Genomic DNA, 144,179 nt, shown 5'->3' with positions numbered 1-144,179 from the left:
TTTCTGTTATCGTGTGACATTAGAAATTCTGGAAACTTTTTAGAGAGTATATAAATACAAGGACGCCCAAGAGGCAGGATCAGTGGTTGCTGATCCTTTAAGGAGGTCGAGAGTGGGTTTTCAGTAGCCTTGGTCAAATAAGAAACAAAAGATAAGAAATTAAATTCAGGGATTTTGCTAATTCCTCTCTTCCCTCTATCCTTGTTTCTCTCCTAGGTAGTGTTAGGCGGTGAACTGGGGGAGAGGGGGTAAAGGATGGGAAAAGGAGAACCCACAAAGTAGAAAAGACCAGCGATCTTCATCCCTAAGAAAAATTCATAGAAAATGAGGAATATTCTTGAAGGATGAGGATATTTTTTAGATTTCTATTTTTAGATCATAAAAAGGTAGAGTTCAATAAAAATGGCCTAAACTTTATGCTTTATTTTATATACATTGATGATTAAAACTAAAAGATTAGTAGGAATATAATTATACTAGTAATACTTGTGAGGCCAATAATCTCTAATTTCTATAGTACCAGGAAGCACTAAGTGTTTTAAATGAACTATCCTATGTAACCATCCCTACTTCCTTCTGGGAGTACAGTATACAGACTATATTACTTTCATTCTATAGATGAGGAAACTGGACATTTTTTAAACAAACAAACAAAAAACACCACCAACAACAACAACAGCAGCAACAACAACAACAAAAAAAAAAAAAAAAACCCAAAAACTTCTCTAAGATAATATTTGTACTGAATGGCAAAGCTGGGTCCAAACTTGATTAGCTATTCTCAAATGTTCTACTCATAATCAGTATCTCACAATATTCTGGGAACACAGCCAAGAAAGAAAGAGAGGACAAAGACATTTCACAAGCAACACAACACTACAGCAATATGTGACTCTGAGGGCCTTGCCACGGTCTTTTGACTGGGTTTGCAGTATCAGATAAAACTTCCTTCTATCAAATAGGCTTCGAATCCAAGCAAAGAAAGCAGTTGGTTTTCTCCTAACAACTATACTACTACTGCACTTAGTTAAGAGGCTACATCTTGTTGGTCTAGTTTGATATTGTAGCTCATGGGGTTCTTGGCTGATTAAGATCTCCTCTTTTCTTCTCTTCTTTCCTCTCCTCTCCTCTCCTCTTTTCTTCCCTCCCCTTCCCTCCTCTCACCTCTCCTCCTCTCCTCTCCTCTCCTCCTCTCCTCTCCTCTCCTCTTCTCTTCTCTCTCCTCCTCTCCTCTCCTCTCCTCTCCTCTCCTCTCCTCTCCTCTCCTCTCCTCTCCTCTCCTCTTCTCAGACTATGAAACCTAGCTGGGATGGAGAAGGCTTCCATCTCAGTTACTACTTGATTTCCCTATATTATGCCACCAAAGAGTGAAGTGCCTCTGTCCACAGGATCTCACTATCCAGGTCTGGGGACCACCAAAAGGAATTACAAAATACTGTATTGTTCTGAGGACCTGTAGGGCCTCCCTGACCAGAAACTCCTGAGGACACTTCTGTCCGCCCTCCCCCTTTGTTTCTCCCATCCTCCCTTTCTCTTCCTATATAAATCTTTCGTACATGGCATCTCCTCTCTACCTAACATTTTACCCTTTCTTAAACCACTTCCCTGCACTGACATCTTCCTATATTTCTAGCCTCTATAAAAACTACCATTGGACTTAGCACAGGGACCCCAATGGAGGAGTTAGAGAAAGGACTGAAAGAGCTGAAAGGGTTTGCAACCCCATACGAAGAACAAAAATAGCAACCAACTAGACACCCAGAGCTCCCAGGGACTAAACCACCAACCAAAGAGTACACATGGAGGGACCCATGTCTCCAGCCCCATATGTAGTAGAGGATGACCTTATCTAGCATCAATAGGAGGGGAAGTCCTTGGTTCTGTGAAGGCTCAATGCCCCAGTGTAGGGAAATGCCAGGATGGGGAGGTAGGAGTGGGTGGGTGGATGGGTGAGCACCCTCATAGAAACAGGGGGAGGAAGGATGGCATAGGGTGTTTGCAGAGGGGAAACTGGGAAAGGGTTTGAACATCTGAAATGTAAATAAAGAAAATAACCAATTAAAAAAACTATAAGTTGAATATATAAATTTAGAGATTCAAAGCTCAGACTCACATATGAGAGAGAATGTGCAGATTATGTTTTCCTGTGCCTATGGTACTTCACCCAAATATACATACTCATCTTATTCAATTACGTGAAAAATTCATTTTGTTTATAAATGAGTAAAATCTCATCATGTGGAGAAGGACTGCAATTGAGAAGTAAAGTGAATAAGTAAATAAATAAATAAGTAATTGGAAAAGAATTCCATCATGTATTTGCACCACATTTTCACTATCTTGTCAGCAGCAGTTGGTGGACATCTAGGCTTATCCCATATCCAAGCTACATAATAGAGTTCTTTGAATATGTGCCCAGAAGTGGTATAGTTGGGTAATACAGTAGTTCTATTCTTATCTTTTGGAGAAATTCTCATACTATTTCCATAACAGTAATTTAGATTCACTAACTGTGAATAAGGGTTCCTCTTTCCCTACCTCACCAGTGTTGGCATTTTGTCTAGGCTCCACCCTACAGTTACCTGGCAACAGTCAGGTGTGCTTGACTCACTCTATAAAAGAGGCTGCTTACCTCCTCCTCTCTCTTGCCCTCTTGCTCTTACTCTCTCTTCTTGATCCTACTTCCCCTCTCTCCCCATTCTCCTCTGCCACTCTGTTTCCATGATCTCATGGCCAGCCTCTACTCCTCCTCCTCTCTCTTCTCTTCTCTTCTCTTCTCTTCTCTTCTCTTCTCTTCTCTTCTCTTCTCTTCTCTTCTCTCTCTCTCTCTCTCTCTCTCTCTCTCTCTCTCTCTCTCTCCCTTTCTCTGGCTCTACTCCCTCAACTCCCCACCCCCATGCCCTGAATAAACTCTATTCTATACTGTCCTGCGGCTGGTCCCTCAGGGGGAAGGGATGGCCCAGCATATAGTCGCTGAGGCACTCCCTTCCCCAACACATCCACCAAGCATATTTCTTCTCTATTTTTATAAAACACAACAATTAGTATTTGTTGTCATTTAGGTTCTTGTTTGTTTTGTGTGTGTTCTTTTTATTATATTTTTATTTACTTAAATCAGTTTTAAAATTTAAACATATTTTGATCATATTCTTTCCTTCTCCCAAGACCTTCCAGATCCTCTCCCCATACCGACCCAACATTAAGTTCTTTCTCAAAAAACAAATAAAAACCCAATAAAACAATAAGCCACCAAAACTAAATATCTTAGTTAGGGTTTTACTGCTGTGAGCAGACACCATGACCAAGGTAACTCTTATAAGGACCTTTTCTTTTCTTTGATATTTTCTTTATTTGCATTTCAAATGTTATCCCCTTTCCCAGTTTCCCCTCTGGAAATCCCCTATCCCACCCCCTCCTCCTGATTCTATGAGGGTGCTCACCCACCTAATCACCCACTCCTTCCTCCCTCCCTGCCCTGACATTCCCCTTCACTAGAGCATGGAGCTTTCACAGGACCAAGAGCCTCTTCTCCCACTGATGCCTGACAATGCCAACCTTTGCTACATATGTAACTGGAGTCATGGGTTGCTCCATGTGTATTCTTTGGTTGGTGGTTAGTCCTTGGGAGCTCTGGGTGGTCTGGTTGGTTGATATTGTTGTTCTTTCTATGGGGTTGCAAACCCCTTCAGCAAGGACAACACTTAATTGGGGCTGGATTGCAGGTTCAGAGGTTCAGTCCATTGACATCAATGTGGGAGCATGGCAGCATCTAGGCAGGCATTGTATGGAGGAGCTAAGAGTTCTACCTCTTCATCTGAAGGCTGATAGGAGAAAACTAGCTCTCACATGGTTAGGAGGAAGGTCTCATTGCCCACCCCCACAGTGATACACTTCTTCCAATAAGGCTACACCTCCTTATAGTGCCACTCCCTGGGCCAGGCATATTCAACCAACACACTAAATAAAAACAGAAAACAAAAGTACATCCTAAAGGAAAAACAAAACCCAATAAACTCTAAATACACATGCATACACACACACACACACACACACACACACACACACAGAGAGAGAGAGAGAGAGAGAGAGAGAGAGAGAGAGAGAGGACAGATAGACAGAAAACTGTGGAGTCCATTCTATGTTAGTGAACTACTCCTGCACATGAGGCCTGTCCTGGAGAGATATAAATACCCTGTGCCACTCTATTGGAGAAAACTGATTTTCTCTCTCCCAACAGGTATAAGGGATAGTTCAGTTGTTAACCTTTACCCTGGCGGCTAGGTATTCATTCATTCATTCATTCACTCACTCATTCATGGACCTAGAATAAAGACAAATAATAGTTGCCAAAAGAAAAAAAAAAGTAGTGATAAAGGATGATCGATTACATGTATAGATCAGAGCTTTGTTCTGCTATCATCAGAAAAGCTTCTTCCTGAAGCAGGTGGAGACAAATATGGAGAACCACAGCCAGACACTGAGCAGAGAGTGAGAGACCTTGAAACACTCAGCCTTAAATGGGATGTCTCCATCAAATCGTCCTCTCAGAGCTCAGAGAACTTCGCAGAGTAGGAGGTAAAAAGGGTGTGTAGTAACAATTCTGGAACTTTGGTTTCTTTTATAAAACACACCCCCTCACCCCAACCCCCCACACACAGAGAAATATGTTTCAAAATAGAATATGTTTTTACTTTAGTCCCAGGTGTGGTAATGAGGGATTGCTTTAGACTGCCTACAGCAGCTGACTATGATTTGCCTCATGCTCTAGTAGAGGCATGATTTTGCCATCTGCACATAGTTTCTGAGATTGGGTGCCATTTGGAACTCTGGGAACTTTTTGGAGGGTATATGTAAATGCTAGGGTCCCAAGATACTGGGTGAGTGGTTGTTGGTCATTGGAGGTGGGGGTGGGGGAGTTGGTTGAAAGTTGTTAGTAATTCTGCTCAAAGGAAAAACAAAATAAAGAAAATTAGATTCAAGGATCTCTCTCTCCTCCCTCTCTATCCTTCTTTCTCTCCTATCTAGTGATAGTGGGTGAGATCTGGGGGCATAAAGGGTGGGAAAAAAGGAGATCCTGCTAGGTCACGAAGGTCAACTATAAGAGTGTAAGGGCCAGAGAGGATGGGGAACACCAAGAAAACAAGGCTTTCTACATCAACATAAAGTTCATGTGAACTCACAAAGCCTAAGTGTGCATGCACAGGGCCTGCACCAAGTCTTCCTCATAGACACTGTGGCTTCCAGTTTAGTGTTTTTTATGGGGTTCATGAGGGTGCAGATGAGTGGGTCCCCGATTTTTATGCCTTCTCTTGAGTTCTTTTCCTTCGGTTGATTTGTATAACTTCAATGTGGTAGGTTTTTGTTTTGTTTTTGTTTTGTCATATCTCACACTTTATTTTGTAATATGTCATTTGCTTCCTTGATAATATTCTAATTGGGGTGAGATGAAATCTCAAAGTAGTTTTAATTTTCATTTTCTGTTGGCTAGTGGCAGTGTAAACCATTTTAAGTGCTTGTCAGCCATTTTGTGTTTCTTCTTTCAGGCATTCGCCATTCAGATCTATAGCTTACTTTGGATTGGTATGTTTGTTTTCCTGATGTTTTGGTTTTCAACTTCTTTGTGTGTTGTAAATATTAATCCTCTTTTGCATGAAGAGCTGGTGAAGATACACTCCCATTCAATAGGTTGCCTTTCTTTACGATTATTTTCTTTGCTATACAGATGCCCTTTAAGTACATTAAGTCTCATTTATCAATTGTTGGTCTTTTTTTTTTCTAAGTAAGTCCTTACCTAGCCCATTAGTGCTACAAATAATTTTAAGAGAGCTCATTTACGATTTTTTTAGTTTTATTTATTTTTATCTCTTGTGTGTTGAAGATTTATAACTCTAGCTCTTGCTGGAGTTCTAAATGTTTATGAGCCGTCATGTGGGGGCTGGGACACAAACCTAGGTCCTCTGTGAGAGCAACAGGTGTTCTTAACTATCTTCAGCCTCAGGAAGGCTATTTTGAGAATAATTTTCAAGTTCTTCATTTTATTTAAAACATTTACTATTGACCCAAACTTTATCTCTCAAGATGGAGCTAATTAGAGGGTAAAGTTGAAGCTGTGAGACAAGGATTATAAATACAGATTTCAGATGTAAAGTAACCCATCTTAGAAGACCGCGGTGACTTATACCTGTGATTTCAACACTTACAAGGATAAGGCAGGAGTAGTGTTTTAGGGGTGAGTTTTACCCCAGTCCCAGAGGAAAACTCTCAATAAAATGCCCACCCTTAAATCTGATTTAGCGTGAAGAGACACATCTTTATATGGGTTTCTGGACAGCAGATCAGTAAAGATAAGAAGAGTTTGTCGCAATGGAAACTTGTTCGGTTAACATTCCTGAAAGGTTACGCAGCCGGGCTTCCAACTGAGGGGCAAAGATTTGAGTGACTTGTTCGTGGTGAGCTCATGGTGAGTCAAATAACCAGTAGAACCAATAGCAGGGCCTTTATTTAATAACTTACTCATCGTGGTGGAGCAAGTACTGCTTGTCCAGGCTGGGCTTATCAAAATGGAAGGCATCACAATAGAAGACAAGAGAAGAGAAGAATAGAGATATTATGGTGCCAAAGGGGAAGATTCTGTGTACTTTGGACTAAACAAACAATGTAATTATGTCACATTCACCAGAAGGATTAAGACCAAGAGTATTCAGCAAAATCCAAAACATGCAATTATTTTAATTATATTTAAGATGAGCAGAAATAGATATTAACATTGTTCTTCCTTTTGATTTTATTTTTAAGACTCATAAAGTAAGTAGTCAAAAGCCCTCTCATTGAGATCCTTCAACTACTCCCCACAGTGTTCCCTTTAGAAAACTGACCTTTCAAAGTGAGTCTTACCATACTCCTTTTGGTAAGAAGAATGGTTAAAAAAAAAAAAAATCACATAACTAGCAAGCCTTTATCTGCTTTTGCTGGTGTAACAAAACATCTAGGTAATTTGTGATGAACAGAAGTGAATCCTTCACTTTTGGAGGAAGGAAAGTTTAAGACCGAGACACATGTTCAGGTGTGGGTCTTCATGAGATGATGAAGGTCTACATGCTAGTGGGGACATGAAGGGGAAGGGAAAGAGTTTCTCAAATACACGGGAAGAAACAAATTCACCCTTTTGTAATGAACCTGTCCCTGTAATGAAAACGTGAACCCACTCATGAGGACAGAGACCCTGGCCCCAACACCTGACAGATGCTCCTCCTCTTAATGTTCTCATGATGACCGTCTAATTTCACCATGAATTTTGGAAGGGACAAAGATATGATTCATAGTGTTCATACATTCTAAGGATTTCCTTGCCATAGGATTGGGTGGCGATATGTAAAGCATGACAGTTGAAATGTCCACTTGCCTTTCGTGATAATTTGAAACAGAACCAGGGGATATGGATGTGTAGCACCATCATGGCAGCCAAGGTTCCACAATGGAAGAGAGCCACAAGGACCTTACGTTGTACTTTGAAGAACTTGCTTACACAATTCCTGAGGACTGACAAGTCTGAAGTGAGTGAGGCAAACCTGAGAGGAATAAAGTCAAGCCTAATTTCTGCTTTTGAAACAAAATTCTTTCTTTGCAGAGAAACCCTTCGGTTCGCTTAGAAGACTCTAACAGATTAGAGGAGGTTCACACACAATAATAGCAAAGGGTCAATGATAGTAAATGCTATATTTACAAAACAATGTTGAGTTTGTTTGTTTGTTTGTTTGTTTGTTTTTCTCAGGTGCCATGGGACAGAACAGCAGCTCAGTAATGTAATTCACCCAAGAACTGAATTAAGAGTTCACTAGTTAAAAGTTCACCAATTCAATTTTGTAATCTGTCTCTTGAATTTAGTAGGAGGGCTCTTACTATTTAACAGGAAAATCGTTTTAATCACAATGGACTTGCTTTCACTGTTTCATGATTATGTAGACTCCATTATTTTTATTTGAAAGATTTTCTTTTTTGGTCTGTCACTTGTTTACCTCCTCTAAGCTTTATGATCCCAAAGAACCCACCGTGCTTAGAGTTTTATTTGTCCAATGAAAGACCCTGCACAATGGCTTCCTCCATTATACTACCAGAAGAGCTCATTCAGAGGTCAAGAAAGTGGTTGGCCCAGATAAAATTAAGACACTCAAATTACAGTGTATTGGGTCATAGAGCATGGAACTGGGGAAAGAGAGAGAGAAGTTTACCACAGTTAAAACAGGTTACAGGAGGAGTACCACAGTCCCCGAATCCCTCGTGCAGCATGAGCATCCCCCTCTCCTACTTTGCTGCATCAGGATTCTTGGCTCTTTATATGATTTTGGAAATCAAAGTTGGGCTGGTGAGATGGCTCAGTAGACAGAAGTACTTGCTGCTAAGAGTGACAACCTAAGTTCAATTCCTGGGCCCCACAGATGAAATGAGAACTGACTTCTGCAAGTTATCCTTTGATTTTCACCTGTGTACCATAATGTTCATAAGTGTGAACCCCCACCCCACCCAAATAAATAAATGTGTATATATATTATATAGTATATGGTGTATGTTTATGTATATACTTAAGAAAAAGAAGAAAATCAGACTTAAGAAACTCAAGGACAAATACACCTAGACATAACTCAGCAGGCAGGTAAGCCTGGTGAGCCACTACTACTTTGTGTTTCTTGGGCTGAGAATACATGGAGTGCCAACAGTCAGAGTGTGTTACCTCAGCTATGGCTACTGTGACTGTGAATTAGTTTTTATGTATTTCTGCCCATTTGTAAATGATACTTTCTCACTACATTTTCCATTAACTCTGTTTTGGTATGAACTGAAGATTATCAATGTACTCTGGATGTTTTCATTTTATAATTTTGCCTGCTATACATGTGGTTTTTGTTGTTCTTGTTTGTTTTATGTTGTTGTTGTTTGTTTTTCTGAGACAGGATTTCTCTTTGTAGCCCTGGCTGTCCTGGAGGCTGTAGACCAGGCTGGCTTCAAACTCAAAGACCTGTCTGCCTCTGCCTCCGGAGTGCTGGGATTTAAGGCATGCACCACCACACCAATCTTATAAGTGCTTATTTATTTATAAACTCATTGTTTATATTTTAAATCCTCTAAGAATTACCTTCACATCATAAACTAATATTTCCTTTATTGTTTATGCCCTACGTTTTTCAGAATCTTACCCACACTACTTACTTTGTCTTTTCCAACATAATATAATTTTAAAATAATGTGTATATTACACTTCTGGAAGAAATGAACCAACTTTATAAGCCTGAAGCTCAGTAGGTAATCTTGACAACCCATCATAAACTACAGCTACATTTTGGAATTTTCCCTATCACGACTTGGACTCAAAGCCAACTACAGATACAAGTGTAGATTACACGTACGGTCTTTGAGCTTGCATAACTCTCCATGTCGAAGGAGAACAAGCCATGACTATCACCGAGAATCACGTCACAGTGCACAGCAATATAATAGAGGAGGAGATGGCCTCTTGTGGAGACTAGCATAATCTTAGAAGAGCCACTGAGGTTGGAACTGATGAGTAAGAGCTTCCACATTCTGGGCTGCAAGCAGGACGCCAATAGTGCACGCCATCCGGGGACGATGCAGAAAAACAAGAGCACAGAACCTGAACAGGGCAGAGGCAAGTTCGGACTAGCCGGAGTTAGAGGATTAATAGCCTTTCTAGGAGTTAGAGGATTAATAAGGTAAGGTGATGTATATGTATGACATGGAGAACCATACAAGTCTGTTTTAAGATGTCGGACATTAGTGGTGATTAGAAAAGACATTTGGGCTAGGGTATGACATAACCAGGTTTGGGTTAGATGGCTTAGATTCTGATCTCGGTTTCTATCTCAAGGCTCTGAGAAACTGTGGTGTTCTGCCAGCCTCTCCAGTCCAAGCAGCACCCATGAGCTAACATCAACATCTTATACCTCTCAGCCAACACTCCCCCTTTAAGCACACGCTGAGTCCAGCCAGAGTCCCAGATGATGTTCCCACCTATCTGCTTATGCAGATCTTGGCTGTCACTCTTTATAGTACAATTTCTGTCTATGCCAATGTAAACTGAAAACATACATCGTATCGTGTTAGAACATATTCAGGTCAACTTCCTCTTTCCACCCTACAGTGCGTCCCAAAAAGAAGTTTGCAGTGTTTTATTAATTGAGTTCTTAGTCATGTGTTCTTAGTGAGTTGAGTTCTTAGTCACTGAGTTCTTAGACAGTTTCCTACGTTTTCATTTGGAAGTCTCATTGCCACATAGCTTTAGTCAGTTAATTTTCGTAGAAAATTTCTAAGAAAAACAAAAAGCAAAAAACGTGAGAGTGCAAACTTTCTAGGCAATTCGAAATAACGTTATTAATCAGTCACAGGCACTCTTGCTCTCTTGTTCTTGCTCCTGCTGTCTTTCTGTCTTCCCCTTTGTCCCTTCTCTCCCCATTCTCCTCCCCCCTTCCCTCCCTGTGCTCATGGCCGGCCTCTACTCCTCTCCTCTTCTTGTCTCTCCTTGCCTTGTCCTCTTGTTAAACCTTTCCACGTGGAAAAAAAAAATCATGCACAGGCAAACCATATTTTTTTTCAAGAGTATTCAAAGAATCCAAATGCAAGGCGGATGATGCTGCTTCAGGGTTGCAATGTGGGGTGACATAGAAAGCAAGGAGTCCATAGCTCTGCTGATGTCTTACACTGACTGAACTGGAGGCCTCAGCTGCCCCTGCTGGCTTCTGAAAAGGCTCTGCTTAATCTGCCTGAAGACACTGAAACTCTTTTGTTGTGAATGACAAGCATTCAGGTGCCACTCAGGGTTGGGCAACGCCCCTTTTTACCAGAGCCTGGGAAACTTTATGGGTCCTGGACTGAATGAAAGTGTTCTCTCCAAGAACAAAGGCTCACATGTCTGTTATCTGTCAGGCTCGCAGGAAGCAACTGAAGGAGAATTTAAATTAAAGAATGTCTAAAATGTAGTGGAATGGTAAGAAATGGATTGACATTTTTATTTTTGAACTCCATTTTGCTTTGTTTTATCAGAAGTAGGAGACAAAGCAATTTTGCTGCTGACTTTTAAGTTAAAGGTATTTAGACAACCTTAGTGGGAAAGAACGAAATCATAATTCGATCAGTTGTATTCAATAATACATCATCAATGGTTTCTGTCCAAGGCACAGCTCTAGGGAGCGTGCATATAATTAAATCTCCAGAGCATTGTGCGCAGGGACCTTATAATTAAATTAGTTCAAAAAGCAACCAATAATACCAGACTCCTCATAATTCAAAGCACAGAAAGAATGTTGAGACAAGAAGGAAAAGGGAGGTTGCCAGAATTCAAAAGGAAAAAACAAAGTAAATTCAACACAAACGCCTCAATTTCAAATGATCAGTGAGAGTATGCCAAGTGAGTGAGTAGGGTGCCTGAAGAGGGATGGGGATAAGACGCCCTGGAGCTGGACTTACAGGCCTTTGTGAGCCACCAGGCATGGGTACACGGAACTGTATTCAGGTCTTGCAAGAGGACAGAGTGCTTTAACTGCTGGAGCCTTCTAAACGCCCTCTCTAATTTTTCTGGGTTCTAAGTCTACTTGGTCATGGTGAGTGATCTTTTTGATGTGTTCTTGGATTCAGTTTGCAAGAATTTTGGGATTCTGTCTTTAAAGTTCATGATAGTTCCTCATCTCAGTGTGAATACAAAAAGGACAGATATAGTACAACAAGGTATTTTTATAATCTGTGTGTGCATGCGTGGTCTGTGTGCTACAGGTATGTCTGATGTCTGTGAAGGTCAGAAGAAGGCATCAGATCCCCTAAAACAGGAGTTACAGTTATGAGCTGCTATGTGTGCATTAGGAATTGAACCCTGGTCCTCTAGAAGAAGAGCAAGTGCTCTTAACCCCTGAGCCATCTCTCCAGTCCCATAACAGGTGTTCTTGATACACATATTAATACACACATGCACACACATATGTATAAATAACACATATTTGGGGAGAAAGAAAGGAGAGTCTAACACCTCTTATTGTGCCTAATTTACAATGTAACCTCTATCAAAGGTGTATCTGCATAGGAAAACATTATGTAAAAGAGTTAGACCATGTGTCATAGTAAGTTTCCAAGGAGGATCTTGAAGTATGTCTCTGATGGACAAAGGAGGGCTATTATGACAACAAGTTTCTGGGATTGAGAGAAATAGAGTGTCTTGGTACACTCAGAATAGTGATTAGTAAATGTCATGTTTCAATGCACCTCTTATTTCCAAAGTACTCAAGATTATCTTTTTGTGCTTATTTGAATATTTTGTTAGTCTTATTTTATTGCTAACTTGTCTGGATTCACCAGCTGTGGGGCCTTTTATAAATCATTAAAGCCTGTTTTCCTCTGTTTCAACTGTAATATACGGATATCACCTAGCTTTAAGATTATTGTGAAGATTCCTTAGTGAACTGTGCCCATGAGGGCCACCAACTCCAAGCATACTCTTTCTTTTTTCCCCAAGCATGCCTTTGACCCACAGTTCACATCTCTTCAGGAATGAGCACTACACACACCTTGACTACCCCACCCAACCCTGTAACCTTCTTGAGAAACATATGTCCAGCTCCTGCCTTCCTACATTCTTCTGGTAGGGAGCGAGCCCAACTTGTACTGCTAACCCAATCCACCCCACTTGCACACTTGGCCCTTTTCTCAGCAGACACTAAATTTGTGCTGCCAAATCTATCCATCTCCAGGATCTTAGGGTAATTTGTATCCAGGGAGGAGTATTAGACTCATACCTGCAACTCACCCTACCCTGCCAGTTGTCAGAGGACCACTGTATCCTTGCCTAACTTTACCATCCTGTACTGGCTGGTTTTGCGTGTCAACTTGATAAATGCTGGAGACGAAATGCCTCCATGAGACCCAGCTGTAAGGCATTTTCTCAATTAGTGATTAAGGGGAGAAGGGCCCAGCCCATTGTGGGTGGTGCCGTCCCTGGGCTGGTTGGTCCTGGGTTCTATAAGAAAGCAAGTTGAGCAAACCAGGGAAAGTAATCCAGTAAGCAGCACCCCTTCATCGCCTCTGCCTCAGCTCCTGCCTCCGAGTTCCTGCCCTGTGTGAGTTCCAGTCCTGACTTCCTTTGGTGATGAGCAGCAGTGTGGAAGTGTAAGCTGAATAAACCCTCTCCTCCACAACTTGCTTCTTGGTCATGGTGTTTTGTGCAGGAATAGAAACCATGACTAAGTCTCAACTCTGCTCTTCGTGTAGGCATCCTAGACTCATATCACCAACTCCACGAACATCCGTTGCCTGAGGAAACATTCTGAACACCTCCCAGAGACTCCTGAAGACTGGCTACGAGAATCCTTTAATGCTCTGAAAGCTCTGCTCCCTCCCATAGCAACCTTACTGACCTTGAGCTGAGCTTATTCTACTCCTGAAACCTCATTAACACTGAACTGCTCAACGGCTGAGCCCTCAGTGCCACAGAGCTGGTCACTCACCTATGCATTGAGACAATAGGCAACAGAGTTCTCAATGACCATTCTAAGAAGATAATGATTAAAAAATAACAATAAAAATCATGATCAAGGAAAACTCAAAGTGGGTTATGAGTAAACACTGGAACGAAGAATGCGAAACCACCAAGAGACAGTTGAGCAAAATAGCAAAAGCAATTCAAGCCATGAGTACAGAATTTACTAGAGATAGAATCTCTGAAGGAAAAAGCCAATATGATACAAAGCTGGAAACGGAAAACTCAAGAATTCAAACAAAAATCCAGGGAGGAAAACGAAACCCAAATGGCCGAAAAGTATCTTTAAAGACTGTGCAGCATCCTTAGCCAGCAGGGGAATGCAAATTAAAGGCATGTCAAGACTCCATCTCCTCCCAGTTTGCATGGGAACGGTCAGAAAAAAAAAGACGAAACAAAACAAGTGCTGGTGTGGATGGAGGGGAAAGGAAACTTTCATTTTCTGCTGGTCAGGGTGCTAACCAGTGCACCCACTGTGGAAATCAGTGTGGAGGTTCTTCACGAAGCTTAAAAAAAAAAAAAACCAGCCTACCATGTGATCCACCTATACCCAATGACTCCATGATAAATACAACTGATAAACAGATAATAAAAATCCGTCATACGTTCACAGTGAAATATTAGTCTGCTGTTTTAAGAAAAGTAAAATGATAAAATTTGCAGGTTAATTGGATGGCGCTAGAAACCATCATTCTGAGTAAGGTAACCCAGACCCACAAGGACAAATGCCGAGTTTTTCCTCTCACTTGCGGATGCCCTCTTAGAGTTTTGGCACACGTTTATTTCTTCTGAAATGCCTATAGAGGACAGGAGATTATTAAGGGGCTATGAGGAAGGGCTTTCAAAAGAAGAGGGACAGAATGCGCCAGTATAAAGGGGTAACGTGGAATGATGGAAAAAGTCGTTAAATTATGGTGGGTGGGGGTAGAGGATAAGTTAGAGGAGGGAGTATGAGGAGGAATAACTAATATTAAAGACCTTTCAAGAAGTTCTTGTGGGACCCCACCCCTGAAGTGCACACTACATTAAAATGGAGTTATCCCATGACAGGGTAATTAAGAGCTGATAAATAAAAGGTCCAGCGAGTGTCAGGAACAGGTTACTTCTTTTGGAGTTGTTGACCACGGAGCTCTCCTCATTGTTTATTGAGTTGCTCCTACTTGTTTGGATAAATATTAAAAAATAGGGAACCTGCACTAACACCCATAGGGCCACATGGCACTGTGGGGTGTCTTTATCTCAGTGGCCCCACACTGCCCCCAAGTACTCTCAGACCCAAGCGGTCTGCAAGCCCAGCGTGGCCCCTTGCCGGTTTCCACACCGGAGGGCCATCTAGAACTAACCATAATTTATCTCTGGCTAGTATCTCTCCCGGTGGCTCTCTACTAGCCTCAAACTCTCCGGTTCCAACTGCCTGGTCAAAATCAAGACTCAACAAACTGCAACCCAACCATCAGATTTATAGTAAAATTCTCAATCTACGATACATCCCCACAATAAACTCACAACCAAATGATTACGCTATAAACCACTTACCTAGATAAGATAAACTGACCTATAGAAATCCATCCCTTAAGAAACATTCATAACAACCTGTATCTATGTAGAGATGCATGGCGAGGATCCTTTACATCTGCCTCCATGTTGCCTCTCCTTTCTTCTGCTTCTCCCTCTCTTTCTAAAATCTCTGTTCCCACCTCCCTCCCTTCTTGTCCAATGACAGGCCTCGTTTTATCTTGTGTCTGCCTTCACCTGCATAATGACATCAGCCTGCATCTACTTAGAGGCTGGGGAGTAATCATTAATCGTACTGTGCTGAGCACCCTGAGTGCCACAGTAGTGATTGGCTTAGAAAGACTAACGCGTTGGTATAGTAGTGGTACAGACATCACTAGAGTCACCAATCACATTCTGCTTGGATTTAGGCTTACTCCATAACATGAAACCCATAGCTGGTACCGTTATCAGGCTGAGAACCTGTGGCTAGACAGGGCCTATGGTAGGGTCTACCACTGTTATTTTGCTAAAAGAGCCTAGCATTATTACAACTTCTAATGGCATCACTATGCCCGTAGATCAACGTATCTCTCAACTCTCATTTGAGAGTTGCAGTAGATTATGATCAAAATGGAGAGCCACAACTGACCAAGGTACAGAGAATGAGAGACTAGAGAATTCCCAGACACAGACGGAACACGTATATATCATCTCCACCTCCACATGATTCAGGGATCTTTATTGGGGAGGTGATGAAAAGGTTGTAAAATTTAGAGGTGACAGAAGACTACACAAACAAGCAGTGTTTTCTGGATACAGCAGAGCAACTTCATGCAGTGGTTACAGCACGCGCTAAGCCTGTGCAAGCCTATGCCAGACCATATCCTAGCACAGAGAGGGAGTTAGACATGAAATCCTACTTCTGGCTGGGGAACAATTGGCAATTGTTAGCTGCCAGGATTCAGGAGAGCCCTCACAAGTTGACATCAGTCCAGTAGAACACCACACATTCAAGAATTGTGTCTTCATGGGTTAAAAAAAAAAAAGGACACAAAGTAGGGTGGGTATGGAAAGGGGGTAATGAGTCTGGGAAGATGTGGGCCTTGTGGAGAAAATAAAAGAAGCCCAAAAAATATATAGGCGAAGAATAAGTTTTACCTAAAACACTGTGTGAACGCTTGGCACGCTGCGGAAAGTCTACGAGAGGATCAAGTCTCTGCCAATGCTTGGGATTTTGTCCGCATGTTGTTGTTACCAACGGCCTGTGAGATAAGAAAAGTTACGAGCTTCCAAAACAGCAGGATGGGAACAAAAGGAGGCCTACCCCCATTTTCAAGCAAGAAGTCGAGAGGGAAGACTGATGGATCCCGAAACACGCCTACAGCATTCCCAGAGGAGCTCCATTAGACTCCATAGGCTTGAGAACTACCACCCTTTTGTCTGATGCTTCACACTCGGGCCCCTAGATAGGGCAAGTAAAGTTCTAGGTGAGGTCCATCTGTAGGGTTTCAGTCTTATATGACCTGTTTATATTGAGGCAGTGTCTGCTACTGATCTTTGAAGCTTTTTAGAAACATCTTTTCTTTTTTAAAATTCTTTTTTAATTTTATTTTTCTTGGATATTTTATGTATTTACATTCCAAATGTTATCCCCTTCCCCCCCCTCTCCCGTACCCCTTCCCCCGTCCCCCTGCTTCTATGAGGATGTTTCTACTACTACCCACCCACTTCAATCTCAATGCCCTGGCATTACCCTACACTGGGGAAATGAGCCTTCACAGGACCAAGGGCTTTTCCTCCAATGGATGCTGGACAATGCCATCCTCTGCTACATATGTGACTGGAGTCATGGGTCCCTCCATGTGTACTCATTGGTTGGTGGTTTAGTCCCTGGGAGCTCTGGTGGAGTTTGGTTGGTTGATATTGTTGTTGCAAACCCCTTCAGCTCCTTCAGTCTTTTCTCTAACTCCACCATTGGAGTCCCTGTGCTTAGTCCGATGGTTAGCTGCAAGCATCCTCATCTGTACCAGTAGGGCTCTGGCAGAGCCTCTCAGGAGACACCCATATCTGGCTCTTGTCAGCAAGCACGTCTTGGCATCAGCGATAGTGACTGGGTTTGGTGGCTGCATATGAACATCTTTTCTTCTTAAAGGACAATGTATAATTGTGGTCTAATAGCCATATCACCCCATCTTATCAAATCCAAGATAGCCGACAATTTTCTGTTATTCTGACAATCTTCCGTTATGTCATTCTTTCTCCATCACCTTCAGTTTGAACTGCAGTTTCTCTCCTTACATATTCTGGCATATTCTGACTTGCTCTGATTATTGTAATGAATAGCATAAATTCTATGGCTAAGGTAACAATCTATTTCTCACATTCTTCTATATGCAGTGATGGCTTTGCTTGCATGTATATATGCATGCATGTATGTATGTATGTGTGTATGTACATATGTATGTATGTATGTACGTACATCTGTATGTATATAAGTATGTATGTGTGAGGGTGCCAGATCCTATGGAACTGGAATTTTAGACAGCTGTAAGCTGCTATGTGGCAGCTGGGACTCGAACCCTGGTCCCCTGGAAGAGCAGCCAGTGCTCTTAACCGTTGAGCCACCTCTCCAGTCCCTATTTCTCACATTCTTAAGGCTGGGAATTCTGAGATCAACATGCTTTCCTATTTGGCTACTGTCTAGGTCAGGATTTCTATTCCTGTACAAAACAAGAAGCAAGCTGGGGAGGAAAGGGTTTATTCAGCTTACACTTCCACATTGCTGTTCATCACCAAAGGAAGTCAGGACTGGGACTCAAGCAGGTCAGGAAGCAGGAGCTGATGCAGAGGTCATGGAGGGATGATAATTACTGACTTGCTTCCCCTGGCTTGCTCAGCTTGCTCTCTTATAGAACCCAAGACCACCAGCCCGGGGATGGCACCACCCACAATGGGCTGGGTCCTTCCCACTTGATCACTAGTTGAGAAAATGGCTTACAGCTGGGTCTCATGGAGGCATTTCCTCAAGGGAGGCTCCTTTCTCTGTGGTAACTCCAGCTGTGTCAAGTTGACGCACAAAACCGGCCAGTACATCTACCGTGAGGGTTTCTTCCTGTCTGGCTTCTGGCTCTGTCCTCGTATCCCTGCATCTGTTGGGAGGGGAGGAGGGGACAGTGCTTTCTGGTACATCTTTTACAAAGGCATTAGTTCCGTCATAAGGGTCCTGCCATCATAGATTTAACTTCTATCATTTCCCACCTTGGGCATCTATGACTCAACACATGAACTTTCTGGGGAACAGACATTTGGGAAAGCACCACTCTCTGAAGACAGAAGCAGGAGCCTCATACACAGGACCCGAGACCTGTCTTCTAGCATTTGCTTGTATCTTAAGATTGGAGTCCAAAGTGGAAAGTAAGGAGGGCAGGAGTTGTAATGTGTCAAGACATGCTACGACTAGTAAAAACAACAAAAATAAGGAATAAAAAAGGAAGAAGAAAATTTAGTATTTGGAATAATTACAAAATTGTGACCAGCAGAAAAAAATATCCATGATAGATGTTGCTAAGTGAAAGCACAAATCTCTTTCTACACATAGGCACACACACACAGATATACACACAGACACACATACACACATACACACACAGACACAAACACATACAGACATACGCACAATACATACACACAGATATACAGAGACAAAAACAAAGATATACACATAGACTCACACACAGAGTCTCACACATACAGATACATACACATAGACACACAGAGATGTACACATAGACACCCACAGTGCGCGCACACACACACACACACACACAGATACACACATACACACACTCACAGCACATACACAGATACATAATATATACGTACTCACAGACACACAGACACAGGGAGAGAGAGAGAGAGAGAGAGAGAGAGGAGATTTTAAGTGAGGCTGCCGAGTTGAGAGCAGCTGAGATATCAAAGGCTGTACCAGGTCAGGGGAGAAATTGTGGGTTCAGGTCCAAAAGGATGATGAAGCAGGCAGACAAGAATGGAGAACGCTCGGTCAACAGATAGGATCCCAAGTCTAGCCAAGGCCTCGAGGACGTTAAGGAATTCTCTGCCTGTTGGTCCTTGACTCACATTGGGTATGGGATGACCAATGAGTAGGGCGAGGCTAGATAGCCAGCTCTTCCGGGGGCTGGGTGAAGGAGTTACACTCTTTCCTCAGTTGGATAAGATGCTGGCCTGGTTCCCTGATATGATTTAGGACTCTCTTGAGCCCCTACAATCTCAGTTCACCTTGAAGACTTAATATGGTAGCTTCCTTTCTACTCCAAGGAATACCGTCTCAGTACACCCTCATGCTTTCCTTCCTACGCCACAGAACAAGCCCTTCACTTCATCTGTGCTGTTTGCTTGGTGCCAGACAGATGGTGCATGCAGTTCGCTAGTCCATCCCGGTATGCAAAGTGGAGTAAACCGATGTTTTAAAAATGGAGTGTCTCAGGGCAAGGTCCAGCCTGAAACCCACTCTTCCCACCCTCCTTCCTTCCCTCCCTCCCCTTTCTTTCCTTGTCATACTATAGAATAACTTAGAGTAGGGCATAAGGTGATCTTGACACCTTTTGTTTCTCTCTCTTCTTAATTATCATCTCCAATCATTTTATCACACATCACACTTACCTACGGGCAAATGTATATAAAAGGCCAAGGAGGGGTTGAAGGGCTAGGGACTCCATCGGACTGGTATTCGTATGCTGAAGGTACAGAGCTGACACAGATGTCAGGAAAGTCTCTGTGGAGGCCAGATAAGAAATTGTCACCTGAAGGGCCAGGTGACAAGCAGTTTTAAGTATCACTTCAAAGCGAGCTGTGTGTCATGTGCCCTTGGGATAGACCTACCCTTTGACAATTTTCCTGGATAAATGACAGGTGACGGTCACTCTGTCTGCCTCATAGTCCCAGGTGAAGGGGGGTAAATCTGCATAATCGATAAGATCAAGGGTCAAGGTAGCTGCTGCATTTTGATAGGCCCACTGATATTATTTATTAGTGCAGATAAAAGACCAGTGTGTGCCTAGTGATGTGCTGGCAGAGGGTTGATGTTTGCTTGTACGAACATGATGCAGCGTCATTCCACCTTGGCTCTTATTCTCAAAACAGAATATCTCAGTTAAAACCCATTGCTTTATAAAGGGGAATGACTCAGGGATAGGTACAGTGTGAAAACTGGGGTTCTCTACAGCAGCGGACCTTGAAGCAGGCCAGCTTTTTTCCAGAAGCAGTTAGGAAGTACGTAAGTTCAGAAGAAAAATCAACACAACGGGAGAATAATGTTGGTGCATAAATAAGAGGAGGTACTGGACGTTTTTTTTTTTTTAAATTAAAAACAGATAAAATTATCCTTTGGCAATGGAGTTCTATATTATTACTCCTCCCCACGCCCCAACCCCCAACAAGCAAACATCCCTCCTCCTCCAAACCCACAGAGAACCAAGTTGTAATGAATGACTGTCTCCAGCTGCCAGTCAAGTTTGGTCCTGCAGGGTTAGTGAGGGAGAGAAAAGGGGGGGAGGGGGAAGCATGCCTCTTAAGAACTTGGCTCTAAGCCAGCGTGACTCAATAGCTATAATTTGCATTTGAATGCAATTAACTGGGCCAGTGCTTTGGGGTAATCAAGCTGTCTGCAACACACACAGGCTGGAAACTCGACAAAAGTACCAAACGCTTACAGGGGGTTTTGTTCTTTAAATTTCCCTTAGATGTGGGTATCTTAGGTATCATTTTCAATTTAGAAATTATCTAAATTTTATCTTTTTTTTTTTTGGCTTTCAATTAAAGATTAGTTACTAACCATCTTTTTCCCTTAGACGAGTAACTTCAGCTCTTTAGCAGAAGTGATGTACAGACGTCTTTCAAGATAAATAGATGAGAAGGAAAAGGAGAAAATTCCCATTAATGTTAAAAATAGAGATGAGAAAATGTGCTCATGGTATATAGATAAAATGTTGATTTATTTCAGTAATGTTAAGATTCAGTAAAAGTAAACGAGCACGATTGGGCAGGGTGTGGAAGTGGGAAGATGCAGAGTTCAAAGTGATTTTACCTATTTAGGGAGTCTGAAGCCAGACTGGTCTGTCTATCCCAGACCTTGTCTCAAAACCACAAAACTTAGCTAGCAAAAACATGTTAACAATTGCTTGTCTATAAAATGAATGACTCCTTCAAGAATTTAATCTGACCCTTCTCTTAATTTCCAGCATACAATGTTCATAAACAGCAAACAGCATACGTAGGATATGATTTTCTAAACCCCAAAGGAAAAAAAATGGGCGTAGTGAAGCTAATGTTGGAGAATTAAGAGCCCCGGAGGAGGCAGTTGTGTCAGCAGTTGTGTTAATTTGTCGGAGTCTACCAGTAATTTATTGCATAATACCTGTGAGGTGAGGATTGTGGGGGAAGTTGCGGGGTAGCAATGGTGATGGCCCTCAGTTCTCCCCTTAACTGTAAAATGAACGGAGGTGGATTGGAATACAAGATGGTTTTGATCTCTAAAACGTGCTGGTTTAGAGAATGTCAGGTACCCTGGTTTCCTTCCTGAGGGTGGGAACGCTCCCCCTTTCAGACACTGTGGTCTGGAAACAAGCCTTCTGAGAACTACAACCGGGAGGCAACTGCTTATTTACTATGAAAACGTGTTCCGTGTTGACATCAAAGCCTAGTACGCCCTTCTTCTGGAAACCGCCGATTTACTTATTCAACCGATAAGTACAGGCTGCCCTCTCGGGTACTCTACGAGGAGTTCCGCCCTTTATAAATTGCTAATCTAGTTGAAGAGTTAGAACATGATCATTACCACAACAAAGACAAAAGGAAAACACAGTACAGAGAGGTCAGAAGGAAAAGTCCCGGATGTGGTTCAAGGGGAGGGGGCAGAGTAATCGAGGACTGATTCAAGTCTTGCTTCTGTGTTCAGTTGAACATGAAATATAGATAATGATTTTTATATAAATAGAAAAATCGTGGGAAAGCCTTCATTTCCTGCACATATGTAATGCAGGTATAATAGTTTTATGTTTATGTGTACTTTTTAGAGTCATCGAGAAAATTAATGCATGTACTTAGCACAGTACACGGAGTTACAGACGGGGTCTGGGGGTGAGGGGCATCAAGAGAACCATTCAGGAATAGCATATTTGTTGTTGCAGTATTAAGTATTAGCTTGCTAAAGTTTTTTTTTTTTTTTTTTTTTAACCCAAAATGTTTCTGGGCAGATACAGTTGTCTAAACATGCTTCTCAAAACCAGTTGTTTGCACAAGGAGTGATAATCAGAAGCTAAAAGGGAAAAAAAAAATCTTTTTGCTTGCAGCAAAAAGGAAGAGTTGAATAACTTTTAATGAGTGATTAGAATGTGGAAACCAGAAAAACAGAGGAGATGGCCTAGAGGAAGAAATCTCGGGAGGCTGCTCCAGTGCGTGCTGTGGCTTCTCTGCGGCTGTCTGTACACGGTGCACTGGAAGGTTCTCCCTCTGATAGACAGGTGCGCCTTCTCTAACGTGACCGTAGAACTGCTCAAAGGCCAACAACACCTTGTGTTGTTTGGATGTCTGGACTTCTGGAACTGCAAGAAATGCATTTGTTATCGCTAAGTTACAAAGTCCTGTGTTTGAAAAGACACCCAAAATAAAGTTAGCTAGCAGCCTGTTAGGCGCCAATAGGGAGCTAGCAAAGTTAGAGCGGCTCTTTCAGTCACCAAAATAGCTCCTCTAGAAGGAAACTCACTTCTACACAGGAAGCTGAGATGTAGAAGGCTTGCCTATCTTGTCCCAAAGCTACATAATCACGCAGCTAATATTAAGCCATACCTATGATGTCACATTTATCCATAGCTGGAGGATCTATAGAAATATCCACAGAAAGACTGATAAGTAAAACAGAAACCATCGCTACTCTGTTGAATCAAACATCAGAGATGGGGGGAAGGAGGCAAAGACCAACAAAAGCAGCAGAATGTCACCCAGTGATAATGACTGACAAGACACAAACCATTGCGCACACAGGGGTTCAGCACCAACCCCCTCACACAGAGGGAGTCCCATCCTTAGAAAGGGTTCTAGGTTTATCCTTAGTAAGGGTCCTTTGTCTTGTGATTCTTAATTTTGTCTTTACGCCTGTGTTTTGTTAAACGAGGCCTGATAAGGCACTGGCAGGTAAGCAGCGTAATTATGAATACATAGCACGCATGTCCTCTGTTTCTTGTGGCTCTGTTCGTAGGTAGCATTTCCTAATCTCCCCCAAGCCTGGAATTCTGCAGGTAACAGAGCTCCCCTGGAGAGTTCAGTGAGGGTCACTGTCAGGGAGTGTAGGAGGTAGACACCTGTCAAGTTGAGGAAGAATTTGACATTCCAAAACAACATCAACACAAACACTGACACCAAAGAACCCAGACTTAACACACTTTCTTACCCGGGGAGCCAACCACAGGCTCTGACAATGCTAAGTGAAAGGGAGTGAAAAAATAGCTTCCCTTCACAATCCTTCCGTTGTTCATTTTAACATATGTATACGTGGGTCCGGGGTAGGTATGAGTGCTTCTGAGTGCCGGTGTCCTCAGAGTTGAATGGACAGTGTCAGGTCCCCTGGGACTGGAATTACAGTTGTGAGCCTCCTGGCCTAGGTACTGGGGAGAATTGTACAAGCTCTTTGACTACAGTTTCTTCATTTCCTGTTTACAAGTGTTAATCCCGAAGATGAGAGAGGAAAGACCACAGACCCAACTCATCATGGACAAACTGATTAAAGCAAGCCTTTTGAATCTTGTGCAGGGACTGCCTCCCTCTAAGGTGGGGTTCAAGAGGTCAGCATTGGATGTGAGCAAGGTGAGGTTTTCATAGCTCAGGTGGAGGAGATTTCCAAGTGGGCCATTTAGTGGCCAAAGCAGGTGGGGTTGCAGGAAACCAACAAAAACATAACAAGTTAGTCATAAGGACCTCCCGAAACAAAGATGTGGGTGCAAGATGATCACAAGGTAGTCATGACAGCAGGTAGTCCTTTTGAAACTAAGGTAGGGTGGCAAGATGGTGACAGTGAAGCCAACTTTCTGAAACAAAGAGGTGGTTGTCATTTCCTGGAACAGGCAGTTCAGAACCATTTGAAGTTACGGTCACAGGTGGAGCATAGGCTAATCCTTGAGAAACAGATTGAATCATAGACAGGATCGAGCCTAGTCTGTCTTTACCATAAGATGCCTTTCAAGCCCAAGTTGGAGGCAGGCTGGTTCATCCCAAGCCTGACTTAGTAGAATGGAGATGTACTAAGTGCAAGACCTCAGTTGTAGAGCACGCACCATGTACCAAGCCCAGCACGTACTAGGTACCAAGACCTGGGTTTGTTTTCTGGGATGGAGCTCCCCAACCCCAAGTTGGTTTCATGATTTCTGAGTTACTTTTGTCCAGTGTTCCTACCATTCACTTTAGAATGAATGAAACGCATATTTGTGAGTGAATTTATGAATAGGAATTGTATAGTTTTTATGACTTCACACGCATCAAATGCTTTTTGCATTCCCATTTGAATTGGCATGGCAGGATGTGAGGACGGAGAGCAAACTTCATGGAAATAATCTAGAAATCTTACTGTATAGGGGGACCATGTTTCTTTATAAACAGAACGTGGTAACTAAGGAGTCCTTAGAGGGGAAAAGCCTCATATTTATATTCAACGACATTTTATTCACATCTCTAACACTATTATCATGTATAGATTATGGTTTTGCATGAGTAGTGCAAATCTATAAATTGGCCTTTGGGGAAACTACACTTAAACTGATCCTGAAATATTAAAAAAAAAACCCAAAAAACAAAAAACAACAAACAAAAAACCAACCAACCAACAAAACAAAAAAAAAAACCAAAACAAGCAAACAAACAAACAAACAAACAAAAAACCAAAATGAGGCCATGAACAAACTTAGGGAAAGAGCATTCTGGGTAAAGGGAATCGTTACTCTAAAGACTCCCAGAAGGCAAACAAAGGTATGGTGTCCGGGAACCAGAAGACCCACAATACCAGAAAGCAGTGGTTAAGGAGCAGAGCTAAGATGAGGCCAGAGTGTGAAGGGCCCAAGTCTAGAAGAATTTAGGCTCTTCATGTGAGGTGACCAGTGGAAAGTTTCAGATCTGGGGATGGCAGGAATGGCTTATGTCATTCTGTTAGTGTGGAGGCAAGAGGGGACTCTGGGATCCCATCCTGGGCTTTTTAATAATTGTAGAATTTACCGTTCTCTGTAGCACTTGTTATAGGCCTATCGTAATTTCTAATGTACATACAGACTTTCAAACACCAGAACTAAACAGTTAATTCTTTGTAGCCCTGGCTGGAAAGGTGGCTCAGTGGTTAATAGCACTGACTGCTCTTCCAGAGGTCCTGAGTTCAAATTCCAGCAACCACATGGTGGCTCACAACCATCTGATATGAGATCTGATGCCCTCTTCTGGTATGTCTGAAGACAGCTACAGTGGACTCACATATAATAAATAAATAAATCTTAAAAAAAAATTCTTCGTAGCCGTGGCATTGGCTTATTCTCCACATCCCTAGTGTCCAGCCCTTTTTGCACATAGCAGTCATCTTCTTAAGCATTCAGTAAATATATGTTCGGGACAGGATATGAACCCTTGCATGGCAAAAAGCTCTGTCTTTGGGATTTTCTTTAATGTGAGTTTATTAATTGGAAGGACAAGAAAATAATACGTATAAAGAATTTTCAAATATTATTCGAAATGAACCATCAATTTTAGAACCTTCGGCATGTAGGGTTCTGAAGTTTTATGTGGCCTTTGACTGCAACCGTGTCCAATGGGAATCCTGGAGCCACTGATGTTACTGATGCCATTCGGCCACACATTTCAGTCTGGTGGCTTGGGACTAGAGTTGGCCAGACATAATCTGAGGTTGGTTTTGCACGGTGTGTCCACTTTGTGCTGAATTAGTGGTTAATCTTTAAGACTAAGGTGTTTTCACACAAGGATTTGATTCTTTTGCCTTTTCACCCGAGAAACAGCAAACGCGCAACAGAACCAGAAACGTAGCAGCACAGGCCGGGAGATCCAGTTCAGGCAGAACGGGGACAGCTACTTCCTTAGGAAGGGCCCGTCTTCTCGGTTTTAGTCTATATACTCTGGAGTTTGCGTCCTCCACCCCCTTACGCTGCCTGCCCAGTTCTTGTAGCACGTCCTGTGACATCTCTTTTTGACACACATGGGTACTGTTGCTATTTAAAGGGAAGACTTTGAAAAGGTAATAATTTATGTCGCTTTGTTGCTAAGTGTGTTCTGTTGTGCTTGTCCTTTGTGACGCACATTTATCTCAGAAACAAGGTGGTCAAACCAGATCCATCCAGGCCTGGACCTATCAAGTTAGGACGGATGTGGCTCCATTATGTTGGCGGATAAATATCGAGGCTAGGCCAGGCTCTCCAGGGGGAAGGCGGAGGACAGCTTTGCTACCAGTTTGGCACGCAGAAGGACGCTACGACCTTGTTTGTTTTTAACCTTCCACTTATGCTGTCTGTAACGATTTAAAGGTGGCAAGATAAGAAATAGCATGCAGGAATATCTCTAAGAATAAATACCACAGGCCTTCTTCCCATGGGTATAGAAGGCTCAGACTTTTTTCCTAACCCAATATACACTGCCTCTTCGGACACTCTCTGATCAGGGCGACACAGGTGTGTGATTTTAGCTTCTATCTGCTTGGGCCAGTGCTTTTATTTGGATAGCGATATTTAATCTGTTATACTGTTTTGTGTGAACCCACATGTTTATTTACAGAAATGTACGGAACAGTCCACAAAAGATACTCTGTGGCAAAGCTAACAAAGGCTGTTTCCACAGAGCTATCTAAAGGCATGTGGAAGGACAAAGATGACGTGCAGAACGCACAATGGAACACTGTTGACAGAATCCCGGGATCCCGGGAGGAGCTTTTGAAAGGCCAGCAGGGAAAGAAAATCCGTTTGCAAGGATTTACCACGGTGCACGCCTCCATGGAAAGCAGTTGTGGAAACGCTTGGCAGTACCAGGGTCCGGGGCACTTAGCATGTTCCTAAGACTGAACTGTAATGCACTGACGAGGCTGAGGGGGTAAAACGTTCCACGTCCCAAGGGATCGGGCAGAGGGCAGAGCCGGGTCTGGAAAGGGGTCAAGGTCCGTGCTGCAGAAGGGGCAGGTGGCTGCGGGGACGCGCCTCCGGGGGATGGGAAGGGGAGGGGGTCGGCTCGCCTCCGCGCGGTGCCGCGCCCGCCTGGCGGTGCCGCCGGGGCGGGGCGCACCGGACCGGCCACGGCTGACGCAGGGCAGCGCGGAGCCCGGCGAGTGGGGGCAAGGGGCGGCGCCGCCCTGAGTCACCGCCCCCTCCCGCGCCTCCGCGCCGCCACCTTTCCATTCAGTCGCCCAACATGGCTGGAGCACGGCGGTGAGCCCTCGCCACCGTCACCGCCACCGCCGCCGCCGTCACCACCGCCGCCGCCTGCCCCGAACACTCGGCACTGTGCTGGGATCCGGGCGGCCGCAGGCATGTTGGGCGCCGCGGACGAGAGCTCGGTGCGCGTGGCTGTCAGGTGAGCTGCGGGTGGGAAGGAAAGCTGAGGCGAGCGAGCGAGCGAGCGAGCGGGCGGGCTCTCCTGCTGCCCGCTCCGGGGCCGGTGCGTCGCATCGCGGCTTCTCCGGGAACAGCAGCGGCCGCCCCGCACCCCCACACTCCTGCGGATCGGGCGCCGCTCGCTGCACCGGAGCCTCACGTTTGGCCTCCGGGTGAGCGCCTCCCGGTGTCCCCAGGAGTCGCCGCCGCGGCTGCCGCCCTGCAGGTGGGCCCGAGGTGTCTGTCCCCTGCCCTTCCCCGGCCCAGCCCCCGCCGCACCGGGCTCGGAGCCGCAGACAAAGCGTCGCGGTGACAAACGCGCGGCCCGCGCCCACTCGGGTCCCCACGGTGCCGCGCGTCGCGACACCTGGCCTCTCAGGTGACCTGGTAGGGTGTGTGTTGCGGGACTTCTGCACCCGCTGGAGGTCCGGAGAAGGCAAGCAACGTCAGCAAGCCTGAGGGTTAGTTAGATGGGCGACTGGGAGAAACCACCTGAGGTTAGTTAAGCACCGTGGATGTTGACAGTGACATCACACACGCCTGGGGTTGAGTTTTGAAATGCTGGCTAGGTTACATACAGTGTTGTGGTTAGTGACGGGGACATGGATATTCGATGTAATTTGGCTGTTTTGATGCATCGCAAGAACTCCGACGGTTGCTCTTGGAAAAGTGCAGCATCATCACACTGAAAAATTAATGAAGCATTCATCCTCTGATAAAATGGAGCGATGGCTTCCATCGCTCTGATAAAATACGGCTAACTCATTTACAATTTAAAGATTATAAAGGTAGCCTGTCTTCAGAGAAATCTATAAATTAGTAAACATCTGTTGTCAACGTCTTAGTCGAACAATTACTACAAGTTACATAACGTAAGCGTTCCTATTGTTATTTTAGTGACAAATCTTTATTAAGCCCAGGTTTGCATGTCCTGGGTCTTTAATTGTCTTAGGGAATAAAAAGAAATGGGAAGGTATATTGATTCCTGTATTTTGCAGATAATGCAATTAGCTCAGAACAGAGATGACAGTTTTATGATTCTTTACACACTCCTGTTGTAAAACATTGAAAATTTGATTCCGCTTTTCTGTTTTTCCTGGACTATATTTTCCATTACTAGATGAGATAGTTTTTCCTATTCATCCTACTAACTTTCTTTGGGCCTTAAAATATGAATCAGCGTGTGCACCAGGGCCAGGTAAATGGAAGGCAAAGACTGGAAGGCCATTAAGAGCCTGTTTTATTAGGACCTCTGATTATGAATGGTGGGGGAAGGGGAAGGACCTGAAATACAGAATGATATTGAAAGTGGAAATTTTGCTTGTGAGAAACCATCTTTTAATAAAGATTTGAGATTCATGTGCGTGCAACTTCTACAATGTCATTGATGAATTTGTTGACCATTCTATTAAACCTCTTCTTGCTTCCAATGGAAGCAAACAGAGTTGTGACTGACTGGGCCTAAGGTGGTAATGACCAATAAATATCTCATGTTACATTACATTACATTACATTGCCTTACCTTACCTTACATTACAGAATGATGTGGGTCTGATTTTTTGAGGAGAAGGTTCATCTGTCATTTGGCCTTCCACATGCTAGGAAAACAGGTGTGTGAGCCGTTGGGGACCAACATTGTAAAGGTTCAGTTTGTTGAAACTGGGATTTTTTTTCCCATTAAATACATTGCTGTCTTGTCTGAACCCTTTAAATTTATTATAATGGGCTAAAAAGAGCTTTTATTCACATACCATTATAATATTTATAAAGTACTCACACCGCTGGTTCTCAGTCTTTCTAATGCTGCTTGTGACACTTTAATACAGTTCATGTTATGGTGACACCCCCAACCATAAAATTATTTTCGTGGCTACTCCATAACTGTAATTTTGTTCCTGTTATGAATCATAATTTAAACATCTGTGATTTCCTTAGGCGACGCCTGTGAAAGGGTTGTTTGACCCCCAGAGAGGTTGCAACCCACAGGTTGAAAACCACTGGCACTTTCTACCACACATATGGGAATTCTGTCCTGTGTCTGCTACTCTGATTTCTGAGCTGAAATCAGTAATAAATGCTGCACATATACCATATGTCAGAGTCAAGACAGCGTTCACGTGTTTTATATCAGGCAAAAAAAGCCTCATTCCTCATAATCTGTGACTTTAATGTTGTTTTTTTTTATGTCTGCCTTACTGACTGGAGCGGGAAGATTATTAAGTCAACCTTTCAAAATTAAACTGGTAGCCTATGACAGAAGCAGGGTCCCAACCCAGAAAGCTTACATTTACAGCCCAGGTTCTTACCCCTGAAGCCCGTACAGATGAGAGACAAGACTGTGCCTCACCAAGTTTTACTCAGCGTAAAAGGTCCTCCGCTTCTTCCTGATCCTGTACGAGGTTGGTTACAGCTGAATAGCCTTGGCAGGCTATTCCTATCTCGACATCCTGGAGGAGAGACAGTCCACAAAGAGAGGGGCTGAACTGAACTTTTCTTGTGTCCTCCAAGCCAACCTGTTTCCCAGTTGGGGCAAACTTCATCATCGGCAGGAGTAAATATATACAAGTGTGGTGTCTGGACACAAAATTAACAGAGGCATTTGACCCATCTCTCTCCTTTAATGAATAACAAGAGGATGGGCTGTGTTTCATGAAAGTAAGAGCTCTCCAGGTACTTGTATTCTTCTTCTTTTAGTTGGATTTTTATTTACATTTCACACTTTATCCCCTTTCCCGGTTTCCCCACCAGAAACCCGATATCCCATCCCCTCTCCTCCTGCTTCTATGAGGGTGCTCCCGCACCCACCCATCCACTCCCACCTCCCCGCTCTAGCATTCCCCTACACTGGGGCATCGAGCCTTCACAGAAACAAGGGCAAGGGCCTCTCCTCCCACTGATGCCCGACAAGGCCCATCCTCTGCTACATATGCAGCTGGAGCCATAGGTCCATCCCTGTGTAGTCTTTGGTTGGTGGTTTAGTCCCTGGGAACTCTGGGAGATCTGGTTGGTTGATATTGTTGTTCTTCCTATGGGACCGCAAATCCCTTCAGCTCCTTCAGTCCGTTCTCTAACTCCTCCATTGGGGTCCCCATTCTCAGTTCAATGGATGGCTTCCAGCATCCGCCCCTGTATTTGTTAGGCTCTGGCCGAGCCTCTCAGGGGACAGCTGTATCAGGCTCCTGTCAGCATTCACTTCTTGGCATCCTCCATAGTGTCTGGGTTTGGTGGCTGTATACGGGATGGATCCCTACTGGACTTAGAGGTTGGTAAAATAGGTGCCTGAGACGCATAGACCTTTGGGGGAGAAGATGCTGAACAGAAAGTCTCTCACTGAGGGAGAATGGTTTTATTCAGTTTCTGAGGGTATTTTGTATGAGTCGTCCTTAGGTTGTCTTTCATTGCGAAGGGATATGGATTCAGAAGAGAACCCTGATGTCCACTTTCACGTGGCAGTTGGACACCTGAAATTCAAGTTTAAATTAATTTTTCCACTTACCTGTAGTGCGCGCATGTGTGTGTTTGTGCGTGTGTACACTCGCGTACACACTGCACACCTTTGTGACAACCAGAAAGCAGTCTGCAGGACTCATTTTTCTCCTTCCTACCATGTAGAGGACAGGGGTTTATCTGAGGTCCTGTTTTAAGCCTTGACAGCAAGCGCCTCCTTATATTTTTGACCCAAATTTTTTTTTTTGGTTCTTTTTTTCGGAGCTGGGGACAGAACCCAGGGCCTTGCGCTTCCTAGGTAAGCGCTCTACCACTGAGCTAAATCCCCAGCCCCTGACCCAAATTTAAACTTAAATTTAAAAGCTGGTCTTGGGTCCGGTTCCTAGAAACTTTTACGTGTGCTTGCGTATCTCAGTTACGTGCGTTCACTTCTTCCCAGCTGTAAAGTTCATGATATCTAAATACCGATAAAACTGTCTCTGATGAAAATTTTGTGTTACAGTTAACCCGTGCCTTGTGCTTACAGTTTCAGTCGGAAAAATGGAATCGCTTAGCTCTGTAATTTTGTCTGGTTTACACGTTGAGATATTTTTGAAAGCCAGTGAATTAAATAAAATATTAAACTCAACCTCATCTAGATTTTTCTCTATAGAGATGTGGCTAGTGGGAACTTTAAAAAGCCACGTGTGTTGTTTTGTATGTTTACGAGTGAGGCCGCTTTAATTAAGTGTCACGAAGGAGTATCAAGTACAACTGCCCACAGACACAGAATGAACTGCGGACAAACGTACCCTAAGATAGAGAATATACCGAGCACTGAGCATTAAAGTGCATGGTCCTGTGCGCATAAGTGTTCACGCGTGCCCATGTGAACATACGTGTTAGAACGCTACTTCATAGCAGTTCCGTTGACTGGCTGGCTTAGGTAGCTGGCATTTACAAAATGGAGCACAGCACTCCCTCTATTCTTAATTGTCCTACACCGCATTGACCGTTCACTTAACTAGAAACTGTAAAATCAGCAAAACAATTCAAGTTCTTTATGTAAGAATTTGAGACATTAGGAAATGATGTGGCCCTTTTTGCTTCCTTTCTCTGAATGTTGACAAGAATTTGTTACTTTCTCCTTTTCAAAACCCTATCTTGCAGAATTCCCCAAGGAGTGCTTACCGAGGGAGATTCCGAAAGGCCCTTGATATTTTCATATAATTGTGTATGGCAACTCAGATTCCCCTGCTTGGCTTCGGCAGGGCTCTAATGTCCTTGACAGTGAGTTTGGAATAGTGTCTAATATCAAACCGACCTACCTACCTTCCTATCTATCTTCCTTCTTTCCTTCCTTCCTTCCTTCCTTCCTTCCTTCCTTCCTTCCTTCCTTCCTTCTCCTGAGACAGGGTTTCTCTGTGTAGCTCTGACTGTCTTTGAACTCACTCTGTAGACCAGGCTGGCTTTGAACCCAAAAGAGATCAGACTGTTTCTGCCTCTGAGTGTTGGGCCTAAAGGCATGTGCCACTGCGCCCTGCTCAAATTCGTGTTTAGTTTGCTGTGCTTGTAGCTTTCTGAAGCTTGCTTTGTTTGTTTATTTATTTGAGACCGGGACTCACTGTGTTGCACTGGTTAGTTTGGGACTGGCTTCGTAGACCAAGCCAGCCTTGAACTCAAGAGATCCACTTACACCAACCTCCTTTGTCTCCTGGGATCTTTAGTTTTGGAAATACTAGAGAGGAAAGAGACGAGACCAAAGAGATAGTTGGGAGTTGAAAGTCAATGATATCCTTTCATTTATAAAATGTGGGTTAACTCTTTTTCTTCCGATAAGGGTTCATAACTGTCCAACTTTCCTCTCTATTGCTGTGATAAGCACAAGGACCAAAAATAGCTTGGGGGAGGAAAAGGTTTATTTGACCTTACACATCCTGATCACAGTCTGTCATTGAGGAAAGTCAGGGCAGGAGCTCAAGCGTGAACCATGGAGGAACAGCGTTTTCCTATATAACCCAGGGGGGAGGTAGCTCCAATCAGAGTGCTGGGCCCGCCCACGTCTATCATTGGTCAAGAAAATGCCTACAGACACGCCCACAGGCCAGTCTGACGGAGGCAGCCCCTCTGTTGAGGTTCTTTCTTCCCAGGTGACTAGAGTTTGTGTAAAGTTGACAAAAACTCACCAGCCCGTAAGGGTAAAAGGTGTGGTGGAACAAGCTTATTAGAATAGCGCCGGATTTCAGGTTTATATTTCATTATCGTGGCTGCTTGCCCTCCTGCTGTCTGACTTGCTAACTGCCTGCTATTCTGATGAGTGGTTCTGGGGTAGTGAACGTGTACCAGGGCTTTCAGTGAAGCCGTGAAGACAGACCTTTCCCGGGAGGCTAACACCATAATCTGCTCTTCGGTTCTCATCGATTTTTCTTCCAAACAATGCAATATTTATTCTGGGTTTTCTTCCCTAAGACACACTGCATGCCTGTGAGACTCGTGACTTAGGAATCATTATTTTCTGGCCATATCATTCGTGGTCTGGTATTATCCAGATGAGGAAGCAAGATGCATATCTGTAAAAGGCAATATAGACTTCAGATGATTGGAGCAGTTTTGATCCTAAGCAGCAAATTGGCTGGTATTTTAGTATTTCCTCTGAACCGGGCATTTATGAACTGTCTTTCATCTGTTTTTTCCCCTGTGGATTAACTCTTTAATCTTCTCAGAGTGTGGAAATAGTTTTCCTTCGGTTGTAGTTTCATTTCAAGCAAGTGACAGTCCAGTCAGAGAGTATTTCCATGATTATTTTGAGACATTGCTGTATGTTTAAGAAGTACATTAAAATCCACTTGTCATTTGTTTCTTAGAAGTTAGCGAAATTGTGTGTTAAACATAATTTTGGTGTCCTAGAATTATTGGCAAAGTGGGTTTTAAAGCAGAAAGGCCCCTCCAGGAGTCTAGCTGCTCAGCGCTCCTTAACTGAGAGTTGACAGCAGAGGCCCAGAGATGTAGACGCCTCTATCTGAGGTCACACAGCAGTTTTCTGTTGATTTGCAGTGTGGACTTTATGTTTTTCTTGAATCATCTAGAAATGAGGTATATATAACTTGATGACATTAGGTACTGATAGTTTTAACTCTTTAGGGACATATATTGAAACTTGAGTTGGTGGTAGGATGAGTGTCTCCACTATTGCTGTCCATTCGTTTTGCTTTATCTCTCAACTCTAGGACTTAACTAGTAATTCTGATAAAGACCTTGCAAAGGTAAAGAAAGAAAGGCTCTTGTGGCAGAAACCCAGTCTAAGGTTTTGTGATCCTGGCATATTGAAATATGAAAACTATCAGAACTGTGTTGTTAAAAAAAATATCATACAAGCTTTTGTTTTGATTTGTTTCGTTTTGCTGTTGTTTGTTTTTTGAAGACAGGGTATCTCCGGGTAACAGAACCCTGGCTTGCCCGGACTTTGTAGACCAGGCTGGTCTTGAACTTGTAGAGATCCGCCTGAGTGCTGGGATGAAAGGCATGTGCTGCCACACCTGGCTTATACAAGATATCTTTAGTATTTGCATATAACACATTGGGCTTTCACAACAGTCTTATAAGTGCAATAGCTAACAGTCTAATTATGAAATAATTTAAAGCATACCCATTTCCCTTCCCTCCCTTACGAATTCTAGGCCCGGGGCATGTGGTTACTGCCTAAGCCCCATCTTGGTTCTTAAGTAATCCCCCCCACCACCAATATACTAAAGAATTATCACATCTTCCAGTAATGATCTTACTTTAGGGAAGGCGGCAGGAGAATAGGAGGGGGCAAGGATTGTTTGTAGAGATTGGGAAGGGGACACAGAGACAGAAGTCCGATTTTGAGGGTGCTGTTTGCAGGTTGCTTCTCTACACAGCCGGTTAACCACGTCATTTCGGGATCTCTCAGCCTTGTTTCAGAGGGACACAAAGAAGGGATCATGTTTTGGTCATAAGGGAGGCTGGTCATCTAAAAAGTATGCATCCCTTTATAGAGAGCTTTTGGGGCCACTCTGTTCTTAGTGTCACATCCCTTTTCCTATAATGCCCGCCTCCTTCCTCCACAATAAAACACATCGTGCCTTTTTTGTTTCTTTTATAAAGAAGGTGGTAATGTTTTACATGGATGGCATCATTACAGTTAAGTATTTGAATGTTTCTTATTATCGACAGGAAGCAAATAGATATCTAAATGTCCAGAGGTCGTTCACACTTTAACCTTGGGGTTAATCTAACTGGGACGGTTCAGCTGCATTCTCTGTTTCGGTAAGAGGAAAGAACAAGAAAAGAGTTCGGCTGTCAATGTGGGAAGATAAGACTCTTAGGCCCCTCATCAGCTAAGCCTCCAAGGGTAGATCAAGGATTAGACATAATTCCCGACTTTGGAAAGCTGTCACTAGGCATGAAGGTATCTCAGACCTCTGAATATGGTGAGGAAATTATATCTACACATATATAATATGGAATATTATATAAATATTTCAGAGTAGACATTCACATTTTTTTTGGCGTAGCTACAAAGTCAGACAGTGTTCCGAATCAGAGAGACCCCTTCTGACCAGCAGAAATAAGAGACCCTAGGGAAGACAAGCCGCGGTCCCTTATCACGGTGTGCCAGTGAGGTGCAGAACTTCTCTGTCCTCGACAGGAGTCATTCTAATCTTTAGTGCTTGGATCTCAGTTCACGTATTCATCACATAATGGTTGAATGTCAATCATGTACTGGTATTATATAAACTAATGTGACAGAAACTATTAATAATAAGGGCTAGCCAGACTTATTTTTTCCTGTCCAGTCTCTCTTTTATTGCATATTTTTTTATTTATATTTTAAATGTTATCCCCTTTCCCGGTTTCCCCTCCAGAATCTCAGTATTCCATCCCCCTCTCCCTGCTTCTATGAGGGTGCTCGCTCACCCACCCACCCACCCACCCCCTACCACTTCCCCAGCCTGACATTCCCTTACACTAGGGCATCGAGCCTTGACAGGACCGAGGGCCTCTCCTCCCATTGATGCTGCCTATGCGGATGGAGCCATAGATCCATCCCTATGTACTCTTGGGATGGTGGTTTAATCCCTGGGAGCCCTGGGGGAGTCTGGTTGGCTGATATTGTTGTTGTTCTTATGGGGTTGAGAACCCTTCTGCTAGCTAGACTTATAGCACAGTAGGACGAGCCCTGAATAGATGGTCTGGTGTCTGTTGCAGTCTGGGTTCTTGCCTGTGTCAACCATGGTCTTGCTGGGTACTCTCTTCGGGAAAGGATTAAAAAAGATGACCACGTAAAAGTGCTTTTGCTTTCCGTGAACGTGGAAAGCGGTTTTGCCGCATACTGGGAAGGTAATGTTACAGATGAATTTGGTAGAGTGTGTCTTTTGTTTACATTACAGACTCCGGTGATTGACTTAGTCCTTCCAAGGTGTGTGATCCATTGCTGCCTGCTTTTGATTGTTTGATTGCCTTATGGCAGTGAATGGTACAACACCGTGTAAATACCTAAGGCCCTCCCTGATGGGCCACCCGCCTTTACATATATAAAGCACATACCACCCTGCTCTGCTGTGCCGAATTTCTCTTTACAGTTTAGAAGAATACACCATTTTAATTCTTTTCCCAAATAGTCTTTCAGTTGACATGGTTTTGAGGTAGGTGTGTGTGTGTGTGGGGGGGGTGGTGAGGCGGAGGGAGAGAAAGAGACAGACAGAGAGAGAGAGAGAGAGGGAGAGAGAGGTTACTACTATACTAAGGATTAGATTTTGAGTTGAACTGTTGTTAATTTGTTTCACATAAGAGGATAGGGACAAAATTAGATCCTAAATTGTGACTGTTCTTTCTGGATTGCTTACATACGAATTTTGAAACCATAGGTAACGTTTTTCCGTGACTTTTTTTTCGTGCTTTTTCTCTTCGATGTTGGCAGTAAGTCACCACATTGTAGAATGGATTCAAGAATACTTCAGTGCGTAAACTAGCAGGGCAGAGATCTGCATGTTACAGTAAATTTGTTTGTCGTTGCTATTGTGTGTGTATAAAATGATGTGTTTGGACCCTTGGATGGAGGTCAGAGGGCAGCTGTGGAGGGTGAGTTGTCTCTGTCCAACTTCATATGGGATCGGGAAACTAAATTCAGGTTCAGAATTGTGCAATAATAACATTTACTGAGCAGGGAAGGGCCTTTAGTCTCTGGGCTGTAGGACCAGGCCCTCTTTTACTGTATTCATTTTCTTTGGTATCTAGAGTTGATGGGGTGGTGAGATACCCAGAGCCATCGGAAGCCTTCTTTATGGACATTTTCAAGGAAGACTGGTACTTACAAACAGGAAATGCATCTGTAGCTCTTCAAGTCTGACTGTCTCTAGGTCCGTTTTTAATTTTATAAGGAAATCAGTTTAATTCAATTTTCCCCATTATTGAAGTAATATCACATTAACAAGAGTACCGCGGGACAGAGGAAGAAGACGACCGACCGTAGTCCTCTGTCTAATACAGTGATGGTTAGAATTCTGCTGTATTTCTTTCAGTCTTTTCTCATACGTGTTTTCCTATCTTAGTCAGGTAATCGGCATGTATCCTTGGTAGCCTGAGCCTGACACCCTCACTTTACAGTGTTTTCCAGAAACTTACATTAAGGAATCACATTTCGAATACGCATTCCCTTCTCCCTTTTCAGTAATTTAATGTGATGGATGTTAGATTCAGTAAATTGAACCAGTAAGCATGGTTTAGTACAGATATAGATGTAAACGCTGTGCCATCGTCTCCTTTTATTGTTCCTGATGCGTGTTCACTGGCAGTAACCTTACCTGCGGCCTTTTCCTGAGGTCAAAGGTTGGGGTGCTGCTCACCCAGAATGGGCAAGCTTCTGAGAAAAAGACGGATTGATGGGTAATCGGAACTTTGCACCTCAGATCAAGACACACTTATGAGAGCATTGTAGACGTTTGCCTTAAGTACTATACTAAACCACTGGTGATGAGCCCAATATAGGGTTGTAACCGGGCCGGCCGAGGAGAGCCTCTGTGAGGCACCTCTTTCACTTTCCATCTCAGTTCAGCCCAGAGAACCTGTTTCCAGCAGTCTACTGCTCACCTTGTGCATCTGTCCTGTCCCAAACTGGAAGCTGTGGATTAACCATGAACTCGAGATTGTGGATCTCATTCCTGGCTCCCAAGCTTCTTCAACCCAAGTGTAGGATCCATTTCTTTGACTGTCAGTGCATGCAAGACAATGCAGCAGCATGTTCTGGGTCGGATTTTCATTGGTCAGCTTGCCTCCTTAGTTGTTCTTGGTTTTATTTTTAAACTGATTTCTTATGTAATTAGACTTTACTCCTCCCTCCCCCACCAGTTTGGTTCTTGTCTTTGAATGTAAAATTTCTTTCGTTAGCTTTAGTTTATTTTCTATCGTTACGGGACATCCCGTTTTTCATTTATCTTTCACACGATTCCCTCGAGTGTTGCTGTCAACATTGAGTAATTCAAAGGCTTTTAATGATGTTGGACTTCTAAGTTTGAGCATAATTTGATACCAGTTTTGTGACAGTTAGTATCTTTTGATGCTTGGATCGTATTTATTCTATTTTAGAAAACGTCGTTGGAGCGTGTGGGTGGTTGTGATCTGTGTTGGGGTAATTCCAGTGTCCGGCTACTAAGGCCAGGCTGTGAGGCGGGTGCCTCAGTGGTCTCGTCAGCCTTGCTCATTTGTAATGTGTGACAACTGCTCCTGTCCAGAACAGCGGTTGACAATCAGTGAGGATGACTTGGGACAGCCTGGTAATGTGGGTGGGAACTATCTCATCCACGTTCCAGAATTTTCTTCCCTTTCACTAGAGCACTACAAGTGGAAACAGTGCATTAGTTGCTCCATCAATGTTGAAAGTCTACATGGCCTGAATAGGTGAGAATAATTTGTAATACATTTGTTGTTGGAATTAAAGGGATATTATATTAAATTGTAGTATTGGCACTAGTAAATGTATGTTATTTATTTTATATATATGTATATATATGTGTGCGTATAAGAGCATGTATGCAGGCAAGTGTGTCTATATGTTATGTGTTTCTATCTGTATTTGTATATATAAGAATATGTATATACATATTAAATGATAGCTATATCTGTCTGACTTTTGGCAATGATGCCAGAAATATACATTGGCACTTAATAAATCCTTTTAAGTGGCAATTAGGACTGCCATTATTGTTTTCTCCTATAGCGGACAAATAACTTGACAGAGGGACTATTTAGTTCAGCGGTGATGTACTTTGGGTAAGTAAGGCATTTGTCTCGGGGTAGGTACTTCTTCCTCATCCCCACCCGGAGTTAACAGAGTGGTCATTGGCATTGTTTGTTAAAAATCAGGGGCATTGGACCTAATTTACATTTGCATATGAGTGGGCATACCTCACTGTGAATGTCTGGATCAGTCTTAAACCCCCAAGGAGGTCAGAGCAGAGATCTTTTTGCCATACCAAGCTGTTATTTAAAGATTTATTAAGATAATACGACTTATCATTGATTACACTTGTACTTTTAGGGTCTTAGTTTTTATTTAAATCTATTTTGTTTGTCCTGTCTTGGGTTTTTGCCTTGATTGGTTTATATAACTTTCTCTGGATGTTGAAACCAAACACAAGTGATTAAGTAAAAATTTGAAAATTTCCTTTCTGTGAGGGAAACCTAACCTCTTTTGTTCCAATCGGGCTCTCTTTGAACCTACCTGGGCTCCTCAGAATTGAAAGTTGCCATCAGACTGTGTTTGCATGTGGGCGCTGTCACAACCTTGGGCACTCTGTGAATCATTTCACCTCCGTGTCACCCAGGCCTGTGGCAAGTTAGCTGTCCAGCTTTCCCTTTTATCCTATGAGCCCTGGAGGGCTGTAGTACTTTCGGGGATTCACGTAAACTGTAATCAAGAAGCCATGACTTTGATATAGAACGAATGTGAGATACAGACAGAGGTACACACACAGACAGACCCCTGAACAGAACTCACTAAGAGGCTGAATGAACCTAGATAATATAGTCTAAAATATATTAGCATTAGTAAACAAACTGATTATTATTTTCTAATATTTACTGATTAGACTTTATTGGGAAACCTTGAAAGTTTTGTGCTTACCTTTGCATAAATATAAACATCATAATCTGACTGGCTCTTTTGTTGTGGCCTTAGAATGTGTGTCCAGGAGCAGCCGGGCATCTTTTGATAAAGACAGCAGTACAAGGCTAAGCCACTTATGTTTTGCGTTTGCTCCTGAGAGGCTGGTTCGTCTCGGTCAGTGTTTGTGCTTTTCAAAGAGACATCACTAATTAGACGTGCGTCTTGGTTACTTTTTTTTTTTAATTGCTGTTAGGAGACACGATGACTAAGGTAAGTTTTAAAAGAGTTTATTATGGCTCCAAAGGGTTAGTTAAAGTCCCTGGTCACAAAGGCAGGGAGCATGGGGCTGGAGAGCTTACATCTTGATTCACAGGCGATGGATGGATGGATGGATGGATGGATGGATGGATGGATGGATGGATATAGATGATTGATAGATAATAGATAGATAGAGATAGAGATGGGTGGGTGGATAGACAGACAGACAGACAGACAATTCTTTCCAAGCAGTTCCAGACCAAGCGTTCACGTATGTGAGCCTTTGAGGGCATTCTCATTAAACTACCGTAGGGTGGAGTGCAGGAGGAGGACGGGAAGGTTCGAAGGCACGGATTTTGGTTCTGCGCTGTGCCTAAATTCCCAAGCACAAACACGATGACTCCGAGGCAACAAAGCCATGTTAGCGTAGCGTCTGCCGAGGAACTTCTAAGGGCTGGTTGATTTCTTCTCTCCTCTTGGCTCTACATTTCCCATTAATTCAGTCTTATTCCTTCTGAAATTGACATCTTCGTGCTTGCTTATGAGGTACAGACTTATAATTTAATAAACTGCAAACCACGTGGTCATTCAGTCAAGGTGTTTGAAACCTTCCGGCTCTTCTTTGGCTGTTCTGTAACCTGTAGCCTGTGCCCTCTAGCCCTTTGCTTCCTAATTGTGTCTGAGTCCCCACTGACTTGCCTCCTCTTCTCACCCTCGGAGATCTCTCTCCCACCTTTTGCTTCTGAGTGGCGATGGTCATTTCTCCCGACCTGTCCTCTCCTTACTGAGTGAAGTCGGTTCTTCAAGCTGACTGACTCACAGTTAAATGGATGCGGTAATGAGAGGTCATTAGCAGAGAGCTACATTCACTGCTCAGACATTCCGCTCTCTCCGCCAGTCAGAAGATTCTCTATTTCCCTGGAAAAAAAAAAGTCCCCCCCCAAGAATTTCTGCTTCCAGAAGCAGTCGTCTTTGTACTTCCTTTCAATATTAGATATAGTTATATGCGTGCGATAACATTTCCTTTATAATCGAGTCTTTAAAATGTGCCTTGGCCAGTGTCGGTCTTTGAGTTTAAGTTTCTTTACATCAGTTCCCCTGATTCGTTGCAGGGTGTGGTAAAAGCGTCCTGTGGAAAAATTATGCGACACCTCTTTGTGACTCAGGTCGTGAGTGTGAAGTGAATTATATCTTTGTTTTGTACATTACATTTAGCAGGGATTTACTAAAAAGCTCATGGTATAGCAGGAATTACTTGACCTATCCTAGTAGCAAAACAGTTGAAGTTTTAAGGGCGGTAAGGGTTCTCATCTCTGACCATTCCATTTAAGTTTGGCTCAGACTTAGTATATATCACCGTAGCGGGAAATATCAAAAAAGGATTTTACACCATTTCACACTAGCACCAGCTACTCTCTGGCCCCAGAGGCCGTCTCGCTGCCTCCATGGCTAGCCCCAGCAGCGACCACTCCTCTCTCTTAAGTAACTGTGGCGGGTCACTGCCACGCCAGCCCCATGTAACCACTGCCTGTCTTGCGGTTAGCTGTCACAAATCCCTGTAGCCCAGCAAAATCAAAACTCTAGTGACTTATAAGTTATCAATCAGATTTATATCAGTCAACTCTCAATCCACAAAATGTCTGCACAATGAACTCAGAGCTGATTGATATTGATATAAACTGCTCACCTAGATAGGACAAATTATCCATCCCTTATGAGATTGACCTACGTATGGCTATATAAAGCCACATGGATCTGGGTCGTCCTTCTCTTCCTCCATCTTCCTTCCTTCTCTTTCTCCATACTCTCTGTCCCATCTCTAAAATTCTCAGTCCGCCTTTCTTTCTCACTGACCAATCACAGGCCTTGCTTTATCTTGTGCCCACCCTCACCTGCATATAGACATCAGCCCACCTATCACTGTAGTTGTTTCAACTTGCTACTGAAAGCTGCCAAGAACAGAAGGCTCAACGTGCTCTGCTAGGGTAGCGAGTGATGAGTTGGCTATGGATCTTGCCCGTAAAGAATTCAGTCCAAGGGCTGGAGATGCAGCTCCCTAGAGGATTACTTGTGTAGCATGCATGAAGCCCTGGATTTACACCTAAAAGAAGAGAGCAGAGGGAGAAGAAAGATGAAGTCGGCTTGGTTAGGAGAGTCTGCATGTCAATACAAGACCTCAAGGCTCTTCCATGAAATGTGCCAAAACGAAGGTGCTCACGCCATGTGTAACCTGTCGGAGGAGTCGGCCCTGGCAGCCATTGTAATCACAATAGCCACCTTTGGAGGCAGAAGCAAGGACTTCATTATTTTCCATGGTGGCAATTTAAGGACTTAATGATTAACTCCCATGAAATCCAGTCATTGCAAGGTCATAATCTTCAGTATTATGCCTAACCTTCTTAATGCTTTTCCAACTCTGTACTAATCTTGTCTTTTTCATTTCCTTCATATAAACTTCAATATATATATGTGTGTGTGTGTGTGTGTGTGTGTGTATATCATCTATCTATCTATCTATCTATCTATCTATCTATCTATCTATCTATGTCACAAAGATTTATGAGCAGCTGTTCATTCATACCCACAGAAACATAAGTGTACACATGCATGCATGTAAATCCTCACACATCATCCACATATCCTTTTCCTGATAGTTAATAGCATTTACCGCTTGGTCAGCTTTGATTTGACCGCGATAGACACAATAGCCTTTCTGGAATTTTTCTAGACTATTTCCTTCCTGATGCCATTTTGGTGCAACTTAAACGTCTCCTTTTACTTGCATATCTCTTTTCTTATGTGTCCTCATCAATCCTAGTGGATTTTTTTCCCCCTGGGTAGAATGATGGTGTGTTGAGATACAAAGATCTCAACAAGGACCCTAGGTATGCTGAACATTTGCCACTGGTAGAGTTCTGTTGTCACTAACAGCTCCAGTCTTCAGTCTTCTGTTAGGTGTGCCTTTGAGATAGTAGCAGACACATGGTTTCCCAAAAGGAAAATGAGTTTTAGAGGAAATTGATGTTTTCGAGAGAGTGACGAGATAAGTAGCTCTGTGTCGTGTTGACATGTTCTGAATACCGGGCATCGCGATATGAGGATGTCAGGTTGTCTCTGGACGTATGAGCTTGGATCATAGGGAAGCTGTCTGCTTCAAAGATCGATGCGGAAGAGTCAATATTTAATTGGTTGCAGCCAGGGAAAGGTGTGCATTTACCCTGGAAGAGTGAACATCAGATTCGTGTGAATAAACCCAGATAGCACGTTAGGATCAGTATGTAATAAAAAGTGTGTTTCTGTTTTGGTGGTCTGGGACTGACAGCTGCTTCCCCCTTGTTTGTTTATTTATTTAAACTTTGAGATAGGTTCTTACCTAGGACTTTGAATCCCTGCTTTGACTCAGGACAGCCTTGAGCCTCTCCATTCCTTCCCATTTAGCCTCCAGAGTAGCTCACACTTGTATGACTCATGTTGTCTGAATATGGTATCCATCTCTCTACTTAATTCTTACATTTTTATAAGAATTCGCTTCCACACACCCCTAGATGCCAACACTGTAGCTTCTGTCTTAGCAGAGACTCACGTACTGTATTTTTCTCCTCTCCCTGTGCAAAGAGTTCACATCGTTTTTACTTTAGCTCTGGTCTTTACTATGTAGTGACTGAATTACTGCTCCAGTCTGCTAACCATGGACAGAATACAGCTAAATTTTACGTAGCCCCTGGTTTCTTGTAGGTTAGAGAGAGAATACTCATAACTTCTCATCTGAGTCTTCTGATCGGTTTGTTTTATTCTAATTTTAAGATGGCAGGGGCACATGCCTTTAATCCCGGAGCCCGGAAGGCAGAGGTAGGCAGCCTTCTCTGAGTTCCAGATCAGCCTGGTCGACAGAGAGAGAGTTCCAAGACAATCAAGGCTATGCAGAGAAACCCCATCTTGAAAAACAATGACAAAGAATAAACGAAAAAGATGAGTAAGACTCACCTAGACCATACCACGAATTAAAAGTCAGGGCTTCTGACTTAGTGAAGTATTGTTCTGCTCTGTCCTACCTTGTTCCAGGCTTCTCGGACAAGAATTTCATTTCGTTGCCTTCAGATTGTTTTCTATCCTCACTCTCACTCTGAGCACATCTCTACTGATCTCTTGGCCTCTTTGTTCCTGACATGGCCCGTGTTTTGAAGTTAGTTAACACTAACATGTTTCTAACGACTCCCAGCGTCTGACCAGATCCTGTTCTTAAACACAGAGCCATCCCACTCTTCAGAGGTTCATTCAGGGTCTCAGAAGAACAGAACAGTCTTTCTGCTCCATCATCTTCCTTTGTTTCTTTTTAGACTTAATGCAGGCATCGACTTATTTAGCCGAATGAACTAGGCCTTTATTCTTGGCCTTCCAGTAGCCTGAGTCCAGAAACTGAACTTTTGGCCCTGCCTTGTATTGCGGTTTGAGGCATTTGTGCTGTTTTGCCATTCACTGTGCCTTAGTGACTGCCCGTGCTTTCTGCTCAGTTCATCATTGAACTCTGTGACCAACATCCACCACAAGACATCACTGTATTCACGGAGGGCTTAGCACAGACTCTCCTATCTACTAAAGTAAGCAATTTTTTTTGGTCACTTAATGACTAGTTTCACAGTGTCCAGGACAGTGATCAATTCATGAGAGAACTTTAATGTTTTTTGGGCTGACTGAAGTTTTGATGTCGATCAGAGTAGAGCATTGTGGTCATTCTGCTAACATCTGCCTGAGGCGCTTGCACATCCATTGAGACGTTTATCTCATACTCAGGATGCTCTTTGCCTAATGCTGTGTCTATCGATTCTGACCTGCCTGCCTGAGGGCTGTTCTTTCTAGGGGTGCTTCGGTGCCATTTTGTCTGACCCTGTGGGACTCTCTGGTCCTTTAGGCATCAAATTGAGTTGGACCAAGTGCTTATCATCCCCACTGAACATCCTCTAAAAACTCCTTAAAAGCTTTTAAAAATCGCTTTTCCAAAGAGTGACTTTTCTGACTGTGTTGGTATTACACAGCTGTCAACTAAATACCAAGTTATTGTCGTTGAGTAAACTTTAGAGCCAGTGAGCATGAAACACTTTCAGTGGAAACAAACTCTCTGTCACTGTCCTTTGCAACAGGGAGGGTAACATATCTAAGCCATCCAGTGAAGGGATTTGAAGGTTTCTGTTGTTACCCAAAGGAAAGTGAATATGCATCCTGGTTTCTGTGCTGCTTGTGGAAGCTGAGCTGTCGTCCCAAGTCACCAAAAGCAATGGCAAGGTTTTGAAGGTTATAAAGTGGTATCTTATTAAAACTTTGGTCCACTCATTATTCACAGTGTGGAATAATATGTAGAATTTCATATGTACTTTAATCCCATATTCCACATTTAATGGACAAACAGTAGGCTGCTTGAATACATGTATCCACAGATACATGTATGATTCTTTTCACTTCCTATGGCATGGTCAGCTTTGAAATAATTTTTATCAGTGATTCCTTATAGTATTTAGTATCTGTCAGTATTTTACACAGAACAAAGACATGAGTGTGATAGGGACACATGGTGACACTTCCTGCTTGTCCCTAAGAGACCTCGTTTGAAAGTATTCTTTCTCTCCCGTCAGAGAGACCAGGGGTTAGGTGTTGATGCTCTGCTTAAATGGAGTAGTGAAGAATGGGCATCAGCAAGAGGAAAGAATAGACCAGTTGTTTCCAAAGCAGGAGAAAGAAACTGGGCACCCAATGCAAGCTATTAATTTACCTATTTAACCTAGAAACAATGACTTTTAAATACTGCTGTGTCGAAATAAAGTTCCAGAGGGTTTTGTCTCTCATCCCTTACCCCTCTTGAATGTAGAGCCTTGTAAGTGTTTGCATCCTCAACTCCAGTTATTCTGTACCTTACCTCTTAATGAACTGCTTTCTTCTTTTAAAAGATAAAGTTGAGTAATATGCATAGGTAATTCCGATGCATATTTGAATTAAAGGCTAGAAGAGAAATTGTGTGTTCTTGAGAAGGGAGCGTGGTGAATGGTCCCTTTGGCTTCACATCTCAGAACCATATCACAAGTCCTCCAGAGTAACAGAAAGGGGATTCACCTTTGCCTATTCTAAACGAGAGACTATATTTTCCTTACTCTATAAATATGTGTGTTTTTGGTATTCCTGTAAACTATATAAACTTGTAAGCCTAGAAATAGTTTTAGGGTAGCATTTAAAAGCAAAAGCACTAAGTCAGTTTTGGAGTAAATATTATAAAATGACTGAAGTGTCAACTTTCATCTACTTAGTGGCGGAAGAGGCTTAAACCACCACCCCGTTTCTATTTCCTGTGGTGTGCCATTATTCTTAGTGACTGGTTAACCATCAGCATTTATTTGCAGATGTCTAGAGCAGGTAATAAAGACATAAATAAAGCCTGTTCACCCCCAGCTCCGAAAAAAAGAACCAAAAAAAAAAAAAAATAAAGCCTGTTCAAATGGTCACAGTATGTTGTCATGTGTGTGGACTTTAGGTCTGCTGTAATGCACCCTTAAACATTGTATTCCTGGAAAGCGACTTTTTGTTCCTGGCCTTTACTTCTTTCTATGTTCTTCGGTTGTTAAGAATCAAAGCCATTCTGGGTGTGGGGGTGTGTCCCTTTAGCTCTAGCATTTAATAGGCAGAGGCAAGGGCAAGGCAAGATCTCTTACTGAGTCTGAGGCTGACCTGGTCTACATAGGGAATTCCATGCCAGCCAAAGCTGCATAGTAAGATCCTGTCTCAAAATATCAAAACAAAACCCAGCCTATTTTTAGGTAAACTTGAAACATATTTATTAAATTTCTTCTATTTAAAATGTGATGAATTTGAAAGCAGTACCATAAGGCATAGCATTCAATAGATTTTCCTACTGACTTGTGGCTCTTGTTAAGGTATAGACTCTAATCAGGGGAATAGTGATAGACTCCTGGGAAACAGCCTGGTAGTAGACTGATTCATGGTGATGTGAAGTTTGAGGCCAACTTGGGCTACATAATAAGACACTGCTGCAAAATAAAAATAAGTTTAAAAAGTACGCATATCATTTAGGAGGTCTGGGGTTGAACCTGAGAGCTTGCTACCTAAAAAAAACCTCATCACTGCTGATGGATCGATCAATGGATAGTGAGGCTCTAAGATGCAAATTATATCACCAAATAGTTGACCTTTGTGTTTAAGAACTAGGGTTCAGACACGTCAGACATTAAATAATTCCTCATGACAAGAGTTGGTTGGGCGCTAATAGAGATATGGACAGCATTGCAGTTGGAAATTAATAATGACAATGTCTATAGACAGGAAGCAAGCAGTGACTGCTTCCTGGCAACCAAGGTAAGTTTAAAGTTCGCTTTGAAGGAAGGACGAATTGGGAAGGTGAAAGGAAAGGCTTTGCAGAGAGGAGGATGGTATCAGGGAGACCAGTCTGAAGGAGGGTTGTGAATTCTCAGGGCATCCTCTCTCCGGGGGAGGGGAGAGATTTCTACAGTTTCTTCCTTTTCTATTCTGTAGAAAGCTTTTGTTTTATTGTCATCTCCATGGCTGCTTCCCACTTCAGTTGTACTGCAGCAGAAATAGGATGATTCAGGCTCTCTGAAGGGCCGTCCTGTGAGCTGTCTATTTATTGGCTACTGTGCTTGTGCTGACTAGTTGTATGTCAACCTGAAACAAGCTAGAGTCACTGGAGAGGAGGGAGTCTCAACTGAGAAAATTCTTCAGTAAGTTCAGCCTATATTCAGGCCTGTCAGGTATTACATTAGTTAACGATTGATGTGGAAGGGCCTAGTCCATTGGGGGTGGGGTCACCCCTGCGGTGGTGGTCCTGGGTTCTGTCGGAAAGCAGGCTGAGCAAGCCACGGAGAGCAAGCCAATAAGCAGCATCCCTCTCCATGGCCTTTGCTTTAGCTCCTGCCTCCAGATTCCTGCGCTGTGTGAGTTCTCGTCCTGACTTCCTTCGATGATGATCAGCAATGTGGAAGTGTAAGCTGAAATTAACCCTTTCCTCCCAAGCTGCTTAGGTCATGGCGTTTCATATCATAGCAACGGTCACCCAAGGAAGACATTGCTTTTTGCTGTGACAGATTGCCACAGAGAAGCAAGGGAAGAATTTGTCTTGCCTCATAGTACAGAGAGTTAAGAAGAAGCAGGGAGATGGCTCAGTGGTTAAGAGCACTGACTGCTCTTCCAGAGGTCCTGAGTTCAATTCCCAGCAACCACATGGTGGCTCACAACCATCTGTAATGGGATCTGATGTCCTCTTCTGGTGTGTCTGAAGACAGTGTACTCACATACATTAAATAAATAATAAGAAAAAGTCATCAACCATCAATAGCCCCTGTGATTCTTTATAAAAAGAAAAAAAGAAAAAGAAGCGGAGAGCTCAGGTTAAATGTAGGACTGATCTAGAACTCTCAAGCCTGCTCCTTTGACCTGCGGACAGCCGGGTGTCATGTCCAGAAGGTTCCGCCATCTTCTGATGATGCAGTTGTGGATCAAGTGTCGAAGACACAAGCTTATCAACCTGTTACATATACACTGGAGAAAGAGTACGTGTTCCACAGTGGCTATGTTTAGTGTTCTGTAGACGCCAGATAGTATTGATTAAATCTTTTGTATCCCCGATAAGTGTTTGTCTCTTGCTTTATTCCTGAACGAAATCCATTTGCTTCAAATGTGGTAATAGTGGGAGATTTTTATACAATTTCAGAATAGGGCATGATCTGTGTGAATTGAAAAGTCACTCTATGTAATTAGGTAGCTCACAGGCTTTGGCTTGTGAGGGAATTGACTAGAGGAATAGTCTTATCTTAGTTTGGGTTACTACTGCTGTGACGAAACTCGTAGTTAAGACAACTTACTAAGAATATCCGCCTGGGGGCTTGGCTACATTTGCAGTGGGTTAGTTCATGCCCGCCATGGTGGGGCGTGTGGCAACAGGCAGGCATAGTGCTGGAGCAGCAGCTGAGAGCTCACACCCTGATCCAAAGGCAGCAGGCAGAGAAGGGGAAAGTGATACAGGGCTTGGTGTGGGCTTTTGACACCACAAAGCCTACCTCCTGTGGCACACCTCCTCCATCGTTCCCAAGTAGTTCTGTCAACTGAGGACCAACCATTCAAATATATGAGCCTCTGGAGGAGAGTCTTATTCGAGTTTCAGTTTGTTAAAAATTATCGCTTGAATACAGTTAAATAATAGGGTTTACTATGAGGAAAACTGAAATGAGGCAAGAGAGGAACGAGTCAGAAAATACACAAGATCTTTTTTTTTTTTTAAGAAGAAACAAGAGCAAAAGATGAATTGGTGAAGTGAAGCCAAGAAATAAGGAGGCAGTCATTTGCCTTGAAAACCTTCAAGTCTGACTGCCAAGTGAAGTGATAGATATGTTCCGGGCTGTGTCCATCCAGAGGGAGTGGTGACAGAGCTTTGATTGGGCACTGTTACAGCTTGGGCAGAAAGTCAGTCAGAGTCTCCCTGTTCAGTGTGGTGCTTTGGGGATTCAGTCCTTGAGTTCCTTACCAGTTGATTCTATTTTCTGTGGCCTTGGAATTGGATGCCTACAGAGAAGACTGTTCCAGCTCAAGGAGACACAGTCACATTGTAATGAACTTGAAATACCACAAGACCTTGATTTGCATTGTATCCAAACATATGTTATTTAAAAGGTGGAAATTTCCTAGCATTTTTTTTGAAGGTGGAATAATAGCTTCCCCCTCCCCTTTGAACATAGTGTGCTCTGTACCTTGAAGCTGCTGTTGGGGTTTCCAGAAGGGTTTTGAGGTGTTCTCAGGACGGGTGTCCAGGAAGGCTGAGATTCTATATACAAAATAAAGCGTTAGTCATACATATAATGACAGTTCGTAACTGTCCAGTTACTATTTGTCTGTCACTGAGAATCTGTAGTTTCCTTATTGCATGTTTTTATTTTCATGGCTGAGGTAAGCTTGACCAGCTCCATGTTTTCAGTCACCAGGGTGAACAAGGCAGTCTTCTGTTTCAAACACAGGACCGTCTGTTAGTCGGAAACATCTGACGATGGTGTGGGACTCTGAGCGGTCGGTTTTGGAAAGTGTGTACACACTTCATAAAGCGGCTGCAAGGAAGAGTGCCCATAGCTTTTTGTTCCTTCATCGGGGATATTTAAAGAACTGTAGGAAACTTTCCAAGAGTGCTTTGCTTGACTCTCACCACCCGGTTGTACATTTTACTAGGTGGCTACATTTTAGATAACATCCTTGGTTTGTCTTATGTGGATGTTATTTCTTTTAAAAAAAAATAAAATGTAGACATTCTTAAACAATGTTGCAGTTATTTTGTGTAGACATTTAAAAACAGTCTTGTATTTTTTACTTAGTCTCTTTGGAAGCTGTTTAATGTTAAGGAAAACTGAACAGTAAGTTGTAAAGCATGAGTTTGCTGCGTAAATAGTTTAAGATTTGTCTCTATTAAGCATTTCAATAGCTATCTTCTGTTTCTTTCTTAAATTGGAAGAAAGGTGCAAGGAAAGTTTCCTTTCTGTTGGGAGAATTTGTTTAGGTTTGTAGGCTTGAAATAGTAACGTATCTTACTTGGAGTAACATAGATATTTCCAAACTGGTGTGAACGTAGTATTGATATCTTGCTAATTTGCCAAGAGAAAGAATTCAAGATTATATAATTCTTTGAAATGTATATAACATTCAGTTTAGGAACATAGCAGCAGTCTTATTTATTTTAAAATTATGTATGGCACACCGTCGGGACTGTTGATGTCTTTTTACAGTGTATCTTGAATGGTGATGGTGTTGGTGTGAATGAAAATGGCCCTCATAGGCCCATAGGGAGTGGTACTCTTGGGAGGTGTGACCTTGTTGGAGTAGGTGTGGCCTTGTTGGAGTAGGTGTGGCCTTGTTGGAGTAGGTGTGGCCTTTTTGGAGTAGGTGTGGCCTTGTTGGAGTAGGTGTGGCCTTGTTGGAGTAGGTGTGGCCTTGTTGGAGTAGGTATGGCCTTGTTAAAGGAAGTGTGTCACTGGGGGTGGGCTTTGAACTTTCAGAAGCTCAAGTCAGTCAGATCTCTTTCTGATGCCTGCTGATCCAGATATTGAAACTCTCAGCTCCTTCCCCAGCACCATGTCTACAGCATGCTGCCATGCTTCCTGCCATGACAATAACGAGCCAAACCTCTGAACTGTAAGCCAGTTTTGCTTCACAATTAAATGTTTTTCTTTATAAGAGTTGCTGTGGTCATGGTGCCTCTTCATAGCAACAGAACACTAAGACAGTGGTAATCTATTACATTATAAGAGTCTAAACATTTATGTATGCTAAAGAGTATCATCCTTAGGGAAAAGAGAATTTTTACCTTTAATGGCCAAAAGCTTCTGGCTTATTTCGTAACTTCCTTTGGATTTTTTTTTTAGTTATGAAAAAGCAGTAATTCAGATTATTGTTCTTCCCACTATTTAAGGAAGAAACCCAATCAATACCTAGAGCAAATTGCCCTTTCTGAATTAAAAATACTTTAAAGGAGCTGGACAGTATAATAAATATAGCAATTATTTCATGTGAACTTTCTTTCTAATCTAGGTATTTTCTTCTGGTTTTGCTAATAAGGAAGGTCAAAAGAATGAGGTGGCCTTTAACTGTTTGTCAATGGAGACAGTATATTAGTGTGTATCAGTCTACGGGAGCTTGATAAAATATGTGGATTCTCAGACCCGTTCATCTAGAACTCATAAGCAGGAGTCAGCATGAGTAACAAGCCCCTTCCCATGTGATACTCCTGGTTCTTTGAGAAACTTCTGCCTGAAGGTATGTCTTCCAAAGTAACTCATTTATCTTAACTCAACATTAACTCATTTTTCATTACATGTTCTAAACCAGTCTTAAGAGAAGCAAGACTTTGCTGCTGTTAGGATGATTGTTTTATTTAGAAATGTCCTTAATTATTTTAGTGTTCTATGAGTTCTCTTGTTTTAGCTCATAGTAGGATTGTATTGTTGTTATGAGGTCACGTGGCCATTTGATCTTTGCAGAAAGCCTGTGGAGTAGCTACACAGGTATTCACTTTACATCTTCATTTTACATACTGGAAGTTAGACTAATGGGAACTGAATAACTTCCCCTAAGCCACCATGACAGTGACAGCTGAGCTGGGCTACAAGACAGGCTTCAACGCCTGCTACTATAATGTGAGTTATCTAAGCTAGAAGTGTCAAACATATACATGTACAAATATACAGAACATGTATGTATGATATATATATACATATATACATATATATATGTTAAAGCTATTATACAACATAGTTGAAAATTCTGATTAGAGAAGTTACTATGTTGCTCATATTTTAGCAATTTTTATTTTTAAGTTTTGAGGTTTGGGGCGATCTCAACATATTTTTAGATGATAAACTTGCTTATCTTGAAGACTGTAGACTGAGTTGCATAAGGGGCAAAGGCCATGTATCCTCTTTGTTTCTCACTGCCTAGCCTGGTCTTCTGTAGAGAATGCCCAGCGAATATTTAACGAATAAATCCATGCATGTGTGAAGGAACGACTCACAGCTTTGGTGTCAAGAAGGAGCATCTGAAAGGAATCCACATTCTTGCACCACTGTGGGAAAGGCTCGTTATTGGACTCTCGGTTTCCAAGTGGGGATAATACACATTCTTGAATCAGGAGTCCGTGGTGGGCAGTTATCAAGAAGTACAGTGAGCATATAAATATAAATCTTCATAAAAGTATGACTACACAGTACAGGGCACCATAGGATTGCTTTACAGTTTTTACGTTTTCTGGAGACCTTCAGTAAATAAAACAAGGTGTGTTGATCAGTTTTACCAACTTGACTCAAGCTTAAGGTCGTCTGGGAAGAGGAAACATTAATTGAGAAAATGTTCCATAGACTGGCCTATGGGTCAATCTACTGGAAAATGTTTTTCTTAATTCAGGATTGATGTGGAAGGACCCAGGCCACTGTGGGTGGTGCTACCCCTGGGCGGGTGGTCCTTGGTTGTAGAGAAAGACAAGGTGCGTGAGCCTTGGAGAGAAACCCAGTTAGCATGGTCTCTGCTTCAGTCCTTGCCTCCAGATTCCTGCTTGAGTTCCCTCAGCGCCTCCCCTTCACGATGAAAGGTGAAATCATCCCATTGCTCCTAAATTCCTTTTGGTTATGGTGTTTCTCATGATAGAAAGAAAAGTAGCACATCACGGGTGGGGATTAATTTCGAAGCAGCGTGATTTTAGAAACATCTCAGAACTCTTCAGAGAACACATAAACGTAAAGGACCTAGTTCTTTTTTTTTTTTTCCTTTTCTCTTTTTTGGAGCTGGGGACCTAACCCAGGGCCTTGTGCTTGCTAGGCAAGCGCTCTACAACTGAGCTAAATCCCCAACCCCAAGGACCTAGTTCTAAACCTAACCCAGGACTATCATGGTAGTGTGTGGGCATAAGAATCAAGTTTCTCCTTGTTTCACTTCAGAGGTGATTTGATAGTACAGGCTTGTTTCTAATGTTTTGTTCCATGTTTAGTAGAGAGATCCATTTGTGTAATATATAATACAGTTTCCTTAGTATCTCTTCCCAATGTGTATAAAATTCCCTTAAAGGTACATTTCTCTTCTAGAACTGGCTTTTTGTTGTTGTTGTTGTTAGTATAGAACAGAGTTTATTCAGGGCATGGGGAGGGGAGTTGAGTGGGTAGTGGGGCAGAGAAAGGCAGAGAGAGACCAGAGAAGGGGGAGGGGGAGAAGGGGGGAGGGAGGGAGAGAGGGAAGGGAGGGGGAGAGGGAAGGGAGGGGGAGTAGAGGGGGAGGAGGAAGGGGAAGGAAAGGAGATGGGGAGGAGGAGGGGGAAGGGAGATGGGGAGGAGGAGGGGGAAGGGGAGGGGGAGGAGGAGGAGAAGAGTAGAGGCCGGCCATGAACACATGGAGAGAAGTGGGGAGGGGAATGGGGAGAGAAGGGACAAGGGGGGAGAGGGTAAGAAAACAAGAGAGAGCAAGAGAGAGCCCGAGGAGTCTTTATCAGTCATTCACAGTATTTCCAGTGTGTGGTTTTGATAGGTTACTTATTTTCGTTCATTGCCCTGTACAGTTGCAGTTCAGGACCAGCTTGAGAAAGTTTATTCAATCAGTGGTTTAAATGATGTTTTGGATAAACTGGCTTCTATATATTTGCTAAGTTCATTATTATTATTATTATTATTATTATTATTATTATTATCATTATTATTTACATCCAACAATCCTGAGATCTTATTTCTTGAAGGTATGTGTCCATTAAAATACCCCTTTCTTGAAAATATTTGGGAGGTTTGAGCAGAGGAAGTGTTTTGCACACTTAGGAAGTTCTGCCCGTTTCATATGCCAGGCTCTGGTTTAATTCAGCATTTGGTGCTTAGCGTCCCTCCGTGTATTCGCAGCTTGTTCTGGGCCGTGGTTTGAGCTTGCTCCAGTGTCTGGATAACCCTGGTAGTCGGCCTTTACTCTTCCAAGAGCATTTCGTTGTCATCAGTATTTAATTGCCAATAACGTAAAATTTTGCCTTAAGCATTTTTTTTCCACACTAAAACGTGTTTTCCAGAATGTTCTGTTTAAAGACAAGTGAATAAAGAGTTTACTTTGAGTTTCCTTGCTTACTACTCCATTTCCCCACCTATCAGTCTTGTTCCTTTGACCTGGGAGTGAATTCTGGTCTTGGTATCCTTCTCTATTAACCATTCGGCTCTAAAGAAAATTCTGAAAACTTCTGACTGCATGGTTATTGCGCCTACGTGTTTTGATGTCCCCCTTAATGTTCTTCTTAATGATCTTGATTTTTTTTAAAAAAATTATTCTCCTTTAAGTTTCCATAGCATCTTCAAATTCTTCTTTTAATACTCCAGTTTATCTCGCATTTCTAAAGTAACACGTTGACCTTCTCCAAGACACAAAATGTGAGGATAAATTCCTGTGTTGCTTATCTCAATTTCTTAATTATTATTAATATCTCTCTCTAAAAGTGACTTATTTTGGAAACTATAACTTATAAAATTTATGTAAATGATGATTTTATTACTTGATACATAGTTGTTTAACACGTTAGATTTTTTTTTTTTTTTGGCCATGATTTCTGATGATTTGTCAGAGCTTGACATCTTGATGCATTTCTCCCGAGTTTTCAAGTGGGAATAAAATAGAAGAGTTTTATCTCAAACTGTCTTGTCTCTAATTTTGAATCTCACTTGACACTCTACAATATTACTAGAATTAGCGAGAAAATAGCGTTACCTAAAGCCCTCCTTTTCTGCCCTATAGAGATCTGAGTGCCCAAACCCGGGAGCATCTAACTTGAGCAAGGGGATGTGTGTACCTTAGAAAAGAGCCTTCAGGTGGAGGAGTGCATTAAAACAATGTTAGCTCTCTAGCTACACTGTTCTCGTTCTCTTGTGAGTGGACTTCAGCTATGCCATGCTGTTAGGAGATGTGGTGGTAAATGCCTGACGTAATGTAATGTAATGACATAAATGTCTACAGAAGCGATGACAAGGATGCTGCTTCACCCTTTCTTTTTCTTTGAATCCCCCTGATGTTTGGAATAAGTCATTTGAGGTAGATTCACATAAAATATGTTTAGACTTCTTTACCTTCACTAGGTAAAATATGTTTAGACTTCTTTACCTTCTACTAGGTTAGTGCTCTCTCCCCGTGGCTCTCAATGGGAAGTCTGTTTAGTTGGAGAGCCAGTTGTGTCTCCCCGGGTGTTTGATAAGGAAAATGGCACGATTTCCTTTTCTCTCTTACATCGAACATCTCATACTAATTTGGCCCCAATGGAGAATTCCACCAGCCTTTTGTAGCTAATGGTTCCACTGCATTTCTGCACCCCGGCTGAAATCCTGGCTTAGCTTGGGACAGATGACTCAGTCTTTTTGGTTTCCTTGTCCGTTATCATGGGTGACCTCTCTGGGTTCCTCATAGGACCTCTCTTCTTTTCTGACCTTAGATTAATTTTCTAGTTTTTCTCCTTTTCAATAGTGATCCCCTGGTTAGGCATATCTATCTCTTAGTCTCTCTGTATATCATGTCCAACCTTGCAGCCAAATAGGTTACATCAGTTTTTGACAACTTGCTTCTCGGGAGCCTCTCACCAATACTGTTTCTTTTCAGCAAGTAACAAACCGTGGCCAAGCCTAGCTGCCCTTGTACTTGAAGGCCTCTCAGTGTTCACTTTTCTTTCTCTCGCTTTTGTTTGCTTTGGGCTGCTCCTGACCCTGTTCCCCTGCATCCAAGCCTGTTTATCAGCGGGCAGCTAGCTCTCTTGAGACTCGCAGAGAGCAGATGGTCTTGTTTTTTGAGGCGTGGAAACAACGGCACAAGGGAACCAGGTCCCTTGCTTTTGTTCACTCAGCTGTGAAGGAGCAGAGCCGGGATTCAAATCCAGATCATTTAAGCTGACACGGGAATCTGCTCAGTCAGCTTGGTACAGTACGGACCACTTGGTGCAAAGCCTGTGTCTGTGAGTGCCGGCATGACTGTCTCTGGATTTTCTGTGGCTTTTCTTCCACTCTTGATTGGAGCAGTCTAGTGAATTTTTAAAGTGTTTTGCATTCTGTCCTATAATTCATGAAATATTCGCCTCATAGACCCAACGGAGATAGACAGTCCATAGATACTGATTTAAAATACATCCCGAGAAGGGAGGTGAGGAGAGAGGGGTGGTTAGAGCAGGTGATGGGAAGAAGCAGTTGATGAGGAGGACCCTTGGATTTGGAGTCAGTGGGCCGCAGAAGCCAGCAGAATCAGATGGTCGTACATATCATGGGAGAGTCAAATCAGCAGCTTGCTTTGGAGGGGCTAGGTCCCCTGGAAGGGAACTCATATATGCCAACTCTGGGCTTTGGTACCAATCATGAATGACATGATTGCTCCTAGGTATGGTTGAGGCGAAGGTTTTATTGTAGGTAGGAGGGAGAAAACATCCAGAGGCATCTGGAAGGGTATAAACTGAACTGGGCCAGGAGAGGAAGAGAAAGAAGAGGAGAGCAGGGTCTTAAAGGACCAAGAGAGAGCACATGGGAACCAAGAGGGCACATAGCCAAAATGGCTGTGGAATACACGTATCAGAAACTGGGGGAAGAGAAGTGAGGCCCAGCTCATGAGCTGGAGAGGTTTAGGATAGGAGCTAGGGTGAGAAGTGCTGGGAGGGGGCACTGGTACTGAGTGAGATTTGTCCTGGGTTTCTTTGAGATCTTATTAACAATACCGCAAATAGTCATCACATGCTACCAAGTACCAGGAACGGGTTACTCCTTGAGTTGATGGCCAAAGGAATCCCCTCAAACATTAAGTCTCTGACTAATATTATTGGTTACTGTCTGCAACCTGATGGGAAGGCACCATTGCTGAATGCTGTTGAACATGGAGAAATAGAGCTGGTGCCCAACTAGAAGCTTTACCTTTACTGGCTGGCCTTCACGGTGCTGGAAGGCAGTGTGTGTGCTACTAGAGGAGGAAAAGAATCAATACCATATAGCCACGTACGCTGGGATCTGCAGTAGTGACCTGCTAGGAAGACGTACTTGTGGAGTAGTGGCACGAATGTTACAGCAGTAACCAACCACTTTCTGTAAGGCCTATTCCATGAGCTGGAACCCATGTTCGATAGTGTTAAATGGCAGGAACACAAGGCAAGGTGGTCAGTGTTCCTCTGCTAAATGAATATAACCATAAAATGACCTCTAGTGACCTATGGTTAAACCCATGGATCGGTGAATTGCTCAGCACCACCAGAGAAGCTTTTTCTTGTAGTAGATAGTAATGAACAGATGTGCCCGATATGCGGACAGTGTGGGGCTTTCGAGTACTTAGCCCTAAGTAGAACATCTTCATCAAAAACCTCTGCTCAAGGTTCAGGGCTCTGTGTGAAAGAGGACATGGAAAGATGGTAGGAGCCAGGGGTGAATGAGTCCAGGGAAACACCACCGTCTTCCAGACACAGCAGGACGAGTTCCAAATAAGAATTCACGAAGCCTGTGACAGCACATGCCAAGAACTGTGCAAGTTCTATCGAGACAAAGTTTCAGCGTGGAAAAGGTGAAGTGGGCACAAAGTCACAGCACTAACTGAAAAGCTGTTTGTCATTGGGAGAGGAGAGAGAATGTTTTCCATTGGAGTAACACTGTATAGCAACCACACTCCAGGCAATGTCCTATGCTCAGGAGAAGGTAGCCAACCCCAAACGGGACTCCTTGGTGTGTGTGTGTGTGTGTGTGTGTGTGTGTGTGTGTGTGTGTGTGTGTGAGTGTGTGAGTGTGAGTGTGTGTGTGAGTGTGTGAGTGTGTGTGAGAGTGTGAGTGTGTGTGAATGTGTGTGTGAGAGTGTGTGTGAGTGAGAGTGTGTGTGAGTGAATGTGTGAGTGTGTGTGTGAGTGTGAGTGTGTGAGTGTGTGAGAGTGTGTGTGTGAGAGTGTGTGTGTGAGAGTGTGTGTGAGTGAATGTGTGTGTGAGTGTGTGTGAGTGTGAATGTGTGTGTGAGTGTGTGAGTGTGAGTGTGTGTGAGTGTGTGAGTGTGTGTGAGTGTGTGTGTGTATGTGCACTCTTTGTGGGGGTTATTTTAACTTTTTTGTTTAGAGAGAAAAAACAATGTGAAGAGGATCTGGGATGAGTTGGAAGAGGAGGAAAACACACAATATGTGAATTTTTAAAAAGACAGTAATGACAGAATAAGGCCGCGATGGAGGAATAACAGCTGACATAGCCCTCTATCCTCCACGCATGGACTGTACACATGAGCACTTGCGTGCACATGGAGAATAAGTCTGCAAGATAGAATGGTGTCTGAAATGCAAACAGGAAAGACAAAGATCTGTGTGTCTGTCTGTAGGCTCTTTAGATACCCTCCAATGCCCTGAGCCTCACAACAGCCTAAGGAGTTCGTTTTGATGCCGATCATTTCTGTTTTGCAGACTGGGAATGTGTTCTGTTTCCTGTCAGGAGTTTTTAGTTTTATTTTTAGTAGAAAAACAATATGTTTTTATCATTTTATAAGAGGCAAACTAAAGTAAGTATGTGTGTAATAAAGAACTGCATATATGCACACCACAACCCTCCATGCTTATTTAATGTTGCGCATATGTGGCATGCATCTGGGAATGAGTTTGGGGACTAGGTGAACTTTTGACTCTCATTTCTGGAGAGACCGATTCTCCTTCCCTTAACAGCCCTTGGTTGCCTGTCGTTTAATTTAATTATCATTGTTTTTTTAAAAGGCCAGAGGCATACAGTGTAGCTATGTAGTTATGACTGGCATTGAACTCACAGAGGTTGTATGGCTGTCTTTAGATGTTTGGGCTTCTGATTGCTTACGAATTATCAGAACTGTGCGTATTGATACATCTGCCTCCTGAGGGCTGATATGAAGAGCGTGTATTACCATACCTAAACAAAAATTAAATATAAATTCACATATATATATATATATGTTGTGTGTCTGTGCATGCCCATGTTTATGTGTGTATCTTATTACACACCTTCAGAGTCAAGGTCAGAGGACAGCTCGCTGGAGTCTAGTCACTGTTTCCACCGTGTGAGTTCGAGGGAATGGATTTTAGGTCGTCAGACTCAGCAGCAGGTACCTTTAAGTGCTGAGGCTTGACTTTGGCCCAGGTTCCTAAGTCCGAATGGCTCCATTAAGGTAAACCAGCATGCCATGTATCACATCCGTCTCGCAGATTCTCATACACAAGATCTGTAGGATCTCCGTAGTTTCTGTCGACTTTGGATACTATTTTAGGGTAAGGAGTACTGTCTGTAAAATATTAACACAGGAAGATCACAGAATAGCACCACAGTTTTAAACGTTTAAATGAAATGCGCCTGTTAATGTTTTATTTATGTCTAATTATTTGCAAGGAGATTGGCCCAGAGTAGCATCGGGGATTTTCTGAGAGAAACCACACATAATTTCCTTTAAGATTTGGTTTAGGAAAATGAGATTTAAATGTGTGGAAGAGATAAGTAGACAAAGACTACATTCGACGTTAACAGGGCATGTGCACACGGAGTGTACCAGATGTATCAAAGGGGGAAAAGTTGGCTTTGGAGAAGCGCTGCTTGGCTGCCCCTGAGCATTGATTAGCATCTGAATGGTGGAGTGAAAGGAGCTGAAACCAAGCATTCCCCAACCGGGAGCGCTAAGGATTTCTGCCAGATGGATTCATTGTTGTTAGACACTCAAGGCCTGGCATAGCCAGCTAGGACTTCTCCGGGCGGCCGAGCCACCGAATCCATTTCTTCTGCTTCTGTTGCTGTTCGAGGCTCCGCATTGTACGGCTTGACACCTCATCCGTTTTTCTTCTCTTTCCGTGCTCTTCCTAACAAAGCCGAGAGGTTTATTGTGAGACTGAAATGACGTTAGATCAAGTCACCCGAGAGCCCCGTACAGTGCCAGGTACATCGTATGTGCTTTGATGCTCAAACTAGCCCAACCTTTGTAATATTTCTTTTTTCTTTTTGGTAAGTTCTCACTCCACTGTGACCCTAGTGATAATTAAAAGTTTTAGTCTTTTCCATCAGTCCTTTGGAGAAAATATTTTAGAAAAATTGTCTTTTAGCCTAATAGCGCTTAATATAGTCTTGGTTTCCCAGGCAATAGAGCCAGGAAAGAGCTCTTTCGGGAGTACAGTCCTGGTGTTGCAAGACTTAGGGAAAGAGGAAGCCAAGCAGAGGAGAGATGGTGGATACAGGGCATCTCATGATTGATTCGTAAACACAAACCACGGTTGTCTCTGTGTGAACCACCTGGAAGTCCTCAGTCCAAACCATCATTTCTTCTTACCCTATTAGTTTCACTGGTGACCCTTTGCATCCTGCCCATGGGCTAGGCCTCCATTTGGGTCGAAATGGGAGGAGACATCTGTAGCTAAGCTACAGCAGGTCTCTCGCAGTGCTGTGGGCTCCCTCTAGATGAAGCTGAGGTAGGGTAGGTGGTTAAACGGGTAGTGCAGGAGGGACTCAGAGATCTGGGAAGGGGCCAGACTGAGTTCGGTACACAACAGATTCTTGACCATGCTATTTATTTCTGAAAGGTTTTCATGTGACGATGCTCATTTTTAATGCACATATCAGATTGTCATTCTTTTTTTTTTGGTTCTTTTTTTCGGAGCTGGGGACTGAACCCAGGGCCTTGCGCTTCCTAGGCAAGCGCTCTACCACTGAGCTAAATCCCCAACCCCCAGATTGTCATTCTTATAGGATGCATTTTCCCACAAGCTCAGCCTCTTTTACTCTCGGACCATTGAGAGCAATGATGTCACTGTCCTGAATCCCTTCAGCCTGGGGCTATGAGAACACGATGCCACAAATGCTCTCACTGAGGAAAGCACCAACCGCTTCTTTGTCCCCCAGCTGAGGGAACCCCTTCTCTGGTCAGTTTGACCTTTCCACTTGCCATTTACTTCCTGGCTAGCATAAATGATTGGCAGAGGCGGTGTGCTGAATTACGTGATTTAACAAAGAAACAAAAGGAGTAACCGGCTGCTTATGAATGTAGCCGGTCTCGGGAGCTAACCAGGGAGGAAAGGCTGAGCAACCCAAAGGTAATCTCCTCTCTGCTCAGCAAAATACATCATACGCATGGCTGCGATCCGAGGGCAGCGGTCCACGGTTGCATCGGTGATGGGAACTGTGAGAAATGGTGGTTGGTATGTGCTATGGTAGATGTGTGCAATTTGATAGATGTGTGTCTGACTCTGTAGTTTTCCAGGCCGGTCTATTCCCATGTAGCTTCAACTATCTATGGCCTTCCTTTACTCAAAATACCAACTATTCATTTACCCTTTGGGGGAAAAAAAAAGACAGCTCCATGTCCTGCTTGTTCACTTCCGTGTATCTTATTCTCTGACTTTTACATTCATCACTTTCTGCCTTTTGGAAATTATTCCGGTTTGTAGCGTTTGTGTTAACCGTTATCTAATGTCTGTAATACAGGTGTGTTTCCCAACCAAATTGTAATCCCCCTCCATGAGCTCAAAGACGTGGTTCAGATCTTTCTGTACTGTGTAGATGGCATCTCTTTTTCAAGTGAACTTGGGCTATCTGAATTTAGAATTTGAAAGATAACTCGGATGAATTTCGGATGTGTACACACCTCTACTGTGTGCCACTCGAACCTGAGGATTAACGAGATTTGGTACTCGTTCCCGAAGTTTGCCATCAGAACTCTCTTCAAGCTGAGGAAGCAGAAGTGGTTAGCATCAGGTACTCCTCCTCCAGATACATGCTTCGGAGATGAGGCCAGCATACATTATGCTGAGCTCCCAGCCATGGCTCCTTCCGTCTTGGAAATAATAAATAATTATACTCCATTATTATAATGTTGATTACTCAATTATCCGATTACCATCACGGGGGAGGGCTGCAGCCAGATGAGCAGCATAACCCAGGGAACGTCACTGCCGTTGGAGAAGAGCCGTGTGTTGGCTTGAACTTGGCTTTCGGTAGTTGATATATTACTTTTCTCATCTTTAAAAGAGTGATAAATATTACCAACGTCAGGGTGCTGTACAGCCTGAAAGCAGCACGTGGGTGTGTGCCTAATAGATACTTAATGAAGGACAGGTGTTGTGTTATTCCTCGGTACCGTTGTTGGTCGTCTTGTTTGGCTGTCACGAGTACAGAGCAAGGGCTCAGTTGCTAGGAGTGCTTGTCCGCTCTGGCAAAGGATCAAACTTTGGTTCCTAGCACCCACATTAGGTGACTCACAGTTGCCAGTAACTCCAGCTCCAGGGGATCAGATACACTTTCTGCCCTTCTCTGTCACTTGCACACACAGGTGACTCTAAACACACACAAGCACATAAATGAGAATACATCTTTAAAGCCCTGACTTGCCTGGCACTTGCTATGTAGACCAGGCTGGTCTTGAATTCAAAGAGGTCTGCTTCTGCCTCCTGAGTGCTGGGATTAAAGGCATATTTCACAGTGCCCAGCCCTCGGTTTTTAATGAACAAGTTTTATGGTTTAGAAAACTGTCTTACTTTACATACATAACTTCTTGTTAATTTTTAAATGATATAACATGAGTCTTAGGACTCCATGTCCATGCTTGTTATACCAAATCATGTTTGGTGTAACACATGAAAGTCATCCCACAGTTGTGTGCTATAACTAGCTTCTTAGTTTTCTCTTCTTTGAATACATTCTAGTCTCTTCAGTAAGAACTTTCTTTTAAACTATTTTTAAAAGATTTATGTGTTTGTATTTATGTGTATGGATGTTTGACTACATGCGTGTTTGGGTACCATATTTATGTCTGGTGCACACAGAGTTCAGAAGACATCATTGGATCCCTTGGGCTGGAGTTACAGACGGATGTGAGCTGCCATGTGGGTGCTGGTGTGAAGCCTGGGTCCTCCACAGCAAGAGCTTTTAACCATTAAGGAAACTACCCAGGAATAATCTGCTTGCCTTTCATTGGAGACTTGGGATTTTCATTGGTTTCCTATTAGAATAGCTCTCTATTATTTTGCATATTAATAACATTGTATATTTCTGTCTTATACCTGTTGCATACCTCAAGTAAACAGCAGTTATTTCAAAGGCTCTTATTCAAATCATTTACGTACACGAAAATAGTGTGGATGTTCTGAGAAGCAGGGAGTGGCTTGCATAACCAGGAGAGAGTGGCTCATAAGGTTTCTTCCCCTTTAAGTAGTTTAAGTAGCTTCCATTTTTTTTATATCCTCCTATGAAAATGCAGGGTTAGAAGAATGCTGTTAGAGGGTTCAGTGTATGGGAGAGGAGATTCAAGGATGAATTAGCAATTCATTTACAGTCACACGAATTGGTTAGATTTGTTGCTGTGGTGGGAGCAGGGCAAGTAGACCAAACGAGGATAGGGTGTGTAGGGATGACGTAATACTGGGGAGATGAGGAAGGTATCAAATTGGTAAATTCAGAATTGCGTAATATCCCAGCAGATCGAGGAGCAGAAGGTGAAAACCACTTGTAACATTTCAAAATAGGTAGACCAAATGTGAACTGAATTTACTCAAGCCGCCATGAATTAAAATGTTAAAGAGTTATTATAACCGGTAAGTAATGGCTGGGAATATTCCAACAGCAGACGACGGACCACAGGGTGGGAATCTGGCATGCTCCAGAAATGTCATCCAGTGGAAATAAATGTATTTTAACCCCCGGGAAACTCTTTGATGCCTCAAAATGGCTTACAAATATTACTTGGCTTTTGGGAATTTTGTGCTTGTGACAGTGGCAAACAGACCCCAGTGGAAAGAGATCTGCTTTTTGGTGCCAATTGGGGCATCAAGGTTATGTGCCACAGGGCCATTCTTTATGAACGGAAGTCTGTGCTAGATATTAGAACGTTTGTTTTTCGGTATCCATCTTGAATGTGTAAAGCAGACTTCCGTACTTCAGAGACATGAAAAGCGCCATGCAGTGTGTGGAAAAGAGGCTGAGAACACACAGGCTTCTTATTTTGTTCATTGCTTTCCATTGTTCTCTGACTTTCAGGAGATGCTAATGTGTACATCGGCTTTTTATTGAGTCAATTTTAGGTAAATGTTGAATGAATTTTAATCTATATGAGATTTTCTTTCCCATTCTCCATGGTTTGTGGCTTCATTTGTGGGGGGAATTTTATTTTTATTTTTAATTTATTTATTTTAATGTATATGAGTACACTGCAGCTGTCTTCGGACACACCAGAACAGGGCATCGGATCTCATTATAGGCGGTTGTGAGCCACCATGTGGTTGCTGGGAGTTGAACTCAGGACCCCTTGAAGAGCAGTCAGTGCTCTTAACCTCTGAGCCATCTCTCCAGCTTGGGGGTGGGGGTGTTAATTTGTATTATTTTTCATGATCTGATCTAATGGTCCTGGAAACTTCTTTTCTAGGAGAATGGGTACCTTCCAAGCTTCTTGCATAAAGGAGGGATAGTCTGAGGGGACTTGTATGGAATAGTCTGAGGGGTTGTGGTCCAGTTGTGTGCCTCTGTGTATCTGAGTGCTATGTCCTCTTCAGAATCCTTGAGGCTCTAGGCCAGTTCGAGGGGCTTATCTCCAAGTTACCACAGTCACACCCACAATAAAAAGTCTGAATTTTTAACTTTTGGCTTCTGGGCTCTGCAAATCCCTAATTTTATGGAGGAATAGTTAAAGAGGTAATAACTTGTTGGGCTGTCTCTCCTCCTCTGTCTAGGGGAGAGCTGGCCTCTCAGGATTCTATCACGTAAGCTGAAACTTCTTCCCTTCCTGTCGTAACCATACTTGTGTGGAACCTGGAGGAGCAGACATTTAACCAGTGAAGACTCTTCTTTCTAGCCGTTCAGCCAACGTCTACTTGCAGGTGTCGCACATGACTCTCCTCAGAGCTGAGCTTCCTTGTCGAGCCAGTGTAGACTTTGGAAGCCTTTTCTTACTTTTCTTCAAGCTGGTTGCATGCTCTCCATTGCAGGGCTGAGCTCTCTGTGGAGCCAGTAGAGTTGACTTGTCTCGGAGGACTTTTATGAAGCATCAGAAAGAAACCAAGATGAAACATACCAGTATTTTAGTCCCTAATTAATTATCCTTAACATGTCCCTTTAAGCTAGAAAGCTTAGTTCATTCTTTAAGTGTGTGCCGGATACTTTTATACCAACTTTACACAGCTAAAGTCCTCTAAGAGGAGTCAACCTCCATTAAGAAAATGTTTCCATAAGTCTGGCTGTACACAAGCCTGAAGGGCATTTTCTTAATTAGTGATTGATGTGGAAAGGCTGCTGTAGGTGGTGCCATCTCTGGGCTGGTCCTAGGTTCTATAAGAAAGCAGGCTGATCAAGCCATTGGGAGCAAGCCAGTAAGCAGCACCCCTTCGTAGCCTCCGCATCAGCTCCTGCCTCCAGGTTCCTGCCCTGCTTGAGTTCCTATCTAGACTTCTTTGATGATGAACTGTGATATGAAAATGTAAGCCCAATAAACCCTTTCTTCCTCAAGTTGTTCTGGTCACAGCAGTAGAAACCCTTAACTGAGACAAAGTGTAAAGGGAAGTTCCCAGAAAGAAAGATCAAGTCATGACTGCACAAAGATTCTACAGAGCTAAACATCCATCCAATCGGAAACTCGTGATTGTGGAGAATTAAGAGGTTGCAAAGCCAGGTACAAATTATCTTGGGCTGCTTTTAGTTCCCATAATAACCACCCATTCTCCACTCTGGTGTCTTCCCTAACATCTTTTTGACTATCAGGTAGAAGCTTTAGAATTAGTCTTAGCCGACTGCTGGCTTCCGACAATCCAAACTTGAGGATGATTATCAGGTAGCATCCGAGGCCTTCGGTAGAGTTTCCTGCCCTTGGTTGTAATTGGCGCTGCGATCTCCCAATAGTGTACTTGGTAAATGCCTTACTACCAGGTTCTTTGTTCTAACTGTGGAAGTCTCATGTAATGGCTTTTGCTTTGGAACATGTTATTCCAGATAATCCGGATCTAAGTTCTCAGGCTATGTTGACTTCGTTTGGGCTCATCTCCTTGGCCTATGGAAGAGAAGGCTGGGCTTGGTATTGGCGCTGGCTCCCTAACGGTCAAGGAGGTAGCTAGTGAATGTTTTGTTCCGACATCGTAAAGGTCAGCAGCTTGTCATCTGGCAGATTCCTGTGTTCTCCTTACTCACTACTTAGTTCAACCTCTCTACATCAGTAAACCTAGGGTGGCAACTACCTCCGGCTGCCGGAGTCCATGTTTGTTAGGGCATAGGTTGGGCTGTTTGGACAAAGAGCTCAAATTACAAGGGCTCAATTAAAGTAGAAGTTTGCTGCTCTTCACGATTAGAGGTAACTTATAAACAGCCTAGAGCCCATAAGTTCATTGCGTTGGGGATCCAGGATCCTGTTCTGTTGTCTTATTGTTCCTTCCATGTTGATCTGGTCACGTGATTCAAGATGGCAGTATATCTATCACTTTGGTCTGCTCTCTGGACAGGGATGATTCATCCTTTGTACATAAGGATATACTGTTGGTTTTAACCTGGACTTGACCGTCTGGCTACATAGAGGCTTAAGACATGCAGGGAAACTGGGTCAACAATTAATAGCAAGAATATAAATAAATAAATAAATAAATAAATAAATAAATAAATAAGAGACTGGATTTTGAAGTACGGTTAGGAACTCAGCCACAAAAAGTAAAGTACTTGTTTGAATTTTGAAGACTAAGAGAAAACCAAACCCCAAGTAAACAAAGTTTTTTTTTTTTACCACATTGAAGGTTAATGGTTGGATAGGATAAGCCACAGTAGTCTAGGTTTTGGCACCCGCCTGTGTGGTATAGAAAACTTGATTGCCTTTATAACGATTTCCTTTGCAGTTCACTTTCTAGAGGCCGCGGTGAACATGCACTTGTGTATTGTATTTGAAACCCTGTGTTTAAAAATTCATTTCTTTACCCGTGAGTTTTTCCTCTCATTAATATTTAAGGAGGGGTAACGTACAGTGTAGACTCAAAATAGCATCTCAAGAGTCTCAGCTTTTACATCGAGATCCCCCTAACTACAAGGAAATAAAATCTGTAATGTTACGGTTCAACCGGACATTTCTGAGTCTTCAAGTCTTATCCAAAAACCTAGCATGCACTTTGCATTCTCTACTTTGTATACTGGCCCTGTGCACCGCAGTAATGTTTACAGTCCTTATCTATCCAGTGCAAAGTTGACGTTCCGGAGGATGTGCACCAGGTTTTCTCTTTCCCTATAGATGCAGTGCTCAGTCCGAAGGGAATGGTTGTGACGACTGGGTGGTTCTTATACAGAGCACACACTACATGTTTGATTTGTGTTTCTGAGCACCCAATGAATGAAAAGATACTTGGTTTGCCCCTCATCTTCCCTGTTTGTCCAGTGGCTGCTTTTCTTATCTTAATTTCCTGTTCTTTAAGCTGAATCAAAACTTTCTCTCTGCCCCCATCCCCAAAGTGAAGTTTTGACTACAGTGCATGTGCCTAAGGCAGGGCAGTTGTTGGGGATTTAGCTCAATGGTAAAGCGCTTGCCTAGCAAGCGCAAGGCCCTGGGTTCGGTCCCCAGCTCCGAAAAAAAGAAAGAAAAAAAAATCTTACGTCCTAAGGCAGGGCAGTTATCCTGTGATCTTTGCCCCCTATTCCTTGCTCTGTGTCATCAACCCCCTTGGCTTGAGGCGGACAGTGACTGTGGCTTGCTGGAAATCAGTCGAACAGGCAAAAGTAGTGAGACGTCCCTTGTTATGTAGAGACGAAGGCTTGGTGGGTTGGAACAACAGCTTCTCCTGTGGTAAGTGCCTCACTCTGGGAGGTCCCCCAGGCTGGAGGTTAGAGCTGAGACCTACCTGGCCATGTGCCAGCAAGACAATACAGCTCTCACTTCTACTCAGTAAAGCCACTAAACTCTTCAATAACCCGAATGAGCTCAATTCCAGCTAAGAACCACCCCAAGCCTCATGCTCACATTCCAGCCTGGTGAACCTCTAGCTGTGACGTTTGACTTATAGAAACTAGGTTCTGGCATATGCATTTTGTTTGTGTGTATTTATGTATGTATGTATGTGTGTGTGTATGTTAGTATGTGAGTACTTTTGTGCATGCATATTCATGTATGTATACATGTTTGTATGTATTAGTATGTGAGTACTTTTGTGCATGCATATTCATGTATGTATGTATACATGTTTGTATGTATTAGTATGTGAGTACTTTTGTGCATGCATATTCATGTATGTATGTATACATGTTTGTATGTATTAGTATGTGAGTACTTTTGTGCATGCATATTCATGTATGTATACATGTTTGTATGTATTAGTATGTGAGTACTTTTGTGCATGCATATTCATGTATGTATACATGTTTGTATGTATTAGTATGTGAGTACTTTTGTGCATGCATATTCATGTATGTATACATGTTTGTATGTATTAGTATGTGAGTACTTTTGTGCATGCATATTTATGTATGTATGTATATTTGTATGTATTAGTATGTGAATACTTTTGTGCATGCGTGTGGACATATGTGCATATTGAGGCCAGAGTTATAACTTACTGTCTTATTTTGGGGGACTGGCTCTTTTACTGGACCTGGAACTCACCAGTTCAGCCAGACTGTCTGGCCAGTGAGCTCTGGTGACCCACTTGTCTCTGTCTTCCCCGTGTTGGGGGTTATACGTATGCATTGCTGTGCCTAGCTTCTCTGTGCAAGCTGTGGATAATCTAACACAGGTCCTATGCTTGCAGGGCAAACATTTTACCAAAGGAGCCATCTTTCAAAAGCCTCTGTGTTTGCTTAGAACAGTAAACTGGTTGCATAATAATAAAAGCAATTACTCAAAATCCTGTGGCTTGAGAGGCAAAAAAAAAAAAAAAAAAAAAAAAGTTCATGCTCTACACCCCATCTCCCTACATCCTTATGTGACTACGTGTACTGGGGCTGCTTCTCCAAAGCCGGCGGACTGGAGCCTGCAACCTAGAGCTGGATCTACAAATTTCCACTTTCGTTTCATTTCCTTGTTTGAGTTTGGCTTGTAAAACACGTGCCTGTTTGTTTGATGGATTTCTTTTAGATGAGCATAAAGGTGGGCTAGTTCGATCTTGGTGGCCATGCTGAAATTGTGTATAACCGACTTCCAGGCACTTGAGTCGTCTCAGTGGTCCAACAGCTCTCTGGAAACAGTAGACTTCGACTTATAATCAGAAGCTTTCTTAGGTGAAAAGGGTACAGCTTTGCTCGTTGATTCATTTTCTGTTTCTGTTTCCTCAGAATGTGCCTATCAAAGTCCTCTTTCCTCTCCCTCCTCATGCAAGCCTTTTCTGTCATTACCTCCTATCTTTAAGGTTTGGAGGCAGCATGACATTACTGTCACCTGAAGATTATTCAGTGTTTGACACGTCCTCAGCATCAAAATACAAATTTCCATAAGCTCCCATGTGATGCGATCTGTATGGTCCTGTAGCATGTTGAGTTACAGTTGATTTGTTTTGCCTTATTTTCTGTATGGCATAGCAAAATTATAGATGGCAGGGACTTAATATTTATCCTTTCTTTCTCCTATATATTTCTCAGTAGAGCACAGTGTTATACAAATAAAGGATTGATTTTTTTTAATGGAATTGATTCTGGAAGGATGTCTTTCCCTGTTTTCTGGAAACAATTGATTCTTATAGTTGGCTTCAAATCTGGCTTAGCCCGCCATTCTGTCGAGAAGGCAAGAACCATTATGGTCACCTTGTCTGAGGGGGAAGCTAATGGCTTTAGATAGCTCTTAATGTCAAAAAATCAAAAGCAAACCTCTAATGGCTTCTCACTCAGTGTCTTAGACTTGGGTCTTACCTTTACTGCCTGAGCTCATGGACAGCAGGATCCGGGGAACTTCAATGCAGAAAGAAGATCCAGTTCATTTACCAAAGATACTTTGTTCTCTTTAAGTGTTTCTTTCAAACATTCAGGAGGTAAAATGTCCCGGGGGAAAGCCGAGTTGCTCCCGTTCTTCCACTTTCAAGTCTGACTACATGTCAATGGTAATGGGTGTTTTAAAGTTAACGGGGAGATTAAATAGGCAGGAGTCACAGGGACTGCTGTTCGCAGCTTTCTGTCACAGGCTTCATGAGCTACTGTCAAGTTCCATGCATGGCATTCGTCTGACCTTCTAAGTGACAAGCACTCTGAAAAACAAAGCAACTGCATCTTAGCTATTGAAAACTTGATTTTATTGAAAGGAAATTTTATTTCACATGCTCCTGTGTGGTCTGTGCATGACTTTAAAAATACAGTATTCTAATTGTGTAAGAGATTGAAAAATTACTATTTAACAAAAGTTGACTTGTTCCTTGTCTCTTATTGATATTCTTCAGGCCAGGTCTGCCTCATTACACTTAGCAAGCAGGGTAGCTGAAGATGTAGTTATTTTCATAGTGAATTCAGTGCAGTATAAAAATAATTTAATTTTGTCTTATTTAGTGCAGCATAAGAGAACAATTTAATAATTATGACTAGTATACTGTACCTCTTAAGAAATTTTTTTGGTAACATATCTTTAAAATAATTAAATACACAGTGCTATGTTATGGAAAAGGAGCATTCAGATATGATCTAAGGTTTAGTAACAATCCAGTTATGTCTGTTTGGTGTGTGTGTGTGTGTGTGTGTGTGTGTGTGTGTGTGTGTGTGTGTAATGTGCTGTGTGTTTGTTCCTGGGTATAAGAGCATGTGTGGGTGGAGGCTGGAGGATAATGTTGAGTAGATTCCTCAGGAGCCATCATCTTGTTGCTTGAGACATATTGGACCAGAATAATAAGATTTCAAGATTCGGGGGTTTTTTTTGTTTTGTTTTTTATATTTATTTATTTGTGTTATGTAGGTGAGTACACTGTCTCTGTCTTCAGACATACCAGTAGAGGGCATCCGATCCCATTATAGATGGTTGGGGGCCACCATGTGGTTGCTGGGAATTGAACTCAGGACCTCTGGAAGAGCACTCAGGTGCTCTTAACCGCTGAGCCATCTCTCCAGCCATAACGATTCGTTTTTATTTTATGCATATGAATGCCTTGCTTGCATGTAGGTTTCTGTAGCAGGTAGGTGCAGTGCCCTCAGAGGTCAGAAGAGAGAGCGTTTCATCCCGCCATGTGGGTACTTAGAACTGAACCCAGGGCCTCCTCAAGAGTAGTCAGTGCTCTTTAACTGCCGAGCCAGCCGTCTCTTCAGCCCCACTAAGATTGTATTTAGTAGGAAAAATATGGTGGAAGAAGTGGTATTGTTTTGGGGGTGTGGCCAGGGGACCCTAGCAGATGGGGTTAAGGTCTCCCCCAAGCGTCGCTGCTCCTCACTGCTTCAGAAAGTTTGGCCCTGGCCTAACAATGTGTTGGAGTCACTCAGAGAGCCTACTCGCAATGTAGAGTCTGGGTCCCACCTCTGGAAATTCTGATTTAACATGTTTGGGTGGGACGTGGGAATCTGCATTAGCGTTTACTGAGAACAAAGTAAACACGTTGAACTTACCGGGCCATTCCATCCTGGGGCCAGGCCTGAGAACTGGTACCATTCTTATCTGTTGCCAGTAGCTGACACTCCCTCCGTGGCTTCAACCTGTTTTTGGTGTGCTGATTATCGATACACTTCCTTGTCCTTTTGACTGAGGTATGCAGCTCCGAGGTCGTACAGGATCACCTGCTGTTAGTGCCCCATGAGTTCTGTACCTCAGATGGTTCTATTTCCCACGGCTCCCTTGGAATGATTGCTAGTTGGGCCCTCGTTTCCTTCACAATTGACCTAGTTTGAACAGTGGATTATAAGATGGTTGTTCACTGTGCCTTACAGTTGGAGACACTCACTACCTGTTCAAAGGAAGCTGGAGGTCAAGAATTAGTTTCCCTTGCCATTGTAACGAATTGTCACAAGGCTTTAAGGAGCACGGAGATTCTTTTCCTAGAGCTCAAAAATCCTAAAGTGGTTGGGCAGGGCTGTATTCTTTCTGGAAGCTTTGGGGTGAATCTTCCATTGTTTGTGAAGCTACATGTATTCTTTGGTTTTTGATCTGTTATTTTTATAGAGTCGTATCTGTTTTTCTCGTAAAGGAATAATCTAATAAGAGGATAGTATTAGTAGGCAGTATAGAATACGATACTCTCTTACTTTCCAAAAGCATGTATAGTTTCATTTATAATTTTGCAAAATGATTTAGGAAATTCCATGCATAATTATAACGGGCTAAGTTGTATCTTATTGTATTTTAGATAGTTTTCTATGCCGTGGGCTGGCCTTCTCCTTGCTACTTTGTAGCTAAAACTGACCTTGAGCTCTGAATCCTCCTGCTTTTACATCCCCAGGGCTGGCGCTGCACTGCTGGCTTTAGTATTCATGCAGTGTCTTATCCCTTAGAAAGCATGAGGAAAAGGGGGTCTTACAGTTCCTATGGTGTGCTGAGAATGTCGAGAACAGAAAGTAGATGGTTAAGATGGGATAGAGGCTACCTTGATGTGGCATCTGTTTACTGGAGTGGACTAGAGAAGGGTTAAAAGGTGGACCAGAAACCTCAGTGGCTTGATATCATGACAAAATGATAGCTGCTCTAACTTTTAGAAAATTAAAAATAAGTAAAACGTAATTCACCCTAAGACTCCAATGGAGAACCAGTAAGTGGCAGCCATGAGGAAGATCACTGAGCACAGCAGTAGAGCTAAGGAGGACAAAGGCTCGGTGCCAAGGATCTGCTGGTGACAGTTTACTAGGAAGAGCAGCAGTGTCAATCTAGGAGGTACCAGAAGAGCAGGTTACAGATAGGTGTGAGCAAAAGGGCCTCGGAGAGTGGGAATCGGGTCAGGTCATTGGGTGAACTAGAAAACTACCACTGCGGCACGGGATGAGATCAGCATCCCTCAAGCAACAGAACACAGCGAAACAGAGTTAGCCAAGGCGTGCACGCCACAGGAAGTTCCCAGTGCCCACAGAACTGGATCAGGGACGGCAGTGCTTTTTACTGACCTGGTAAGGAAGTCAACAGTGGCCAAGTGTAGAAAGAAGGGTGGTGGCTCTCTTCCTTCTTGGAAAACATCTTAACCGGTCAGTTAGCAAAAGCAAAGCTTATTTATCCCTTGGAAGTGGGAGAGCTATACTGTAAAAGTTCAAAGAGCACTGTTTCCACGCCTTTGAAAATATGGGTTTGGTTGTCTGTGTCCTTGTACTTGGGTTAACATTAGTGCTACTGGTCTAGTTTTGACAGGACATATGGGTTCTTGCGCACACAATGGTTTGCTATAAATTCCAGCATCAGGGCATTATTTATCTCTGCAGTACCTACAGTCACTAGCATTCCAGTCTTTAGCATCCAGTTCACACAATTCAGATTAAGAATTTACTTTACCATAATAACTTACCATCATAATTACAGTTCCCTCTAAACCAAACTAGTTACCTAGGGAGTTCCGTTTCTGAATGAAGTTCTCTTATTGGTGACAGAGATAAAAACAATTATAATAACGACGTGAGAAAATCCCCATTTTGTAAAGATGTAGTTCAATTTCAGGACGTTCTTGCCTGACATACAAGAGGCCCTGGGTTCTGTTTTCAGCAACACCTTCCTTTCTGTATTGCACACACACACACACACACACACACACACAGAGTGTTTGAAAATAGGGGGGAACTGGTTGTTAAGAATGGTTTCAGTGGGAGAGGGAGTGGGGATGTGTGTGAAAATGACCACGTTCATTAGAGACACGTCTGAAATTGCCAGTGAATTAACAGAATGCCGTCAAGTTCCCAATGGAGCTGGATCTGTGACTCAGGGTGTAGAGAACTTGATGCTCTTGTAGAGCACCCGAGTTCAGCTCCCAGAAGCCACAGGAGGTGGCTTGCAACCTCTAATAATTCCAGCTCCAGGGGATCTGACAATCTCTCCTGGACTTTGCAGGCACCCGCACACATGCGGTAGACATACATATAGACACACACAAGTCCACACGAAAAGGTTCTTGGTGTATCCCACACTGAGGTGAAGGACAGTGTGAAGAGAGCTTGGTTACTCTTTTCATTACTGTGAAAAAAAATTGGAATGGTGCCTGTTCTTTGCAGATGAAGGGGTGAAACACTCCACTCGATTGTCTTTGGCATTATGTCTAGACACAGTTGTGTGCCTGTATCCATAGGTAATGTTCAGCGCTGAATTTATATATGCTTAGGGGAAAAAACTCAGGCTTTTCAAAGTGTGCTTAAAAAAGAAAATTAAAGCGGAAGTTAAAGGAGACAAAAAGTAAATATTACAAAGTTCGTGGAAGACCTAGAATCATTTGCGATATCATGCTGACTGGAGAGGAAACTGGTTTAGGGGATATTCAAATGACCTTGTAGTAATAGTACCAGCAATTTATACACACCTAGGCTTCCATTGCCACATGGTGTCTCATCTGTTCAAGATGCCGCCGTGTGGGTTTGGCAGTGATATCTTAGAGATGTTTCATGGGTGAAGGAATTGAGGCGGAGAGAGTAACTTACCCAGAGTTGGGGCTAGTGTGGGTGAAGACCTATGAGGAGTTTGATATTTGATATCTGATCATAAGATGGCAAGCTCGCCTTTTACCATATCATGAGTAGTGGCAGAGATACAGTACTCCAGTTGGAGCCTAAGACCTTTTATCCCTCACAGGACCTTCAATTCTGCGATGTGCATATTTTAAGCTGGCTTCTCATTCCCTCCTGACCTACTAGATGCAACGCAGAGGCACCCATTGTGTGGATGCTGTGCACGCAGTCAGGAGAAATGTCGTCGTAAGAAGGCTTGGGGATTCACTGCTCAGATGGGAAGCAAAAGCAAAAGGCAACCTTTGTCTGATGGAAGATGCTCCCTTTTAAGGTTGCGTGCTGAAAACAAGATTTGATCTCTTAGCTTATTTAATATATTCAGATATAAAAAATAGTTTGGCTATTGTGAAGGCAAAAAATGGGAGGCAAGGCAGGATTTTGACAAAGTTGCCAGATTCGTTCTCGGAATGCCCTGGGACTTTCGGATGGCACCACTAGAGTCATAGTCATTTCCCCAGTGGCCACCAGAATACGGGCTGGTTATCTCGTGCTGGAGTTCTCGATAGGAATGAAGAAGAAGACGAAAGGCATTCAACTAATAATGGGTGTGGTGTGTAGCAGGAAAAGGGAGTTTATTGCTTCTTTTAAAAGGCTGACATAGAAAACCTTTGCTTTGTTTTCTTCATTAGTTAAAATGTGACTTGAACCCATAGTGAACCTTAAAAATACCAAGCTAAGCTCTTCATCTTATAGCTTATAGTAAATTAGAGATCATTAGAGTGTCATTGAATAGTGTTTTTTAAAAAGTTTTATTTATTATATGTAAGTACACTGTAGCTGTCTTCAGATACACCAGAACAGAGAACAGGGCATCATATCTCATTACAGATGGTTGTAAGCCACCATGTGGTTGCTGGGCTTTGAACTCAGGACCTCTGGAAGAGCAGTCAGTGCCCTTAGCATGGAGTTATCTCTCCAGCCCCAAACAGTGTTTAAGAATGAGTTTCTATTACCTAAGCAGGAGCAGTACACAGCATTGGGGCCAAACTTTCGAGCTGGTGTAGTTTATCAGAGTCCGTGAGGAAACACTTGTGCAATTACTCCCTTTTATGTCATTTGTAAGATGTATTCTCTATCTGTAGAGAGTCGCTAATGGAGAGACAGAAATTCAGTTGGATGTCTACTATATGAAAATCATGAACAGGTGTCCGGAGGGATAAATAATTCAGCTCAAGGAAGGGTAAAGAGTGTCAAAGTCTGTGAGACGATGACATCTTATAAACGGTTGGCAGATACAGAGGGGATCCATGTTCCAGGTCCGTAGTTCAGGGAAGCACATAGCTGAGCCCTCACGGAAGCCTAAAGAATATCGCAGTGACTTGATGTGAATCAAGTTGTTGCAATTCAGAAAACAAGGATGCTCACAGCAGAGGTTAGGAAAACAGGAGGTTATGGATCAAATTACATTGTATTCTTTTCCATCTAGTTGTCTGTCCATCCACCCACCCACTCACCCATCCATATGCGTCAAATTACATTTTATTCTTTTCCATCTGTCTATATATCCACCCACCCCTATCTGTCTGTCTGTCCGTCCATCCATCCATCCATCCATCCACCCACGAGACAGGCTCTTGCAGTGCATTCCTGGGTGTCCAGGAACATGCTCTGAAGATCAGGGTGGACTGGAACTCACAGAGATCGTCCAGCTCCTGTCTCATACGTGCTGGAATTAAAGGCACGTGCCACTACATGTGGCCTAGAAAAAGTTTTCCAGGAATGCTGACATAAGACGACCTACATTCTGTCAGAATACTGGGTTTCCTGTAAGCGCAGGAAGGGGAAGGTTCAGACGTGAGGTGAGGGCTGCATCTGTTCTCTTTTCTTTACCTTGAAATTCAAAAAGCTTGTGTTGTGGTTCTCTTCAACCCAGTTACAACAAATTATAGTGTTTAGGACTTCATAATTACAGAGGTAGCATAATTATATGTGTAATTATGTATTTGTAATAGTTTAGATGTATAGATATAATTATAGATAAGTAATCTATAATTATTTATATGTTATATATAGTTTACCAATATAATCTTGATGGACAGTATTAGAATATTTCATTCTAAAGAGTTAGGCCATTTGTTTTACGCAGGTCTCCCTTTAGGAAGCTACTTGAACTGTATCGACTTGTATGATTATACATTTTAAAAACCTGGAAGGATTTTTGAAAAGTTTTAGCCAAAATGCTTATATTGCAAAATGTACAGTTCATTGTCAGGGTTAGATACGTACATTTCATGATGTGATACTGTGCATAAAACTACTAAGAAATAGAGTTTGAAAATATGCAGTGGCAAATCTCAAGATTCTTTCTCTTTTGTTTCTTAGTTTTTGGTAAGGGGAGACATTGTTTCTTTTCTTGTCTGATTTCAGATTCTTTCAGTATTGCAGTTGTAGCTACACAAACGTGGAGCTCTTTTCATTAGAAGCAGTGAGCTGGGCTTGAACTTAAAGCGAGAAAATTTTCACTCAGATGTGATTAGGGATTTGGCCAGCTTAAAAGGCTAATTTTTGAAGGAGGATTGAGAGAAAATTTCGCAGGGAACCTTTTTTTTTTAAATTTAAAAAAATTTTTTTAAATTTTTTTATTAACTTGAGTATTCCTTATTTACATTTCGAATGTTATTCCCTTTCCCGGTTGGTTTCCAGGCCAACATCCCCCTAACCCCTCCCCATCCCCTTCTTTATGGGTGTTCCCCTCCCTATCCTCCCCCCCATTGCCGCCCTCCCCCCAACAATCACATTCACTGGGGGTTCAGTCTTAGCAGGACCAAGGGCTTCCCCTTCCACTGGTGCTCTTACTAGGATATTCATTGCTACCTATGAGGTCAGAGTCCAGGGTCAGTCCATGTATAGTCTTTAGGTAGTGGCTTAGTCCCTGGAAGCTCTGGTTGGTTGGCATTGTTGTTCATATGGGGTCTCGAGCCCCTTCAAGCTCTTTCAGTCCTTTTTCTGATTCCTTCATCAACAGGGGTCCTGTTCTCAGTTCAGTGGTTTAATGATGGCATTCGCCTCTGTGTTTGCTGTATTCTGGCTGTGTCTCTCAGGAGCGATCTACATCCGGTTCCTGTCGGCCTGCACTTCTTTACTTCATCCATCTTATCTAACTGGGTGGCTGTATATGTATGGGCCACATGTGGGGCAGACTCTGAATGGGGCAGGGAACTTTTGAGGAAAGTCCCCACTTTTCTGCGTCGTGGGAGGCCTTGCCCGTGTCTGGTAGAAAAAGGGCTCAGCTTGTCTTGTTGACAGCTAAAACCATGTTTTCCTCTCTGCCCATGCGAATGAATGGACCTGGGCACCATCTGTATTTTAAGCAGATCCTCCCTTCGATTAGCAAGAGTAGTCATCAGGTGAGCATAGGTTAGGAGGTCAGTGTAAAGACAGAATGACAATGGGATTCTAAAATGGACTGACAGATCTGCAATTCAAATGGCCCCTAATTTTTCTCAGTTGTGTTGAAACACCACAAATGGAAAGTGAACAGTCCAGTCAGTCAGCTTATGGGCATAATAATTTACTCAAGATCGAGTAACTGGTTGCAGAGAAGAGCACAATGCTCACTCTCTTTTTTTTTTTTTTTCTTTTTTTCGGAGCTGGGGACTGAACCCAGGGCCTTGCGCTTGCTAGGCAAGTGCTCTACCACTGAGCTAAATCCCCAATCCCCACAGTGCTCACTCTTATGATTAGATTGTGTTCTACCACAACGGATTTATTATGTTCTTGGAGTGGCCTGGCCGTCCTAAAGCTGGTAGAGAGCAGGGGCCTGGAGTTAATGAGGTGGCCTCTCGGGGAGAGAGAGCATACCGAGCTCACATACGATTTTGTGCTGGAGGGCAAAGAGGCCAGAGGAGCATCCAGATTTGCTGCTATCTGGATAGAGATTGGAACTGAGGTGTCCAATTTGGTAAGGGAGTCTTGAATAGAAGTGGGGGGCGTCTGAGAAAGGGGACATGTATTTGAAGGCACAAGAGCAAAAAGAGTGCAGCTTGTTTGTGAATGGGCGAGAAACCCTCACCACTTTCCTCGCCAATGGAAATCCTCTTTAAATGCAGGGAGTAGCGAGACGAAGCAGAGAATGACATGGGTGGAGTTTGTTGACCCCACAACCGATGCGCGTTGTGCAGAACAGACTTCTGGGGACAGGATTGGGTGGAAGCTTTGAGAGGAGTAAGAGATAGCAAGGGCCTTCATTAGGGGGATGTGAAGGGTGAGAAAAACCGTGGTGGACTGAAGAGCATCTCAGGAATTATTACTGTCTCCTGAGCTAGATTATGGGCAGAATGCAGAAGAGGGTGGAACTGATATTCTCTTGAGGTGCTGTTTCCGTCTTCCCAACGATGAGCAGCCATTCTCCCAAAAACAGCTGGAGTTTGATACGGCTTCCTTCTCACAACCAAGTGAGGCGGAGCAGGACAGGAGCTGTTCGGAAACAAGAGAATCTTAATTTTGGCGAACACTGCTTAACGAGAACACACAGAAAAAAAGGGTCGAAGGTGCTGTTACCATGGGCTGTTTTACTAATGTATTACTTTTTAAATTGTCCTTTTAAGTTTGGCCTGCAGCGATAGGCTTTGCCGCGGCATCTTTGCCGTGTGTTGTTAGACTTTTTATTCTTGTTCATTCCTCTCCCCAACTACCCTCTCCCACGTCCGTCCGTGCCCTACCTAAGCAGTTTCTTTTCACCCCATTACTCTCACCTACTGCTTTTTTTTTATTATCGTCCTTAAGATCCCTTCTTCCGCCCCATGGTCCTTCATTTAGTTTTAGGATCCACATACGTCTATTTAAATGCATGCATAAATCATTTCAAATTTAAGTTCATTGGCTGTTTTATGATCTCTAATCATAGCTTCTTGTAAGGAGTTTTTCCATTGTTTCATATTAACCCCTTGCCTTTTCTTTTTCAACCCCCCCCCGCCCCGGTGTGTGTACATATGTGCACAGAAGTCAGTCAGAGAAGATGTTAGATCCCTGTAGCCGTAGTTATGTACAGTTAAGAGCTACATGTTGTGGGCCCTGGGACCAAACTCCAGTCCTCTGCAAGAGCAGGAGTGTTCTCACTGGAGAGCTATCTCTCCATCCACCTTTGTCTTCCCATAGTACAGTGTCCTACAGGAAAACAGTGCTAGATCTAGAATTATGGGAATTATGGTTCCCCTGCACGGTGAGGACATTGGTGCGCTACAGTGAGAGAACTGTAGCCCGAGCTTCTCGATGGGCACGCCATGGCTCTTTGAGACTCCTTGGTGGCTGCTCTCTTTCTTTAAAGCAAACGTTATTGGAAACACTAGCAAAGAAGAACAACACCACAGGAAAGAAATAGCATTGCATAAGTAAGTGGAATTTATGCCTACCTCAGTATTATCCTGTCTACCCTCCTGTCTTTGCATCACATCTGGACTTGTGCTTGAGTTACTCTTAATAAATACAGACGGACTTATTCTACCTCACTGGTTTTGACTTTGACCTTTGATCTCATGAAACAGGGATGTGGCACTAATGCCTTTAAAATCATGATACTTTTTCTGCCTTTATCCCTATGTATTTCGTCTGTGTGGTTGTCGTGTTTTTCTGTGTTAAACTGCTCGTGTTTCTCCATGGCCAGCAGGGATCTGTTAAGACACCATCGAGCACTGGTGCTTCAGCCCTGGATGTCATGTCTGTAGAGTAAACTGAATGCCTACAGTCTAGTTTGCTCTGTTACGAACGTATCACCATACTCACTTTCCTTCTTCGAGGACAAGATTTGAACCTACCAACAGGATTCAGAACAGGGAAGTCCTGGCCTCTGGATGGGTGGGATGGGTACATGCCATGATCTTCCGTGGGAAGGAGGACAAGCCCGTCTGATTTCCCTGGCCTTTGCTTTAGAGAGAAAATATTGGAACTTCTCTTTGTCTCTGTTGTTAGTTTGGCTTGGAACACTCTTGCTCCCGATGCGTTTTAGTCCCTGCCCACACAGTAAAGTTGTCGTATGCGTGTGTATCATTAGCAAATGATTACCGGTATATGCGTGTATTGTGGAAATCTACTTAAACATGTTACGGTATCGTCAGTCACCGTCAAATGTGTTCAGAAACTGCTGGTGAGAAGTTGGAGAATGTGAGTCAGATGTCTCAGGGTACCAGGGTTTAAATGTCATCTGTAATGTTTCATTTTTAGATGGTGTACTTTACTCTAATAAACTCTACATTCCATACTAAAAAATATTTCATTTTTATGGTAAATGTTAGAGAGTCAGAGGACAATAGCGACTGAGTGGCAGAGTTTATTTGACTGTCCATTTCTTACAGCTGATGAAAAGTATGTACCCGATTAAAATTTAATTTTAAGAGGAACTTTATACTCTTGTTCATTATTTTGCGGATTACTAGGTAACCCATTGGGTTTGTTAGGCAAGTCATTTTAGTTACCGAAGTTAATTCAGGGTAGGCTGATTTATTTAAATTTTTTGGCCAAGAAATTAGAGCCCTTAAATTCTTTTCTGATTATTTCTTTTCTGATATCTCTTCCTTCTTTTCCAAGTATAATAATCTATCATCTCTTTTTGGACTCTTCTTCACAGAATCAGACCACAGCTTGCCAAAGAAAAGATTGAAGGCTGCCATATCTGCACGTCAGTCACACCAGGGGAGCCTCAGGTCTTCCTAGGGAAAGATAAAGCCTTTACTTTTGATTATGTGTTCGACATCGATTCCCAGCAGGAGCAGATCTACACTCAGTGCATTGAAAAACTCATCGAAGGCTGTTTCGAAGGATACAATGCTACGGTGTTTGCGTATGGACAAGTAAATGCCTTATTGTTTTCGTGGGAATTACAGTTCAGTTTCCATTGTCATGTCTTGCGGCCTTGGTAATATGAACTGTCCGCCATTCTCTTGTTCTTTTGTTCAGACCGGAGCAGGGAAGACGTACACGATGGGAACCGGATTTGACGTCAACATCATGGAGGAAGAGCAAGGCATCATCTCTCGCGCTGTTAAACACCTTTTCAAGAGTATTGAAGAGAAAAAGACCTCAGCGATTAAAAACGGGGTCCCCCCTCCTGAATTCAAAGTGAACGCTCAGTTCCTAGAGGTAGTGGACTCGTCAATTTCCTTTCGATTCCACCCGTAACAGCAGATCCTCGTAATGGGATAAAGCTGGGCTTCGGTATAGTCCTTTGCATACAATAGTCAGTCAACGTTGCTTTAGTAAATTAGCATTAGTTAATAGGTAATACATATACCTTACTCTTGGGTGCAAAATAATGTTGACATGTACACTGTAAATAATTGACAGTATCTATAGATTAAAGTACAATTAACATTGTTTATTTCAGAACCTTTCCTTAACAAGCGATAAACTATTGTGGGTAATTTGGATAGGGTTATAAAGTACTAGGAATTAAGAAAGTCTTATCAAAAGGGAGGGGACAAGCCGAGACGTGGCCTCAGAGGCTGATGGTGTCTGTGCAGAGTGCAAAGATTATTAGGTCAGGATGAGTTTACGATAGCTAGTCTGGTAGGAAGCTCTGCCAATGGAAGAAAATGTGGGCCCTTGAGTAGTGCTGTAGTTAGATGGACTGCTGCATTGTAATTCGGAATTGGGTTGACTTTACCTATGCCAAGGAAAATCTTTTAGAAATGAAAGATAGGGAAAATGGATGTCTTGGTGGGTGAGGACGCTTGCTGTCAAGCCTGAGGACCCGAGTTCCAACCCTGAGACCCATCTGGTGGAAGGAGAGAACCAAACTCTCTACACATGTACCATGGCATGCGTGCATGCCCCACACATACACATAAATAGATACACGCATATAGTAAAAGGCAAAACGGAAGTAAACATCTGAGGATAGAGTTATCATTGCGTTTGCCAGCTGGAATCGCAACTAGCATATTCACAGTTACCAAGTGATGGGATCAGCCTGGGCGCCCACTGACAGATGAATGCATAAAGAAGATATGAAAGCCACACACGTGCGTGTGCCTACACACAGAGTGGAGCCCTAGCCAGCCTTAAGAGTGAAATTAGGTAACTTGCAAGAAGATGGGGGGAACTGGAAATCATCTAGTTATGTGGAGTAAGCCAGACTCACAAAGATAGGATATCAGAGGTTCTTTTGTATTTGTTAAACAAAAAACAAACAAACAAACAAAAAAGCCCAACAAATAAAAAACAACAAAAACCAAAAACCAAAAGAAATAAAAAGGGTAGAGGAAGAGAGGAAGGAACTAGGGAAGGAAAAAAGCAGGTGAATATTTACCTGAACTACATTGTGTGTGTGTGTGTGTGTGTGTGTGTGTGTGTGTGTGTGTGTGTGTGTGAAATGTCCCAATAAAACCTATCTTTTTTTTACATTAATGAATGAGAAAGGAATTAGTAAGTGGAAACACACTGAACGGGATAAGTATAAGGAAATAGAAATACAGTCTTGCGGTGAAATCGTAAAACTTTTAAAATTCTTAACATCTCTGACCTTCCAGTTGGGTGTGGTGAGTCATTTCTTTAATCCCAGCATCTGAAGTAGGGGCCTCAGTGAGTTCAAGGACAGCCTGGTCTTCTTAGGGAGTCCTAGGCCAGCCCAGGGCTACTCAGTGACACACCCCACCCTCCAAGGACAGCCTGATCTACAGAGAGTCTCAGGCAGCCGGGGCTCTAGTGAGACCCCACACCGAATACCCCACCCCTAACCTCCTGCTAGGATAGAAAGTTCCTCTGCCCTAACCTTTGGCTCTGCCTGCATCTAAGACATACTGGTCCACGTTTGCTAATTTGCCTTTGCTTCTGTCTCGTGAAGTGGTCGTAGGTCATCTTAGCTTTTGTGCCTGGGTTATTTGTCATGATGAAGTCACTTCCTCTTTATTCTTGTAGCTAAATCTGACATTCACTTCAGTATTCATAGATTTATGATGATACGGTAACTTATAGCTGTATGAAGGGAGAGCTGTCATTCTGAGGCTGTTGAGCATATTGAAGATGCTGTGCACAACCCCTTCGATAGCGTTAACCGTTTAATGTGTCTTCCCCTCAGCTCTATAATGAAGAGGTCCTTGACTTGTTTGACACCACCCGGGATATTGATGCAAAAAATAAAAAGTCAAATATAAGAATTCACGAAGATTCGACTGGCGGGATTTATACTGTGGGAGTCACAACACGCACTGTGAATACAGAACCAGAGGTGACTGCGCCGTTAAAATATAAAGTATAGGTGGCTTTCGAAACTGTCATTACTGATAGTACCCTCAAGATTAAATACATAGGATGGCTTTCCTTCAGGGCGACGGATTTAAAAATCTCGTCTGCCTTTATAGAAGAACACCATTATAAAAGCGTGGGAGTCCTAGCAAGATGGTTGTGTAAGGTACCTGGTGCCCAGTCTTCCATTTTTTTAGAATTCACATGATGGAAGGAAAACCAATCCCCAAACTTCCAAATGTTGCTTTCTGATCCTACACGCGCACCATGGCGGATGTCTACATGCTGACATGAATTAACGCCAACACAAACTTAATGTGATGCGGATGCTAACAGGGTCGCATCTTGGCTTTTATAGGGAAACATTTGAGAAAAAAAATCTAAAAAAAAAAATGAGAAGAGAAAGCTTAAACAGGGTAGCCTAACTAATCCAGATTATTGTGGGGTTGTCCCTACCCTAAGCGTTCTACTGTAACAGTTTGGAATGGAAGCCGCAGATGTCAGCATAGGACGGACAATGGAACTTAGTGTTTTCCCCCAGTCAAAGAAGAATGCGCCATTATGCCGGGAAGTTCGGCTCAAATGCGCCTGTAACAAAAAAAAAATGACAGGATGAGAGGTCTTCCATTATGTCGTTCAGCATAGAGGGTTTTAGCCGTCAGCTCAGACAGAAGGTTGGCGGGGGCCTGTGTGAGTGTCGTCCAGTGAAGCCTTTCTTCCCCGTTGCAGATGATGCAGTGTCTGAAGCTGGGCGCTCTCTCGCGCACCACGGCGAGTACCCAGATGAATGTGCAGAGCTCGCGCTCCCATGCCATTTTTACCATTCACGTGTGTCAAACCAGGGTGTGTCCCCAAACAGACGCTGTGAGTTCCGTTTCCTTGTTTCTTAGCCTTTCAGCCTTTAGATCCTTGAATCCTCCCCATCTTTGGAGAGGCGTTTGGTCCAATTTTATTTTTATTTATTTTTCTTTCTCTTAGTTTCCTTCCTATCTATCTATGTATCTATCTATGTATCTATCTATGTATCTATCTATGTATCTATCTATGTATCTATGTATCTATCTATGTATCTATGTATCTATCTATGTATCTATCTATGTATCTATCTATGTATCTATGTATCTATCTATGTATCTATGTATCTATGTATCTATGTATCTATGTATCTATGTATCTATCTATCTATCTATCTATCTATCTATCTATCTATCTATCTATCTATCTATCTATAACTGGCCAATTGTGTAAGACTTTGGGGGAACAAACAGAAATACCGAGTATCTGTTTGTTATGACAAAGGGGAGGTGCCGTCCTTTGGCTCTGTGTGGTGAGGGCTGTTGGTATATTTCCCTTTATCAGCAGAGCCCTCCTTTCTGTGCGGCTGGATTTTGCCTTCCCAACTTTTTCTCCAACGTTGCCATTTATGTTTTCCTGGCTACGCGAATGCTTCTCCAGCTGAGAAAGGGAGCGGGTGGGGACAAGGTGACGGTGTGTTTGATGTCGCGCTAAGGAGGCATTTTTGATTATCTCCCGCCGTCACAGGAGAACGTAACCGATAATAAGATGGTGTCCGAATCCCCGCAGATGAATGAGTTTGAAACGCTGACCGCGAAGTTTCACTTCGTTGACCTGGCAGGATCGGAAAGGTTGAAGAGAACCGGAGCTACAGGCGAGAGGGCAAAAGAGGGCATTTCCATCAACTGCGGGCTTGTAAGACCACAAGAGACACGCGCCCTCCCTGCTGTCCCTCTCTGTTTAACTTGGTTGGCTTGGTGTGCAAGTATGTAGTGCAGGCTTGCCTCACAACGATTCTCCTGCCTCAGACTTTGCCGTCCTGGAGTTACAGGCATACGTTATCAGGCCCAGCTTTCTTTTCTCTGCCGTAATTCATAATATGTCTCAAGGAAACCCTTCTTGACTGGCTCGAGGGATGGAGTAACAGTAATACACTGACCCTCTGACCACGTGGTCTATTACCCCAGCCCCACGTCACGGGCTTTCATACTGTTAGTTTGGCTTGCCCAACCTTTAAAGTATGTGCAAAAGCTTCTGTATGGGAACAGTGTTTTTAAACTTCTTCCCACATTTGAAAACATATATTCAAAACAAACCCTTAACGTTAAGCATTTCACTGGACAAGACATAAGGTCTCCTCGGCTGACATCTAGTGACACTTGTTCTATTGACTGTGTCGGCTATTCAAAAGCTTTTTAACAATTTATTTTTATTTCTATTATTATTTTTTGGTATCCCAGAGTTTGATTTATTTTGTCCAAAGTCCAGAGATTTATCCATTTTTTAAAAAAATAACTTATATTAAGAATTAATTATAATACTATGCCACCTAGTGGTATTTTGATAGGAAAACGCATTGTGGTTGGAGTTAGCAGAAGGTTTCATTGTGTGCAGGAAAATGTTTTAGACCAAGCTTTTTGCATGACTCTTTTGATCTCCTCGTTATAAAATTAGACATTTGTTCCCGTGTAAGTAACAGCACTGCTAAATCCCTGTGACGGCGGCATCTGGTCACGTCTCTCTCTGTCCAGTAGCGGGACTTCCAAACATGAGGGTTTTTTTGTTTGTTTGCTTGTTCATTTTTCATTAGTGCCCACTTCTCCTGGCATGATTACATTTCTGTTAGGAATTGCCCAGTTGAAGCTGTTAGAGAGACCCTGACCGCTCACAGCCCACACCGACAGTCTCCCTAGTAGTCAGGCCTGAGTCCTACACTTTGAATATTGTCTCAGATGTATTAGGACGTGTGTCCAGCAAGGGACAGAATCCATTGCTCAACTTCCTGTCGAGGCTGTGGAACTTTGGTGTGGCCAGCACTTAATTCCGTAGATTCTGGAAAAAAGGGGCCAAGATACAGCATGACTCATGCCACTTTGCTGGATGATGACTTGGCCATGACAGTCTGTGTTTCTGGTTGTCTCACTACCGAAAGCTGATATGACTTGTGTGGAGAACGTGTTCCTCGTAGAGAACCCGCCCATCCATGGCAGGGAAAACAGTAGCAGAGGCAGAAAGAGTAGATATAGAAATTTTAACGGTTTACCTTTTATGCAGTTGGATATTGAACACATAGAATTTCATTATATTTCTAAGGTCAGTTTTACTCGTGTAGTGAACCCTTGCTCAGGGAAATGACACATATATCCCATGTGGCTATGGTAGGCTTTCATCATATAAAACATCTGTATTATAACAAGAAACTTTTCAGGAGCTTGGAACTTACTAAAAAGTCTGATTTAAAATGAGAAAAACTTAAAATACAAATTAGTTAGTTTCGTGAAGTCGTAACCTGAGCTCCAGGCGTGGTCAGACTTTGTCAGTCTTTAAACATTTCTGTTTTTCAGGAAAGGTCTCTCAGATTTTAAGTGTTATGAGCAGCACATACGTTTCTAAGCTTATATGTATATGAAAATACGAATAGGAATAAATCCAAACACGGGTTCTTAATTTTTATCCTGTCTCCATTTTGTCTCCTATGGGCTGTCCATCCGATTTTCCTCTCTCTCCTTTTCTCTGTTAGTTGGCTCTTGGAAATGTCATCAGTGCCTTGGGGGACAAGAGCAAGAGAGCCACCCACGTCCCTTACAGAGACTCTAAGCTGACAAGACTCTTGCAGGATTCCCTTGGGGGGAACAGGTAGGTATTCATCCTTGTTCTAGGTTTTGATTACGTATCATTTTTAAATTGTATCTGTAAGATGATTCGGAAGAACCGCTTTTATGGGGTTGGGGATTTAGCTCAGCGGTAGAGCACTTGCCTAGCAAGCACAAGGCCCTGGGTTCAGTCCTCAGCTCAGGGTGGGGGTGGGGGTGGGGTAGTGGAGTGGGGGTGGGGAACTGCTTTTATTTTAAAGCAAATTAATAGGATGAAGAAGTGGCAGTCATCCTAGATACCTAAAATGTGTAAATCATTTTATATGTAATAATTTCAAGTAGTACTAATAATATTCTTGGGGGTAGTGCTGGTATTTATATTTTAGTGATAGCGAGCTAAACTCGGGGGAAGTTAGACGATTTATTCAAAACCACGTAGTTTCTGAAGGAAGTCAGTAACACACGTTTGTTGCGTTTGTTCTCCAATGGTGTCGCTTCAGATTGGCACACAGGAGAGGCCATGAGAATTTCGTTCAGAATAAGTGAAGCCTCCTTAGTTAGTCGTTTAAATATCATTGGCGGTTCCCACAGAGTCTAAAATCGGAGCTTGTTTTGTGCGTGGAGAAAGTTTTCAGAAAAGGTCGGTTGAACAGAACGAGGGGCGTTTGCTGAGTAACTGTTGGCTTCTGTGGTCTTCCCTTCTAAGCCTTGGCACTGTAGGACTCCATAGTTAAACATTTCCTTCTGCTGCACAGCCCGCTCTTTCTGCTCCATCGGATGTATAAATGGAAACTTTGTTCTTGGCATTTGAATCCATCCATAGCCCAATTCAACACGTTGAACATGCTCAACAAACTTCCCTTTTTATGCTTTTAGTGGTCTGAAAGTCGTGTGTATTGAGTGGAGGGCACACAACGGACAATCTGGGAATTAAGTCTCTTTTTGGACAGCTATTTAAAAAAAAAGACTTTTGAATAAATTTGAATTTAGGTTTAAAGTCAGTTTGCCTCAGAAAAAGAGCTGCGTTTAATTCAGCAGCGTTTTAAAATATTTCTTCCTTTTATGTAATGTTGGCATGGTCTTATCTCTCTTTGAATGTATTGCATGTTTGCATGCAATATGGCTTTCGTTGTGGCATATTTTTAAACCTGGTTTTTGTATTTTCTGTCTGATTTTCAGGATTATTCTAGGTTTTATAACGAAGTAAAATATTGTTTTTGAGTCCAGTGAACATTTTCTTACTTCTACCCTCCCTCCCTCCATCCCTCCCTCCCTCCGTCCCTCCCTCCCTTCCTTCCTTCCTTTCTTCCTTCCTTTCTTTTTTTAAAAAAAGATTTATTTACTATGTATGCAGCATTCTGCCTGTATGTATGCCTGCAGGCCAGAAGAGGGCATCAGATCCCATTACAGATGGTTGTGAGCCACCATGTGGTTGCTGGGACTTGAACTCAGGACCTCTGGAAGAGCAGTCAGTGCTCTTAACCCCTGAGCCATCTCTCCAGCCTCTTTTCTTTCTTTTGTTTTCCTTTTTTGTTTTTGAGACAGGGTCTATCTGTATAGCCCTGGCTTTCCTGGAAATTCCTATGTTAGACCAGGCTCGCCTTGAGCTCTTAGAGATCTACTTGCCCGGCCTCCAAAGAGCTGGGATTAAAGGTGTGTACAACCTCACTCAGTCCTCTATTTCTTTAAAGTTACAGTTCTATAACTTTAACTATGAAACAAAGCAGGCCAGCTGTGTGTTCTGCCCCTTGCACATTTATATAGTTTGAATATGTTCATCCCCTTGAAAGCTTGCTTGCTCTGCAAGCATACGGAGCTGTTTTTACTGGGGAGCTTGCCTGATTGTAGAGGTTCAGTCAGTGGCTCCTTACCCGTATCCTAATGACGAGTGAATTGTCCTTAGAGGAGACGACCCTCTCTGATTCCAACCTTACTGCGCTATTTCTGCCTAAACTTTCAGGATCGAGTGCCTAGTTCAAAAACATTGTACTTTGATTAAATTTGGGGAAGTAAAATAGGTCCTCCCCTCTTTTTGTAGATGGAGCAAATCACACATAAATGAAAAAATAGGATAAAGTTTAAGTATCAGTATTTGTGTGCATAATTTAAAGTTAGTTTTCAATAAACCAGCTTTTATCTTTTTTATTATGTATATATGTATATAATTATATTAGATGTATAATTATGCATCTAGTCATAATACTGTATATTGCAATTTAAAAATTTTGCACTCAAAATTCTGGAAATGCTGAAAAACATAAAACCTGAGTAAGACCAATTATTTCTAAATTATAATATATATTCCACATATATTCTGCTATGCTATACTGCAAAACTGAGAGAAATAGATTACCATATTACCAATTGTTTCTTCTAAGTTAAAGATACCTTCTTTAAAATAGAATTATGAAAAGTAAGCATTTTCTGATGCTTGCAAGCTAGTTCTTGAGACATATACTTTTGAGTTTTGTTTAACACAGGATATATTTTTTCCTTCCTTACTCAATGACAGCCAGCTCCTTGACTTCCCAGCTTTCTTAGTTCCTACTTAATAAGCCCCGATCTTAATGCTTTTCAAAATACTTGTGAAATGCAAGCCTCCCTGCCTTCCAATTTACAGTTGACTACTGCTATCCGTAACTGACCCCCGATTGCCCCATTTGTGACTCACTGCATGAGTCTGGACTGGTCTGGACTGCCGACAGCGAGATGAGCTCATTGTTTACAGGAGGCTCAGATGCTCCAGAGGCTTGAAGCATGCTCACCAATTTTTTTTAAAATAATCTTCAAGAGAAGATGCTATTTAAATGGCAGGAACTTGAAAATGTGCATTTCAGTATTGGCTTTTGTTTCTACAACTAATTGTTATCTGTCACTTTCAGCCAAACAATCATGATAGCGTGTGTCAGCCCTTCAGACCGGGATTTTATGGAGACACTAAACACTCTGAAATACGCCAACCGAGCTAGAAATATTAAGAACAAGGTGATGGTAAATCAAGACAGAGCCAGTCAGCAAATCAATGCTCTCCGAAGTGAGATCACGCGGCTTCAGATGGAGCTCATGGAATACAAAACAGTAAGCTCAAAGCGCTGACGGCCTCCCCTGACTGAGCGAAGGCTCCTGTGTCCTGAGTACAGTCTTGACCTTTTTGGAGCGGATGCATGTATTAGCCTTGGAGGGAGTCCTCGGGAAGCCAGACTGTCTAGAATTCTTCAAAAGGCTCCTTACCCAGTCTATAATTCTTCTGACTAATGCGCCGTGAAAGATTGGAGTCGAAGGGAATGGATTTATTTTGCCTTGGGGCTGGGTAGATAAAAAGGCTGTTGGTTATAGAACTGTGTGATCTTGGGGTGTCTTTAAAGAAAACTCTTGTGTACTTAAGGCCTGTATTAACCAACGGGGGGTGGTGGGGTGGTGATTTTTCTTTTCAAGGGTAAAAGAATCATCGACGAGGAAGGCGTAGAAAGCATCAACGACATGTTTCATGAGAATGCTATGCTCCAGACGGAAAATAATAATCTGCGTGTAAGAATAAAAGCCATGCAGGAGACCGTTGATGCGCTGAGGGCCAGAATCACGCAACTTGTCAGTGAGCAGGCCAACCAAGTTCTTGCCCGAGCAGGTACGTGTTTAGGGTGTGGTCAGGGGGAGATTAACTTCTGAAGGACATGAAACATTCTTTTTTTTTTCTATTCTTTTTTTTTTTTTTTTCGGAGCTGGGTATCGAACCCAGGGCCTTGTGCTTGCTAGGCAAGCGCTCTACCACTGAGCCAAATCCCCAACCCCGACATGAAACATTCTTTATGTTGATTATTTACTGCAAATAGTCGGAGTTGAAATGCTGGACTTTGACATACAAACTCTAATTTTAAGTTAAATACCCAATTTTGAAAAATCAATAAATTCCTATATAAACGAAATGTGCCCTTTGCAATATTTTCTTTCATGATCTGTTCACGTAACTCAAGGTAGGAGATTTGTTGTAGGAATTGTGCTTTATTTTGACATTAACTTTTCCGAATTAGGCCCTCATGCATGGCCAGGCAAGTGCTAAGTCATTGAACTATACTTCCAATACTGGGGAGTCTCAGTTTTAAAATAAAATTTTTCATTTCATATTTTGTCTTGCAGGTGAAGGGAATGAAGAGATTAGTAATATGATTCACAGTTACATCAAAGAAATCGAAGACCTCAGGTATGGCTTTCTAAATTATGTAATGCGTGTCAGTTTTTGCAGTGTTCATAATATTTCTGTGTGCCGGGACGAATGTTCATGAGCTGTTAGTGTTGCTATTTCGAGCCTGTGGTCATTAGAGAACCAGACCCTTGGCTTTCCCAGAACATCATATTCCAAAGCTAATTTCCCCTGTCTCCCTTCTCCTGTTACCTTTCCACATTCTCTTTTTTTACTGCTATTGCCAGGTCTTCATTGGACATCCCCAAACCCAAAGTATAGGACAGGCAGGCGTTCTCCATGCTGGTGATGTCATCCTTAACCCTTTTCATGCCTGTGGATTTTTACCATCAACCCGGAAACAGACCCAGGTCTCCGAATCATCTTTAGCTTTTTGAACCTCCTATTTCTTCCTGTTCCCTTCTCCTTCTTTAGCTATTACGAGATCCGCTGAGATCCAGGCCTTCTCTTGTACAAGCATTTGCATTTCAGTAGACACCTGCAGATGCTCACATTTGAGCGAGGCTGCTATGGATGGGAGACAGGCACGGCATAAAGAGGCCACCGTCTAGTAGAGAGAGTTTAATACCGTATGTGAACAGTGTCCCGGTTCTGCACAGCATCCAGCCTAAACAGTCAGTCTCTACTCTGACCAGGAGTGCTCCTCCCTGAGCGGTCTAGAATTTATTCTCAGACCAATCTGTCCTCACTTTTGTAGACCCCTTATTTACTTTGCTGGGAGAACCGGCTGCTCTCTTGGTTTCTGAAAGTCCTCCTCCATTTGTGGGCCGCCTGTCTTCACTCTTCACCTCCTTTTCTCCCTGGTTTCTGGCCAGTGGTTGCCGCCGCTTGTGTTTTCTGGTGCCTGTGATCGGCTTCCACTCCTCCGCCCTGTTATTCTAAAGCGGCGTGCAAACCTTGGTCTCACCGTTGGCCAAATGACACGACTGCCTCATTATTTCCTAGGAAACCACCAGTATGATCTCCACTCCTAGAGACTAAAAGCAGCACGTAATACCTCCACTTCACAGTTAAGAGACCATAACCAGAGGTCAGGCATGGCCCCAGGTGAGGGATGGGGCCACCCACCCACATCAAAAATATTAATCAAAAGGAAATGCAGGGACAAAGAATGGAGCAGAGACTGAAGGAAAGGACATCCAGAGACTGCCCCACCTAGGGATCAGACCATATGCAGCCACCAAACTCAGACACTATTGCTGGTGCCAAGAAGGGCTTACTGACAGGAGCTCGGTATAGCTGTCCCCTGAGAGGCTCTGCCAGAGCCGGACCAATAGAAATGCAGATGCACACAGCCAAACATTGGACTGAGTCCAATGGGGGACCTTAGGGCAAGGACTGTAGGAGCTGAAAGGATTTGCAACCTCATGGGAAGAACAACAATATCAACCAAGCAGACATCCCATTGGTCCCAGGGACTAAACCACTGTCCAAAGCATACACACGGAGTGACCCATGGCTCCAGCTGCATATGTAGCAGAGGATGGCCTTATCTGGCATCAGTGGAAAGGGAGCCTTTTGGTCCCGTGGAGGCTAGATAACTCAGGATAGGGGAATGCTAGGGCACTGAGGCAGGAGTGGGTGGGCGGGTGGGGAAGCACCCTCATAGAGGCAGGGGGAGGGGATGGGGGATGGGGGATGGGGATGGGGATGGGGGGACTGGGAAGGGAATAACATTTGAAATGTAAATAAATAAAATAACCAATAAGAAAAGCTTTTCTTTGAGGCTTTTATGGGACAGAGATGACTCAGGCCGAGTCCTGTCAGTTGTCAAACCCTTTCCTTGGATGGGTTAATACTTAGTTTCATATTCCCAACTTTGACATGGTTTTGATGGCTCTTTAATTAGATGTGTCCCAGCCCTGAAGACTAGTGTCCTAGAGCTCCAGGTTTGTGATGCACCCTGTAAAAACAGTTGACATATTGAATCGTGCGTGAACTCTGAATTCAGATATGAGTGCCTGTATTGATGTTTAGGCTCCTTTTACCCTGATGCGTTTGCTCTCTGCCCTCTCTGGGTTTCACCGTGTCCGTCTATAAGAAAAGATAATGCTCGCAAGCCTCACAAAGTTAGTACGGGCTTGAGTGAAACAGAGGCCTCCGAAGATTCTTACTCTGCAGGGTGCTGTGCAGTTCCAGGGTGTCACGTAGCTCAACTTTTCAAGCTTTGTTTTCGCCTACCAATCCTCTTTTCATCCGTACTTCTGTCAAAGTTCATTCTCGTGAAGTTTATTCGCAACTCCTTAAGCTAAGAGAAATTAGTCTGAATGTATCGCAGTTTACTTAAAATCTTATTTTTCAAGTTACGAAATCATCGGAGTGACCTTTTAATAAAACGAAGCAATCACCACTTAACCCTTGAATTTGGGAATATTAAAACTTTTGTGAGAAAATAGACAAGGAGTCTGTTACATTTCTACTGTTTCCAGAGCTGAGAACATTTTGCTTTATTTCTTCAGTTATTCTCAGTAGTACATTTTCATAAGTGTGTGTGTTTCGTCTATCTGTTCTTTTTTTTAAATATAAGATTTATTTATTTATTACATATAAGCATGCCGTAGCTGTCTTCAGACACACCAGAAGAGGGCATCAGATCCCATTACAGATGGTTGTGAGCTACCATGTGGTTGCTGGGATTTGAACTCAGGACCTCTGGAAGAGCAGTCAGTGCCCTTAACCACTGAGCCATCTCTCCAGCCTATCTCTTCTTTGAAATACAACTGTGCATCATGAGCACTTTTTTTTAATGTGAAGCGTTTTTCTGGTGATTTGTTTCCAGGTTTCTTCAGCACTACCTTGTGTTTATAATTAATTTATTTTACTACTGTTGGATAATGACATTTCTAAGTTTTATTAGAATTGTTATTATTTTCAATTATGGTTATGGATTGGCACATTTTAAATTCATTACATAATTGGTTCTCCTAGCAACCCTGTGGATACTATTTTAATCCCTGTTTACCTGGGGAAGAGTCAGGGCTTTTAGAGCCTGATCATCAGGCCAGACCCAGTGAGTGTCTGATGAAATCTAAGCCGGGATTCTGCTCCTTCCCTGGGACGTCGAATACTTCCTCCTTCCAATCATAACGCCTCGGCAGCAGCACGTGTGTTTATGTGCTCCACGAGGAGTGCGAAGAGAGGGAGAAAGACGCATCCCCTCTCTAGCCTATAGAAAAGCAGCTTTTGTCCATGTGCTGCAGCCTTTGGAAGTGAAGCCCTCAAGGTTTCAGCCCCTACCAAATGCATGCAAGCCTTGGAAATGCAACAAAATTACAATACATTGCCTGCTGTTTGTTATGCAATAGAGTCTAAAATATGTATTATTGGTCGATGGTTTATTATATTTTCCTTTCATCTTCAACTTGCTGTGCCCAGGCTTTGTGCTACATTGAAACTATAGAAAAGTATGACCTATAGGCTGAGGTGGGTGTGTTCCCTTTGTGCACGGAGCTGATGGTTACACAGCCGTGTCCCGGAGCTCGGCGCTAGAAAGGAAGCTTCGTGATGTCAACATAGCGATTTTTAAAAATGTTCTGTCATAAAAAAAAGTTTCTACTTAAAGATACTTTTTTTTTCCATCAGGGCAAAATTATTAGAAAGCGAGGCAGTGAACGAGAACCTTCGGAAGAGCTTGACCAGAGCCACGGCGAGATCTCCTTTCTTCAGCGCGTCGTCCGCTTTCTCGTCGACCATACTGTCTTCAGACAAAGAAACCATCGAAATTATAGATCTGGCGAAGAAAGATTTGGAGAAGCTGAAGAGGAAGGAGAAGAGGAAGAAGAAGAGGTAGTATTATAAAAATGAACGTTTTTCTGTTACAGGACGTTTAATCTGAAGTAGCAGCATGTATGCAGTCTTGTTGTACAGCTCCGAATATGTGAGAAGACATTTAAGTTAGCTTACAGTTACAGTGATAGTTGTTCTAGTGATATATATGTATATATATATCATATATATTTATATGAGAAGTAAGTTTAGCTGTAAGTGTGTAGTAATGAGTAGTGCCTAGCCTGTGACAGTAATTAGATTTTATCATGTCGCTCTTTCACCTTGCCGCTTTTGCACTCCATCCATCTCGCTTTCGCGCGAAGCCTCCGTGTCCCATTGTCAGTAACAGCGTGTTGTTCCCTCTTCCCATTTCCTCATAGAACTGCATAGTCAATGAGGCGTTCTAACCCTGCTCCGAGACAGATCAACTGAGGGCTGACTAATCCATCGGAATCTCATTTGGCCTCTAAATATTTCCCCGCAGGGTTTCTAATCTGGTTGTACCTAAGCCCTTCCTGTTGTTTCCGGTTCTCTGGAACCTCTCAGGGAATTATTTAGCATCCCACCACTGCGGTGAACCCGCCTGCGCCTGATAATATCCTTCCCCGCCAAAGTCAGCTGGGAAAAGAAAAGGGAAAAACTGAAAACTTGACCATTTGTAATGTGTGAGTGGTTAAATACTCCAATTTCATTCATATTTATCTATGGATGCTGTAGTGCCATCCAGTGACTTACAAAGAATGTGCTCGAGCATGCCACCGAAACTCAATTCAATCCTTGGGGCTAGATATTCAAAGGGAGGCCAAGCCAACTTCTTTTCCACTGTCTTGCTACAGGGAGTCTTTGGAACATTATAGACATTTTACCGGCTGTTTTGTTCAGTTTACTTAAAAACAAGTATTTAGAAAACAAGACACTCCCTCCTTGAACAGTAGGGTTGATAAAGTGATTAAAACTTAGACCTGTTAGGCTAACCTGGCCTTGTGTCTTTAAGGTAGAAAAGAATAGATAAACTACTTCAAACAAGTTACACAGGATGACTGGGGGCCATTGGATTCTTGAGCTAGTAGTGTTTTCATGGGTACCATTCATGCCTATGTCAGCAACGGTAGGACATAGGTCATGCCTAGCTTTCCATGACAGAGGACAGCTGCATTACACTGAGGACCACAGGATTGTGGAAATGAATGTTCGCCTTGTGCGTGAATGAAGGGCTTATGGTTTACTTGCCAAATTCACTTCAGGAGATGGCGGGACTCGTTTTGAAGGGCCCAGGCACTTTGTGTTCATGGGTAAGCAACCATAAGCAGGAGTGTGTTTTTCAGGGTCCTAAGCTGAGTCTGCCCTTTCCACTTTAAATGAAATTTAGATAATGCATTAGTAACTTGCTAGATATGAAATATGAAAAATATCTTAGGGTTTTACTGCTGTGAACAGACACCGTGACCAAGACAACTCTTATAAGGATGAAATTTAACTGGGGCTGGCTTACAGGTTCAGAGGGTCAGTCCATTTTCATCAAGGCAGGAATATGGCAGCGTTCAGGTAGGTGTGGTGTAGGGAGGAGTTGAGAGTTCTACACCTTCATCTGAAGGATACTAGAAGAATAGCCTCTTGGCAGGTAGGAGGAGGGTCTACCCCAAGAGTGACACATTTCCTCCAACAAGGCCACACCTACTCTAACAAGGCCACACGTCCTGATAGTGTCAACTCCCTAGGCCAAGCCTATTCAAACCATCACAAAAAATAAATAGGGATCCTAATCACATGTTTTCTATATATTTTATAGTGGCTCCAGGCACCCTGTACCTCTGGTTCAGACTCCTTTCATGAAAATGCATGCTAATAAGCACTCAGTAGAAAAACATTACTCGTGGAAAATAGTTGTTCTATTTGTCCTGGTCCATTTATCTTGGAACTCCACCCACTGTAAGGGAAACAAAGCAGTCGTTTCACGTTGCTCTTCTGGATTGACCCAGGCAGTGTACGAAGGAGATAGTGAGGCATGCTAATCACAGCGTCTTCTCAAACGACCCAGATGAGGGAAGCATGTACTTCACACGCACGTGGGGCAAAACATTGGTGAGCATAATCAGCCAGCTGGATGAGTAAAAGATTGCCATGAGAAAACCAATCCGGTGTTTCTGAAGCCAGCGCTCACTCACAGAGCGCCGGGTGAGCGCTTGATTGAGCACATTTCACACGCATGCCCCCGTGCCTCTGTCAAACACATACGTGGGTGGTCTGTGTGATTGAAATGTTTATTTCGTGTACCATACCCATATGAAAGTCTGGAGAGCCAGTGTGTGACTCTCGGCACCGCACATGAAGTTCATAGAACTTAATGAAATTAGTCTTGTTCTACAGACGAGTCTTCTCAAAACCTGGGCTGCTTGAGACGGTTCAGTATTGAAGCAAACAAACACATATGAAATGCTTGCTCACAAGCCTGGAGACCTGAGTTCAGTCCCCGGAACCCTCAGCTGAGGGAGAAAACTACCTCCTGGGAGTGTCCTCTGGCTCCTATGGGCACATCCCACTCACACAACTACACACACACGCACACAGTTACACACACACAGACACGAACACACACACACACACATGCACGCACATACATGCAGACACGCATGTACACACATGCACGTACTCACACAGTTACACACACACAGTTACACACAGACAGAAACACACGCACACACATGTGTTCTCACAGTTACATACACACACAGACACGAACACACACACCTGCACACATGCAGACACGCATGCACACACATGTTCGTACTCACACGGTTACACACACACACACACACACACACACACACACACACACTAAGGAAACCTAAACAAAAAGCGTTTCACTAGTCACATTTAGGTCCAAGTAACTTTTAGGATTATGTAATATAAATTCTTGTCTTAAAAATTTAAACGAATTCCCATCTTAGTCAAAGGCCTGAAGTAAAGCAAACACAAAAAAAGAAGGGTTTCAGCAGCAGCAAAAACAGCAATTGTAATGATAATCATAGAACGTTTTGATTTTTACTGGTAGGCCATATTATATAGTTTAAGCATTGTAGTTCCTTAGCGTCAGCACAAGCTTGGATTACACTGATCTGGGGGCTGGGGGAGCGCGTTGTTTTGTGTATATAGATAAAGGAAATTTACCACTCACACATTTCATCTGATGCCTTTGGATGACCCAGGATACAGAGCTCGTCGGGTCTTTCAGACCCCTCTACTTGCACTGAACGGTGGTGGGTGGAAACTTCGGGAACACAGATCTTTTTGTGTGCAGTTTTCCTTTTTCTAGTCACTGTGCCTGACTCTCTGATCCCTGGTGAACATCTCTCTGTAGAACTTTTCCCTCAGACGGCTAGTCTCATGTTATCATAGCACTACATAAACAGGTTGTAAGAGACAACCACAGCCCAAGAAATAGAAATCACAGGAAACTACAGATCGTGAGATTAAAAGAGAACTTGACTTAATCGTTTATAACTCAACTCTGTCTCTAATTGTTTTAAATATGAATGATTCCAAAAAGATTTGCGGGGTTCTAGACAGAGTACGCTGTGTGCAGATTGCAATGTGCCTAATCAGAGCCTAGCACATCTCTGTTGTTTGCGTGACAAATATTCACATATAGTACATTCCATTGAGTAAAGATTCCTAGCGTTGGATATTGGATATCATTTACGTTAGAGTTTGAAACCTATATCTGTTCTTTTTGTTCTGTTTTGTTTTTACTATTCTGGTTAAAGAACAACCTTACTAATGGAAAGTACTAAAGCCCCCATTTTATCTCCCCCCCCTTTGCCTGAGTAGTGAAATCCTACTCCCAACCTTGAGATTTTTATCTTTAACAAGATTTTTTTCCTTTTTCTCATCGATCGTATAACGCTCACATTCATTCGTCTGTAATGCCATCTCATATAATTTTCATATGAGTTTCTAAGTTTAGATTTAGCGATGATTTTATGTATGGTAGAACAAATGAGGTTCTTAAAGTAGTAACTTGTATGTTGTATTGGTATGATCATTGTGGTATAAAGGCATTACTTAATAAAGGTCTTTTCATGATACATTAAAAGTCTTCTGAAGGATTTAAAAGGAAGAGGATGTTATTGAAAGTGGGCTTTACCATTGGGGGAAAATTTTAAAATTGATAAATTTCTGGCTAAATATAGCAATAGCATCCCAACAAGATTTGTCGACTCCTATGATGGAGGCCGCATTTTGCTATTAAAGAACTTCCACGGGTTATCTGTGGTTGTTTTCTTAGATGTAATACTATGAATTTTCTGCTTTGTATTCCTAGAGAATGTATTGCCTTTTTACTGTGTATTTGTCCTTTAATGATATCTCTAAGATTTATTTTAACGTCTTTGAGCTCATGAACCATTTCTCTTCTTACCACTTTTGCTTTTACTGTCTGGTTTGCCCTTCATTGGCTTGGCCTTCCCATACTGTGCCTCGTGATTTTGAAGGCTACAGAAACTTGAGGAAAGCAGTCGAGAAGAAAGAAGGTTGGAATATTTCCCAGGTTTTTTTTTTGGTTTTTGTTTATTTTTTAAATTAAAATGTCATTTAAATATTTAATTTCCATTTGCAAGAAAATGTGCTATATAGCGTTGTAGATTGCTTGAGACTAGAGTAGTTGTTTTCTCCTTGAAGTAGCGACTTTCATAGAAATAGCAGAAAAGTCGAAGTGTATAAGTTTAACCCTGTAGGCACCTGAATTAAAGCGCAAGCCATTTCGCTAACGTTCAAATAAACTGCGAGAAGAATGATTATTGCTTAACCCTTTTTAGTCAAAGTAAATGAACCTTCAAACCACAGCCGGCATTTCTGTATTTCCATATTTAGGGGGAGCGTGTGAGCAGAGTGGGAATCATCCGCTGGGCAGCGCTTGTCTTTTGGTTGTAGCAAATGCCAGTGCGTGGGTAGACGCATCCATTCCTTAGTGCTGCAAGTTGTAGGAAGCATCGAAATGGTAAAAAGGGCAGAAGGAACTGTGGCCCTCTTAAAGCCAGATGGACAAGGAACTCTGAACTTCAAACCAGAAAACAAAAAAAAAAAAAACGTTTTTAACTTTTCAAACGTATTCCAAGTGGACATTAAAATGTGGGCAGTTTCCCCTTTTCCATTTAAAACCTAGGAGCGAATTGCTGATATCCGTAACATGGACCCACCCCTGAGTATGACTATCTATTTAGAGAAGTAGACGTTGGTGTGGTGCAAGAACCTTTATCTATAGAGCGTTCTAAACAAGTCGCCAAATCATATAACCGAGCTGGTTAAGTAGTTTTAAAACAAACGCAGTCAGCCCAGAAGCTCTATGTTTCAGATCATCTCTTACTGAAAGTTGAAGCTTGAGAACTTGTTCCCCGTGGTTAAACGACTGATTTACTTTAAGTATATTCAATCACAAATTAGTTTATGATACATTTCCCCTTAGTTTTACTCCATCTGCCATATTGAGTGTAGATTCTGAGCATGTACTCTGTGAGCTTATAACTTAAAAAGAATTTCTGTAACCAGCATGTAATTACAGTCACTTGTAGCTCACGCCAGAGCTCAACTAAGTGTCATTAATTTAGGACAACATATACTTATCAGAAAAATCAAAAAATTATAAATGCAACATTTCTTCTATTTAGAAAGCGCAGAATACGACGAACCTTTAAATTTATGGGTGGGGACATGTTGCCACGTTAAATTATTCAGCCCTTGAGATATATATGGAGATATAAGTCCGGGCTGCTTCTGACTTTCATGGGATCACACGGGACAGCAGAAGCAGGGCAGTTTAGTGGACCGTGTCTCAGTCATCAGTATCCGTTTCCCTGATGTGAAGATCTGACGCAGTCGGACAGAGATGGAGCCTGACTGTCTGTACCGAGTTCCTGGGGCTGTGTTTCACCCCGAGAGCCAGCCCTTCTGCTCTTAGTCCCTTCTGCGGAACACGTCTCAGGGCCACAATTTCTCTTTTATTCGCCAGATGAACATATCAATTTTTTATGTTCCTTCTAGTACCCAAGATCCTGAGTTTATAAAAAAAGAAAGTATAACTTTAATTACGGTCCATTATTCTTTAGCTAGCTATTTGGAATATCAATTTGTTTGCATTTAGCAAAGAAAAAAAATCGAATGCCTGAGATACAATATTAATATCACCTTTAACTTTAAAGTAGCAACTTAACTTTGAAGGTGATTCTCGGAAGCATGTGACGACACAGCTACGATGTTGATTTTCTTTTTCTGTGTTAGAGTACAAAGAGGATTTATGATTGGAGATATAAGTCAGTGATAACGTTCACTAGACTGGATATTGAGGAAGCAGGAAAGTATGTTAGTCAGATAGCCAAATAAAGTAGGGTGGTCGCAATTCCAAGAAAAGGGATTTTAGAAGATACAATTATATTAGAGTCAGCTATGGTGGAGGTTGAATACCACACCGGTCATAAGTAAGGAGGAGGAGGAGACCTAATGAGAAACGTGCTTCCTCTCTCCCACATATCCTCCTAGAGTCTTAAATCTTGGCCCAGCCTCTGGCACAGTAGTATTCGGATGTGCATTACTGGCCTTTTAATGTGATCGGGTTTGTCATAACCGTGCACTCAGAAGGGTTCCTAGCTTCCCCCCCCCGCCCGTTTATTTTCCTCTAGTACAGTGACCTAATGGCATCCATGGAAGTCTACTGCAGTTTATTTGACTCTACTGCCTTTCTTATTGGCTTTTACTTCTTCCTGCAAAGGCCGACACTGTGTTCTGTGTATCTTTATAATCCAAATCGAACTTCCCCACTCTAAGTTAAGGTGTGCGAGACGTGCAGGGCTACTGAGACACAAGCATTTGTGTAACTCAGAGGGATTGACTTACTTAATAAGCAGTAGTGTAGCTTATGATGTGTAGGCCCTGGGTAGTTAATTGAATGATAAGCCAAATACATGTGACTCTTATTCTCAAGAGACATTTAGTTCAGTGAGAATGACAGATCCAATAAATAGTCACACAAATAAACAAAACTGGAAAGTACCTATGAGGGAAAAAAATCACTTATATTCTTATTGTTCTGAGTATAAAAATATACGTAAGAATATGGACTGGAGTTAAATGTTAGAGTTTAATAATAACATGGCCCAAACGAGGTCAAATTATTTACCTATAACCTAGAAACAGGCCCCAGTATCCCCAGGAATTTCTTTAATGAAACAGACTATTTAATGGAAAAGGGTGACGATTGCAAAGCTCTCTCTAGAGGGGTTTTGTTTGGAAATATTGCTTTATTAGAATGTTCTTTTTTAATCCTAAAGATTTTAAAATTCCACCGTAACACAAACCGTACGGGCTGTTTAAGATTTGTTATATGAAGACTAACTTGCATAGATGCCGGAGTCCAGTGAGCTGAAGTGTAACTTCTGTGCACAGTTTGTCATGCAGGGTGAACCCAAGAAAGAGCAGAGTGATCTGGGTTCAAATTCACTCACTGTACTCGGCCACCTTCCCTTAAGACTCCCAGGGCTGAGCGAGTTTAGTTCTGACTGTCGTCTCACACCACCGTGTGGTTATGTCTGTAGGCATCAGGTAGCTGGAGGAGAAGTCGTCAGGTTTTTATGGTGAAAGCTTGTGGTAGACCCTAGAATTTCTTGTTCAGTTGGAGGGCAGCCCAAACTTCAGTTTTTGGAATCAAAGACCCACTGTGAGGATATGATGGGAAATCACCCTGTGCTGTGCAAATGTCCTAAGGAGGAGGGGGGGGCAGGGACCACAAAACGGAAAGCAGAAATGATGGGTACAGCCCGTGGAGGCAGACTCACTGTGAGCATAGTGGCTTTTGAACCTTTAAAATGATCAGGATACTGACAAGAACAATTGTGTTCAGATGAGACAAGTTTTCCTGAGTTTAGATAGGGAACCCAAACTTTCTGTTTTGGATTCTTTTTCGTTCACACTGTAGTGCATTGTAGTGAACTGGCCGCTCCTACGATGTAAGCTTGCTGTCTCTTTAGACCCAGTACTTTACTCTGTGACCTGTCAGCATCTTTAGAAGCTAAACTTTCTTCAGTTATGGGAAAATTTTACTTGGTTGGTCAAGTGGTCATATCTGCTTTTCTTTAATTGTCAGACAGGGCAGCCTGGCTTAGCTTTTCTTTCCTTTTATTTTTTATTTATTTATTTTTTGTACAAATTGTTGTTTTAAAAACTAAATCTGAGGGGAGGAAAAAAAATAAAGACTTTTCCTTTGTCCTTAACTCATATTCCTTTCTCTTTCTGTTTTCTAAAGTGTCGCTGGGAAAGAGAATAATGCAGACCCTGACCAGGAGAAGAAAGAAGAAAAGGGCGTCTCAGAGAAAGAAAGCAGTGAGGTGGACGTGGTGAGTACAAACCGCACCGTGAGCACAAACCGCAGTCACTGTGCGAACGGAAGGGCGGTGTTACCCTAGCCACGGCTTCCTCGCTCGAGGACTTTCCTCCTCAGTTGTGAACGTTTAGGTACTGACAAATCTCAGCGTCGTGATTTGTGAAAACTGTGTGGTATGCACGTGCAGATAGGGTACCGAGAGAGATAAGGAATTTGTTTTAAAAGGCAAAGTTATTGCATAAGAACCTGAGACTCTGTGAGTGACTTTTTTGAACTAAAGAGAAGCAAAATTCAGTGTCTGTGGAGGTGGCGTGGTGAGTAAACGCACTTGACAGGTACAGGCGTGTGGGCTTTCTGAGATCCCCTGGTATCCGTGTGAAAGGGCCTGGCACCTGGGCTGGCGTGTCAGGGCAGTTAGTTTCTGGGAGTTCGCTGACCAGCCAGCCTGACCAAAAGAGCAAGTTCAGGTTCAGTGACAGTCCCTGCTGAAGAGAATATTGTGGAAAATGTTAGAGGAAGACACTGGACATCTTGCTCTTGTGTCTGCACGTATAAGCGTTAGTGAACACCCTCCCCCCCCACACACACATGAGCATACACACACACACACACACACACATACACACACGAGCATGAATACACACACACAAGCATGCACACACACAAGCATGCACACACACATAAGCATCCACACACATACACACACACACGACCATGCACACACACACACAAACATACACACACACACACAAACATACACACACAAACATACACACACACAAACATGCACACACACATGAGCATCCACACACATACACACACACACACACACATGAGCATGCACACACACACTGGAACATAAACACACACACACAAACATGCATACATATACACTGGAACATAAACACACCCTCACTCACACACACAAACACACAGACACACACACATCTGAACATGCACACACATACACACATGAGCATACACATACATGCACATATGAGCATGTATCTACACACACATGAGCATACACACACAGACATACCACACACACACATGAACATACACACATACACACTCACACATGAGCATGCACACACAGACACACACATGAACATGCACACACATGCGCACGCACACACACACACACACACACACACACACACACATACACACACACAGAGCCCTGTGCTTCTGTGATGTATACTCCAGGATCTCTCTGACTGAGATTTGCTTGCCAGTATTGTACTGTTAATGCTTCCCATTTTAGGATGAGAATCAAGAAGCGAGTGACCATGAGGATGAGGAAGATGAGGAAGAGGAAGACGAGGAAGAAGATGACATCGAAGGAGAAGAAAGCTCTGATGAATCAGATTCCGAATCAGATGAAAAAGGTACCTGCCCCTTAGCACGGAGGGAGAAAAATCAGATTGGGAAGCTGTTTAGGTTTTGATAGAAAACTCAACATTTTTTATTTTATTGCCAATGAAAGCACTTTTCATGACCTGTAAGACCACACTAGACTCAGGCATGCTCTAGGCAGGACAGATGTTCCTTTCTGTGCTAGATTTGGTCACTATGACTTTCACATTTATTTTAGTGTAGGCAGTACCTGCTGTCAGCGGTGTGAACAGTCTGTCTTTTTAGACTACGGTATGTCCAGAAATTTTCCCACAAGGTTGCTGAGTGACTACTTGAATGTAGATAATGGCTTTACATTCTTGTTTTGTGAGACGACGATGACGATCCTTCAGCCCACTTCCGGTCTTTTTGTTTTTATCTTCTGTGACTAGCTAACTATCAGGCTGACCTAGCAAACATCACGTGCGAAATTGCGATCAAGCAGAAGCTGATTGACGAACTAGAGAACAGCCAGAAGCGCCTGCAGACACTGAAGAAGCAGTATGAGGAGAAGCTGATGATGCTTCAGCATAAGATCCGGGACACACAGCTGGAGAGGGACCAGGTTCTCCAGAACCTAGGTGGGTCTTCCGCAGAGGCTCACTCCTTACTCAGGGCGGTCGAGCCAGAAAGCAAGCCTAGCCGTCGGTAAACGACTTGAGTAGAGCGAGGACTCCTGAGGCAGAAGGGCTCAGGCACCATCGTGTCCCAGGTACCGGGAGTTCCGAGTCTGTAAATAAAGTCTGTGTCTCAAAAGCCCTGCATTTCTTCCCTTGCCCCGCCCCCCCCAGGCTCAGTGGAGTCCTACTCTGAGGAAAAAGCCAAAAAGGTGAAGTGCGAATACGAGAAGAAGCTGCACGCTATGAACAAAGAGCTTCAGCGACTGCAGACAGCCCAGAAGGAGCACGCCAGGCTGCTCAAAAACCAGTCTCAGTACGAAAAGCAGCTCAAGAAACTGCAGCAAGACGTCACAGAAATGAAGAAAACCAAGGTACCGAGGCTGCTCCTGTTCTGCTCCGATGGCCCCGGGGTTGGGTAGCTTGAGACAGAACCGTTATTGTGGTTGTTTCCTGAGCTGATACAAAAGTAGCCCGTGATATTTACGGCCAGTTCAAGATGGTAGCGGATGCTCCCTGGTCTGTCTCTCCGACCTCACTCTCCTTCACCAAGAGCTGGTAGCTACAGTTTGGTGTGTCCTTCCCACACATGGAGGAGCTCTGTGTGGATGCCTGCATCAGGTTCTGTGCAGGAATTGATCGTTCTAAATCTTGCACCAACGTCAAGTAGTGTCCTTAACATAACCACATGGACCTGCTGTAAGACGTGAGCAAATTGTGCTGTGCAGTTGCCGTGATAGCGGTAACCATATTCATTAGGTTTGTTCCCTGTACCAGGATCTGGTATAAGCACTTTCGGGTAGCAACCGGTTGAGTCTTCACAGAACACAAGGACATTAGAGGTGAGAAAGTCAGCGCCTACAGAGGTTATATAACTTGTTCAGGCTCACCCGGCTACTGATGGTGAGCACCAAATCTGCGTTGTAGAGCACTACTTAATTTAGCAAAAGTATGTTGGAGGTAAGGTTACCCGAAACGGTCCTCCGCTGAAAGGTGGAGTGGACGCCTTGTGCTTCCGTATAAAGTATTTGGAACGAGAGAACTCCCGTCTGTGAGATCTACCGGATGTATCTGGTACTGGAGCGGTGTTCAGTACTATCCATCCATACCTTCAGGTTCGCCTAATGAAGCAGATGAAAGAAGAGCAAGAGAAGGCCAGGCTGACAGAATCCAGGAGGAACCGGGAAATCGCTCAGCTCAAAAAGGATCAGCGCAAACGAGATGTGAGTGAGGCCCTCTGTTGGATGAGAGCGCCCCGCTTTGTACGAGGGAATCCCCCTGTTGGATGAGAGCACCCCGCTTTGTATGAGGGAATCCCTCTGTTGGATAAGAGCACCCTGCTTTGTATGAGGGAATCCCTCTGTTGGATAAGAGCACCCTGCTTTGTATGAGGGAATCCCTCTGTTGTTAGAGTGCCCCGCTTTGTACAAGGGAATCCCTCTGTTGGATAAGAGCACCCCGCTTTGTACAAGAGAATCCCTCTGTTGGATGAGAGTGCCCCGCTTTGTACAAGAGAATCCCTCGGTTCGATAAGAGCACCCACTTTGTACGGGAGCGTTATATAAGTAGTGGAAAGTTTTCTAACTATACTTAAGGATGGGTTTGAGGGCTGGTTATAGAAAATGACTTTTATTATGATATGTGGATTATAATTCAGGATAAAAGTTTAGGGCGGACTCATGGCGAGGGATGGACACAAGGATATGTCCCCTGCCCATGATAAACCAGAGGATACTTTTTCTGAGAACTGGAAACACTTTTGTCTTCACCTTCAGAATTCTACTTTCATAAATTCAGATTTTGAAAAGTAGTTTAAATCACAAAAAAGTAGTTAAAAATCTTTACTTTTTTATTGCATTTGGTTGCAGAGAGGAGGGGAAGGGGGAAGGGGGACGGGAGGGAGAGGGAGAGGGAGAGGGAGAGGGAGAGGGAGAGGGAGAGGGAGGCAGGTAGGTGTACAAGTGACAGGGTTCTCAAACGGAGGTCAAAGGGCAGCCTTGTGGAGATAGTTCTCGTCCTCTACCATGTATGTCCTGGGGATAGAACTCAGGTCGTCGAGTTTGGCCGCAAGCGCCTTTGCCGCTGGCACAGAACCTTCACTTTAATCTCATTTATAAGTAGGAAAAAAAAAAAAGATTGCTTGGTAATAGAAGGTGGGAACTGAAGCAGACACCATGGAGAAACGCTGCTTACTGGCTAGCTTTCCATGGCTTGCTCAGCCTGCTTTCTTATACAATTCAGAACCTCTTGCACAGGGGTGACATTGCCTGCAGTAGACTAGGGTCTCCCGTGTCAATTAAAAATAAAACAAAACAGACGTGCCCCACAGGACAGACTTATGGGAACAACCTCTCAGTTAAGGCTCCCATCCCCTGGTGACTCAAACTTGTGTCACGTTGAGAAGAAGTAACCATTACACCCAAGTTACTATCAAGTACTCATTGGACAGCCTATGTTTTTTCCCTGGGTTTGAAGCAACTTTAATTATTATGTGTATCGAAAAAGGCTCTTGAAAATAGCCATATCTCTTCCCGTTTGTGTCTCAGAATGATCCAATGGAAAACGTCTGTAAAATGTTTCATGGGCTTGTTTTTTGTTTTTGTTTTTGTTTTTTCATTTGATATTCTTAACCTTTGGGCACTCATAAGCCATGGCGCAAGTGTGGCTGTCAGAGGACAACATTCAAGAGCCATCGCTCTCCTTCCACCTCGTAGTTTGGAGGACTGAACTCAGGTCATTCCGTTCGCATGTTGAGTCATCCCATCAGCCTAGAGATGGCTGTTTCGGCATCTCTGCTTGTCCTATTAAAGTAGCAATATCGAATGATGGATACAAGATTGTTAACCCAGCTTATGCTAAGAACCTGTATTTTTTTGGCAGTAAGAGGAAGTGTTTTAGCGTCAGAGTAGGACCTACTGTGGTTCAGCGGGGGATGTTTCATCATATCGCATCTTAACTTATAGCATCAACTTAGACTTCTAGAAGCCCAGAAAAGAAATCAAGAAGTGGTTCTGCGGCGCAAAACTGAAGAGGTACAGTGAACAGGTTTACCGTTTTTTTTGCTTTGGGATAAATGATGTATTCCTTCTTTTCATTCCTTAACTTGTGGTCCTAGGGATTAACCCTGGGCCTTTGCACGTGACTGGCAAATCGTCCACCCTTCTACCCGACACCCGTAACGTCCCTTGTACAGACAGAGACTCGACCAACCCTGATGCCGTTGCAGGTTACAGCTCTCCGTAGACAAGTGAGGCCCATGTCTGATAAGGTAGCGGGAAAAGTTACTCGGAAGCTGAGCTCATCCGAGAGCCCCGCCCCAGACGCAGGTTCCAGCGTGACTTCAGGGGAAGCCGATGCCTCACGGCCAGGCACCCAGCAGAAAATGAGGATTCCGGTGGCAAGAGTCCAGGCGTTACCAACCCCTACAACGAATGGCACCAGGTCCTACTGATTCTTATCCCCTCCCCGCCTTTACAATCCTTGTGGGCGTTCATAAATGAATGCTGTATAAATGGAACAGGCGTCATTATTGGGTGTGCGCAACCGAATAAAGGCATGGGTAGTTATGTTTGTCTCTGTAAATGACTACAGGAAAAGGTATCAGAGGAAAGGATTCACTGGCCGGGTGTTCACTTCCAAGACGGCCCGCATGAAGTGGCAGCTGCTGGAGCGCCGGGTGACTGAGATCATCATGCAGAAGATGACCATTTCCAACATGGAGGCAGACATGAACAGACTCCTCAGGGTATGGGCAACGGAAGCAACACGCCTCCTTAGCTGACAGTCTGTCTTACGTTGTGCCAGGGAAACGTTAGTAGTGAGTGAACCCCAAAGGTCCACCAAGGAGCGAATCCAGTGTGATCATTTTAGGGTCTCTTTATTTACGCTCGAGCTTGGGCCACGCCGCTGTCTCTGATGCAGGAGAATGAGAGGAGGCCCTGAGGTCAGTTATAGGCAAGCATTTATAGAGGCAAGAAGAGGGTATCTAGCCTGGTATACATCAGATTGGGGGGTGTGCATTATGGCCTTTAACATAATTGGCTGGTGCTGGGAGCCAAACCATAAACTTAATTTCTGTTCTCCTGGTTGGTGGTTGTTAAGCAGCGACGTGTCCGAGGCAGCCTTGTAACTTGGAGGTTCAGATTTGTTGGGGAATAACCTGGAAACCGGTGCTAAATGTAGGCTTTGTTAAGGGTGGGGGGTAGCCTAGAAACTGGTGCTAGGTACCAGCCTGTTGGTTAACTTGAGTTCAGCCTTAGGTCAGGTTCTCTAAGATAGAGGCTGAACCCAAGGGATCTGGCCTCTCATCTACTCCCCCACACTGACTCCTTGGAAGCATTGAATGCTGTCTCCAGTGTCGTTCTGTCTTGGCTGTACCGTGTCTGAGAGACGAAGGTCATTTCTTCGAATCCACTTTGGTTTTGTTTGTTTTTTTATAGCAACGGGAAGAGCTCACGAAAAGGCGAGAGAAACTTTCAAAAAGGAGAGAGAAGATAGCGAAGGAGAGTGGAGAGGGAGATAAAAACCTGGTTAACATCAGCGAGGAGATGGAGTCCCTGACCGCGAACATAGATTACATCAACGACAGTATTGCTGACTGTCAGGCCAACATCATGCAGATGGAGGAAGCGAAGGTCTGTCTTGGCTTTGTTTGTTTTCGAGAGAAGGCCCCTCGCCCTGGCTGTCCTCAGGCTCTGTGTAGATGACAGCGACCTTCAATCTCTGATCCTCCTGCCTCTACCTCCCAGATTCCAGAAGTACGAGTTGGCAGGATGCTCGGGGTCCTTAAAGATATTTAAGAGATTAAGGAAGAGAACTTTCGTGTTGTAGATCTTTAAAAGTACTTGAAGTTTTACTTATTTCATTTTTAAAAATTATTTATTTAATGTATGTGTGCTCTGCGGCGTGCACAGCCGCATGTCAGAAGAGGGCCTCAGATGCCCTTAGAGATGCTCATGAACCACCGTGTAGTTGCTGGGAATTGAACTCAGGACCTCTGGAAGAGCAGCCAGTGCTCTTAGCTGCCGACCCCCCCTTGAATTTTTGTATGAAGGTATTTTCTACTCATTGACTCAATCTGATTCTTAGGTTGTGTGCATGTAGTAGGTATGGTCCAGTCTGATTTCCCTACTCACCTTGGGACAGTCTTTATTATATCGCATGTATCATTTATTATGTCTTGCCTTGAACCTTTAACTGCCAAGCTGTGTCTGCTTTTGACTGGAACACATGTTTCTTAGTGTAGGGATCATGCTGTATTTTTTTCTGAGCCGTTTCATTGACTCATCCAGTACTGTCAAGTAAATACAGGCCTGCTGCCTTCTGTTTAAATATATCCGGATTAAAGTAATGATTGTTACACACCAATTTGATGTAGGAAGAAGGGGAGACATTGGATGTCACCGCTGTCATCAATGCCTGCACGCTGACAGAAGCTCGGTACCTGCTAGATCACTTCCTGTCAATGGGCATCAATAAGGTGAGATTTAACTCTTCTATTCCTGAAAGCCTAAGTCGACTGATTTGGTATTTCATGGCTCTCTCCGGTGACCCTCCTCTTGGCAGAAGGAATAAAATTCTTAACGGGAAAAAAATTGTTTTTAGAGCTTAGATAAAATATAATAAATATGGCTCTGTTACGCTTGTTTATTAGAGCAAGTGAACAAAGAAGAAAGAGAGCCCATTTTGTCTTAACAAAGGGTTCTCAAGAAAATAGATTTTGTATCACAATTGGCTTGCTACTAGTTTTATACAGGTCAGAAGAAACTCTGAGGAAAACAGTGTAGCACCCTACTCTTCTGAATGCAATACTGATTTGCTCAGTAGGACACTTACTCCCAATTGGTGAAGGTGGTGACAGCCCAGTCCCTTGCTCCCTGCCTTGGACCTCTGTTAGACCCTTAGGCTGTGTTCTCACAGTCACTTTGTGCCAGCAAAGTAGGTGTTAATCCATAGCACTTCACCTATAGGAACTGAGAGTCTGGAGGCTGGCATCTTGTGCACAGGGAACCTTCTCTAAGGACTCTGCATGAAGCAATTAGAGGAGCTGGTTGGTAGTAAGGTCGGTCTGATGCCAGGGTCCACGGCTTCAACGTCTTCACGTACTGAGCTTTGTTTTCCCAGGTGGGAGACATTTGGCTCTTGGGGCTATTGTTTCAGGGTCTTCAGGCTGCCCAGAAAGAGGCTCAGATTAAAGTCCTGGAAGGTCGACTCAAGCAAACAGAAATCACGAGCGCAACTCAGAACCAGCTCCTGTTCCATATGCTGAAAGAGAAGGCGGAGCTGAACCCGGAGCTCGATGCGTTGCTAGGCAACGCGCTGCAAGGTAATTTGGATTAAACTCCCTTAGATGAGTTGCATGGTAGCTTTGCCTTCTGGACATTATTGTATCTATATCTCCTTCCTCTACGGCTGGTTAGAATAGATGCTATACTGACCTACACTTTTAATAAATACCCTCTCTTAATCGGCATGTGTATTAAATTTGGGGGAAAGTACTCACTGCCGTTCCAAGAAGCGATTACCAACTCAAGGTTATTTAACCTTATTAAACCGTTGGATACAGGAGACTAAGAAAGTTTCTGAATTAGTTATTAAGGTTCCTTAAACGATTAACCAAGTTTCGTTCCCTTTACGCTGCACACCTAACCTTGCTGCGTTATAGCATCCATTCTGTGTGGTACGTAATCTTGTGCTATGTGAGAGCTTTAATGTTGGACTCGTTTTGATTGGAGTATTGCCTTTTTGTTTCCTTCTGCTGTTGTTTATCCAGATCTAGATAGCGCCCCACTAGGTGAGTACATTTAGCTTTCTGTGTACCCAACAGTTGCATGAGTCACTAATTGTCCTGTGCACTAATTGTGGTACATATTTGAAAACGTTGTATTGGTAGCCACTGTTTTTGCATGATACTGTATTCATAATAAAAAAAAAACCACTAAGCCTCTTTTTTTTCCCTTAAGCCTTTTCTATTTTTGAAATCCTTAGATGGTAGGAGAGTTGTGCTTGACCTAATTGTCCTCAGAGCATCTTAGATGTGGAATTTCTAAGTTCTTTTATTTTCCTTACAGCAAAACATGGGATATATGTTCCTCTTAAATTTTTAAATATATCTATTAACTTTCATCCATTGTTTTAACCTCATGAATAACTTTCTTTTCTACATATTCTCATCTAGTCTGTCTAAAAATAAAATTAGGAGTATAAGTATACATGTCTTACAAATTGAATATAGCACGAGGACTATTTGAACATAATGATACTGTGTTTTAATCATAAGCACCATCTTTTCAGCCTAAAAGGGGTTGTAGAGACCATCGCACACAGAGGTTTCGGCCTTTTTCTCGCTGGTGACTTCCATGTGACCTATTCTCACCGGTCATATCTTTACCTGCTCTTAGCGGTGATCTGTGTAGACTCAGGAGACTGGAGGAATTTCATAGCTAGTGGTATGATAGAATGCGAAATTCGGAACAGTTTTATTTAATTCATGTTGTTTACGAATATGGTCTTTCATGTCTCTTTGATCTTTCTTTCTTTTCTTTGATTATACAACTCTTCAAAGTTTTCCAAGTACTTCTTGGTAAAGGGAAGGAAAATAACCCAAAGATTAAGAGCGGTTACCTTTCTGTATTCGTAGACAAAACACAGTCCACGAATCTTTACTTTTGAAAATGATAAGCTCTTACACAAGTAGAATACAGGCTCTATAGGATTTTTATACTGTTACTGTGGAAATAATAATTCCGTGAGGTCGACTATGGTGTGTATATATATAAAATATACATATGTATGTATATATGTATACTATATATACATATATATTATACATAAATAACTCATTTGAAGGTACTTGTCAAGCTATGACAAGGATAAATAATAATAATTCCATGAGTTCAACCATATCATATTTATATATTTATATGTGTGTGTGTGTCATTTGAAGGTACTTGTCAAGGTATGACAAGGATGAATAATAATTTCATGAGTTCGATCATGGTGTATATTATATATATATAGATGCATACACACACACACACACACACACACACACACACACGTCATCTGAAGGTACTTTTTAAGCTATGACGAGGATGGATAAAAGACTAATCAAGAACAATTAGGACTGATGAAAAGGCACCATGTTCCACTGAGTACCTTTTTGCCATCCTGCACGTCGTCAAGCAGACTTGCTTCCTCTTCCCTTCAGTCCCCTCCCATCCCTGACTCTTCCTTTGCTATCTCCTTTTTCCACTTCCTCCTCTTCCGTTTCCTCCTTGTTCTGCCTTCCCCCCCCCATCCCTGCCTTTTCTTCCAGTCCTCCTCTTCCCCTCCCACTTTGTTTCTCCCTTCCTACTTCTTCGTCGCCCTCGCTCCCCCTCTCTCTGGTCTTTTTAGTGCCGCAGCTTAACATGCGTTGTGTGGCACAGAGGAGGAGATGCTCAACGACGTTTTGTGCAAGGAAAATAATGGATATTCAACTGGCAAAACCAGACCGTTAGTTATGTGTTTGCATCTAGACCTAGGGGACAGCCTTTCTTACTTTGCTGTTGACAGGGATAGCTTGAGAGTTAAGGTTTTGGATATTAATCAGAATGTACATAGGTTTGCAAAGAAGGTCTTTCTGAAAGGAAGCAGTCCCAGGGTTGGCATATTAGTTCTATCTTATGTACTACTTGTTAATAGAAAGATATAATTTGTGTTTAAAAAAACCTAATAAAAAAGAAAAGCACAAACATTTGATTAACTTCCAGTGGTGTTAGGTTGTAAAACTCTTTGTAAAACTCTTCCCTGGTTTGGACTAGCAGGACACCTGGGAGTTCTGTGTCTGCTCTAATCTGAGTGCTGCTAAATGAGATCATGTCTGACAGCCTTGTGCTAGAGTTAAGACCTATGTGCTACTCGGATGAAATGCTTCATATTGGCGTTGGCTTTGAGGATCTATCTTAAGTTGGTGACCGACTCGGGTGGAGTCCTCTTGGCTCTGGCCAAGTTGTTTCTATAAAGTATAGGTTATCTCTCTAGAAGGCACTTATATATTCATGGTCAGGAGTTAAGAATTTTTCTTAAACTGAATTTCTGCTCAGTGTTTCAAGTTCTGTTTTCACCAGTGTCTGTAAGAAAAATTATAGTAGATCACATTCAACTGCAGTCAGCAAGCAGAGAGTGCTAACTGGAGATGGGGCAGGACAAGGCTGGAAACTCCCAAAGCCCACCCCAGGGACAGCTTTCCCCCCTCCAAGGCTGCACTACCTCACTGTCCCCTCCAAGGCTGCACTACCTCACTGTCCCTTTCAAGGCTGCACTACCTCACTGTCCCCTCCAAGGCTGCACTACCTCACTGTCCCCTCCAAGGCTGCACTACCTCACTGTCTTTCTCCACCTACTGGGAACCAAAGGTTCAAATTCCTGAGCCCAGGAGAAACATTTCTCATTCAAACCTCCATAGCTAGTCATTTCTTCATAACCTTATTTTTATATTATTAACTAATCTTAGCCAGTCAGTATTCTGAGGACTAAGTCCGTCAGCCTCTTTTGAACAAAGGCTTTGAGATGCCCATTGCCTGCGAGGCCACCATTTCCTTCCCCTGTCTGTGAATCCTAAGCACGGTTTTAACACAGTGTTTCCAAATATCATTAACCCTTCGTGTACTCAGTGGTCGAAGGAAGGGAACATTAGAGAGGAAGAAGTGAGTTGACTCCTGTCCGTAGTGTTCTTACGTTATATAAATGGGTGAACCACGAACATATGCATTTAAACCATATCACAATATCATTTAGTCTTGTGAAATAAAATGTCAGTTAAAAAAAAACTGCATGCGTGTTAGAGGGTTGCTGACAGTTTAATTTTTTGTAGCTGTTTTGGCGACTGATTTCCTACTTAGCTACTGATTTCTTAGTTTTATGTTTGGTTTCCCTGTTCTTATTTTTGGTTTTATTGGGGGTGGATATTGTTTGTTACTTTTCTGGCCTGCTGCAGTTGCCGTGATGTGGCAGTTGTTCGGTCCCAGTAGTTTACAGAACTGTTGCATGCACACCTATTCTTGTCTGTGTACCTGTGACTGAGATGCATGCTGGCGTGTGACGTCTGAATCTTCACGCATCCTCTTTCTACTTGAGGCTTCAAAGGGGGCGAAATATTTTACTAAGCTTGTGAAACCGGTACAGTTCTCAAGAACGTTTATACGTAGAGAGTGTTAGTGATTGGCCACACGCACCAAAGGGGGCTCAGGAAGCATTTGTTGTGAGGAGCTTCTTCTTCTTCTTCTTCTTCTTCTTCTTCTTCTTCTTCTTCTTCTTCTTCTTCTTCTTCTTCTTCTTCTTCTTCTTCTTCTTCTTCTTCTTCTTCTTCTCCTTCTCCTTCTCCTTCTCCTTCTCCTTCTCCTTCTCCTTCTCCTTCTCCTTCTCCTCCTCCTCCTCCTCCTCCTCCTCCTCCTCCTCCTCCTCCTTCTCTCCTCCTCCTCCTCCTTCTCTCCTCCTCCTCCTCCTTCTTCTTCTTCTTCTCCTCCTTCTTCTCCTCTTCCTCCTTCTTCTCCTCTTCCTCCTTCTTCTTCTTCCTCCTTCTTTCCTTCTTTTTCTTCCTCCTCCTCCTCCTCCTCTTCCTCTTCCTCTTCCTCTTCCTCTTCCTCTTCCTCTTCTTCTTCTTCTTCTTCTTCTTCTTCTTCTTCTTCTTCTTCTTCTTCTTCTTCTTCTTCTTCTTCTTTAAATCAGTGGATTTGTCTGTTTGGATAGGACACACCCAAAAAGTTTGACTCTAAAGTAATGGTGCGTGCTCACATAAATATCTAATCTAATTCCCATTCTCTGATACTGCTTTTCCACGTCCCGCCATTCAAACTCACGGTTCTTCTCTGCTGAACACCCGTCTCCTCCTCCTAGCAATGCAAGTAATGGCGGGAGTGATTCTCCTCAGTCTGTGTGTATTGACTCAGAAGCCCAATCCAAAGTGCCCCGTTGAGAGGCCGAGCTGATGTGCATGCGTTTAGCCTAGGGACTGGGTTCCCATCCAACTTGTGCAACTCTGTCACTTTTCCCTTTGTTCTAGAAGATGAAGAGGACAGCAGTGAGGAAGACGGCCCTTTACACAGCCCGGGGTCAGAGGGAAGGTGAGAGACGCGGGGACTACCACACTTGACTTGCTTCTGGAACGTCTTCTCTTAAGATTTAGTTTTCCTTCTCATTTTGTGTGCACGAGTGTGTGTCTGTGGAGATGTGCACATGAGTGTGGGAGCCTGCATAGGTCAGAGAAGGGGTCAGATGGATCCCTTAGAACTGGAGCTGCAGGGGACTGCAGTGCTGGGAACCGAACTCAGATCTTCTATAAGAGCCATAAGTGTTCTTAACCACTGAGCCATCTCTCCTGCCCATCGTATAGGATTGTTAAAACTTAAATCTTACTGCAGTAAGCGATTATCCTAACATAGGAATAATTTTGAATTTTGTGACTAGGAACAGCGATACTGAACGCTAAGCAAAGCCGTTGCCTAGCGCTCATAAATTTTAAAATTAAATATGGAAATACTTTAAGGAAGAAAACGGAATTTATTTTTTTTTACTAAATCCACCTGGATTTTAACTGTTACCTTCCTGTGTTTTCCGTGGGTATAATTTTTTCGTGGTTAGAGAGACAAAGGACGTACGACTCTGTATAGTAAGTTTACATTGAGTCTCACGGTTGATCTTTATTTTTTATTTCCGTGCAGCACGTTGTCTTCGGACCTGATGAAGCTTTGTGGCGAGGTGAAACCTAAGAACAAGGTCAGGAAAATCGCGAATATTGGGCAGAGACTTTTCCTCTGTCCTCCACCTAACTACTGAACTGATAGGCTTCAGGTCTCTCTCTTAGTAGAGTGGCCGTGGGAACGCTTTTGCTCAAATTCTCTCATTTGAAATTAAAAATTTAATAAGTAAATTAGGGAATATAATTGTTAGATTAAAAACTAAAATACTTAAAAGATAAATTTGTTTTATAGTCTCTATTAGGTAATAATTAAAAAAATTTTTTTAAAAAAACTTCTCAGCAGAAACCTAAGCTTTTACACCGTTTATACTTGATACAATGTATTATTGGAGCTGATTCTTAAGCGGTTGCTTAGCTGGGTAATAGACTCCATAAGGGCGTGCAGTATCAGCCATTTAAATCGACGGGGTGTTTGTGAAATTCCAGCATGCCAGCTTTTTGTTCGCTGGTCTTGTGGTTCTTCCTTTTAAGCATTCCGAGGTTGTTTAAAATAAAAATTTAGGGGCTGGGGATTTAGCTCAGTGGTAGAGCGCTTACCTAGGAAGCGCAAGGCCCTGGGTTCGGTCCCCAGCTCCGAAAAAAAGAACCAAAAAAAATAAAAATAAAAATAAAAATTTAAATGGGGCTGGGGATTTAGCTCAGTGGTAGAGCGCTTGCCTAGGAAGCGCAAGGCCCTGGGTTCGATCCCCAGCTCCGAAAAAAAAAAAAAAAAAAAAAGAACCAAAAAAAATTTTTTTAATTTTTTTTGTCTTATGCATGTAATGCATGTTTATAGGGATTTAAAACTAGGTGATGCGTATTATTAAATAAGAAGGAATCGCACAGCCTGAGGCTGTATCATTGTGTTTGACATTAGATGGATTAACTCACGGCTTTAAGGCAGTGGGAAACAAGGAGCCCTTGCAGCACCTCGAACAAGGGCATCGACTCACATCTTGAAAAGCAATGGCGTGCAGATGGACAGGGTAGTTTTAAGGACCACCAAAGCTAATCAGGGAATGTAACTGGATAATCAGGCTCTCCCGCAGTGGCTGTCCGTGGGAGCCAGGGGTCCTGCCCTATCTCACCATGTAGCTTTGCTCATTTTGTTTTTCTATGAATATAGGCCCAAGGCTTTCAGATTCTCCATCCCCCACCCTTGATAAATTTTAATTAAATATGGATTTTTATTGTAAATTTTTAAATTTTTTTAAAAAAATACTTGTGAGGCTAATGAAAACATATCTTGTGATTTTTTTTTTTATTTTGTTGTGGATGATCAAACAATTTACCCAAACTCAAAACATTCCATTGTGGTTTAGATCCAGTGTAAGCGGAGAGGGGAGTCTTGTACAGTGATGCCGGAGAGACTTGTGAAGTGGTGGCCGCGGAACGGTCTGCACCACTGTGGTTAGGACATAGTGAGGGAGAGGTGTTCTCTGCCCTAGCTAGTGCCTTTGTAATGAGGAGGCGGGCTGGGAGGGCAAAAGGTGTGCACAGGGCTTTCTCATTTCCAAATCTCAAACCCTTCTGCTGCTTGCTACTTCCGAACTGTAAAGATGTGACAGAGATCTCCTTTCCTTTTCATTCTTTGAATAACGGGGTCATTTAAGATGAAAGAAGGGCGACCGTCGTGTTGTGTTATTGACGCAGAGTAAAAAGTCGAATGCAGCAGAGCGAACTTTCCAGTGGGCAGAGTAAACGCCCTATTTAGCATATAAGGAGGAATAGATGCACTGAAAATAGAAATTAATATTAACAAGGCATTTAATGATGGGCAGTGTTAGAATTTAGTTGAACATTACTGCAATGGGTTTTCTCTTGGCTTAATTCCTTCCCACTCCCTTTTTTCATTTCTTTGTCTTGTCTGTCTGTCTGTCCGTCAGTCTGTCTGTCTGAATGAATAACTCTGTCTTTGTGTGTGTTTCTTTCCCTCAGTCTCTCTGTATGTGTATCTGTCTGTTTGTCTGTGTCTGTTTCTCTCTGTATGTCTCTGTTTCTGTCTCTTTCTGTCTCTGTCTCTCTCGTCTCTATCTTTCTATGTGTGTGTCTGTCTGTCTGTGTGTCTCTGTCTCTCTCCTTCTCTCTGTCTCTAACTCCATCTCTCTCCTTTCTATCTGTGTCTATTTCTCTGTGTCTCTGTCTCTCTCCCTCCCTCTCTCCTCCTCCCCTTCCCCTTCCCCCTCCCCTTCCCCTCTCCCTCTTTCTCTTTAAAAGCCGTTACCTGTTGAGGGAGCTGGTCACTTGTGGCTGTTTCATGACCACTGTCACTGTTGGTGACAGTGATATTAGTGACCTTTGACTGACTTTGCTACTTCTTTTGGAGTTACCACAGGCAGATGTATAGTGTCCCTGTACTTTTGCTTCCTCACTTGTAAACAAGTTACCTCTCCACACCTGACATAATGAAGAATTAGAACTGTTCCTGGCACAGATGTGCAATCCAAATGCTGGTCATTATTGTGGCCTTGAAAGATCTTAACTGGCTAAAATGCTGCCTTGTTGCTGTCATTCGTTGCCATTCGTGTTATCTTTGACACACCTGGAAGGAAAGATGTGCTAAATGTTTTTTATCTATGAATAATAATAACCACTTCTGTTCCTCAATCAAGTTCTGGGCACAAGTTTGCTTCTGATTCCATTCTCTCCATTCTCTAACCAGGCTCGAAGGAGAACCACCACTCAAATGGAGTTGCTGTATGCAGATAGCAGTGAAGTAGCCTCAGACACTAGTGCAGGAGACGCCTCCTTGCCTGGCCCTCTGACGCCTGTTGCAGAAGGGCAAGAGACTGGAATGAATACAGAGACAAGTGTCCCTTCTGCTAGGGACAAAGAGCTTCTCCCCCCATCTGGCTTACCTCCTAAGATAGGCAGCATGTAAGTCTGGCCTTGCTACACTAACTCCTCTTCTGTGGCGTTTTTCTTGTGTTCATTAATATGCATGCTGCTAATTTCTTATTTCTGTTTTAAAAAATGAATAATCGACTTCTGGTTTTCGAAGTCATTCCTGTTAGGTACTATTGGTCCTGATTTTTGTTTGTACGCGTGTGTGTGTGTGTGTGTGTGTGTGTGTGTGTGTGTGTGTGACTGTGTGTCTGTGTGCTCTTGTGCCTAGAGGAGGGCTGAAGTTGAAGTTGTATGTTATGCCCATTGGCATGGACCTTTCACAGTACTCAGAGTTCACTCTCTAGGCCAGCAAGCTTCTCCCTGGAGTTCCCTTCCCTGCCTGCATTGGGCTGGGATTATGGGAGGGCTGCCCTACTCACCCGCTTTTTATGTAGGTCCGAGGCATCCAAGTTGTGTTTATCATTTTTGTGCACTCAGCACTTTCCCTTGGCAGGACTCTCTCCAGCCTAACCTGTAATGTCTTAGATAGTCAAAATAATTTAATAATTTATTTTTTTTTGACTTGCTTTCTTCAATCTCCAAGTTTTAGGGTAACTCTGAGTAATCATTATAGGCACGGTATATCTAGAAATACGTTAGGTTAAAGTTATACAAATAAACTACATGTCAACAAAAGCCTTAAAGCCTTGAGATTTGCCCCAGGTTTTCTACATTCTAGTTGTAATAACCCGGTAGGTGGGGTTGGGGATTTAGCTCAGTGGTAGAGCGCTTGCCTAGGAAGCGCAAGGCCCTGGGTTCGGTCCCCAGCTCCGAAAAAAACAAAACAAAACAAAAAAAATAAACCGGTAGGGTTTGTAAATTATGGTTGACCCCTTTAAAAGGAAAAAAAATAACAAACAAACAAACAAATTATAACCTTTGTGTATTTCAGGTTTTCGTATTTTATTTTAATTTAATTTTTTTTTGAGACATGGTCTCACTGTGTAGCTATGGATGTCATGGAATTTGCTATGTAGACCAGGCTAGCCTCTGGCTCTCAAGGGCTGAGATTAAAGATATGCATTACCCCAACCATCTTTCCTGACTCTTTACCTTTAAGCTGATTGTATGTCTGGGATGAATGGAGTGAATAAAGAAGGAAATCCCTATTGAAAAAATCTAGAACAGCAAAGCTCTTCTCATTAAAACAAGTGTTGTATAGCACAGAATGTATGAGCATATTCTCTTCACTTCTGTTCTGAGTGTGTGTGTGTGTGTGTGTGTGTGTGTGTGTGTGTGTGTGTTGGTAGTTTCATTAAAATTAGAACTTTATTTCCCTTTTAAACATCAGTTCTTTTTAGATGTTCATTTTTATTATTTGTATATGAGTGTTTTGCATGGGCGTGTGTCGTGGAGGTCAGAAGAACATGTCTGATACCCTGGAACCGTAGTTACAGATGCCCGTGACCCACCATGTGGGTGCTGGGGATTGAACCTGGGACCTTTGAAAGAGCAGCCAGTGCTCTTACCCACCGAGCAATCTCTCCGGCTTCCCGCTTGTAAAGATTCTTAGTGATGTTTTTCGCAAACTAACTCTTACGTAGCAAATGGTTTCTGATACGAGTGCACATGTGTGTGAAATATTACGCCTAAAACAGCATGCGATGTACGGCTCTACAGATAATGCAAAGTAGTGAACTTGCTCCGTGCGTGTTCTCCGTGACATTCTTCCTGTTGTGAAGGCCTTCCCATTACCTTCCACTCAGCAGCATCTATCAGCTTCAGTTACCAAATTAACTTTAACCAGGATTTTCCTGCATGTGCTTATGTGATTAATGTTGGAGGCTGCTAACCAGGGTAGCCATAGCTTCCGAGCTGTGACAGGACCAGGGCACAGCAGTTTTAATCAAGGTAGTGACACCGATGAGGGACAGCTAGGGACTTGCGTGTGTTCAGCGTTTAGTCTGCCTTGTGACAGGCACTTTAAGAACTTCAGGACTAAGTCTGTGGCCTGGAATCTCCATGCAGGTAATATATCTATTTATAAATGTCTCCTTTATTCAGATTATAGAAAAATGTCTTTTTTGACTTGGTCTCTTCATACAGTTTTCCTCTACATTTTCGTGAGCTTGGGGGGCTGGACTTAGGAGTCCCTACACTTTCTTCTTCCCTTGTCTGAGGCGGTCTCTTGGCGCCTCAGCTGGCATGGAGCTGTGTGGCCAAGGCTAATGACTCCGCCTCCTACATGCTAAGACCCCATGCCTGTACCACCCTGTCAGACTCAGGCTCTTAGAAGTTTAAGTTTGTGCATGCGCTTGGCCCGGGAGCGCCTACAGTCCCCATGGCACCACCTTCATTTCCTTACCACGGACAGAATGCAGAATTGCTGGGATTCTTCAGACACGTGAGATTTAATGATCAAGGCTGGTTGTGGAAACTCATCCCGTGTCTTTTCCTTCTAAGTGCAGCTTGCTGAGACGAGCACCGTTTATCATTGCGTCCACGCAGCTCCGAGTCCCTAAGTTTTATCTGTTCGGCAACCGCTCCACACTTCTGCTCTTAATCCCGGAAGGTTTTTGACACAGGGTCTCATTCATTGTTATCCCAGGCTGCCTTTAAAAGATAAAATAAAATCACTGTGCAGGCCAGGATCCAGAACTATAATTCCTGTTTCTATTGAACCCAGTATCTCAATGATTGAGAATGATTGAGAAAATACGGGATGGGAGAAAAGTCACTAACTTAAAAGTAAACCAAGCAGGCAAATCGCTCTCAAGACTGTGGAGCTGGAGTTGGCCGTTTTACCTGTGAAGTGAGAGGTCGGGCTTTTTAACTCTACGCTGTCTAACGTTGAATTTGGTTTGCCTCGTGGATGTGGAATTCAGGGTTTTACTCAAACAACCTGTTGTCCCAGTCTCTTAAATGCTCGAGCCACCACACCTAGCTTTTACAATCTAAAGCTAACGACAAGAATAGGTCATTACTGAAATATATGAAATTCCTAATGGATGTCTGGATCCAGTTTGGTAAAAATAATTGTCATTATTGGTCTTGCGTGACTACTTATATTGCAATTCTCTTGTTTCCTTATTGTTTTATTTCTCAGATTCTAGTAGTTTTCTTCTTGTAAAACTTTTAAATAATTTTCCTTCAGATGAAACAATCTGACGAAGCCTGGGTCCTTAAACTATCTATCCTGCTTATTTGGCAATATTATTAGTGTTCGCATTAAAGATACAGACTTGCACATAATTAATAAAACTGCTAACTTAAAAATTTGTGATTGTTGAGCTCCTAACAATGAAAAATAAGTCATGTATTTTCCTATTCGAGATCCCCCCCCCAACAAGAAATAAATTTAGAACTTTTAGATCAGATTGACTGTCGAGGTTTTTAAATGTAGACATCTTAAAAATAATTAAAATAAAAACAGACAAGTAAGTAAGTAAAAAGATAATTAAAATTGTTTCCTATTGTAGTTCCAGGCAGCCATCTGTATCAGAAAAAAAAGTACCAGAGCCTTCCCCTGTAACAAGGAGAAAGGCATATGAGAAAGCAGACAAAGCAAAGACCAAGGAGCAGAAACAGTAAGTCCAAGTCCTCAGTCCTTTTCATCTACTCGGTGGCTTAAAGGTCCCCTGCAGCCGACGCTGGCCGGCTGGCCGTAGGGCAGCTGCTGACTGTGTGCTTATGCTGGTTTCGCATACACGCGAGAGAACTCTTGGCTTGGCTAACGGTCTTCTTGCTTCATGGTCACACGTCCACCATTCATATACTTGAACGCTTTTCTCCCTGTTCACGCCACTAACACTTTCCTCAGTTATTTCCCTGTATCCCTGAACGCACTACTATGCTTTCTGACTAAAAGTTATGGAGCCCCCCTTTCAAATCGTCTTCCGTGAAATTTCAAAAATTAATTTCACCTGTCCTCTGAAACTGACTTGCCTTCTCCCTCCCTCAAGTGACCATAGACTCTGTATTGCTAAGACGGCATGGCGTGGGGGACATTTCCTTCCTTCTCACATTTGGACTGTTGACGTCATCCTCAGTCATCTCTTTCCTATTTCATGGGGGTTAGTTAGTGGTGCAGAGTATAGACTGCCGCACCCTTTGCAGGGGTGCTCATCAACGACACCACCACCACCACGACTCGCAGAAGTTGAGTGAATTAACATCATCCTGTAAAACACCCCAACCTCCCATTTATCCCAAATGCTATTTGGGGGAGATGGGTCCATGGCAGAAAGCACCTGTGCCCATCTGCACTGAAATATCAGGAAACTTACTGTATTCTTTTGCTTCGTTAACCTAAAGACGTGTTCATATATTTTCTGTCCCTCAGAGGACAAATCTTATGCCCCCACTCTCTTCTCCTGTGCCTAGAAATAACTTAACTCCATTTCTACATTGACCATCGGTGGAGCTGACTTGACTGGCCCGCTAGCTTTCCTTCTATTCATCCTTGCTTTCTGTAGCTTTAAAGAAGGGAGTCACCTCTTTCGTGGAGCCCAGGGTCTCAGGAGTTGTTGATAAACGGTAGACTGGAGAAAACGAATGACTTAAAAGTCAACTGATTAGGCCAGTTGGTCTTGAGCGCTTTGGGCCAGCCGCTTCCCCTGCACAGCAAGTATCTTGCTCTCAACTCTATTTAGATTTGTAATGAAGTTGGGCTTGCCTTGTAGATGAGGATTTTGGATCGCACTAGGGTGACTCTTCTCTCCGCTGCCGGCTTCTTGACTTCTTGTGGCCTGTGTGACCAAGTCTGGCAAAATTGTTTTCTTACAATTTGTTCGGAGAGCATAATCTCCACCCCCCCCCAAAAAAAGGAATTCTATAAATAAAAAGAATTTTTTACAAAGCATGTTTCTAGAACGTTCCTAACAGAGCATAACCAACTAAAGCCACCTGTTCAATGTTCTTTTTTCTTGTAGCTCAGATTCTGGCGCTTCCGAGACTAGCCTCTCACCTCCTTCCTCCCCACCAAGCCGGCCCCGTAACGAACTGAATGTGTTTAATCGCCTTACCGTTTCTCAGGGAAGCGCGCCAGTTCAGCAGGATAAGTATGTCGTGGAAGAGAGCCCTGGCCTCCCACCCTGGACTCCGTACCCCCTAGAACAGTCCGTGCGGACCTTTCGCCCGCGCTGTTTGGGAGGTGGAGTCCGCCATATTTTTGTACCTTTTTTTTTTTTTTTAAATGGAAAGGAGCGGTGTGGCCAGACTTAAGAGATCATTTCCCTGCTGAACATGGCTCCCTCAGTGCACGGCTGTGCTTTCAGTTCTCATCTCACCTAGTCCTATGCAAGGAAATTAGAATTAAAAAAAAACAAAACAAAACAAAAAAGAATCTTCGAACATTCGATGTTGTCCAAAAACTTATTTGGATCTCCCAGCTTCCCTAAGCTCCCCAAAAGTGTCTAACTCCGACAGACTCTATTGGAAATGTGGCGAAGGTGTCACCGTTGGTAGACAAGACAGCTTACAAAGGCCGCATGCTCCTAGCATTTGGGGGTCCTAGATAAATCTCCCGTAAGCTCCAGTGATTGTGTTATCCGAGTCAAACATTGCCCTTGTGGTTGGAGGATGTGGAACTGGAAGGCAGTGGTGGAGAGAGGCTAGGATGTGGAAAAATATTGTTTTTTTTTTTTTTTACTAACGTAGAAGTAAAAAGGTGTCCCCGTGCTGAGCCAGAACCTTTCTTCTAAAAAGTCAGTGATCATGTGACTGTCGTGATGTAGTCGTGTGCCCTGGCTTGTCTGCCTGCCATCGAATAACCCCTTTGTGAGTGTATGCACTTAACATCCTCCCTCCTCCCAGCCACAAGCGATTGGCTTCCTGTGCTGTTATCGTCCCGCATGCCACATCTCTGAAATTTATAGGCTGCCATTTAAAAGTTCTGTCTAATATTGCTTAGATCGGACTAAATGGCCCTATAAATGTAATTATACGCATTATTTGGAAATCATTTTTTAATCCGCTCGATTCACAAATCAGTTACTTAGATATTCCTTCTTAATTTTTTTAAAAAATGTACTCACCAGAGGGCATGCCCTTTAAATTGACCCAGAAAGGCAAATATTGTGCTAGTGAACAAAGCAGCCCTTGCTGTCAGTCAGCTGGCCCATCATGGAGGAGGGTAGGGCATTAGAAAACATATCGCAGAAATCCGTTTTCACTATGTGAAGACTTGGTAAATTCCAGGTACTTTGCATTCACAATAATTCTAAAACCTTCTGTCACATGTAGAATATAGTGGCTCACAAGTGTAACCCAGCACTTAAGATGCTGAAGTGGGGTACTTGGGGGCAGACTGTACATCCAAGGCCAGACTGGGCTACATAGTGGCTTTCAGAACAGTCTAGGGTACAGATTAAGACCTGTCTCACCTTTTCTTTTCTGTCAGTCTTAACAATCTTAATAATCTCCTCGTAGTCTACTATTTTGTTATAAATATATTTAATGGACAGCACTAATTTTATGGCTATTATCCCCGTAAGTAATATGTTGATTCAACTGAACTCATGCTTTGAAAATTCCCTTCCCCTTATCTGCCTTTCTTTGGGGCCCTGTTTTGTAGACTGTCATTTTTCATCTGTGCCATGCGGACCTCACAGTTTGGCTCTCCGCAGGTTTCAGGCCACCGCTACCTTCCCCATTCTCCCCAGGACACTGCACAATTTTAAGTTCCTAACAGCTAGTGCACTGCAGTCTGCCGGGTGGAGTGCAGGAAGTGTCTTACCTAACCAGTTATTACGGAGGGACCTCTTAGTCAGAACTCTGGTTTTGAAAATAAGTTAAAACCACGGGTTTTTAAACTTGCAAATATAGAATGAATTTGCCAAACATCCACACTAGAATGTAGCTAAAACAGCAATTACCAAGCTAATTCCGTGCAGAGTTACTAGAATGTTCTTTTTGAGGTAGTCATCAAATTCAGCCTTGGAGTGATGTTGTTACTGTTCCTCGCTGGTTCCTGAGTTTAAGCGGAGGTGGAATCTGTGGGTTAGTAATAGGTACAGAGTTTCTGTCCCCTAAACTTGGTGGAAAACCAAAAGCTGCCAGCCCCCTCCCATTGTGTCTCATTTAACTATTCTTTAAACTTGCCGATTTCCGATGCAAACAGAAAGGGAGTGTTTACAAAATTCCGTTCAATACACTGTTGATTTCGGTCTGTTGTCAGTGTCTTGCCTGTTTGGATATCTGTTCTTTTTCCTCACGACTCTAACTCTTTCACTGTAGGTCTGATGAAAGTGACCCCTCTTTGTCGGAGGTACACAGGTACTCTCTTCCTCTTTCTCCTATGTCCCTGAATTCCACTGCTGTCCTAAACGCTGCCTAGAAATCCTGAGCAAATCTAAAAAAGCTCAGGTTTTTGTTTTTTTTTAATTGCATGCATAGCTCACTGTAAGCCTTGTAAGAGCACTAATATTTTAAAGCGTTAGTTTCAATGTATCCTGTGAGTTTATCTTGTGACGTAGAAGGCAAACACTTGGAGAAGCATAGAGGCTTATTCGTTGTTGCCTATATAACAAGATAATCATGGAAAAGATAATCATGTGTCACCACTCCCAAGGTCAGAAGGATGGGAACCTTAGGGCTGAGCAGTCCTGCTGCTTCTAAGACTAGGAGCTGTGTGGGTGTCTTTTCCTGTGGGTTTAAGCAATTAGAAGTAAAATGTTTATTTTGTAACCGCATACTAGATTCTAAAAAGTATACAGTCGTGACAAAATCGGAAGAAAATCTTATATCTAATTTTTTAAAACTGATAAATGAAGTTTAAAAAAATAGCATTACCGTTTTTTCATGTTACGGATTTGGGGAGGGACTTCATTTCTTTCTCTTTTTCTCTTGTTCCCTCCCTCCACACTTACCCGTTTGTTTCCTCTTTCCCCTTGTTTTCCTTGTCTTATGGTCATTTTTCTGAACATCAGCAGATCCTCCAGAAGGTAGGCAGGGGAAGGGAGAAGAAATTAATCTCGAAGCATTATCCACTGGTTTGCATGGATAAAAAATGAGGGCTTTTTTTTTCTTCTCCACTCAGATCAACTTTCATACACATTTACATAATTTAGTCTAAGTTAAAGAAATGTTTTAATGGTCATTTTTATATTTCAGAATGTGAACAGATTAATGAGGAGACAATAAAAATACCTTATGCGTACTTTCAGAACCCACATTTCTCCATCATCTTAGTGGTGACTGAGAGAAAAATATTAACAGCCCTACTATGCTGAATGGTTTAGAACACTTTAATCACCTAGTGAATACTTTGAATACGTTTACCTTTCAGCACTGAGATTAATTTTCTTCAGAACGCTAGATAACCAGTGGTATTGACAGCTGTCTCAGAGGAATGCAGAAAGACTAGAGTTTCGAATCTCCAGCGCGCACGCACGCAATGCTCGGGCAGCTGTAGAGGCCTATGACTGGGCAGCACTAGGGGAGCAGAGACAGAGGACCCTGGCGCAAGGTGGCTTGTGAGAGCAGCAGAAATAGTGAGAGATTTGCCTCAGGACACAAGGCGGAAAGACACCTGACCACAGCCTTAGGTCTGCTTATACTGTGACACTTGTGCCTGTCCCCAGTGGCATGAGCCCACGCATGTGGGAGCATGCAAACATATATGCATGCCACACATATGTGTGCAGGAACAAAGACTGTGTAAGAATAACAAAAGCTCCCTGCTTCCCTGGAAGTTAGCTGGGCTAGGCATGTTAGCTTGGTACCCCATGTTGTGTCGGGAGGCACAGCTGGTCCCCTGACCTGTTCCTTTATGTGGTATCAGGAGACGCGGTGCGGGCCAGCTCAGTGGTTTAACCGTGCAGCTGTGTTCTCGCGATGGTTTGCGTCACTAAGTCACAAACAGCTCTCACACTGCTAACACGGTTTTCGTAGTTACTTCTTCTCTATGTGTACAGTGACCGTAGCCTCTTCCAGAAGGATAACACTCCTTAAATGCTCAAAGCATGTCTGTAAGCTTCACAGTGCTCACACTTTTCAGAGTAGCGTTTCTCCCATTTCACTTTTCATTTGTTTAAATTCTTACATTACAAACAAGTTACGGGAATTGATTCCAATCTGAAATTTTGCATGAAGGCAGATAAATTGGAATATACATACATACATACATACATACATACATACATACATCTGTATATATGTATATTTGTCTTTGTATATCCAGAGATAATCTCCAGGATCCCTTTTGGAGATGTGGAATTTCTTTCACTCCAAAGTTTAAAAAGAAAAAGAAAAAGAAAAGAGAAAGAAGAAGACAAGGAACTACAGTATATTAAATAATGTTCTTAAAATTAGCCTGTTTACCTCCTGTATGTTTCTATCCATTGTGGGTTTTTTTTTTTTTTTTTTTGCCAGCCTCCTTCAGCTATATGAGAACTAATTTAGTCTCTTTTGTGTGTATATGTGACACCACTCTAAATATTTTAGTTTCACAATTATGTCCTTTTCCCCCCCACACACGTACTTCTATCATCTTGACAGTTTTATTTTATTTTTTCCTGAAGTTGGAAAGATTCTAGTGTTTGGTGTTCATAAAGCACAGCATCTAGAGCTAAATAAAGTCCATTTCTGAGGTGGTCTGAGCAGAATGCAGATGGCCTGGCATGACGTCCTACTGTGTTTACTTCTTGAGCCAACCCTTGGCAATTTCGATAGAGAAACCACAAATAGTTGCGCTTTACCTTAAACTCAACAGGCACCACCCTCTCTCTAGAAGTTAGTCTTTTATTTTTAAAAATTTTTATTGCATATTTTATTTATTTACATTTCAAATGTTATCCCCTTTCCTGGTTTTCCCTCTGGAAAGCCCCCCATCTTAGCCCTCCACCCCTTGCCTCCATGAAGATGCTCTCCCTCTTGATTCCCTGCCCTGACATTTCCTTAAACTGGGGCATCGAGCTCTCCCCACCCCCCCCATGACCAAGGGCCTCTCCTCTCATTGATGTCTGACAAGGCCATCCTCTGCTACACATGCGGATGGAGCCATGGATCCATCCCTGTGTACTCTTGGTACTCTTGGTTGGTGGTTTAGTCCGTGGGAGATATGAGTCTCTCCTATCTTTGACTGTAAGGATAGGTTTAAATTTTACCCAGTGATCGTGTTAATGCTGCACATAACTGACATCCTGTTTGGGTAATCCTCCCCGCCCCCAGGCGATCCAGTACAATATCCTCCTATTAAGTTATCAATTTAATTAGCAAGCTGCTTCTGTTATTAGAGCCAGTGAAGGACTGATTAAATCCCAAAGGTCTTCCAGATTGACCCTTTGCCCCTGGTGTGCCTTCTTCAAGCACACGAGTTCCACAGTCACATCACTCTTTCTGACAGGCATCCTCTGATGGACTTTATCAGAGTCATCATGTATCTTCGTTCATCATCTACAAACCCTCCAGGGAGCAACCCCCTAAGATTGGCCAGTGTGTTATGTCTTAAACTGATGGGCATTTACTTTTAAAAAGTGTTTATGATGATTTGTCCAATATTTTTCCACGTGAGGCTCAACCAGAAGTTAATATCTGGGGGTTTTTTGAGGTGGTTCTGCCCCCTTTATTGATCTTTGATTTCTAAGAGCGCCGAGGGTGGTGTTTTCCTCCTCTATGGAATTGTCCTTCAGAGAATTATGAGTAGTAATGCTAAGAGTCTCAAAACAGAAACATTTGACGTTGTAGCTCACAGCAAGAAGAATCAGCAGCGCGTTTGAGTGACCGTTTCTGGTCGTCTTCCCTCCTCCCGATGCTCATTTGCATTCATAAACCCCTTGAACGTCAGGGGCAGACAGGGCACTGACAACCTTTTCGGTCTCCAGTGCATGGCCCCCCTCACAGACCAGACAGACGCTCATGAGGAGGAAATACTGTAGGATACAGAGATAGTAATCTGTAAGCCGTTCCCCAAGAGTTACGTCTTTCATTTTAAAATCTTTGAGATCATCAAAGGTTTTCTTCCCACCCCTTTAAGTTGCTGATGCCAGAACATCACCATTCCCCTAAATGCCTTTCTATCCATATTTCTATCCCCCCCACCCCATTTTTCTTTGAGAACTGCTTTCTGTGTGCCTTAGGTCTCATGTGTCACGCTTTGTCCAGTACATTCGTTTTAGGCTTAGAATTTCATTCTGCTCCATGTAAAGTCATGGCTTTTGAGTCACTCGTTTCTACTTCCCTATTGGTCAGACCAAGGAAGAGCTGTCAGAGGAGGGCTGGCGCGCTTAGGAAGAAAATCCACTCATGTCATTCTATCCTCTCAGTGTTGGCGGAACTGGTTGCTGGTGGACACCCAATGAGTTCCGCCCTGCTGTCGCCTCTCACGTCACCCACTTCCTTGTTGCTAAAAGAATCAAGGGAACAGTCTGGATATTATTAATAATTGCTTATAAGGGATTTTTAAGGAAACTGTGGGGAGGGGGGAAGTAAACCTAGTTTAATAATAGAGATACTGAAGTCGATCTTCCCCCCCCTCCCCCACCTCAGGGGCATTATCAACCCATTTCCTGCCTGCAGAGGAATCAGAGCGTCTTTCCTTCAGTGTGTTCACGTAGCTGAGGGGCACACGAAAGCTGTGCTCTGCGTGGATTCGACTGATGACCTTCTCTTCACTGGATCAAAAGGTGCTAGAAATGGCTGGGAAAGATGGCTCAGTGGTGAGGGCTGCCCCGGGGTCTTCTGTAGGATTTTTAGTTGTTGCCAACCTCCCAAGTCATGCAGCCCACAACTGCCGGAAACTCCAGTTTTGGGGAATCTGGCGCCCTCTTCTGGCCTTCACACACACCTGCACTCATGTGCACATACCTCCACATAAACACGCATGCACAGGAAATGAACTTAAGAAACAGTGCTGGTAACCATCCAATGCTCACACGTATCTATTTAAAAATAGCTTTTAAACAGGATTATGAAAAGACTATTTAATTCAAGCGAATCCGAGAGGCCGGTTTGAGGATCTAAATTGCACAAAATCTAAAAATCTCTGGTTAGTAGGGAAGGGAGTGAATCCGCTGTTTAGTTCTGTGAATGCACTTGGTGAGAGAATGCTTCTCCCTTTGGTGATGGATACCGCGTACCACGTTCTAGATTTTTGAAATGGATGGTATGGAGATTTACAAGAGATAATTAAAATTTACAGCGTGGCAAAAACTCAGTAGCAGCCACCATTTCTTAGTACCACATCAGAGGTTGTGAGCCATGACACAAATATGCATTAATACCACAGCTCCCATGAGCTACATGCTGTAGCCTCATGTTACAGATGAAGGAACTCAAGAGTAAAATGGTTTTCCTGTGTTAATTTAGCTAGTAGATTTACAGACCTCCAACCCTGCACCCTTAGACCCTTTGCTGCGTTTAAGAAACTAAAACAATGAGGCAGATAGCAGACCTCCTTCTCTTTGTTTGTTCCCTTTACCTACCTTGACTATGAAATTACCACAGACATTCAAGGCTGCCCTATGGTGCTTAGTTCAGGAAAATTGCAAAGTACCCTCATCCTTTGCTGTTTCATTCCCATGGTGGGATGTTGTTTAAATAATTTTTCCTGGTAAAAGAACCTAAAATAGTTCATGTCTTCTGTTTTCTTTGTTTGTTTCAGATCGTACTTGTAAAGTTTGGAATCTCGTGACTGGACAGGAAATTATGTCATTAGGGGTTCACCCTAACAACGTTGTGTCTGTAAAATACTGTAATTACACCAGTCTAGTCTTCACAGTGTCAACATCTTATATTAAGGTGTGGGATATCAGAGAGTCAGCGAAGTGCATTCGAACATTAACGTAAGTACTTTTTGAGAACAGCGTGAAGAGTGAATAGTTCTTTTTTTTTTTTATAAAATACAATAGAATATAAGGCTGCGTGTGTATTTTAGTTTTTTAAAAATACCTAGCTAATCCTCAGAGGATGCTTAAGTGTTCACATAAACATGCAGACACAATATGGGAGGAAATCTTAGAGCACAACAAAGAATGGAGAGTGAGAAGGAAAAGGTGGACCAGACTATGCTTTTACCAAGTGTGGATTTCGTCTTTTCCCTTTCCCAAACGCTGAGGCCATGCTCAAGCACACCGTTTATTACTTTAAGGAATTACGTGACTTAAATAAGTATCAGTCGTTGGAAGATGGCTGGTCGTTGTTGGTAGAAAGGAAGTATTTACAACCTTTCACTAACCTTGAAATAACCAAGTGCCTTTTAGGATGGGCACACTTCCTGTGTTGCAGCTAGCACGAGTGTTCTAACTACAGCTTGTATTGGACAGTAGGGGCAAGAGTCCTTTCTCACTGTGTGCTGTTGTAATGTCTGAAAACTACAAAACGAATAATTAGTATTTTGATTGTAAAATTGACATTCCCCTTTTCCCGAATCAAAATTGAAGTGAACTCAGTAACTGTATACATGAGGAAAGAGAACGCTGAATTAGTTTCTAGTTAACAGTAGAGATTGCTAGCTGTTAAGAGTTCCTTACTCCAGAGTCCCTGTTTCCTGCACTGGATAGGACGCCCGATCGTTCCAGAAGTTCCGCAGAGAAAGAATTCCCTATCTCCAGTTAGAAAGGTCTCAGTTGAAGTTGCTCATTAATGTCAAGCCAGAAAGATTGGTTTTTAACCCTGTACTTTAAATGTTAGTCAGGGAAAAGATTTCAACGTTAGAAACAACTCGTCATGTAAATTTTTTGGAGGAAATATAAGTAAACTGCGAGTAACTTTTCAAAAACCAAGTGGAGGGTCTATTCAACTAAAGCTGGCAGTAGTTGAAATGTCCCACTCAGAGTTCTTAATCTTAGAAAACAATTCTGATATACGAATGAATGCTGGTGAGCCAGGCCAGCAGAGGGCTCCGGCAAACTGCAGGAGACTGTACTGCCCCTGAGTCATTGCAATATTCACTGAGATTTAATCTAGTACCTAGGGTCATTTATAAAGGATGTTTTAGTCTTCTCCGTCTTATGACATGGGGTTTGTAGCATAATAGACACACACATTAAGAATTTAAACCGTAGCATCCTGGTTTATTCATACACATGTTCTCTTAGTTGGCCAATACTCATTCTTGGTGTGACCAAGTGCTGGATACTGTGTCAGGCTCCGTGCATGCAAGTGGCCGTGAGCCGAGGTAGGTCCTGCTGTTGTCTACAGAGAGGCTCTTAAGAACTCAGCTGCCAGCCAAGCTCGGATCTGAAAACACAACTTCCTTTACTTTGCCTTGTACCTACTAGGTCTTCAGGCCAAGTTACTCTGGGAGAAGCTTGTTCTGCAAGCACCAGCCGGACAGTGGCTATTCCTTCCGGAGAGAGCCAGATCAATCAAATTGCACTAAACCCAACTGGCACATTCCTCTACGCGGCCTCTGGAAATGCTGTCAGAATGTGGGACCTCAAAAGGTAGCGCTTTTAGAGACTGTATCTCTTGTGTATATCAAATGCAGCTTTCGAAACTGATGACATTAATGCTTGTGGAATTTGGTTTCCACATGTCCTCTAGTTCACTTTTTTTTTTTTTGTTTGCTTGTTTGTTTGGGAGACAGTTTCTCTGTATAGCCCTGGCTATCCTATAACTCGCTCTGTAGACCAGGCTGGCCTTGAACTGAGAGAGTCACCTGCCTCTGCCTCCACAGTGCTGGGATTAAAGGCATGCACCACCAATGCCCTTTCTGGCTCACATTAAAAAAAAAAATGTTTCAACCTATATTTCATTTTGGGTAGAGCAATACAATTTACATATTCAATGGGGGTGAAAAAGGAATGATTTGATAAGATTTAAGCAGAATTGTTTCTTTAATTGCTTCATTAGTACAAATCTATGTTTTAGTATCAGAACTAAATACAGGTTTAGTTTAACAAAATGACTAGAAAACAGTTTTTAAGGAACCGTATTATTAACGTCCTAGAAGTTAAAGGCATTGCTGTATTCCAGCAGCTTGCTCTGAGATAGGACTGCCATATAAGCTCATCGTTACCTTCTGACAACTGATGGCATGCGTTAATAGAAAAGGAGTTGGAGAGGGAGGAAGGAGTTCTTGCTATTTAGCTCAGTGTGCCCTGGAACTTCCTGAGTTCAAAAGAAGGTTGGGTCAACAGCTATGACCCACCATGCCTGGTAGCTTTGTTTATTCTTCCACCTATCAGATATCTGGTCTACCCATGTTCAGTCTTACTAATGAATAATGAAAAGGCTCTCCTATTTCTCATACATGCAGTGGCACACAGATGTGGATGCATACAGATATGTTCATATGTACATATGTGGATGGTGTATGTGCATGTGTTGTATGTAATATGTTCATGTATACAATAAAATAACCTCACTTTGATAGCCTCATTGATGTTGTAAGCAGTGATGTCAATGTCTTATTCAATTACACATCGAGTCTTAGAAGGATTAGTCATTGAAGGTGACTTTCATACATTCATATATTTAATAGATTGAAGTTTATTTGGAGGGGTTAAGATTATCTTTTGACAATTTCTCAGAATTTGGTGTGATTCATAAGTTACATTAAACTTTGGGATAGGATCTAAGTAGTTTCCAGCTTCTGTCATAGGATATTAGTTTGGCCATTTCTATTTAGTCAACGCAGAGTTTCAAGAGGCAGGATCTGAAATTGAAAGGAAAATCAATGAATAATATTGTGAGCAAACATAGATTGTATGGTCTTCTTCCACCTTGCTGTGAAGCGCTCTCAACGGTCGTTTTGTTTCTCTTTAAAGGTTTCAGTCTACAGGAAAGCTAACGGGACACCTGGGCCCTGTTATGTGCCTTACGGTAGACCAGATCTCCAACGGACAGGACCTAATCATCACGGGCTCAAAAGACCACTACATCAAAGTGTGTATGAGCAGAGTTTAAATTACATTTTCTTGAGTGATAGGTTTGAAGTATTCACTAATCTAAGCCCTGCCCCACTTCTCTTTTCTTTCTCCTCGTAACCATTGAGGTTAATTGGGTTTTTGCTTTGCAAGAGAGCAGGTGGGGATTATTTACTGGATCGTGGGTGACTTGCCCTAATCCTCAATGATTATATTATTTAGCATAGATACTCCCCCTCCTCCAGTAAGTATTAGCTGTCGATTGCTCCTTGGGGAGGGGGAGGAGGCTCACGAATGCCTCCCTCATCTATGACTAGTGTTGAGAGGCCACAGGCTTCAGAAGGTCTTTTGCAGATATCCAGAGCTGCTGTGAGTTTCTGAGCTCACTGGCCAGGTCGGGTCTAGAAGACAGTGTTTCACAACCCTCCCCATCCTCTAGCTCTTTCTTTCTGTCTCCCTCTTCTGCGATGTTTCTTGCACATTGCAGGTGTGAACTGGATGTTCTTCTTGCACCTGACATGGCGCAGCAGTCACTTTTTCTCAGAACTTTGCAAGATCACTTTCTCTTAACTAGTCACCTAGCCCCCAATTTTACCCTTTGCTTCTTTTGTTTTTGCAATATTTTCTTTATTTATAGTTACTGGTTTGGTTGTTTTTGTTTTGAGAAAGGGTCTTAGGTAGTTTGGGCTGGCCTTGAACTCACTCTGTGGTCAAAATGACTTGGACAACTAGTGTTACAGCATCTAGCTCTCAAGTGTAGGGACTATGAATGGGTACCACTACACCTAGTGTCCTAGTTTACTTCTCTGTTGCTGTGATAAAATTTCTGACCAAAACCTACTTGGGGAAAAGAGAGTTTATTGCATTATTGATTATAGGCCAGCATTAAGGGAACACAAGGCAGGGACTCAAGGTAGGACTCTGGAAGTAGGAACTGAAGTAGAGACCACAGGAGAATACTGCTTATGGGCTTTCTCCATGCTCATGTTTAGCTAATTTCCTTACACAGGTAGCTTCTTATACCTTTCTTATACATCCATAGGCTAATGAGATGGTACCACTCCAAATGGTCTCTTCCACATCAATTGTAAATTATGGAAATGATCCACAGACTTGTGCACAGGCCCATCTTATGGAGGCAATTAGTTCCTCAATTGATGTTCCTTCTTCCCAGATGCGTCAAGTTGACAACCGAGATTAGTCATCACACCCAATTGTATCCTGTTCTAAGGACTGACACTGGACTTCATACATTCTAGTCAAGAACTGTACCCACTGAGCTATATCTGCATTGACTGATTTTGATATTATTCAATCATAGGTTGTCTTTTTCAACCATGCAAAAGTGAAAAGGTTGGGAGGGTAGCTTTGGGAAGGTGAAGAAGGAATCTGGGATTGACACACCACCTGATTTTAGCGGAATAACATGATTTGCATATTTCAACCTCAAATACATCCATACATCATGTCTTCAGCTTTGAGTGTCTCATTTGTTTATTCAGACATGAAAAAAAGACCTAATTGCTTTCCTTGAAGTTTGCAGAAGATGTGATGTGCAAACCAAGTGTGTAAAACAGGGCCAAGGGTATTCCTCAGAGTCCTTTCCCACAGTTAATGCAGTTAGCAGATCCTTTCAATGCACACTTGTGTGGCTTTGAATAAGCACCTGGAGGCGCTCGTCTAAAAGTTGAATGGGATGACTCCTTTCTCCCTGGTTCTCTCCTGCAGATGTTTGATGTGACTGAAGGAGCTCTTGGAACTGTAAGTCCCACCCACAACTTTGAGCCTCCTCATTATGATGGGATAGAAGCACTGGCCATTCAAGGTGATAACTTATTCAGTGGGTCCAGAGACAACGGAATCAAGAAATGGGACTTAGCTCAGAAAGGCCTTCTTCAGGTAATTCGGAAACTCCACGGGGTGTGAAGTGAATATTTTCGACACCACACAGGAGTCTGTCCAGTAGCTCGATGGTGGTGGCAGTGGGGGAGAGGGGTTCTATTTAGATTATCGCTGTTCAGCCAGAGATTTCTCTTAGAGACTTCCTTTAATTTTTTTAAAAATAATTTTATAATCTTTATTATAAAGGCAGCCTGCAAATAAATGTAAACATCACACATCAGATTTGACTAGACCCAAAGTCTAGACAACTGAGTGGTCTTCTGTAGGGCGAGAGTAGGCATTTGGGTGGAAGCCGTGGAGCTTCGCCTCAGATTCTATACTTTCCATGTCAGATATACTGTACGTGTGTGTTAACTTCAAGAGTTTTCACCGCAAGAATGTGAGTCTTCTACTAATGCATGCTAGGATGAAGTAGAACTTCTGCGTAGATCTGCTTATTAAATAGGTCACCTTCAGGCAGAGCAGTTGTACTTGTTCATGGTTTTTAAATACACGTCTCTTCCAAGCAGCCCCGCGGTTATCTGGAGGGAAGACCCTCCTCTGTTGTGGGAGCATTTCCTTGAGCTCAATGGGCAGTGCGTCCACACACTACAGCAGGGCCGCACCATGTCAGTGCGCTGACCATTGCCTTTCACTCCTAGCTTTAAGGGGAAAAAAAGATGAGTGAACAAAGAGAGTTGTTTATAATTCTTAGTACCATCAGTGCTCCATGGGTCTACTTAGAGGGATTACAACTGCTGCCCCTTCCCTGCTTTCAACCTTCAAGCTAAAGACAGAATGAACCAGTAGCATGAACGTTAATAGAAAACACTTGACAGCAGGTGTATATACCGTGTTCAGGTGCTTTCAAACACATATATTCATTTATTCATGGCTGTGATTTTTCTTGTGCTGTGAATATAAATGTTTATACCTAAAATTTGGTCATGCTATCGTCTCATAGTTTTTGTGCTCGTCATGATGTATACAGTTAAACTCCCCTTTCCTTAAGCTTTGTCTGGCAAAGTGAATGATTTCGTGACGTGGTTCTTTTAATCCACATGCCCAGCTTGTAGTTTACAAACTTGTTTGATTATGTACGATTGGGGTAGAAAAGAGGAGAAAATTTTTTCTCTGTTTCTGAGTCTTTTTTAGATTCTATAGATTCCTGATATTTCTGTCTTTAGTACTGACAACAGTGATGGAAACTGGGAAGCAACTTGTAGATTCATTGTCTAAATGGCTGAATGTATGGAAATGGATATGGTAACTTTAAGGACGTTCTGTATTCCTTGCCCTGAGTTCTACCACTAAAAGCACGGTGTGACACAGGGGTGTGACCGCTCGCTTTGTAAGGTTCCTCTTAAGTTCTGCTCTCTCCCTTCTCTTCAGCAAGTCCCAAATGCACATAAGGACTGGGTCTGTGCCCTGGGCTTGGTGCCAGGCCACCCGATTTTGCTTAGTGGCTGCAGAGGGGGCATTCTGAAACTCTGGAATGTGGATACTTTCGTGCCAGTCGGAGAGATGAGAGGCCATGACAGCCCCATCAATGCCATAAGTGTTAACTCCACCCATGTCTTCACTGCAGCCGAGTAAGTCTCCTCTTGTGGGTCCGCTCTGGGTGCGTTGCTTATACTCACTGTCAACAAATGCTGTAGGCCATAAGTATTTAGAAACACTGAGCACACAGATTGCTCTCTCATGGCAGTCTTCCTGTCATTACCTCTCTTTATCTTTAATACGATCTTGCTGTTTAGCCCAGGGTGGTTTAGAACTCATCACCTTCTGTCTTAGCCACCCTAGAAATGGGATCGTAGTAGCTTGCCATCACCCCTGGCTCCTAAATTATGATTTTTTTATCTCTATGGAGAGCTTTGAGTCTGGCTGACCAGAATGTTAGGCTACTTCTATATTAGAGCCTGCTGCCAGATCTTTTTTTGGTGACTTAGGGAGGACCCTGTATGCTCAGAAGAGAAGGGGAGGGGGTATGGGGAAGGATTGTGGGAGGGAGTGACCGGGAGTGGGGCAATGAGCAGGAAGTAAAGTGAGTAAGTTAAAAAAATTTTTTTTTAATTTAAAAAAAGGAAAAAGAATTCATTAATGACAAATTTTGAAACTTTTTTGTCTTCAGAAAAGCAGCTTATTTGCTATTAATTATACTTAGAACAAATTATTTTTAACAGTCGTTGTGCTTCTTTCTCCATTTAATATGTCAGAATGTGGTAGTAGCATCTGTTTCCCCTCTCCCCTGAATAGTTGGATTGACGAATTCATTTCTTGCTTTTCTGATGACTCACAATGAATTTTCTGTCTTAATCTAGACTCTTAGGAAGGGAAAAGAAAGCAGGGCAGACACAAATTCTACCTTCTCTTCTGGCCAGAAACAGAAGAAAACAGTAAGGTGAAAAGCAGAACCAGTGACATCAGAGCAGTGGTGGAGTCACAGATCAGGGGATATGAGGAGCGGGAGGCCTCTGCATCATGTGGTGCAGAAAAGTTGTAGGCAGGAAGCATTCTGCGTTTGCTTTTCTCCTGCAACACCAAACATGTTTACTTGCACTAAACATTAAAGACCCCCCTTGTTAAAAGGTTTCCCTGAGGAATTCTGAGAGCTATTTCTTGACCTCTTTGCCTCTGTCCATATGCCCACTTTAAATGTACTGTTTTGCAGTGATCGAACAGTGAGAATCTGGAAGGCCCACAACTTGCAAGATGGTCAAATCTCTGACACAGGCGATCCGGGGGAGGACAGTACCAGTAACTAACATGAGTGGGGATAAGTCAGAAGCCGAAAGTGCGATGATGCTCCGTGTTCCTTACTGAAAACGGTCTCCTGCACGTATTACTGATGGCATCAACTGGAAATATTATCTCAATCCATCTGCTAGATCACGTGTATCCTAATCAAATTGTTCTGTCTTGTATGTGAAATATTAATATCTACCAACACACACACTTCCTAAGATTGGATGTATTGCTTGAATCACACTTTTACTGTGGCTGAATTTTTTTTGTGCCTAGCTATAAAAAAAAGACACTTCAAATTATTTGAGTTATTAAGACATCTGCTTTTGTGACAGTCAGAAGTGTACCTGGAATAAAACACACCTACCCGTTAACTCGTTCAAATAATGTGGTTATAACTTACGCGTTTAAACATATATTGGAACTGTTAATCAGATTGTAGTCCGTTCATCAGGAATTTTGTTGGCGTAGAAGGGGTTCTAAATTTCAAAGGTCTTTCGGTGTAATGGAATGACAAAATGAGGACTTATTGGTCATTTTTCATAGTTGGCATAGTCTACTAAGAAAGAACAATTTGTGCTAAACTGCTCATGTTTACCTGTATTGACCAAAGCTTTCAGTTGTTCTACGTTCCGTGCTCAGGATTAAAATGCCGCACAACTGTTGTGTCGGCAGTGCTGGGCACCTACTCTGTGACGGCGAGCTGTTGATTTCCTAACAGAAAGATATCTTGATCTATTTTCCTATGGAATTGTTTCTATTATTACCTTTTCATTTCTTTTTATTTAATAGTAATAGCTCCTTTCTCTTTCCTCTGATTTTTATATGCTGCTAAATATATTTTAAATATACTGTGTTTGCACACACTGGTAGCTATGATGTGTTTGCACACATTGGTAGACTATTATCATTTGTGGTGGGAGCCAGTGTAAATAGGTAGATTGTAAAGAGAGACTATCTTGCATTATGACTGTATGAATTTTGATTGGGTTTTGTTATAGGATGTATAATTTATCCGTCTGCTCAGAGTATTAATTTGTAAATTCTGCAAGGTTAATTTTATGTATAACTTTTGAAATTATTGTCTTGTGTTATGTTTTTTTTGCCCTGAAAATATTTGTTTGTAAATGAAAGTTTAGCTTAAATAAACGTGTGCTATGAATTGTTTTTATTACACTAGCCTTTTTCTAATTGTAAGAAAATTTCAGTGTTGGCAGATCTTTTTTGTCTGTGTGTGATGTGAGGAAAGATTAGCGAGCCATTCTTTTCTTTGGTCATGAGACCTGAAATGATTTTGAAAGGCTCCAGTTGTAACCTCATCTTGACGAACTGTGGAAAAACTGGTTAAACCAATTGATGCAATTGAGGGATTCAAACATAGAAAATAACAACAAAAAATGATCGTCATAAATGTGAGGGTAGTGACCATGCATCCCTGCCAAGAAGGGCGTCAACAGAGACAAAATGGCAGAACAGCAGGAGCTGCAGAGGGAGCTTCAGGTCCAACCTCTGTGCTGTATTTTTTTTTAACTTAGCTTCCAAATACTACCTGCTTGGTTTATGTTGAGTTGCACATCTATTTCTCAGTCTTGCTTTATGCATATGTATGGTGTAGGGATCATATGTAGGGAAAACATTTTTTTTAATTAAGCGACATATTTTCCCTTAATTTGAAAAATTCCCTGAATATTTCCCAGCCTGAGAGCCTAACCACCGAGTCCTTGTTCCAGTCTCTGCCGTTCTAGTTTTCTACAGCCTTTGGGAAAAAAACAAAAACAAAAACAAAAACGTGAAGATGGTTGTTACCCAAGGAGCACACCAAAGCAGGCTGGACCTCAACAAAATACAAATCAAAACTGCAGTGAGAGGCCGTCTCACTCGAGTGAGAATGGCCTATTAGAAAACGTACAAAGGAAACAGTGCTGGTGGAAGTGTAGATTAGGCCAGCCAATAGCAAGTTCAAAGCTAGCCTCAGCGACCAGCCAGACCTTTCCAAAGCTAAGGGCTGAAGAGATAGCTCAGTGCTGGAATGGACAGGTAGAGTGTTCCACTGTAAAAAAACACCAACAAAGAACAGTCAACTTCCACAAAACCTTAAGATGCATCAAAACAACACCCCCCCAAAAGAAATCTAAGCCATATAATCTAGAATACCATGCCTGGATATTTATCTGAAGGAAATTCTCACAGCAATTGTGGTGGCTTGAATAAAAATGGCCCCGTGGACCCATAGAGCATGGTACTATTTGGAGGTGTGGCCTTGCTGGAGGAGGTGTGGCCTTGCTAAAGTAGATGTGGCTTTCTTGGAAGAACTGTGTCACTATGGGGCAGGGCTTTAAGGTCTCAAATGCTCAAGCCAGGTCTAATGAGACATTCACTTTCTTGCTGGAGGTAGAACTCTCAGCCATCTTTGTAGCACCATATATGCCTGCCTGCTGCTACTCTTCCCGCCATGATGATAATGGACTAGATTTCTGAACTGTAAACCAGCCCCAATCATTATTTTCCTTTAGAGG

At 42.8% G+C, this 144,179-nt stretch overlaps 1 protein-coding gene across 48 annotated transcripts; it reads left to right on the top strand.

The window, feature by feature from the left end:
• Positions 1–27,449: 27,449 nt before the first annotated feature.
• On the top strand, positions 27,450–142,825 carry Kif21a (kinesin family member 21A). 48 transcript variants are annotated; one of them, XM_087556672.1, is made up of 38 exons: positions 27,470–27,646; positions 82,112–82,334; positions 82,441–82,623; positions 84,560–84,709; positions 85,456–85,590; positions 86,269–86,436; positions 88,262–88,377; positions 91,217–91,412; positions 91,770–91,959; positions 92,469–92,532; positions 96,115–96,318; positions 100,791–100,829; positions 104,591–104,681; positions 105,936–106,059; positions 106,459–106,647; positions 106,858–107,057; positions 107,799–107,906; positions 109,647–109,715; positions 109,910–110,124; positions 110,275–110,428; positions 111,123–111,317; positions 112,061–112,162; positions 112,843–113,008; positions 113,456–113,476; positions 117,731–117,788; positions 118,386–118,440; positions 121,065–121,279; positions 124,708–124,815; positions 126,160–126,288; positions 128,465–128,503; positions 129,157–129,171; positions 132,716–132,852; positions 133,830–134,010; positions 135,448–135,612; positions 136,939–137,056; positions 138,766–138,936; positions 140,311–140,510; positions 141,590–142,825. In XM_087556672.1, exons 1-38 carry the CDS (start codon positions 27,603–27,605, stop codon positions 141,681–141,683), a joined length of 5,031 nt encoding a protein of 1,676 aa, XP_087412798.1. In that variant the 5' UTR covers positions 27,470–27,602; the 3' UTR covers positions 141,684–142,825.
• The last annotated feature ends 1,354 nt before the right edge of the window (positions 142,826–144,179 follow it).

Source organism: Rattus norvegicus, chromosome 7 (assembly GCF_021556685.1).
Source record: "Rattus norvegicus strain SHRSP/BbbUtx chromosome 7, alternate assembly SHRSP_T2T, whole genome shotgun sequence".
NCBI classification, from domain to species: Eukaryota; Metazoa; Chordata; class Mammalia; order Rodentia; family Muridae; genus Rattus; species Rattus norvegicus.
The sequence above is the reverse complement of the archived record's forward strand: the minus strand, read 5'-3'. Positions and strand labels throughout refer to the sequence as shown.

Excerpts from the sequence above, each read along its gene's own strand:
- Kif21a (XM_087556671.1), top strand. The coding sequence starts at position 27,603 with ATGTTGGGCGCCGCGGACGAGAGCTCGGTGCGCGTGGCTGTCAG. Across the intron at positions 84,710-85,455 it reads CTGTGAATACAGAACCAGAG|ATGATGCAGTGTCTGAAGCT; the intron begins GTGACTGCGCCG and ends TCCCCGTTGCAG. Across the intron at positions 91,413-91,769 it reads AGCTCATGGAATACAAAACA|GGTAAAAGAATCATCGACGA; the intron begins GTAAGCTCAAAG and ends TTTCTTTTCAAG.